A 144,179-nucleotide genomic window follows, 5' to 3' on the forward strand; every position below is an offset into this window, starting at 1 on the left:
GTCATTCTACATCATAGGGGTAGAATAAGGTGCATATGCCATTCTTCACTTCCAACTGGAGTTGTTCCAGGGTCCTGGATAGAGGATATATATATATAAGTATATATATTTTTTGAAACAACAGTCATCTCTTCATCATCATCAGAAACAGACACACAACGCTTGAACTAAAACTCAAACCTTATTTAAAGAAAACAAGGTCCTCCGGTTCACAGTCCAATGAGAAACATGGTCAAACACCCAGAATCCAGAATTCTGTCAACTCCTTAAAGTTGTGAGGGTCAAGCTGTCAGTCCAGGGGGACCAGCCATTGGTCAGGTGGGTCACCTTTAACCATGTTTGGGTGTCACTTTGGCAAGATGAGCTCTTCGTAAGGCACTGTGAGACTCCCCAGGTACCAGAATATCCAGAAGACCAGGCTGAGGAAGATGAGCAGGGGCCCCGACAGCACAAAGAAGTCCCAGAAACTCAAAGGAGCAAAGATCCCCAGGAAAAATAGGATCAGACCGACAACGTCAAAGACCAAAGCCAGGATGAGAAAGAAAACACAGCGACCCATAGAAGAGGTATCCATAACAGGGACATGGACGCAGTCTGGGTTCCTGCCGGCTGAGGACTTTACAAGAATGAGGAGAGGCCTTTATAGCCACAACCTTTTTAAAACGCAAGTGGCATTCTTCTGATTTTCAGCACGCCTTCAAATTCTTCCATTGTAGGAAACAGCAGCAGAACTGGTATCCAACCACAACAGGTTGTACTACTCTGAATGATCCATTAAAACTTAAAGGCCAAATGGTCCAACCTCATTCCTTAGCAACCCCTGACTTGTAATGTAATTACAGTGCTTGAAATGGATCATCTCATTAGATAACTATTTTTATTTTGGTGCTTATCAAGATCATTGGATGTATATTTAAAATAAATCAAATCTAATGCACCATACCTCTGTGTATAAAATAATAATGAATTTGATATGAAAAATATGGCATCAGCAAATATGTTTAATATCTAACATTATGAACAGTGTTGGAAAAGATAACGTATGTTGGGAAGATATATTTCAGTGATTCTATCAAGCAGTTTATATTTAGCCTTCAGTAGGCCTACTGGACGCATTTCACAATTGTTTACTATTTCATGCTTCCTACATCATGACAGAAAGGGGAACTGCAGTGAAAAACCTCACCCTTTAAGTACCTTGTTCGACCAGTCAGACAGTCGCGGGAGTTTGGTTTACCTCTGTGCAATACCTATTCAACCAAGGACCGCAAAGCAGAGTCAACAGGCCAGGATTAGGTAATAATTAGCATACAGACAGGCAACGCCCTGAGTACAATGACTTGATATGCACACGCTCATTATCAGTCATGTTAGACAAAAAAAACTATGTGTTGGTAAGGCAACTGAAATCTAAAGAATATTAAGAAATAAAATATCAAATAAATCACAACATAAATCACAAAAATGCAGTCTGGTGGAATATACATTTTAGGAGTTTGCACACATGATTAAAAACTAAATCAGCCTACTCAGTGAACAGTTAAAATAGTATAGCCCAAATGCCCATTTAATGCCAACATGCAGGTGAAACCAAGCTCAGTGCCCCAGGCCACACAACGTTTTGTTTACGGCCTGCTTTGGCAATGCAATTGTTGTGGCACAGGCAAACCTGCCTGACTACTGTTTTTATGTAGTGTCAACAATTGTAAATGCAGGTGATTGCATTTCTGGGTCTGGGTTGAAGAGAGTCTGTGTTCAAATACCTGCCGTTCAGACAGGGGCTTCTAGGATTTCCGTCTGAGACTAGAGACGGAAACTATTCTAGAAAATGGCTATGATGGATCTTAACATGTCGATATGTTTATATGACAAAATATAGCCTTTCCACATAATATTGATCCTTGAACATAAAAAGTTCACATATCACATGGAGATTATATTAATAATTGATATATAAATAAAAAAACGAAAACAATATGATATGCATTCAGAGCAATATCTACAGTAGGTCTATTTCCCTAGGACTATAGGTCATTTCACCCCATAAGGATCAAATGGTCTTTGTTGTCAAGAACTGATGTCTCGACCAGTGCTGATTAATGTCCTGAATTGTCTGTAGTCCCATTCCGTGAAGCGTACAGTGTTGAAGGTAGTCTTGGGATCAGAAAGTGTTACGGAGAACCTTGAAATTCAAATGAGAAAATACCAAATCAATAGACTGAAAACGTTTCTTCCTGAATACAGATTTATACATTTTCCAGATGATCATTTTACTTTACATTTTACAATTAGGCAATTACAGTCCCCTAATTCAGGGTTTCCCAAACCCCCCCGGGTACACATTTTGGTTTTGGCCCTAGCACTATGCAGCTGATTCAAATAATCAAAGCTTGAGGAATAGTTGGTTATTTGAATCAGCTCTGTAGTGCTTGGGCAAAAACCAAAACATGCCCGCGGACCGAGATTGGGAACCCTTGCCCTGTGAGTTACCTGTGGTGAAGCTAATATTGGTTACCTAGGCCTACTGGTTTTATAATGTTCTTAGAGCAAAATAACTGAATGAGGTTAGTGTGTTTATCAGAGAGGACTTCTTTTTCATTAGTGAAAATTAAATATTGTTTTTTTCCCCTGAAATTATGCACAATTTATTAGAAGCCTACATCTTATCCCAAAACTTACAATCAGAACAGCCTTTCAACATTACCCCTAGCGTGGGTCTGCACATCCAAGTTCTGTATATCTGGTGGCTGTTTTTCCTTCTCCATCGAAAAGGAGTCCAAGCTAGAGTCATAGCCGCCATTCTGATAACCGAAAGATTTCCCCCATGTTATTTGAGAGGCGACGTGAACAGGTGAAGGCGTCACAGCTTTAACCTTGTTTTCCTCGGCATACTTTGTGGTTACATGTTCAGGTTTGCATTTTTTGGAAAGCCTCTCTGACAACTTTCTGGCCAACTGTACAAAACTCAGTTTCTTTTTCATTAAGCTTGTTCCAAAGCTGTCTTCTGAGACCTGTATATTTCCCACGTACCACATAATCCACCAAGCCAAACTTATGAAAATTATAATTGAACCACTGTAAATCAAGAAATCGCCATAAAACCTGCCATCGATACGCAAATTGGCAAAAATTCCAATGAACAGGATAATGAAACCAATAACATCAAAACCAATAGCCAGAAGAAATAACGGCACACACCCGCCTATGCATCTAAGGTCCATCGTTGTGTCGATACAACCCTGAAAATAACGGAAGGTGCATCTATTCTGTTCCTTCTATTCTTCTCGCACCCAGAGAGCACACCTGCTGTGAGTGCCGCCCCAACGTGACGTGTGCAGAGCGAAAGGTAGACAGTACACCAATTATTTTCTTCTTCTTAAAAAAAAGTCCTTTGTCACGACAACAGACTATAATTTAATTGATCAGCAAACACATAAAATAGACAAACAAAAATATCTATACTTTCTTATGGCGCACGTATTTTACAGTAGCCTATTCACCAGAAGTGGTTGTCTTGCATATGGTGTTGTTGCTTGATGCAAATGATGCAGCTTGTGTGCAGGCCAACACAGTTCTTTCGACGTGATGTAATTTGCCAGTCAAATGAGTATTCACCTACAAGTGAAAATACATAAGGGAATGTCGTGGAAATAATAGTCTGCCTACCCTATACATCAACAAAATCGACCACGTCGATATAATTTGCCACATTTAGACAAACCTAGTCAGTCACATACGGCATTCTGAACAGAAACAGAAACATAATTATTCTAAGAGTATTTTATAGTCACTCTAAAATTGAGGTTGTGTGAAATCAAAGTTTCATTCCAGTCAAGAGAATGACATTCAAATGCTATGAAAAGTGTGATGTATCTTCACTTCCCCTTGGCACTAAAAACTTTCCATTTGTTGGGCCAGTCAAGTGTCACACTGCCATCACAGAGATGACATATAACACACACACACACATCACCGGAAGTCTGTATTGGCTGTGAATGTGATGAGTATAGCCTGCAGCTGAAAAGAAAATGCATCCATCACCAAATGTTATTTATTTTACCTTTATTTAACTAGGCAAGTCAGTTAAGAACAAATTCTTATATTCAATGATGGCCTACCACAAAGGCATGCTGTCAATACTCAATCCTGCTCTCATCAATGTACATGCATACATCTTTCTTCTCAATATGGGTTAACTGCCTTGTTCAGGGGCAGAACAACAGATTTCTACCTTGTCAGCTCAGGGATTTGATCTAGCAACCTTTCAGTTAGTAGTCCAACACTCTAACCACTAGACCACCCCAAATAAGCACTTATGTTATTTAGTGAATTATTCATGAATCAGTAGCCTACCACAAAGGCATGCTGTCAATACTCAATCCTGCTCTCATCAATGTACATGCACACAATTTTCTTCTCAATATGCGTGTCACTCATTCTAATAATTATGCATAAAAGCAGTGGACTACATTTATAATTGTGTTTTTTGGCAGCATGGTAATTTTCTAGTACTTTCAAATGCTTAAGAACAAATGCCAAAGAACCACCTGTAACTTGGTTATAAAGTATACTTTGTCATGCAGATATTAAAATACTGTATACATACGTAGTGGTGGAAGAAAATAGAACGGTTCATGTCCCCCTACAAATGAATTGTCTTTAGAGCATAATTCATCATGTGAACGTGTAGCCATGCTCAGCAGGGAAGTATTGAATCCTCCATTGTGCTTTTGGGAAACTAAATGGTCTGATAACCTGAGCCTGAGGACTCTCCAGGATCACAGCATACAAGACAGGGATACCCCGCCCGGCCCACCTCATAATTTAAAGACTGGTTGCCTGTAGTAACTGAAGGGCTTCTTCATGGTGGGCTGCTTCCTGTTCTCCTTGGTGATGGGGATCAGCACCACGCCCACCACCAGCACCATCAGGCCAATGGATATCAGGGCCGGGCCCAGGATGTTGGTGGCCTTCCTGCAGTAGCCAGCAAAATACAGGCCACTCAGGATGAAGCCGCAGGCAAAGATGCTGCCCCCAGTGGACATGAGGTGGAATGGGAACCAGTAGATCTCACATGTGCTGCGGGCCGACTCGTTGGTCCAGAGGGACTCGCTGCGGGACAGGCTGAACACGGTGCTTTCTGTCTGGGGAGTGAGCTGCTCCTGGGACTGGGAGTGTAGGTTGCACTCCCCAAGGGGGATGTTCTCTGGTAGTCCAGGCATAGCTTTTAGCCTTACCCCTCCTCACCTGGGAGTCAGTGGAAGAAGGTGAAGGTTCAACAATGACCCATACATCCCTATCTCGTTCTGTCTATTTTCACCTGAAGCTGGAATTTAGAGTGGAAATAATTATTACCTAAAGGATAAGGGATCCAGGTTGGAATAGCGGGGGACCTCTTCTACTCTAAACAATAAAATGTATACTGGTGTCATATTTTCGAAGTCTGCATTTCAGGTTAAATTCCTTGTTGTTTCAAATAAAAGGAATGTAAAAAATATAAATAAATAAAAAATGTGAACGGCACCAGTGCATTAGAATACATCCATTAAGAGGAAATTGCCTCTTGTGCTTCATGGACGCACCCTATTTTATCTTGGATCTCTCCTCTGTGAGTTCAACATGAAGCCGATATCGTATCACCTCAGTGATACACATCAGTGTATCATATCACTTTCACTTAATACTTCAATGTCATGATAAAGGGGCGAGATAATACGATACAACAGATTGCAAATTCAAGTTTGCGTCTTACTTTCCAAGCTATAAATCGAGCACAGAGCATATTACCAACTTTTAGAATGTATTTGCTCTTGGCAAGTCTTGAGAAAATACAACTCAAGGCCAAAATCTAAAGAGATCAGATAAAGACCTACCTTTGAGATGCTGAGGAACTTGCTGCTTTGATGTTATCCCTGCGGTGGTAACAGTATCTCAGTGATCTTAGAGACCATTCCAAAAGACAGAGAAAAAAAATGAATAAAAAGCTTTGGGTGTGGATGTTTGTGGACCGCAAGCCCAGTGTGGCCAGCTGAATGCACTGCAGATAACCTTCCCCCCCCTATGGTTTCTCCACCTCCTCAACAGACACTTCTGACTCCTATTCATGCTAGCCCTCACAGCATCTGCCATGGCTGGTATTAAATTAGTACTGATTATGCTTCCTGCCTGGGCTAGGGGCTTGCCTTGCTGTCCCTAGAGAGATTTCCTCCAGTCTCCCAAGTATTGAGTTGAGCCTTCAGAATTCATGTGAAGATGCATGTCGTGGTTAGAGAAACCTCTTCCTCAGATCCACAGGGTAGTGTTTGTTGATCTGAATGTCTGAAAGCCTTTATAACTGACCAGAAGAGAGAGAGAGAGAAGAAATCAATGTACAGGAAGACTATAAGAGATGAGAGGGGAAAGCAGGGCAGGGCACTGGAAATGGCTGACATCACCCACCACTGTGACTTCTCAATGCTTCTGTATGGAAATTAGCCAGTATTTCTTATTTAATTCTATTTAACCAGGAAAATACCCTTGAGGTTAGAAACCTCTTTGGCAGCGGGGACCTGGCAAGAGGTCACTCGGAAGTAGTCACCGTGTACACTCAACACAAGAGCATAATGCCAGCGGTAAACTGTGGCTATTGGGCCTTCAGTGGGGGAAAAAAACTTCCAAAACATTTCACCAAACAAAAAAATAAAGAAAAACACAGAGACAACACCCACACTAATGTTACCAGCCACAACTACCACACTGCTTACACAACCTATGGTAGCCTAACGCCATCACTATGACACTATCACCGAAAACGACCACAGTGACACATAAAGGATACGAGTTTGACAGGCTTGTGATGCTGAAAGGACAGCGACTGTGATACCGGCACACTCCATGTAGAAGAGCTCACTTTTTGTAAAACACATAGGCCAATAGAAAGACAGCAGTCACACACAGCATTATGTTAAAGAATATGCCAGTAAGTCCCAAACATAATAATTCAAAAAAACAAACATTAGGCTAAGCAATTCCAAATCTAAGTGTACAACCATTACTTCCCATTGCAAACATCATTATCATGTTCAGCACACAAAGTTACCAGTGATCTAAAGTTGAAATGCAACAATGTTTCTTTATCAGACCTTTAAACTCAGCAAGAAATACCCTCTCCCCTAATTGTATGGTATTTTGCAGCTCTTTCCAAGGCCAGGGAGCATTGTAGGAAAATTAACATTTTCCGCTTTCAGTCCTGGCCTTAGATACTGTGAAAGATAGTATCAGCTGAGAACAGGTTGGAGACTATAAATTAGTTAGGAGCACAGATACTGTAAGTAGGCAATAGTCCAAGCACTGCTTTTTACACAAAGATGCACCAGTGCTTCAGACTTTTCATAGGAAGGGAGGGCCACTTCACCATGTCGTATAGATCACAGTGATGGGTGAGTGGTCATGCATTTGTTATAAATCTAAGCGCCCCGTGATACACAGTGTCCAGTATCTTAAGGGTGCTGGATGAGGCTTACATGTAAACAATATCCATATATTGGAGGATGTAAATACTGTTCAGGGAAAAAAGGATCAATAAAATATATTATCAGACTGGAGAAAGTGCTCTAAGACTCAGCAGATGCATCAAAAGGTGCGAAAATATCTTTTAACTGTATCTTTTAACTGTTCTGTGTTGTTTTAATTAAAGATACACTGTAAAGTGGTTTCCATGAATTTGACAGAAACTTACAGGAAGTTCGTGGCAAGTAAAATTCTGTATTTCATATTACCTGCTGTAATATAAATACGGTATCAAAGCAAGTACAGTGTAATGACACTGTACAATACTGTAAAGTGACTGTATTATAATGTAAACAAGTCAATGCTGGCGTAATCAGAATGAATGGATAACTGGAATTCCTTGAGGGGAAGGGTTTGTATTTCAGAGTATTTTGGTTAGTTACTAGGTGAAGTGTTTACACATTACAACATATCAATTAATATTAGGTGTTTTATATAACATGCACTTCTAGAGGCCTTAAGAAAGGCTTCCAAACTGGTTACGACTACAGTGCCTAACAGACCAAAATGATATGGCATTTAAGGTTTAAGACTCCAATCTGTCCCCTAAACATTTTTATGTTCATAGGGCATTATAACCACATACGAGTTATATTGGTTCAACATTCTCAGTTCGTGGGTGCAACAAATATTGCCTCTTACAAGACCCGCCTCATAATATGTTAATGAGACAGAAACAACAATACCGTGCACCCACTAGTGGTCAGAAGTTTTTTTGCCTCTCTTAATTACTGTATATTCTGTTGGGTGGAATTACAGTACCTTTCGAAATACAGCAACATTCCCACACTGCACCATAATTTACAGTATGAATCAGTAAAATGTTTCAGTTTTTTTTACTGTCGATAATAACAAAAACTACAGTATAAATTACAGTTTTCTGTTACAGTGTAGGTAATGTTATTTTCAATGCTTGATCATTGTCTAAACTTCAACTCTTTGTAATGCACCCATATATAGCTAATAATTGACTTTAGTCAGGTTGTTGAGTCAATATACATTCTTTCCTTATTGGTGTTCCAAGTGTCTGTTACAATCTCATGACTTACAGTTAGTTTAGCTTGACACATTGTATGTTGACTTGAGAAAAAACTTGGTGACAGTTGGTGACGATTGATCTTTGCAACATAATCCCTTTGTTTAATTCAATCAGGATTCAAGGAGAGCTCCTTGGCAGGGAAAATGGCTCATTCGAATTGGCTAGAATTTTCTATAGAAAAGCTAAATTTGTACAAGTGCTCTCTATTGAATTATTCTCATGTTTCTCTGTCATGAGTCGTGACTGCACCATGTGAATGACTCCCTGACTGGGTGTGTTCCTACAATGTTATGCAAAAATTCCATATTGTGTCGTCAGAAATGTATTTGTGGTGCAGTAGCCAATATTACCCACTAGAGGGCAATGCTGGTCTTTACTAGGTTTTGCTATATAGGCTCTGCATTAGAGATTGTGCACCAGGATTCATACTTGCGTCCTCTACCTACCAGAATTACTACTCAGAATGTAACAGTTTTGTACACCACTATATGTGAGACATGTATTAGCGGTTGTCTCTAATGTGCCAGCTTCTGCTTATGATGTGTTAAATCTATCTTAAATGGTCCATTTACTTTGGTCGTAGACACTTAGAGTAGTCACACACGGACATTCATTTATTATTGCCTCATATTCTCTCAATAAACTTAGTTAAAAGAATGAAGAGAAAAAAGACATGACTGTTGACTGGTCAATTGTAGTGTGTATACTATTTGCAGACATGCGCATCAAAGATACATGGTAAGACATGTTTTTTGCGGAGGGAGGATGAAAGAGAAAAATACCGTTGGACGAATAAAGTCACACTGACTCTTGATCCTAAACAGCTCATCATTAAATATCGATGAACCCTCCAGAGTCAGCTACATCTACTCAGCCTCAGACATAAATAGCATTCAGAAGAATCCAATGATCTGTCTCACTATCACTGCAGACACAGGTGACCTTGAGACTAATTATTCTCTATGGCAAGTTTGCATCATTTGCAAGAAAGGCCCACAGGAGGAGCCATGCTCCCTGGTTGATGGCAAACAACAGACGCATTTTTAATTCAACTTGTCCTCTCGACTGCTGAGAGAGGCTGCATGGGATGAGACCCTTCAGGTTTTGAAGATTCATTTGTCTCTTATTCACCAAGTACACCTATACTTGTTTGATCCAAACTTGGCGTTTCCCCTCTGTCTCACCTTCTCCTCAAAGGAAATAGATCATATTACATTTATTTGGTAGGCTGGATTTACTGATACTCTATTGCTCTCCCATATCCTTTGACAAGGCCTCCGTATGTATTTATCGCTACTGAAGAGAAACACGTAGCACACCACTCAACAGTCTCGTTTTATTGTGTATGTAAATCCGGGACACTCCATTTAGGATGATAAGTTACGTTTGGTATGGCTACACAAGACAGATGGTTACTTAAGGCAAAAACTTAAGGTGGGTGGTTTGTCGGGGTGGAAGGGTAAGTGTATAACACAAACATCTAGCAACCCAAAGGTTGCATGTTGAAATCTCATCATGGACAACTTTAGCATTTGAGCTAATTAGCAACTTTTCAACTACTTACTACTTTTTTGCTACTTTGCAACTACTTAGCATGTTAGTTAACCCTTCCCCTAACCTTAACCCTTTTAGCTGATCCTTCCCCTAACCCTAACCCTTCAACCTAATTTCTAAACCTAACCCTAACCTTAGCCCCAACCCCTAACCCTAGCTAACGTTATCGACCTAGCTAGAATTCATCCTAAATTTAGCAAATTCGTAACATATTGTACATTTAGCAAATTCGTAACATATAATAGAAATGGTAATTTCTAACATATCATTTGGGTGATGGTCATCCACAAATTAATAGATACCATACGAAATGTAACATATCATACATACTAAATGGATTATCACGGGTTTACTTCAGGAATAATGCTAAATGCACTGAGACCAGGTTGCACTCAAAGGAGAGGCATATGTAGTCTCCTGATGCTTCTTGTTCCTGGCTCCCATGCTATTGTGAAGTCAATGTCTTGCACTGTGCCACCCCAGCTAAGGTGTGTCAGTGAGATAGATAGACAAAGAGAGAGTAACAGAGAGAGAAACAGAGAGGGAGAGAGAGCACTAATGCATGCAGTTGGGAAGGTGTGAATTGTATAAACAGATCAATAGCTCAGGCAGGTCTTATTTCTGACAGATTTGTTTTCCCAGTCTGGTAATTGGCAGGGATGGAGCCCTCCACAGTCCCTGGTTGATCTCAAGGTGCTCTGTTTGCCTTCTGCGCTGATGTCTGCCTTGGATTGTTCATTGAAGGTTGTTGATGGCTTCCGATTGAACTGAGACTGGCCACATGGTTTGGCTCTATATTAAAGTATGGGGGCTCACTGAGGATTAAATTTAAGAAAGCTGTCTTTCATTATATCCTCTTTGAATCTTTAAATCTCTTACGAGCCTGGCCTTATCTATTAGTAATGGTGAAGGATCAGACCCATCTCTACATCTTTGTCAGTGCATTTTTCTCTCTCTCTAGCTGAGTGGTTACTATCATGGGAATCATTATGCAAACAAAGTTATGAAAAAGGTTTGATTCCAGGTCATAGTCAGTTTTGAGTTCCAGGGATTCTAAATAGCCTTTTTGAAAGTGAGTTTCTTAGGTAACTTTTTGGGACGTGCCCTGTAGGTGTCATCTCAGTTTAAACTCCGTCACTGCTGTTCTGCATGAGTGCAGTTCTTTCAATGAGAAATACAACCATTCAGGCAGAACAGAAGACTTTCTTTATGGCAGAGGCTATGCCCGTATGGCACCATCAGAGTCCTAGATGAACTCACTCCGGAAGATTCTAAAGTTAGAAGATTCAAAATATTTTCATTTAATTAGTCGGTGGTGACTCGACATCTTCCATAGTGGTTGAGATGGGACATGGATATACTCCTACTGTCAGTTGGAACACTTGGCCCCAGTGTTGGTGGACATGTGGAGCATAATATATGCCATTTAGCTGACGCTTTTATCCAAAGCGACTTACAGTCATGTGTGCATACATTCTACGTATGGGTGGTCCCGGGAATCGAACCCACTATCCTGGCGTTACAAGCGCCATGCTCTACCAGCTGAGCCACAGAAGGACCACGGTGCAGGCAACCCAGAAGTACGTATCTCTGCATGTAAATATCTCTGTTCTTTGACCAACAACACTTTATCATGCCAGTGCTGTAGATTTATACTCTTGAAGGATTCCCATGAAGTGAGGAAAGGTCTGCCAGTGACACTAGAGGTCAAAGGGTATAGTATATTACCAACCGTGTGGGGAGGAGGGTTTGTTTGTCTCGACACTGCCATAGTTTGGCAGTGTCGAGACAAACAAACCCTCCTCCCTCCTACCATCCCTCCTCATTCTTACAGACCTCGATGACTTGTTTGTACCAAAAGGGGCACGGAGTGCTCAGAGTTTAGTCAGGGCTAACCTTCAGTGACAGCTTGGTGGCTAAGGCAGTGCAGATGTTGAAGCCTAATGAAGACAAAGGAGGCCTATTTTGCCTCATGCTTAAAATCCAATATGGCAGCTAGACTGTTACCTGTTAGTATTCTCTGTGGGATATGTAGCCTTGTAGACGTTAAATTAACAGGGAACTGGTAGAAGAATACCTATGTTAGTATGTAGAAAGTAAGTATAAAGTTTTCACTCTGCTTTTAAAGGGAATTTGCAACATTTTGGTACATATTAAACACTTGGCCTCTGTCACAATGGCTTCTCTAAATAGATTTGTGAGAGCATGTATTTTTATCTTCAAATGCTTTTGAATGTCAGTCTGAGGAGAAGGTTCATCCTTGTGTCCAAGTGCAACCTCCTCCATTTTGAAGTGAGAGGCAACATGGCAGTTGGATATTACACTGCCCAGACAGAAACCCTGGAGATTAGCTTTCAATAACAGTAAGAGGTGGCCAGGTGATGTGGCTCTCTGTCCCCTCAAACCAATGAGTGTCCTCATGAGGTGAATTCATTACATTGTTTCACATCTTGTTAGATTATGCTGGTCTTCCCATTCAGCAAAGTCTAACTATTGCTGTCAGCATCTATTCATCCATGAAATATGTAGGTGGCTGACATTCACAGTTTTTCGCAGATTGTTTTCACAACCATTTACAAAGTGTTTAGATCGCACCAATAGCCTCAATGATTAAAAACCCTACAAATAGCAACACATGGTTCTAAGAAGACAAGTGAATGTTGTTCATGTCAAAACGGGTAACTATCAACCTCTTCCAAGATATACTGTATAGCCTCATGGTGGATGTTGTCAGGCAAGTGGGTTATTGGACAACACCATGAAATGTATACACTGAGAATACAAAACATTAAGAACACCTGCTCTTTCCATGAGACTGACGAGGTGAATCCAGGTGAAAGCTATGATCCCTTATTGATGTCACTTGTTAAATCCACTTCAATCAGTGTAGATGAAGGGGAGGAGACCGGTTAAAGAAGGATTTAAGCCCTGAGACAGTTGAGACATGCGTTGTGTATACAGTATGTTCCATTAGAGGGTAAATGGGAAAGTGCCTTTGAATTGGATGTCAAGAACTGCAACGCTGTTGGTTTTTTTCACGCTCAACAGTGTGAAATGTTTGATCTACTCATTGAACCTTTTGGGTAATATTTCACATTGATCAATTCCTTTGGCTGTGGAAGACTCACATTTTAGTTTAAAGACTTTGTTGTTCTGTTCAGGCTCCGATTCTGATCTGTCCAGACAAAGGAACACTCATGCCCCAGGATTATGTCGATAATATAGATTTTGTCTCTTATCTTCATCCTTTTTTTGAGAGAAAATAGATTTCTTTATTTACTCACCAAAAAGGGAATGAAAATGTCATCACAGTGACCCCTCAAGTCAAATCTCCTCATGTTATTTCATAATATATCTGTTTCTTAATCTGAATATAACTGATGTCTATCATGCAATCAATCTATGTATCATACTGTAACACATTTCATACTGGGTTAAAATATGATAGTCAAAGCTTTTTGATTTATAGCCTTGTCAAAGTACTCTAGGGATTTGTTTTATGAGAAACAGTGTTTGGTGGTACATAATAACATGCTGAACATTGTCAGTATTAACATATTCTAGGAAGCCTTAATTTTTCTGCTCTCACAGTTCATTATAAAGTGGTGTTTACTGAGGGACTAAGATACTGAATAATTCATGAGAGCCCTTTTCTTCTTTGTATCAGTTTTTGCCTTCTACAAACTGTCTTCCTGTATTTTAATCATTGTTAAGCCTCTTCAGACTTCAGGGACAGCTCAGCCATAATAATAAAAAATCATTTGACCTTAACGCTGTTATCTTTTCACAATGGGAAACGCACATTCATTACTTCTGTGTGGTGTTGTGGTGTTTATCAAATAACATATTAGTCATAGCTTCAAACCTAGTTTAAAGGTCAGTGTACAATTTATTCTCAAAAGATCTTAAGTTTTACCCTCTCCTTTTCCCTCCAGAGTTGACGGAGCAGCTTCAGTGTACTTTGACTCAATACTAAAGGGATTCTTCACATTCAATAATTAAGATAAGATGAAAGGTGTGTTCTCCAGTGTGGACTCATAATGGTGAAAGAGTGAGTCTTTTAGCGGTGGTGTTTAGACTTTTTAATAATCCGCACTCCATGGATTTCACTCCTGCAGAAATCAAGGTCACGGAGTGTCTTCAGAATCTAGGACGCCTCGCCCTGTGAGACCTGCCGTTCATCTCACACCTATTATCATGGTGTGGTGGCAGAACGGTGGGTCCAACACGTGTAGACTGTGTGTACCACAATACTGCTATGTCAGTTACAACTGGGGAGATAACAGGATGTTCATTGTGTAGGCGAAATGGTTCGACCGCCTCAAAGTTTACTATGCAATCTGCTCAAATGTTAGCTGGATATTTGTTGCACGGGGAATAGTGAAATGGGACATGGGGACTTTGATAGGAGTTTTGGTAGATTGAAGTGGAATTTTGTGCATATATGCCAACCATTCTAGCTGAATTTCATAAACCTGTGTGTGCATTTGTGTGTGCGTGCGTGTGTGTTAAATATACCCAGTGCTTGGGCGAATGGGTCTTAGGCCTCATGTTGCACTCTCCACTCCAGCATTGTTGATTAATGGATTGGATTTGTGAACTTTTAAACTCCCGATCTGCTGGAGGCCTTTCAGCGTTGTTTGCTTTAGAGAAACTTAAAAGGGAACAATAGTATTTTTCCGTTTGTGTGCTCCCGCAGTGAATTCCTCTGAGGGATCTCAGCCTAGTTCCCTAGATTAAATTGTTCTGCCGTAGAGGGGAGCTGTTAAACAAGCAGAGAGCTCTTGCAAAAGTAAATTGCCCCCTTTGCAAATATTAAAAAATATAGAGTGAACACACTTCTTAAGACCTTCATGGCCCTTGATGAGAATGTGTTTGTTGCATGCTGTGCACACAAGTGGAACCACAAGACGTTATGTAATACAGTGAGTCATGAGAGGATTTCTCTCTCTTTCTCTCTTCACGCACACACACCTCTGTTGGTGGTTAGTCCCGCAACTTGTTGAAAGAGGAAGGTGCTGTGAACGCTCCATTTACAGCATATTAAACTACATGGAGGCCAACACCTGGACTTTAGTTGTCTCTTTAGACAGAGGAAACAGCTCCCAGCTCCCCTCTGCTCCTCTGTTACCACCATAAACAGTGTAGTTGTTTTAAACAATCCTGCTCAGTTAAGGAGAGATGGAAATTTACACAGCAGTTACCCGGAGGAAGATGGGGGAGGGTCATGCTTTTTCAATTTCAGTCAGGGGGAAGGTTTAGTATTTTTTTTTAAATTTAGTCCGGGGGAGGATCATATAATTTGTAACTGATTAAACATTTTAAATTTAACTAGGTCAGCCAATTAAGATCAAATTCTTATTTACAATGACGGCCTACCCCAGACGACACTGTGCCAATTGTGCGCTGCCCTAAGGGACTCCCAATCATGGCCAGATGTGATGCAGCCTAGATTTGAACCAGGGACTGCAGTGACATCTCTTGACACTGAGATGCAGGGCCTTTGACCACTCCACCAATCATGAGACTACAAAATTGCTCAGGGTTTGAGAATTCATTGGTGTGTGTGCCCGATGATGCCCCTCATCCCTGATTCTCGACTGGGTGTGCAATATCAACTGCGCCTAGTGTGGTCTCAATCAAATGATCCATAGCTTATTCTATAGGCTATAGGCCTAGGTTATACGAAGAGCATGCTCGGAGAAGCACAGGGCAAAGTTATATTTCCTTACAAATTGTACTTCCTTCCCAAGTTTTTGAGCTGCTAGGATCGTGTTTATAAAATAGGCTACACTACGTTACACACTGCAATTCCCAATCATGAGCCTCGGCCTGCCCTTCTCTTGCTTTGTGCTGCCAATCCAATGATTGTGCTGTGTATGGTGGCACTTCAGGAGGCAAGGCAATTTGCAAAAAAAAAAAGAGACAATATCTGTGCACGCTGACTAGGCCGACTGATGTCCTGTTCAGTTTGAGAAGGAGAGTGTGAAGATGAGAAGGAGAGTGTGAAGATGAGAAGGAGAGTGTGAAGATGAGAGGGAGAGTGTGAAGATGAGAAGGAGAGTGTGAAGATGAGAAGGAGAGTGTGAAGATGAGAAGGAGAGTGTGAAGATGAGAAGGAGAGTGTGAAGATGAGAGGGAGAGTGTGAAGATGAGAAGGAGAGTGTGAAGATGAGAAGGAGAGTGTGAAGATGAGAAGGAGAGTGTGAAGATGAGAAGGAGAGTGTGAAGATGAGAAGGAGAGTGTGAAGATGAGAAGGAGAGTGTGAAGATGAGAAGGAGAGTGTGAAGATGAGAAGGAGAGTGTGAAGATGAGAAGGAGAGTGTGAAGATGAGAAGGAGAGTGTGAAGATGAGAGGGAGAGTGTGAAGATGAGAGGGAGAGTGTGAAGATGAGAAGGAGAGTGTGAAGATGAGAAGAGGGAGAGTGTGAAGATGAGAAGGAGAGTGTGAAGATGAGAGGGAGAGTGTGAAGATGAGAGGGAGAGTGTGAAGATGAGAAGGAGAGTGAAGATGAGAAAGAGTGTGAAGATGAGAAGGAGAGTGTGAAGATGAGAAGGAGAGTGTGAAGATGAGAAGGAGAGTGTGAAGATGAGAAGGAGAGTGTGAAGATGAGAGGGAGAGTGTGAAGATGAGAAGGAGAGTGTGAAGATGAGAAGGAGAGTGTGAAGTGGGGGGAGAGTGTGAAGATGAGAGGGAGAGTGTGAAGATGAGAGGGAGAGTGTGAAGATGAGAGGGAGAGTGTGAAGATGAGAAGGAGAGTGTGAAGATGAGAAGGAGAGTGTGAAGATGAGAGGGAGAGTGTGAAGATGAGAAGAGTGTGAAGATGAGAAGGAGAGTGTGAAGATGAGAAGGAGAGTGTGAAGATGAGAGGGAGAGTGTGAAGATGAGAGGGAGAGTGAAGATGAAGATGAGAGGGAGAGTGAAGTGAAGATGAGAAGGAGAGTGTGAAGATGAGAAGGAGAGTGTGAAGATGAGAGGGAGAGTGTGAAGATGAGAAGGAGAGTGTGAAGATGAGAGGGAGAGTGTGAAGATGAGAGGGAGAGTGTGAAGATGAGAAGGAGAGTGTGAAGATGAGAAGGAGAGTGTGAAGATGAGAGGGAGAGTGTGAAGATGAGAGGGAGAGTGTGAAGATGAGAGGGAGAGTGTGAAGATGAGAGGGAGAGTGTGAAGATGAGAGGGAGAGTGTGAAGATGAGAAGGAGAGTGTGAAGATGAGAGGGAGAGTGTGAAGATGAGAGGGAGAGTGTGAAGATGAGAGGGAGAGTGTGAAGATGAGAGGGAGAGTGTGAAGATGAGAAGGAGAGTGTGAAGATGAGAAGGAGAGTGTGAAGATGAGAGGGAGAGTGTGAAGATGAGAGGGAGAGTGTGAAGATGAGAGGGAGAGTGTGAAGATGAGAGGGAGAGTGTGAAGATGAGAGGGAGAGTGTGAAGATGAGAGGGAGAGTGTGAAGATGAGAGGGAGAGTGTGAAGATGAGAAGGAGGACCGAAGGTAAGCATGCTACAGCTATAATTAATTTAAATAAAAACAATATGTTTCTTTGCCCACAATGAAGCTATTTATTAGAGTTATTGACCTCACAAGAAGCCATATTCTAGTATTTTACATAACTTACATTACTATGAAGCGGCAGTCGCTGAGATGACAGCACATGGGTGCTGAAAGTAGGCTAATTCGAGGAGGACTAATTCATTTAAACAGTCTTATTTTAATTTGACTTTAGGCTACCAACAACATGGGGGCTTTGTGATGGAGCCTATTTCTTCCTATTCAAGAAAATATTTCACAGACAAAGTTATAGTCTATTATCCATAGATTTTGTCAGCCAACTCCTTCAGTCACCATTAGAGTTTAATATTTTCCTGGTATTTTACAAATGTTCCATCCTGAAAATAAATCACTTTTCTCCCGGTATTTCCCGACAAAACCATATTTGGATTTGATTAGAGCTTCGATTGGCATGAAAATTCCAGCCTGATGCTACCTGAGTCTGATGAAGGGAGCCCTGTTGTGCTTGAAAGTGAGATTCCTGTACAAGAAGGGCGAGCTTTGCACTGGTACCTAAACTAAAAAAGGGAGAACAGCCATCTTTCCTTTGTTTACACTGAAATCCCTCACTGTGTGGAAATCCCTTTGATTTCAGCTTTCAGCAGCTGACCACTGGCGGTGAAGGTTCACCAGTCATTTTGAAAGAAAACATTTCATGTGAGGGCACACGCCTTCTCACCTCTGTTACAACGAGTTACACTGTATAATATCCAACCAATCTCAACTGACTGGATATGTTGTCTCATTCAATTTAACAAGGAAGATAAATTGCCAAACTAACCTTCTTTCAGGTTGATCATTTGGATAAGGACCAAATGAGTTTGTTCCAAACAATGAGACCATTTAAACATTCCCACATTAACCTAGATACAGCGACACTTTCAGGTTAATTCAAGTTGAATTCCCAAATGGCCTATACAGGTATGATTAATCAATAACATTGATTAAACAATTCAAATTGCTTTTGCAAGTTCATTAATAACCCAACTGCCACATTACTGATCCAGCATTAATGATTCATTGACGTCTATAAACTGATAAAAATGGTTTGTGCTGCTTCCAACAACCCAAACTTTACATACATTTAAATAGCTAATACTCATAATAATGAGCAAGCTGTCAGATGTGTTGCCACCCATTCCCTCACTAATAAGTGAACCCTCACCCACGGAAAGATTGATCGCTGACCTCAGCAGCGATGCAAATCCTAACTATGCCCAAAGGCTGAGAATCAATCAAATGTATTTATAAAGCTCTTCTTACATCAGCTGATGTCACAAAGTTCTGTCCAGAAATCCAGCCCAAAACCCCAAACAGCAAGCAACGTATTTGTAGAAGCACGGAGACTTGTAAAAACTCCCTAGAAAGGCCCGGAACCTTGGAAGAAACATAGAGGGGAACCAGGCTGTGAGGGGTGGCCAGTCCTCTTCTGGCTGTGCCGGGTGGAGATTATAACAGAACATGGCCAAGATGTTCAATTGTTCATAGATGACCAGCAGGGTCAGAACACTTGAAACTGGAGCAGCAGCACGGCCAGGTGGACTGGGGACAGCAAGGAGTCATCAGACCAGGTAGTCCTGAGGCATGGTCCTGGGGCTCAGGTCCTCCGAGAGAAAGAGAGAGGGAGACGTTCGAAACTTAATATGCATAACCTATCATTTATTAGATAAGTATAATGATGATACTGCATTGAATGTATTACCTGAAATAGGTCATCTAGGACATCTATATATATATATAAATCTTGAAGTGGATTATCTATTTTGGATGCAATTTGAATGGAACTGATGGAGAGAGAAAGACTAAAATCAAATAAAATGTTATTGGTCACATACACATATTTAGTGGATGTTATTACGGGTGTAGCTAAATGCTTGTGTTCCTAGCTCCAACAGTGCAGTAGTATCTAACAGTTCACAACTACACACACACATCTAAAAGTAAAAGAATGGAATTAAGAAATATATAAATATTAGATTGATCAATGTTGGAGTGGATTTGACTAAAATACAGTAGAATAGAATACAGTATATACATGTGAGATGAGTAAAACAGTATGTCAACATTATTTAAACATTATTAAAGTGACTAGTGTTCAATTATTAAAGTGGCCAGTGATTCCATGTCTATGTATATAGCGCAGTAGCCTCTAAGGTGCAGGGTTACGTAACCGGGTGGAAGCCGGCATGTGATGTGGCTGTTTTAAAACTCTGCAGCTGCAATCAAAAAATGTATGCTTACAATAACAAAATAAGGTGACCCTCGAAAGTCAGATGGAGATGTGTAAATTAGACGCACACTCAGTCCTTATATTACTGTAGCATAGGCTATGCTGCAGCAAATGCAGGCCTACCAGTCACAAGAAAAAAAGTTACCATGATGAGATGATAGGTCGAAATCATTGTGAACTGCGTTCCAGACTGAGATGTGCTTTCTGTCCCCACCCTGGGCGTTGATGACTGATCATGCAGATTGCAGAGAGAAGGCCATAGAGAAGCCAGATTTAGACATTGCATATGATTTAACAGTTCCATTTTACATCATGCTGTTCATATAAATGATGTATTATAATTTACCAGTTTCTCACAGTTATTTATTCCTGGAAAAGGGGGTGGGTTTGGGTGGTAAATCTCAGTAACCCAGTTCCTGCTATTCAACCCTAGTCTCCATGCATTCCTTTAATATCCCAGTGTCAGTGAAGAGCTTGGTGTGTTAAGTTAAAACCAGGGCTGAATTGGGGGGGTATGTGAGAAAATGGCTGATTTTATAACGAACAACACTTTAGTCCGCAGTGTTTTAAGTAAGAAACAAGCTGTAGAATGCGGCGAAAGACGTGACAGATGCATATAAGATATCTAGGATTTGTCTCTATGATATTCAGAGGCTGCGGGGGGGACCTTTGATAGGAGATAAAAAATGTACTTTTCTTGGGAAGTGAAGTGTGACTCTGTCACTATCAATTGATGTTTGACATCAACAGGCTATATAACAACATACGGACTCTAAATCAGTCAGGAGCAAGCCAGGTAGCCTAAGAAGGAACGGAAATAACTTATTATGTTTCTAATATTATTATTTCAAGGCTATAGCCTGCCATTTAAGAAATCAATTGTGAAGCGTTTGTGACGCGCTACAGGCTGGCAGGAGAACTCAGCATTTCAACAACACATCAACAACAGCACTTCAACAACACATCAACAACAGCACTTCAACAACACATCAATAACAGCACTTCAACAACACATCAACAACAGCACTTCAACAACACATCAACAACAGCACTTCAACAACACATCAACAACAGCACTTCAACAACACATCAATAACAGCACTTCAACAACACATCAACAACAGCACTTCAACAACACATCAATAACAGCACTTCAACAACACATCAACAACAGCACTTCAACAACACATCAACAACAGCACTTCAACAACACATCAACAACAGCACTTCAACAACACATCAACAACACTTCAACAACACATCAACAACAGCACTTCAACAACACATCAACAACAGCACTTCAACAACACATCAACAACACATCAATCAAAAACAGCACTTCAACAACACATCAACAACAATACATCAACAACAGCACTTCAACAACACATCAACAACAGCACTTCAACAACACATCAATAACAGCACTTCAACAACACATCAACAACAGCACTTCAACAACACATCAACAACAGCACTTCAACAACACATCAACAACAGCACTTCAACAACACATCAACAACAGCACTTCAACAACACATCAATAACAGCACTTCAACAACACATCAACAACAGCACTTCAACAACACATCAACAACAGCACTTCAACAACACATCAACAACAGCACTTCAACAACACATCAACAACAGCACTTCAACAACACATCAACAACAGCACTTCAACAACACATCAACAACAGCACTTCAACAACACATCAACAACAGCACTTCAACAACACATCAACAACAGCACTTCAACAACACATCAACAACAGCACTTCAACAACACATCAACAACAGCACTCAACAACACATCAACAACAGCACTTCAACAACACATCAACAACAGCACACTTCAACAACACATCAACAACAGCACTTCAACAACACATCAACAACAGCACTTCAACAGCACTTCAACAACACATCAACAACAGCACTTCAACAACACATCAATAACAGCACTTCAACAACACATCAACAACAGCACTTCAACAACACATCAATAACAGCACTTCAACAACACATCAACAACAGCACTTCAACAACACATCAATAACAGCACTTCAACAACACATCAACAACAGCACTTCAACAACACATCAACAACATGCCTATAAATAATTACTCAGAGTTAAGTAATAATGAAACGAGAAATGCCTTACTAGGCTATACCCTCAAATTAAAGCTGACAGTCTGCCCTTTAACCTCATAGTGATTATATAATTTCAAATCCGAAGTGCTGGAGTACAGAGACAAAACAACAAAAATGTGTCACCTGCCCAATACTTTTGGAGCTCACTTTATAGTTTACAAAATGGGTTTTATGTATTTACCTGCTTGGGATTACATAAGAAACTGTAAAAAAATACCCACCAAGGAATGACACCTATCAGTTTGTTGTTAACAAAATAGTATGCTAGTGGTTGAACACATTCCTGGTGATGTTCCTGCATCATAAGGTGAGTGGGGCCTTCTCGTTGAATGATTTTTGCTGGCATTTGATCAAATGGAAATATCTGCCAATCACACACCAATGACTTGAGGGATTGCCTCATCTCCAGTCTGAGGTGCATTGATCTGTTGCTTGACCCTGGCCATGTGAAGTCTGGATGGGAGGTGAAGCTCCTGACTTGAAGTTTAGCACAGAAATTCAAAGTGACTTTGCTGTGGTAAAAAAAAAGATGAAAGGAAAGAAGTGAGAAGAGAGAAAAATAGAGAGAGCGAGAGAGAGAGGGAGAGGAGGAGGACCAGAAGGAGAGTGAATTGTGGACTGTGTATGTATGTGTGGTGATTAATGGAAGCGGTTGTCAATAAGACAAAGCAGACAGCGTATTCATTAAGGTGGCAGAAACCACTGACAATAATTGAAAACACTTCCTGAGTATTTTGGAAGTCGAGAGTGGAGAAATGTAAGCAGTTGCGAGACTTTTGACTTCAGCAGTACATGCATAATTAATCCATATGACTGCAGTTGTTTTGACAGGTCACAACATTACAGAATTACAGAATACAACATTACAGAATTCATGACAGACTTTGTTAAACACGAGTTAACCCTTAAGGGGGGGAATTCCGACCTGAGTTAAGTGCATGTAAATGGTGGTAAATCTTGGTGGGGCAAACCATTTTTGTGTGTGTGTGGGGCATGCATGTTGTGTTGTGTAGTAGCTTTGCATGCCAGCAAAGCTACTACACAACACAACACAACACTAAACAATACATTAATTGTACTATAACGGTGACAAACTGTGCCCACAAACTGTTAGGGCCTACATAAAACTGTCCCAACAGCAGTCCCAAAACCTTACCACTGCTACACCTGGCTATCAGCTGAGCCTTGTCTGGCAGCGAAACAGTTCATTCAGCCTCATTTACTGCCTTTAAAAAACATTGCTGATATGGCTGACTTGTTTAAACAAATGTGGTTTCTACTGGCAATTGAGATATACAAACTATGGCATACGGGGACGACAAGCAGATAAGAGGCCATCTGTAATTTTGATTAAGACATTAAATGAGTGAGCTAGGACAGACATAGTCAATATAACTATTTGTTCAGCACTTTTGAAATGTACAGCAACAGAGTTCAGAACATGGGCCATTCTTACAGAGTTCTCCCTGTACACCAAGTCAGAACCGTAGGATAAATAAAGGGGACAATGAATGCTCTTACAATATTCAATGATTATTTTTAAAATCTAACACAGGTTATAGGCTACCTGTGCACTAACAAGTCAGAACAGCAGGTGAAATTAAGAGGGGAAAAATACCAAATGATTAGGGTGAGGCATATTAGCTACTAACAGGTTACTACACAACATACACTTAGTATTACTTTCTTAGCTACAGTATACATATCTCCCTGGCATATTACATCATTTATGCAGCAGCATACAAGACATTTTTCGACTTGCTGTGCTCACTTGAACAGGAAGGTGGTGCGACGGTCCTTTGTGGGTAAATTTGCCATCAAAGTCTGCCATTCTCTGGATTTATGGGGCTTTCAAAACTACTGGGAATTTAGAAAAAAAACAAGGTAGAATCATGATGACGCCAGTGATCTTCAGGTCGTAGCTCTAGAAAGAGGCCCAAGTTCCCGACGTACAATTCCTCCGAGTTGGATGACTGTTCAAAACGTGTTGTCCCAGTCAGAGCTCCCAGAGTTCCCAGTTGTCTTGAACTCACTGAAGTCAGATTTCCCAGTTCTGAGTTAACAGTTGTTTTGAGCGCGGCTGGTCATGCTGGATTGAAAGCATGGTCAATGTTGGATGTTTATCATTTTGGAAAAGAGACCCCTAAACCCAGACTTAGGACCACCACTCCACTGAATAGCAGGTTAGTGATTTTTGTGCAATGCTTGCAGTTAGCCACTGATCCCATCCAAACCACTCATTGTTGAATTTGTGATTTCAAACTTGTTTTGTAATGTTTATGTACAATGGCCAATGACCACCGATATGTTTTATCTTGAATTTCTCTTCATTATTTCTCTTCATATGACAAGAATTAAAAATGATTTGCCAGCAGATTGTCGACTTGATTCATGATGATGACTGCTAGGTAAGATTTTGAAAGTATGATGTTGACATGATCAGTCCAATAAAAGCAACTGTTGATATAACATGATTTGACATATCTTTTTTTCTGTGGCCAATGACCTTTAGCCTTCTTGGATGGGCACTTCTAATGTAACTGTATGGCAGCACCCAAAGGGCTTTGATTTTTGAGCCTTACACTTTTGGCGGTGATGTAGTGTCCCCATGAGTGACACTGAACACTGAGCCAATCACGACGCAACTAGAGAACATTACCAACCCCTATGCTCCATATTTTCCGCTGGCTGGCTGGCTGGCGCACCACCACATAAAGCACTGAGCTAGGCTGAAACACCTTCATTTTGGAGCTGCCTTACTAAAGAAAGCATAAAATAGACCATCTTTGTATGCGGTCTTATTAACTCAATGATTTAAAAATATATATATATATTTTTTACATTGTTTGCAAACTGATATGTGACAAAACAGGTAACCCACAAATGTGGTGCTCAAAACATGTGGGGCTCTGCCCCACCTGCCCCGAATGACGGCCCTGCCCCGAATGACGGCTCTGCCCCACCTGCCCCGAATGACGGCTCTGCCCCACCTGCCCCGAATGACGACTCTGCCCCACGTGCCCCGAATGACGGCTCTGCCCCACCTGCCCCGAATGACGGCTCTGCCCCACGTGCCCCGAATGACGGCTATGCCCCACCTGCCCTGAATGACGGCTCTGCCCCACTTGGCCCGAATGACGGCTCTGCCCCACCTGCCCCGAATGACGGCTCTGCCCCACCTGCCCCGAATGACGGCTCTGCCCCACCTGCCCCGAATGACGGCTCTGCCCCACCTGCCCCGAATGACGGCTCTGCCCCACCCGCCCCGAATGACGGCTCTGCCCCACCTGCCCTGAATGACTGCTCTGCCCCACCTGCCCCGAATGACGGCTGTCCCCCACCTGCCGAATGACGGCTCTGCCCCACCTGCCCCGAATGATGGCTCTGCCCCACCTGCCCCGAATGACGGCTCTGCCCCACCTGCCCCGAATGACGGCTCTGCCCCACCTGCCCCGAATGACGGCTCTGCCCCACCTGCCCCGAATGACGGCTCTGCCCCACCTGCCCCGAATGACGGCTCTGCCCCACCTGCCCCGAATGACGGCTCTGCCCCACCTGCCCCGAATGACGGCTCTGCACCACCTGCCCCGAATGACGGCTCTGCACCACCTGCCCCGAATGACGGCTCTGCCCCACCTGCCCTGAATGACTGCTCTGCCCCACCTGCCCCGAATGACAGCTCTGCCCCACCTGCCCCGAATGACGGCTCTGCCCCACCTGCCCCGAATGACGGCTCTGCCCCACCTGCCCCAAATGACGGCTCTGCCCCACCTGCCCCGAATGACGGCTCTGCCCCACCTGCCCCGAATGACGGCTCTGCCCCACCTGCCCCGAATGACGGCTCTGCCCCACCTGCCCCGAATGACGGCTCTGCACCACCTGCCCCGAATGACGGCTCTGCACCACCTGCCCTGAATGACGGCTCTGCCCCACCTGCCCTGAATGACTGCTCTGCCCCACCTGCCCCGAATGACGGCTCTGCCCCACCTGCCCCGAATGACGGCTCTGCCCCACCTGCCCCGAATGACGGCTCTGCCCCACCTGCCCCGAATGACGGCTCTGCCCCACCTGCCCCGAATGACGGCTCTGCCCCACCTGCCCCGAATGACAGCTCTGCACCACCTGCCCTGAATGACGGCTCTGCCCCACCTGCCCCGAATGACGGCTCTGCCCCACCTGCCCCGAATGACGGCTCTGCACCACCTGCCCTGAATGACGGCTCTGCCCCACCTGCCCTGAATGACTGCTCTGCCCCACCTGCCCCGAATGACGGCTCTGCCCCACCTGCCCCGAATGACGGCTCTGCCCCACCTGCCCCGAATGACGGCTCTGCCCCACCTGCCCCGAATGACGGCTCTGCCCCACCCGTCCCGAATGACGGCTCTGCCCCACCTGCCCTGAATGACTGCTCTGCCCCACCTGCCCCGAATGACGGCTCTGCCCCACCTGCCGAATGACGGCTCTGCCCCACCTGCCCCGAATGACGGCTCTGCCCCACCTGCCCCGAATGACGGCTCTGCCCCACCTGCCCCGAATGACGGCTCTGCCCCACCTGCCCCGAATGACGGCTCTGCCCCACCTGCCCCAAATGACGGCTCTGCCCCACCTGCCCCGAATGACGGCTCTGCCCCACCTGCCCCGAATGACGGCTCTGCACCACCTGCCCCGAATGACGGCTCGGCAACCACCTGCCCTGAATGACGGCTCTGCCCCACCTGCCCCGAATGACGGCTCTGCCCCACCTGCCCCGAATGACGGCTCTGCCCCACCTGCCCCGAATGACGGCTCTGCACCACCTGCCCTGAATGACGGCTCTGCCCCACCTGCCCTGAATGACTGCTCTGCCCCACCTGCCCCGAATGACGGCTCTGCCCCACCTGCCCCGAATGACGGCTCTGCCCCACCTGCCCTGAATGACGGCTCTGCCCCACCTGCCCTGAATGACGGCTCTGCCCCACCTGCCCTGAATGACGGCTCTGCCCCACCTGCCCCGAATGACGGCTCTGCCCCACCTGCCGAATGACGGCTCTGCCCCACCTGCCCCGAATGACGGCTCTGCCCCACCTGCCCCGAATAACGGCTCTGCCCCACCTGCCCCGAATGACGGCTCTGCACCACCTGCCCCGAATGACGGCTCTGCCCCACCTGCCCCGAATGACGGCTCTGCCCCACCTCCCCCGAATGACGGCTCTGCCCCACCTCCCCCGAGTGACGGGTCACCACTGCACTTTTCTCTCTATGCCTATTCTGACATTGAATTGAAGCATAAGAATAGCATGCTATTCACACACTATTCGGTCGGGGTGGAGATCTAAGAAATGAAGGTGTGGTGGAGGTGATTCTACAGATACGTCGTATTCTGACCTTGACTTAATTCCCTCATAATTCCACCAACTTTGTGGAAAAAGCAGTGGAAAAAGCATCTACTTTATTTTTTCTTATAGAAATAAAGGACTGTAATTTATAAAATGATAAGAGCTGTGGATAAGAGCTAGTTAAATAAGTAATCTGTTTGGAGAAGGGGATTGTAAATACACATAGCAATTGTTTAGATGATTTTTCCCTATGATCCCTGGAGACGAATGTGAAACCAGTCATATGGAAGCTAACTGAAAATCATATTAACATGACATGTGTGGCGGCCCCATTTCCAAAGTGAAGTAGGCTATAAATAGCTGTGCCATTATTCAGAACTTGTATTGTATGCCCTCATAATTTGCGTGGATGAAATTTGTAGACCCAAGCTATAGGGCTGAACCTGCCGAGTTGATGAATGCACTTTAGAATGTTTAAATTATATGCCCAGACTTTAATTCATTTTACAATTTATATCATTTTAAATATTAGGCACTATCAGGAGCCACCGTCAGTAATACCCACAGACATTTATAACTGTGACTTTAGTGTTAGTTCTCTTCAATTTGTAGCTTACATTTTGCATCATTCCATTCCATTTACCTTTCTTTCCTCTGTCAACTTGTGCATGTTCCTGAGGATTGCTAGCAATACTGGATCATATTAAGCTAACGTTGTGCGATAAATGGGGACACATAGCCTATTTAAATCATTATGGAACTCAGACCACATGTAGCAGTTTAAACCTGGAGCCTGGTGCACGGTTCACAACTAATGGACCTTCGACGTCACAATTATTACATGTCACATGATTAGTGTGGATTAAGGTAGATTCATAAGACTATTGTTCATCCTTTATTGTACACTTTTTTCCAACTTCCAATATGTAATGGTTTGAACTTGAAGCCACTCAACATTTACATTACATTCAATCATCTAGCAGACACTCTAGCAGCAACCAGGGTCAAGCGCCCCACCCAAGGGCACATTGACAAAAACCTCCCCCTCCACTGTAGGTGCTAATATAATGTATATTATGATGTAATATGAGAATATTTAAAAAGGTAAAGCAGACATCCACCTCAAACCGGGCGTGAGTGTTCTGACCTAAATGCACGAGGTCCATAGGCTTACTTGCGAACATAAGCAAACATTTACAGTACATTTAAACAGGTTCTCCTGCACAAAATGCACAGCAGACTTGATTTACTTGCATGTGACAGAACGCTAAATTGTAGCTGGTCCCATCAGATAACATGACATATGTTAACCCTATACAAATTCTTCATCAACCTATCAAAGATCTGAGGTTTTATATTGACCAACCAATGGAATTTCTTAAAATAGGCCAACCCTGGCCACTAGAGGAACATTTTAAATCTACAAATTCAAGGTTTACTTTTGTACAATTTGTCTGTAACAAAATGTTGTGGGCCAACATTGCAATGATGCATCTTTGACTAGGATACTTGCTACTAATAGGAAGTGTTTTCCTACATTAAGACTGTCGATTCAGGTCCTATGGATTTGCGATAAACTTCTTTAAAATAACTGCAATAATGCCATCTGTAGGACGATAACTAGAGTGCAAACTACCATCCTACTTTTCGTACACTTTGTAATGCTCATCCTCCTCGAGCCAAATAAAGCATATGTGACAAAGCAGATGATTTTAAAAATGCAGACAAAACGTTGTAGGCCTACATTTAGGTGTACACGTCTATGTAATATAGCCTATTTAATATGATAACTAGGCAATAGCAGTCTGTTGTGTGCAACGCCAAAGAAATAGGTAAGGGAGAGTGGGGTAAGACTAACCATTTTTTACATTCAGCATCACTCCGTCAAGGGAAATATTGTATTCTTTCTAAAAATCGATATCTATATATATATTGCAGGATGTTGTGTATCGCTGGAAATAATCAGATTTCATGGAAACATTACAGTTTTGAAAACATAACTTTTGGGGGATATGCTATCTGTTGGCACAACTTACTCTGAGTACAGGGTAAATTGACCCTAGGACAGGGTGAGTTGAGTCGCCTACAAATTTCTGTACTGAATTCAATTTTAAATCAACCTTTTTAAAACCATGTCTATCTTTATTTCACAAACACAATTCAACATGACCACAATCACTTTTTGGTCTTTTAATAATTTTAAGCATCTTTTAACACAGGATTAGCACGTAACAAAGACATTGTACTTTTAAAAAACACTTTTCACATAGGCCAGGCCCAGTTGTTACCTCATATCCCAGCGATAATGCCCTACATTACGCCTGGGAAGAAAACACTTCAATTTGCTCAACTTCCATTGGCTCAAACATTGGCTCACCTTACACCCTATGGCCATTGGCTCACCTTACACCCTATGGCCATTGGCTCACCTTACACCCTATGGCCATTGGCTCAACTTACCCCAAGGCAAACATTTAATATATTAACCAACATAGCTACAAGGATGAAACCAAAGCTGTAATATTTATGTGATGACGCTTTATTTATTATTATGGTCTATGTAATGTGGTTTCTCCTAAACCCCTCTCTCTTACTGCAGTGCTCCATTGAACAGCTATTCTCATGAGCTGTACAGTAGAAAGGTTTTCCATAATTACTCCCCTGATTGTTGTAATTAGGGTTATTACAGTAATCATCATCATCATTTGCTGGGCAGATGCCCTTTCCCCCTTAGTCCTCTCTCACAGTAGGCTCTTAACCTCACACTGTGGCTGAAAGCAGCTCAACGATATGAGAGAACATGGTTGGCCGCCCGTGGTCTGGTGGCGCTTCGTCAAGCCTCATTATGAAATGACCCTAATAGTATATCCATTATGTATCATTACCTGCATACAGCCACTTCTCATGATCGTCCATTAATTTACCACTCGATGAGGGGAATTTCTGGCTGGCTAAGCAGCTGAGTGGCCGATGACTTGAGTTGACTGAAGGTTCGTTATTGGTTTAACTGAAAGTCGAACATCATCATAGACGCCTACAGGCTTTTACAACACCAGACCTCACCAACTGTAGTTACACTCGTTCTAACCTCTCCTTCCTCCACCCAACCACACCATTCCCAAGAGAGAATACCTTGGCCGCCTACGCGCCTGCACGGTATCCAATTGACTGCTCTCATTTAAGTGGTGGCGAGGCAGTGTTGGGGGATCAATACTTTCAGCCTGTGTGGGGCTAGTGTGGAGCTGTTTGGGGCTGTGTGTGAGCTTTGGGGATTTAGTGCTGGGAGCAGTGCCGGGCCCCGTTAGGTGCATTCATCATCTGACACACATGGTCGGCTGGTCAGCGCTGAATGTCATGCTGTTAACACTCCTCACACACAGGCCTCCCTTAGCACCGACACTTACTCTCTGCATTTACATGTTGCCCACATTCATAGCCTATTTTGCACCCATGAGACATGGAGCTGCAGTGGTGACCCATACATTACACACATTCAATCAATGTTGTCCAATCTTTGCTATGTTTCTGAATAGGTTATTAAAGTGTAATTGCTGTGGAGGAAATGGATACTATAACACCTGTCATTTGAGTTTTTACTGTAAGTGACAGGGCAGTGTGGTACCCCCGTCTCCATTCCTCATAGTATTCCTTCCCTGTACTGTGCTATCAATCCTAGACAGCCTATTCTCCATGGTGTTGTGGATTCTGATCTGATCAGGTACGTAGGTGCTGAGACAGAAGGTCAACCCCAGTTCTCTGAATTCCTTCACCTCACAAGTCAGCTTAACCAACAGGTCCAACTGTAATACAGAGGAATGAAATACAGCGAGAAGTTGTCATGTTGCTCAAATTCTTCCCAGAAGGATAGAAAGGTCACTCCATAAAAAAACCTGGCCTCAAAGCAGTAGTCTGGCGAAATGTGCAGTGAATGACAAGTGCCATGGCAGAAACACCATGGCCGTTTTCCTGTTGGCAGTGGCATTTCCTTTGAACTGTTTACCCTGAGGTAAAGCCACAACATCTCTGATATCAGAGAACTCCCTTGAGTTGTATGGCTTAGAATATATAGATGTTTTACCTATATTGTCAGAGCAAAATAATCTGGCAGCAACAGGAGTTGAACGTTTATTCTATAATGTTGTTTGATTGGTGGTTAGGCTATTAGCTGGCCAAAGGTAGACTACATGAAAATGCAATACGGTTAGTGTGGGTTTTCAGTGAATATATGTCAATCATAAAGCGGCGCAGGAAAATTCTCAGCCACAAAAGATTGATCAAATTGATCCTACATCTATCTGTAAGTTCGTTTTTGTCAGGACTATTCTTTTAATTTTAAAAACTATTAGCGGAAAAACAAGTTCTGTTGGTTAATGTACTCTGCCATGGACCAATTTGCACAGATTCATTTTCCTTTCTGTCTGTTAATGTGTTTGACCACTGCTATTTCCTTCTTACCTCACAGGTTCCAATAGCCATGACCTTTTCCCATCTAAATGCAAATGGGAGGGTCCGACACAAAGTGAAAAACATAGCTGTTTCCCATTTATCTGTACACAATTGTAACCACAAGGCTTTTGTTTTCATGTTGCGAGGAAATGTTTTCTTCTGACTCTATGAATTTAAAGAGGCTTTGAAATTGCACTGGCTGTTCTGGAAACAGTGGGTATTAATATGTATGTCATCAGAGTAATGGCAGTCATAATGTATTCTGTTGTTACTGTGAGTGCCATTAGGTCAGTAGATACAGTAGATTCAAACTCTCAGGGGAGGAGGAGTGGAAAAAAGAGTTGATAATGCTCCCTTATTGATTTGAATCATTAATGTGTAGTTAACTTTACCTACCAATAGAATTATACAAACTGCAGCAGTGGAAGAGCACTGGAAGCTTTATTTAATGACAAAGGACAAAGGGATATACTATATAGCATGTCTTGTCATCAGTCCCCTTAGTGGATAAAGATGTTTCTTCATCTTGTTTCATGTGTATTCCAAATGTGTGGTGTGTAAGACCTTACAATTTGGGCAACTTCTTGCAAAAATCGTAGAGTAGCATTTATTCTAGTTAATATAGGTGACAGGATAACAACGATTTGTAACTTAACCTGGGGGTCCATAGTATTATATCTATGGGGTATATGCTAATTTGATGTTGAAATGTTTAGGTTTATACATTTATTAGACTGTCAAACAAGTTGTATAATTCCATATATACAGTAGATGTGGGTTATAGTCATTCTTTACAAACAGTTAATATATGTTTATACCTCAGCCATGAAAAAACATAATACCAAATTTACCAATTCACTCTCTAATTCGTGAATATTGTTTAAATGAACATGTGAAAAAATTCCCTCAGACTCCATATTTACTAAACGGATTATTGTTTTGTACAATACACATGGGATGTGCTTTAATAATTCATTTGTAAACAAAAACATTTGCACAGGAACAGTCATATACTGCTTGCTTTGAAGCTTTTTAAACTTGTCCTCCATTGTTTGTGCAACAAAGACACAAAGGAATTTTCATTCATACCACATTGACACATAAAAATACAAGCTTAATAAATGGCAAGGAATATTTGCAACAAAAGTAAACAGAGCTTTTACAGCAGATAGATCATGGGACGCAACAACTTAGCAGCACCTTAGTCTCAGACCCTACGGCAAAAACTGAGCTCTAGCCTCATGTGTGTGGGAAAAGCTTCTTGTGGACAAGATCATTGACCGACTGGAAAGTGAAACCGGAGCTCTGCGGTGGGGTGGATGTATTTGAGCCAGATAGATGGTTGCTAAGAGACATGTCTATAAGATTCCGGTGGTGCAACGTCAGTACAACACAGTGTTGCACCTCCACAATGTCAGAGTCAGGGCCATCAAATGTCATTTTTTCGTTGCTCAATTTTTTTGTTGCTCTGACATAGCTACAACAATAAAACATGGCTATAAAACTATCATTGGAGCTTGACAAGGACTATGAAACTCCATATGGAACTATCATGTTTTTCTTTTGGTACTCTGGCCTTAACTTCAACCTCCAAATAAATGACATTTTAGTTGCCATCCTCTCAATATCTTAGCTGATACAGGGGCTTGAAACTAGTGTAATAATTGCTCTTAATATTTCAAGTGCATCAATTTCTACTGTGTCTACATTGCATGTGAACATACAGTATAGTAATTACCAAGAAAAATGTTAGCCTCTGTTAGCCTCTGTTGTAATGTTAGCCTCTGTTGCAATGTTAGCCTCTGTTGTAATGACAAATGGCAAAATTAAGTCTTAAATATGGACACACTGCACAAGTTGTAACAATATTATGCAAGCTCCTAACATTTAAGGTAGTACACCAGTGAGAATGTTTGAAATTGTCAATGACCAGCAAATGTATATAACAACATCACTACTGTAAATGTCTATATACCCATTTCCATGACCCAGGATTTTACGATAATATTTGGACTTTCTTGTTAACTGAAGAGATAGTTGAAAAGTAAAAATAACGACAAATCATGTACTTGATGTGTCTGTTACTCTATAAGTATAAGAGGACACAGTGGGAGTCCACAAGGAAGTCTGGATGAATTTGAAAATGTGGAAGACATGTTTCTTTCTCATGTGAAATATTTGTTCAATTCTAGTTTCTTGTGTTTTTTTGCTTAAAATAATCACTTACTTTGCTTCTTTTCAAAGAACATTTAGTTAATTTAAGAATTTCATCCTTGTAAAATTTGTGTCCTTGTAACGGCGTTCGTCTGTAGAAAGAGAATCGGACCAAAATGCGGCGTGGTGGTTACTCATGTTCTTTAATGAAAAAATGAACGATACATGAAATAACTAAATATGCAAAACAACAAACGAAACGCGAAAACCTATACAGCCTATCTTGTGACAACAAACACAGAGACAGGAACAATCACCCACAAAACACACAGTGAAACCCAGGCTACGTAAATATGGTTCCCAATCAGAGACAACGAGAATCACCTGACTCTGATTGAGAACCATATTTAGGTAGCCTGGGTTTCACTGTGTGTGTGTGTCAGTCTGCATGGAGCAGCAAGAGCTGTCAGTCTGCATGGAGCAGCCAGAGCTGTCAGTCTGCATGAAGCAGCCAGAGCTGCCAGTCTGCAAGGAGCTGTCAGTCTGCAAGGAGCTGCCAGTCTGCAAGGAGCTGCCAGTCTGCAAGGAGCTGCCAGTCTGCACGGAGCTGTCCGTCTGCAAGGAGCTGTCAGTCTGCAAGGAGCTGCCAGTCTGTAAGGAGCTGCCAGTCTGCAAGGAGCTGCCAGTCTGCACGGAGCCGCCAGAGCTGCCAGTCTGTAAGAAGCCGCCAGAGCTGTCAGCCTACATGGAGCAGCCAGAGCCGCCAGTCAGCATGGCCAGCCAGATCTTTCAGTCTGCCAGGATCCGCCAGTCAGCCAGACTCTTCCAGATCTGCCAGGCAGTCAGACTCATCCAGATCCGCCAGTCAGCCAGACTCTTCCAGATCTGCCAGTCAACCAGACTCTTCCAGATCTGCCAGTCAACCAGACTCTTCCAGATCTGCCAGTCAACCAGACTCTTCCAGATCTGCCAGTCAACCAGACTCTTCCAGATCTGCCAGAACTGCCAGTCGGCCAGGATCTGCCAGTTGGCCAGGATCCGCCAGATCCGCCAGTCAGCCAGGATCTGCCAGTCAGCCAGGATCTGCCAGTCAGCCAGGATCTGCTGAGACCACCAGCCAGCCAGGATCTGGTAGATCTATCTACCTGCCTGAGCTTCCTCTCACTCCTGAGCTTCCTCTCACTCCTGAGCTTCCTCTCACTCCTGAGCTTTCTCTCACTCCCGAGCTTTCTCTCACTCCCGAGCTTTCTCTCACTCCCGAGCTGCCTCAGTCCCGAGCTGTCCTTCAGTCCCGATCTGCTCCTCAGTCCAGTGGGGTTCTGGGTGAGGACTACTAGGCCATGGTCGGCGGCGAGGGTGGACTATCCAGGAACGTGAGGAGAGGGGACTAAGACATTGACTGAGTGGGGTCCACGTCCCGCGCCGGGACCGCCACCATGGACAGACGCCCACCCGGACCCTCCCTATTGTTTTGAGGTGCGTTCGGGAGTCCGCACCTTAGGGGAGGGGGGGTTCTGTCACACCCTGGTCGAAGTATTTTGTGTTTATCTTCATGTATTGGGTCAGGCCAGGGTGTGGCATGGGGTTTTTGTATTGTGGTGTGTTTTGTCTTGGGGTTTTGGTGTTGGTATTGGGATTGTAGCTTAGTGGGGTATCTAGCAAAGTCTATGACTGTCTGGAGTGGTTCTCAATCAGAGGCAGGTGTTTATCGTTGTCTCTGATTGGGAACCATATTTAGGCAGCCATATTCTTTGAGTTTGTCATGGGTGATTGTCCTTAGTGTCTTTGTTCCTGTCGCTGTGTTAGTTGACACAAGTATAGGCTGTTTCGGTTTTCGTTTCGTTATTTACGTTCTTTGTTTTGTAGTGTTTGTGTTAATTCGTGTTTACGTTGTTCATTAAACATGGATCGCAATCTACACGCTGCATTTTGGTCCGACTCTCCTTCACACCTAGAAAACCGTTACAGTCCTATAGATTGAGGTATAACACATAAACGGATTGTGTGCTTCTATAGTGCTGGTAAATCATCCATGATTTAAAAAATGACGTACAAAGTTGGTTACGCATCCACATGTTAGACACAAGACATAAAAACACAAGCGTGATTGTATAATTAAGAACATGAGTATGGGGCTTCCACACAATAAGGCATTGCTTTAATGAAAACATCTGGACATAAAAATCACAGTTTTAATCCTTGCTTAGCTAGTGATTATATTGATGTCCTCTTTGTCGATTGTGTCAGGTACGTCAACACACCTGCAACAATGTAACAATTGTAAACACATAACAACAACTATTATTCTTCAACTCTGATGAATGGAGTCAAATATACAACAATACTGTATATCAGAATGAAAGCAGCTTTTCCGAACTGAAAACAAAATGGATGTCATCCACTTGGATTATATAGCGAGGGAATGAGTGCAGAAAATGAAGCTATTGAAAGAAGCATTAGTTTACATGGTCACCTGTGGAGTAGTGTGCCTACAGTCTAAAGCTGCTAATTAACAGTGGCATGAGGTTGATTCAACCCTAGCCATACACAATCATCCTACAAGCACAGTTACAAAAATATACACACATACGCACACACATTATTGAACATGTTTGTTAGTATCATGTATTTGTTGAGGGTTTGGACTAATCTGAAATTGTGATCTTTAATTGTGAAAAGACTGTAGACTCTTGGGTAGAAACTCAACAATTCCACTTGTTCAGCTCTTCTCATTTAGTGTATAATTCTGCTAATATAGCCTATTTACAATCATTTATGCAACGGAAATTGCCACTATATCCACTAATAAGCTGATATGTGCTGGCCGTTACCAAAAAACAAGAATAAACCAACAGAGAAAGAAACCCATTAATTGTGCTTTTTAACCCACAAATCCACTTCATCATTGAAATGGGAACAATTTCGAGAGGCACCTCTTTGAAGTTCTAACACCAGATAAGTTCAATAAGAATCTCTAAAGCTATAACAAGGACTGAAAATACAAATAGTAAATATATGTATATATTTATAAAGTTGATCCAGTTCCTTTCCAATTCCCCTTTTTAAAAAATATTGTCTTCTTACGGATAACCTCACATAAAGCATTCCTTATGTGTCAACGTGCAAAGCCCTTATGTTGCCTTATAGAGAAAGTACTGATGTCTTTGTAGTTGATTCTAGTTGTGATGATCCAAATCTGAATGAAACAGAGAGCTTGAGCTGAAAGCAAGAAGGGTTAGTTGTTGGCTACTTTGAAAAGAAGACCTAAGGTGAGGTTGCACACCTCTGGAAGTATCTGCTGTTTTCATCTGTTGACAGTCTGTTGACACAGGAATCCTTGGCCAGCCACCCTCTCGTTAAACAGTTACCTCGTTCTTACTGGCCGTGCGGTACTGGTTGTTGTGCTGGTGGCCTGGGATGTACTGTAGATGGTCCACCGTGTGTGTCCGTCGTGAGGCAAACTGCTGCCTCTTGTTGGTGGTCGGGTGGTTGACGGTGAGCGTGTTGTATGAGTCGTTGATGGTAGTGGGATGGGAGTGCATCTTTTGCATCTTAGCGTAGCGCTCACTGCGGTCTATGACGGGTGTGGTGGGCACAAAGTTAATGTCTACATGGGACATGGCCCGCGACATGGCCTTCTCCCGGAAGTTGGAGCGCCGCAGCGACAGCATCTTGTCCGGCGAGAGCAGGGGGTCCTGGGACTGGAGGCGGTCTGCGGAGAGCAGCTGCTCCTCTGAGAGAATGCGGCTGCCGTAGGAAGAGACACCCATGTTGTAGGCTGAGAGGCCGTAGCCATGGCGTGGGGTCCTCTCTGGGGACAGCACATGGTCCTGGGACATGGCCCTCTGGACACGGTGAGGCCGCTGACGGTGCTGCTGGTGGGGCTCTGTGTTCAGCTTCACCATGTGGGGCGGCTGCAGAATCTGCCGACCTGCCAAGTCTTGGTGTCGCTTCCGCATGTAGTACTCATCTATGTCCTTATCACCTGAGTGGGAAAGGAGGGGGGTGGGAGGAAAGAGGGAGAAGGACAGGAGAAACATTACACTCTATATAAAGAATGATTCTATACCTCCTCCTGAGTGGATCAGCTCAGCAGTTCTACTGTGACAACTCCTACCATTCCCCTTTGATTATGATTGCATTTTCTGTCCTTTGCTTTCATGGGAGAAGTCAGGGGCTCTCTCGCATCACAATAATTCCACTCCTGTTCTGGCGTGGAAAGGACGACACGCCTGCCGCGAGGCAAAACAATCAAACTGTCAGTGATGCGAGTGTTGCACTGCAGGGTAGCCAGTGGTTTGACTCTGCCAAAAGCAGAGGGGCTCTACAGCGAGTGCCAACACTCTCCTGATGTTAAAGTCATTACATCTGCATGAGGAAAGCGGCGGGCTCCTCTCAAATGACTTTTAAACAGGCTTTTAGACCGGCTGGGCCTGGAAACATCAGATTGATGGCACCCTGAAACTACTGTGACTAACTGTCATCTCTGGGGGTTAGATACCTCAGCGGAAGCTAATTTCCTAAGGCCTCAGGAACACACAGAGGTGGTCTAAAAATGTCTGGACAAGACTGTGCTTGACTAAGATTTGAATGATAAGGATTTTGTTTTGGTATGGATATTTAAACCCTCCTCCTTAGATAGATGCCATGCCTGGATAGAGAAGATAACCTTTTTTTCTCTACATAAGGGATTTATTTTCCCCAGCCATGCATCACTAATGAAGAAGACCTGGGTTAGGCTTCTGGCAATTGCGTTTTGTCTTTTTCTCCAGGGGTCCTTTTAGGTGTGACATTATGGTAAGAAATGTTCTTCAACACTGACCCAGAGGCTATAGCTTGCCCACAATAGACAGGACATGTCCCTTAGCTTCATTTAAGTTCCTCTTCGTTCGAGTTATAAGGATTAGGGTTCAGTTTATCCTAAGCCTATAGATCACAGATTTAGAATTGACATCATTGCATTAAAAATACTATGCCATGTTGAAATAGGGGTTGATTTCATGTTGTACTCAGAGACATTTCCACCAACTCTCCTCGGATGCTTTAGTTTTGACATTTCAAGTTGGGAATCAATTTAAATTTGACATTTTAACTGTTGTTAAAAAATGTTAGACCTTTCGTAAATAATTCACATAGGGCATTAAGCCACATTATTAGTATGAAAGATGCAACTTTGCAACCTTGTGTGTTTTGTGTCCATGTTCATGATGTTACAAAGAACAAATGTATGTCCTTCCTTTTTACTTTTATGTTCAAGAGATAGATTCTGGATTCATTTCCTTGCTGCTTTGAATAAGACGTTGCACTTTAACATGCATTCGATTTTGAGAGGGCACGGGGTCTCGAAGGTGAGGTGAAACCACAAACCTGCTAGCTGTGGCTAACTGTCTAGGTATCCCCTTTCCCTTTCCTTACCCTTAATTCAACTGAAGTCTCCAGTCACCCAAATTCAATTCAATGTGGTGAGTATCTGTGGTAGCTATTGATCCCAATACGCCATCATCCGGCCCAGACGGAGCAGTAATCACATAATGCACATACACTTGTAGAAAAACTTGTGAAACATCAATTATAAAGGGATCTTTAGAGGGGATTAAGATAAGACGTGGTAAGAGAAAGGGGCCCACAATAATATCATTTAGCTTTTTGCTTGGCATGGGGATTAAAGGGGCTCTGTTGTTCTGACGAGTGTTCTAATGCCTTTTAAGTTGATTACAGAAAGAAGGAGAAGACCGAGCCAAATAAGATTGCTGCTGCCTCCTCCCTTCCGCTCCACCCACTAGCTCCTTGGAGGGTCTGAGCAGGTTATTTTAGAGTAGTGTCCTCCATCTCCATCCCCGGCTCCCTCCAGTCCTGTCTGACGGACAGGGGAGAACGAAGGAGGGGGAGGAGGAAGCGGAGGAATCACACACAGACTACAGCATAGAATCACAAATGAACCATATTAATTAGATTTTCAGCATCATCTCTCGAAATGGTTTCATTAAAAAAGCATTATATATGTTTTTGGCATTTTTCCAAAGCCTCTCTCCTTGCACAAAGCCACAGCATCTATCAGAGGTATGAGGGACCTCTCCTCTCAGAAGAGCTGTCACTGTACTGTAGGTAGGTAGAGAACTGAAATATTCACTTCTCTGACAAATACTTTAGGGTTTATGGGTCCCAGCTCAAACTGTTTTTCATTTAATTAGATTCCTCTCTGTGATTTCAGTGTGTTTACAACGCCCTATGACATTAAGAGAAGACCCCTTGGTTTGATAAGGGAAATTTAAATTGGTGCATAACATTGTCATGACTGTCCTGACCAGGTCAGGTTACAGGAGACCACAACCCTACAGATTATCTCTCAACCCCAACAGAGGAGGAGAGATCTAGGGGTCTGAAGATGTGGGGGGTTTTATGACCCCTCACGCCTCTGGTAAATCTCAGGCCACAGACAAATTCCTTTGTCCTGTTTCTATGGAGAACCATCCTCAGAACATTAAACATGAAATAAAGGGACTTTGGAACAATGGTTTCCGTCAGCCACAATGGTGATCATGACGATAGATGGAATATGAAAATGTATGTCATTTTTGTTTTGTTATTAAAGGTTAATACGAAAACATTGTAATGTGAAGAGTTTTCCTAGTATATGTTTGATGTTTATACATTGTACGTTGTATGGAAAATATCCAAATCAAAGTGAATGTTTTGGGGAAGATGAAATGTTAAGTTAGTTGTCTAAAATTGGATTTGAATAAAATCTAGACCTTGCCTCATTAACTTGGTACGCCCAGAGAATTGCCCTAAACGCGGTTACGCCCACTTCTGACTAAAGGTTATAAAACCTGTGAGTATAGAATTTACAGGAAGACTACGTGACCCAAGCTGCAGAAAGGTCTAAAAAGTCAACGAAACCCAGAATGCAACGCAAGTTTGAAGACAAAGAAATCCTTTTCTACCCAAGCTACGGATGAGTAGCTGTGTCTAAGCGGGTGAATTCAAGTAGAACCACCTCCATCTCCTATCGAATCGTGGTACCTAAAGGGTTTCATTCCTATGCTGTGAACTCTAAGCTACAGAGCTGTCTGTCCTCAGAAGACCCCTTCCAGAGCAAAGGGTGCGGGAACAGACTCCTAAGCCAAAAGGACACTGACATCGGGAGGACGATCAGGGAGGTGCGCCGGAGTAGTGCGTCATCGAACGTGTGTTTTGTCTATGTGTATCTTTTATCATAATTTTAGCTTTTTAGTAAGTAAATATTAAACTAAGATTTTTGTGGTACGAACTAATTGGTGAGACCCGAGTCCGCGCAGATTCACAGGCTAATCGACATTCAGAACGAGATTGGTAGAGGCAACTGGTTAATTAGCGGCTGTTGTAAAATCGATATTCTGATATTCTTTATAATATGAGAAATAGAAACTCAATAAAACTAGTTTCCCCATGGTGCCCCAGGTTAATGAGTTAATAATTGCTTGATTAAGTTAATCACGCAATTAGAAACTTTAATCATTCGATGAACAACAGTAACTAATTAACTAATACAACATGAATGAGTTTTTTCATCAAGGTTATGAAATCCTTGGATTATTTTATGGTCTTATATCTATCCACTGGGCACAGACATCAATTCAACATCTATTCCACGTTGGTTCAACGTAATTACATTGAATTGAGGAGGAATCAATGTTGATTCAGCCAGTGTGTGCCCAGTGGGTAATGTTTCTATTGAGCAGTACTAGATGAAGAAGCATCTACTCTACTCAGCATCGCTGAGTATAGACAATTCAGATGTTATCAATGTTGTCCACATCAAAGGTTTCGTCACATTGATTCTCTGTGTCCACACTGAGCATAACATACAAGCCTGCACTAGAATACCACACCCTACTTATTTTAATACAGCACTATTGAACATTCGAGCAGGAAGGAACTAATGCTTTTGCATGACACATGACACATGCAACGCAACCAACCACAGGATACTAAAGGAGGAGCATACTGTAGAGCATGCAGCTGTCATAGGGGATAAGGAGAATGGTGAAAGTCAAGCCATCATGCAGAGGAAATATAATGATAATAATCGGGCTGACCCAGATCTCATCTCAGAGACATTAGTCCCATCTTGTTGGCGTCTATACTCGTGTGGGTATGGAGAAATGGCTGTTAATATGTCATTACCAGACATTAGCTACATGACACGGGCCACAGATGGAGCCAAATTACATGACAATTAGATGTCAGTCAATGGGTCGGTAGATGGGGACACTGGGGCTGAATCCAGTGACTTTAACATGTGCTTGTGCATTTCAAGAAACCCATCTCACACACAGAGATGTCTTCCTCTGGATTCAGCTCATAACCCCAATGACTTTGTGCTCATGACTTATGTTTGCATCCCTGTAATAGGCATCCATACAGGGTTACTATTGCATCACAGTACTTGAATGCAATGTGGTCTTCAACACAATGTGTTAAGATCAACCTTTTCTCCCCCCTGTGGACTGGCGGGGTCCAGGCAGGAGATCAAACAAACATGATGGTGTATGTAATGAAAGACCACCTACTTAATTTGTGGAGAGAGGAGTATTTACTTAAGTCAGCTTTGCTCATTGCCGCCAGTTCGTAGTTGGGAGGCAGGTGGGTGAGATTCTGGAAGGAGCGTGAGAAGGACATGTCCAGGTCGTATGGCTCTGTTTGCGAGGTTAGGATGTTGTTCATACGCTGGGGCTTCTCTGCAGGGGAGACAGGAGAGATTGACGCAGTGCAATCAGGCTACAATCAGACAGCCGACAGTCTGGAGGATGCCACAGAGAGGGGCGCGTACACAGGGGGTCTTCACTGGAGGAGACAGGGGGATACAGAGTGTGGGTGTGAGGAGGGTGTGTGGGTGCGGTGGGGGTATGTGGGTGAGGATAGCTGAAGTGGGGACTGTTATGTTCGACTCTTCTAACCGGGATTTAACATGAGTTGTTGTGGGGGTTTTTAAATGTTATTTAAGAGTGCAATTCTGGTGTGCTAGGATTAGTTGCGACTGCAAGTTCACTCGCCACGCTAGCTGTCACTAGTATGCGTGGCACCATTTCGGGTGGCTATGCTGCCTGCCTGCTGTGGCCATGGTTATGTGGGACAAGTGGTTGTGGCGCAGGCAGCTAGAGCGTTAGCAGCGTTAGGGTGGGGTGGAGCATTACCAGTCCTCTGAGGTGCTGGTCAGCGGTGGCAGGTTTAAAAATAGGGCTGGGTGACTATTGTGATAGAGAGGACAGGGACACACAACACCAAGGACCATGTGGAACAGAAGTGAGGCATTCCGTGAGAGACAGAGACAGAGTGAAAGATAGTGTGAGTGTGAGCAAGAAAAGATGGAAGGGAGTAGAATGTGTATTTTGTGTAACAAAGGTCCGGTTCTGAAGCGTTACCACATATCTTAATGAAACTCTACCATTGCAAACACTATGTGGCAGGTAACCCAACAAAGAGAGATACTGGAGAGAGAGAGAGAAAGAGAGCAGAGCAGAGTGAGAAGGTAAGTGAGAGTTTGGTGTCAACTTTGGTTCATTCAGTCTGAACAAAAAGGAAGAGTGAACCCCCGCCTTGACCCCAGCGATATACAAGACATAACTGTCACCAACTGTCACAACAAGAGGTCGACTTATACAGTACGTAAAAGAGAAAGGGAATACACATGTACAGCAGGTGTATATGCGTATTACTTACCATGTCTCATTTGTCTGTGTGCTACATAACAAATCCAAGTAAGAGAAAATGGATCAGTACAATAACAAACATTATTCATAGTATGTATTAATAACCAAACCAATGTGTCTGACATTTTCTGTTTCAAATGACTTTCAAAAGTCCCTTTGCCTTTGAAAATGTTGGCCTCAAAACATACAATTGGAAAACTATCCTGCCATGAGGTTGGAGTCCACAGCTCCACTGATGTTGAAACAGACAGTGTAGCATGGTGTAGCGTTTCAGTGCATTGTGCAACAATGCACAAATAGCTTTTCTTTCTGAACTCATGGTATTTCTCTGCAGTGTTAGAGCTGTGACCACTCAATAATTTCATGCTAAAAAGCATCTCTCTTTTCATAGAAAATCTAATTTAGGAAAATAGATAAGGCACAATATAAGTAATTGAAGTTTTTCAATAACTTGAGTAAGCCGTACAGATGCCATTATAATTCATTTTCCACAAGACCCCGTTTCATTTGCTATCCAAGCTATTCATTTCCCGTCAAGAAAAATGGTTTTGTCCTCGCTTGAATTCTAAAAAAGCATATTTTGACTTATTTCGAATTTAATCAGAGTTCATGTGTCGTACTGGAGCTGATAAAACCATGCATTCAGGAAATCAATATGACTTAATCCTCCCTCAACTTTATTGGGGTAAATGAAGACATCTTTGTAGCATACCCAAGAGCCACTGTGTGTTGTGTGGCAGTATAATCTCAGACTTAAAAGGGCATGGCTAGTATCCATAATGTACTTTCCATCTACCATATATGTCGACAGACGGTTAGTTACTATCTAAACATTTTTTATTACTCATTGGAAAGAGTGAAATATTACCAACCAACCACAGTCATGTTATATATACTGTACTTATGTGAACATGCAAACCTTAAATATCCTTACCAATTTTAGGTGTGTGGGCCTGGGTAAGATCCAGGTGACTATGTTGATAATCATGTTGGTGGCTGCCTATTGGGAAAACAATGAAAAGGTTAGGTTTGGAAATCAAATGAAACATTACCATAGATTCACATTATGTGCATTTAATTTCATGTCAAATAAATGGCTGTTAATACATGACAATATGATCCCTCATTTTTGTGAACATTGACTCTTGTAATGCAGGCTGACTGGACACCACTGTGAATGATCACATAAACATATGTCCCATTGACAGACATTTTAGTAAATTGTCTTTGCGTTACTAAATTCAAAGTAGGAGATCTGTCCAGAGATAGCAGTGGTGTGCTTTGATATCTGACTGATGATTTATGGGATTTTGTGCATCTTTACTCTACTACCCAGTCACATTTTAAGGCAGGCATTTTGTGCATCTTTAGTCTACTACACAGTCACATTTTAAGGCAGGCATTTTGTGCTATTCCCTTTTGAGCAACGAAGAATGAGGGAAGACAGATTTAATCCGAATCGTCAACCTCCTGACATCTGTGGGACTAAATGTCATGTGACAGAGTGAATATGTTCCCTTTATTCAATGATGTCTATTTGGTCAATGTAGAGCACAGTTTCTCCTCTACTACAGCAGCAGATGCAGGACACTGTACCTTATTTGCATTTCAACAAACTCATTGATCATCCCATTAGAACCCTAAACACAAAAGAAACTCAAATAAAATGTGAACTCTTCAGAATGTTTAACGTGAAGTGACAGGAGAGCATCTCCGTGGCGTTAGAAAAACAGTTGCTTTCTTTCCATTACTGTGACTTGCTAATGGAGAGTTGTGACAGTTACAAAAAAGATGCGTGGCAACACAAGCCTTCATTTCATCTTCTGGTTTCGGATAAGTAGCTGGAACTGCGCATAACATACATTTTGCAGGGAAAATTGCTTCCTGTTGGAGAGATTTATGTCACAGCAATCAGCACAGTAGGGTAAAGTACCTTGTTAAACTGGATTTTACCACAGTTCTAAAGGAAAAGCTTTTTAGAAACAATACAACGGAGTAGAACAACAACCAATGGACAACATCATCCAATTAAATGGCAATGTACCGGTATTCCAAATCCCAATATCCTTTACGAACATAAAACAAGATTTGTGCCCAATCTCCCTTCACACTATAGCTGTATTGCCCTGTTCAATCACCCTGTTTGATCAAGGGACCAATTACACGATCTTCAGATGGCTGAGCTAAACTAAACTGCTTTGAGCTTGCCAGGGAAAACGTTTTACACTGAAAAGAAGAGATTCCCTGCTATCTACAAACTGTCTAACAATCAGGCCGTCCCCCAAAAAACGTGTTGGAATACTTCAGGTTTCTAAAGGTTGTTCAAAAACTGATTGGAGTGACTGCTCCTATATCTGCCTTCCTGTTGTATTGGCTTTCTTTTCATAAACGTTGGTAACATTCCGTTTTTCTTATACAGTATGTGCATCCATTTTGTATTGCATCACCATTGATTATCTTCTCAGAGTGGACCTCCTACAGTTGCACGCCTTAAAAAGTTAAGCAAATGTGAACAACCGCAGATGATGTTGTTTGCTGAAGAACACCCACATCCTGTCTGTTGTGTGTAAGGAGGTGGGAAGATGTCATGCCCCAGGACTCCCATATCCACCCACCACTATGTAAATGCATCAACTCATGAATCAGATGTACAGTAGAAAAGTCACACGACTCTCAGAAATTCAGAGGTGTCCAGTCATTTCAATCCAGTCTGTAACGTGTCCAGAAACAGGTACAGGAATGTTTGGATGAACAGCTGTACTGCCTGCAGGGCTCTGGATCATAAAAATAACAATGAATAGAACTGGCTTGGAACCTCTAAATCTGGTATTTTTACTGGTAAACTCCTGGGTACACTCACAAAGACCTCCATGCCCAACCCATATTGCCGTCGTTGGCTTGAATGGGAAACCCATTCTATTCATTCTTATTTCTATGCTCTGGAGCCTGTCAGTGGAGGGGCTTTGTGAGAATTTGAAATAATGAATGCCATATAACAGTATTGTTGGAGTTATACACATCTGCACTTCAGGTGTAGTTTATCTACTGTAATAGAGCTCATTTGGAATGGCTCTGGTGTGTGAAAGTCTTCATTCAGATGTGACAGATCAATGCTTTACTTGATACCAACAATTATTCGCATTTTACCCATTATGAGTCCACATTGTACTTTGTCAATACCCTCAAACCGATATCTCTGGTTATTATAATGAATACACTTTGTTATTACATAGGAACTACATACATACTACATATCTAATGGTTTAACATCCCCTCAACATGTCAGACATGCTTGGTTGAACATAATGCAGGCATTTTGGGCACCACTGAGTGAAACCCTTCCAGGTTCCAGTGGCTGGACAAGACAGAGGGGATCCCACTGTTACCCAGATCCATTTTGAAAGCTTCACTCTGCCTCTGTCAGTGAAACCTGATGGACTGCCTGTAACGATGAGAGCCCACGCTGTGTCATTACCCTGGCCGTGTGTAAAGTGCCATGTGGGCCCTGCAGGGTGGCTGGCTGGGGCTGAGGCTCACCTCAACTCATCTCTCCTCCTTACACCCTGGGGTGGTAGAGGGAGGGACAGGAGCCTGCTGGGGCAGATGCACTGCAAGAACCTACCATCAACGCAGACAGGTTCTGCATGAATATGGGCTTTGTATCGATATGCGCTGAGACCAGAGGTTCTATTGTGCACAATGCAGGGTGTTTTTGGGGTGTGATTATGGTTTGCAGGTGCTGCTTTGTTTCAGTGTACAGCAGCGTAGTTGTTGCTAAAGTTTATAATAAGTGAATATCCCAGCTCTTTACACATTCAGAAGAAATCCGGGACTTCTAATTGTTAAGTTCAAGATGACTAACTGAATCCCTGTGCTTCAAATAAAGAATATTAGTCACTCTACAGACAAAACAACAATACAGATTGGAAGAGAAGACAAAACAATATTGTGAGAGTAAACCTCACGCCATGTGGCACACGTCATGAGGCACAATGAAAGATGACACTTTGAACCAGTTGCAAGGCATGCCTGGATACATCACTGTTGCTTTAAGAAACACTGAGCCACATGAGCTTGAACTAATGCTGGTCTATAACTGTATCTGCCCTACATTGACAAATCTTTAGGGGGTCGGGACATTTTTCATCAAGCTCATCTGCCAATGCCATTACAACGTCTGTTAGTTTTCTGCGTCACGTACTGCAAAGAGTTCCCAGTGATACAACAATTGCATAGTATAAAAAAGTAACAACCATATTGGGAGAGACATAAAAAACAACAGTTGCATGACATAAACCAAAAACATGTTGCAACTTTACCAAACCTCCTCCGGTGGCCTGAAGTTTGTTGATCTCGTGACTTGCTAACAAGGATAAGCACAGATTTATCTGATGTCTCCTTCAATTGGAAAGAAGTAACATCATTCAAAGCTGCCTTTATCCCTGCCTTAGCATCTTATCATCTTCTTGAAGGATCCAAGTTGAATGGAACAGCAACACCTGGAATCATGTAGGAGTCATGGGAGAGAAGCATACAGTATCCACTTGCAAAAACAGCTCTCTATAGATTGGATATGTAACTAAAAAATATATATATATTTTAAATTTAAAAACTACAATTATAATGGCTATACAGAGTCATATGATATGAATTGATGGGATTGGATCAGTTCTAATGGAAAGGTTCTTTTCAAAATGCATGAAGCTCAAAGACAGAATTTGCCATTGAGCTCTACGTATTAAGTGGTAATCCAGAACCAACCAAATGTTTTGCATGCAGGAACATTTCTCCCATAACCTTCCCCAGATAAGATTTGAGGATCAGACTAATATCAGCCTTTTGCACACTCTCTCTATGGCTGTTTCTATTACTAACAGATGTCTATCCTAAAGAGCTGTAAGGGGTGCGAACTGGCGGCAGAGAAGTCAGACGCAGGAGAGAAATAACTGTTTCCAACGGCGCAGTTTATTAACAAAACCCACCGGAAAACAGAATAATAAAATAAAGGGTACATAACCCAACGCACACCAGGACAGACGTGCACAATAAACAATCACGACAAGGACATGAGGGGGAACAGAGGTGTTACGCTCATCGTTTGAATGAGGAGACCAAGGTGCAGCGCGGTAGGCGAACATCTTACTTTTATTAAAATGAACACCGAAAAAACAACAAAATACAAAACATATGTAAAGTGCTGCAGGCTACACAGCAACTATACAAAATCAAGATCCCACAAACTAAGGTGGGAAAAGGCTGCCTAAGTATGATCCCCAATCAGAGACAACGATAGACAGCTGCCTCTGATTGGGAACCATACCAGGCCAAACAAAGAAATAGGAAAACTAGATTGCCCACCCTAGTCACACCCTGACCTAACCAAAACAGATAATTAAAAGGATCTCTAAGGTCAGGGCGTGACAAGAGGGTGAAATACACAACATGTAATTGATGGGATTGGAACCAGGTGTGATGGAAGACAGGACAAAACCAAAGGAAAATGAAAAGAGGATCAGCGAAGGCTCGAAGGTCGGTGACTTCGAACACCGCCCAAACAAGGAGAAGGACCAACTTCGGCGGAAGTCGTGACAAGAGCTCTCATATTCATTGAATAAGCCATATTCAAGAATGCTCAACAACCGAATTCATTTAATTTTCAGTGAAAAATAAAAGGAGTCAGTTTTTCATGGAAGAGATGCAAAAATCCTACCGAATGCAAATGATCAATTCATTTCCATTTTAATTTCCCTTTCTTTATTTTTTTGTTTGAATAATTACTTTCTATGTTTTCCCACAATTATATTTGTATTTTCAGCATAAGGCAATTGTTAATGGGGGAGGCGATGAAACATTTTAATGAAGGAGAAATGCCAGGCATTGTGAAGACACAACAAGCTGGAAAAATAACAACTGAAATGACTTTGCAATTATGAGCTTGGGTTGACCGCACACTGGCATTTAATCACAAAGGTATGGAATGCAAAGTGTAAATGTGTCACGTTCTGACCTTTTATTTCCTTTGTTTTGTATTCATTATTTAGTATGGTCAGGGCGTGAGTTGGGGTGGGCAGTCTATGTTTGATTTTCTATGATTTGGGGATTTCTATGTTTCGGCCTAGTATGGTTCTCAATCAGAGGCAGGTGTCATTAGTTGTCTCTGATTGAGAATCATTCTTAGTCATTCTTAGGTAGCTTGGGTTGCACTGTTTGTTTGTGGGTGATTGTCTATGCAAGTGGCTTGTGTCAGCACAGGTCTCATTTGTAGCTTCACGGTTGTTATTGGTTTATTGTTTTTGTATGCAGTGTTCAGTACTTTCTTTAATTAAATATTCACTATGAACACATACCACGCCGCATTTTGGTCCTCTGATCCTTCTCTTCAGATGAAGAGGAAGAAGACCATGACAAAATGTTTACATTTCAATTACATTTTCTTTCATTTAGCTTGGCTAATTTGTTTTCACCCACATTTTGAAGAGACAAAGTCAATTGTGAAGCTAAGGTAGACCGGTCAACAAACTTGAGCGTGAGTATTGAGATCTCTGAGCACCTCTACTGCAGCTTTGTGCTATGAGGTCCATCTATTACAATGACAGATCAGTGTGTGGCTCTGAATCTCTCTGTCAATCCTCCCTTCCCTCAGAGAGGCCAATGACAGCGGGTTGAGAGTGCTGGTCTAGCGTTCCACATGACGTCATCCCATTATGGGCCCCCGGGAATGAGGCTCTTTGATCCATTTCCATCGATTCTGTATCGCCTTCCCTATCACCTTCTGACTGTCTTAGGCTGAGGTGAATCATGCTCTGGTAGCATACTGCTTCCAGTCAACTGGAGGCTAAAGCCTTCCTCTCCCCTTCAGCCTGACCTTGTGATTCATGTACAGGAAATCCCATCTAACACTGAGCGCTGGACTGGAGGGAATCACATCTAACACCGAGTCCTGGACAGGAGGGAATCACATCTAACACCGAATCCTGGACTGGAGGGAATCACATCTGACACTCAGCCCTGGACTGGAGGGAATCACATCTAACACCGAACCCTGGACTGGGGGGTATCACATCTAACACAGAGCCCTGGACTGGATGGAATCACATCTAACACCGAACCCTGGACAGGAGGGAATCACATCTAACACCGAATCCTGGACTGGAGGGAATCACATCTGACACGGAACCCTGGACTGGAGGGAATCCCATCTAACACTCAGCCCTGGACAGGAGGGAATCACATCTAACACCGAACCCTGGACTGGAGGGAATCACATCTAACACCGAGCCCTGGACTGGAGGGAATCACATCTAACACTCAGCCCTGGACTGGAGGGAATCACATCTAACACCGAACCCTGGACTGGAGGGTATCACATCTAACACCGAGCCCTGGACTGGAGGGAATCACATCTGACACTCAGCCCTGGACTGGAGGGAATCACATCTAACACCGAACCCTGGACTGGAGGGTATCACATCTAACACCGAGCCCTGGACTGGATGGAATCACATCTAACACCGAACCCTGGACTGGAGGGAATCACATCTAACACCGAATCCTGGACTGGAAGGAATCACATCTGACACTCAGCCCTGGACTGGAGGGAATCACATCTAACACGGAACCCTGGACTGGAGGGAATCCCATCTAACACTCAGCCCTGGACAGGAGGGAATCACATCTAACACCGAACCCTGGACTGGAGGCTATCACATCTAACACCGAGCCCTGGACTGGAGGGAATCACATCTAACACCGAACCCTGGACTGGAGGGAATCATATCATAACACCGAGCCCTGGACTGGAGGGAATCACATCTGACACTCAGCCCTGGACTGGAGGGAATCACATCTAACACCGAACCCTGGACTGGAGGGTATCACATCTAACACCGAGCCCTGGACTGGAGGGAATCACATCTAACACCGAACCCTGGACTGGAGGGAATCACATCTAACACCGAGCCCTGGACTGGAGGGAATCACATCTAACACCGAACCCTGGACTGGAGGCTATCACATCTAACACCGAGCCCTGGACTGGAGGGAATCACATCTAACACCGAACCCTGGACTGGAGGCTATCACATCTAACACCGAGCCCTGGACTGGAGGGAATCACATCTAACACCGAGCCCTGGACTGGAGGGAATCACATCTAACACCGAACCCTGGACTGGAGGGAATCACATCTAACACCGAGCCCTGGACTGGAGGGAATCACATCTGACACTCAGCCCTGGACTGGAGGGAATTACATCTAACACCGAACCCTGGACTGGAGGCTATCACATCTAACACCGAGCCCTGGACTGGAGGGAATCACATCTAACACCGAACCCTGGACGGGAGGCTATCACATCTAACACCGAGCCCTGGACTGGAGGGAATCACATCTAACACCGAACCCTGGACTGGAGGGAATCACATCTAACACTCAGCCCTGGACTGGAGGGAATCACATCTAACACCGAACCCTGGACTGGAGGGTATCACATCTAACACCGAGCCCTGGACTGGAGGGAATCACATCTAACACCGAACCCTGGACTGGAGGGAATCACATCTAACACGAGACCTGGACTGGAGGGAATCACATCTAACACCGAACCCTGGACTGGAGGGAATCACATCTAACACCGAGCCCTGGACTGGAGGGAATCACATCTAACACTCAGCCCTGGACTGGAGGGAATCACATCTAACACCGAACCCTGGACTGGAGGGTATCACATCTAACACCGAGCCCTGGACTGGAGGGAATCACATCTAACACCGAACCCTGTACTGGAGGGAATCACATCTAACACGAGCCCTGGACTGGAGGGAATCACATCTAACACCGAACCCTGGACTGGAGGGAATCACATCTGACACTCAGCCCTGAACTGGAGGGAATCACATCTAACACCGAACCCTGGACTGGAGGGAATCACATCTGACACTCAGCCCTGGACTGGAGGGAATCACATCTGACACTCAGCCCTGGACTGGAGGGAATCACATATAACACTGAGCCCTGGACAGGATAGCTTTTAAACTGCACTTTAAGAGCAATGTGGTTTTAGCCCCCTTAGTAAAAATAGTCTTCACTCACCTTGACACTCCACGATAAAGGATGGTGATATGCCATCAATGCCCAACCGTTTGACAATTAGTTATAGAAACTCTTAGCAGGAAGCTTTGTGTTATTTTACTACTTTTTCAGGCAGTGAAAGATGACTTTGCTCAGTATCCCTTTGTTTATCAGTCGCTTCATCTCGCTTTTTTTATCCCAGCCTTCTTTTCCTACCCAACCCAATTTCTTACCCAGCCCTCCTGCAAGTAACCAATCCTGCAACAATCAATCCACAAGATGAGTACACGAGGTGATTGTATCTATTTACATAATGACTGTGATAGATACTAGTCCTACAGAGTTCAGCTTGTTTATCGTGGCCAAGTATCTGCATGAATTGTTTGCTGTTCATCTTGTTATCCCATCTTCAAAATATTTACCTCGTATCTCCCATCTAAAGTTTGCTAATGAAATGATCGCTCACAGCCCGCAAACATTTGGGGACGCTGATGACGCTAATTAATAGTCGTTGGACACAGTGAGGTGTGACGTGTTGCACTGGATGACATTCGTCTCCTAGCATTTATTAAGACACTTGTGATTAATGGTGTGCTGTCCTCTGATAGGGTGAGAGCCAGAGCTGCAGCCCCAGACTTCGAGTGATGGAGAGAAGGCCACACTTGAGCGCCGCTCGAGAATATATGGACCACATTGATTAGTCGCCTTTCCACGTGCCTTCGCCCATAATGATGAGTGCACTTCTACATATCTCAGAATAACAGTGTCTGCAATCTGCACTCCAGCGCAGTTCTGCCCATATTAATTACATATCCTGCACACTGGCAGGATTGGAGAGGCTTCTTTGGGAAGTGTTGGGTCTCCCATTAATTAGCATACTAGGGAAATAATTGACGCCATATGCCTGTCCCCCATGTTTCCGTAGCGGGTGGTGGCACGATGCGCCGCAGCTCGTCTGGCATTTCACATCCCATGGTGAGGGTTGTGTCACCCTTCTATTCCCATGCTTTCTAAATGTACAACCACAGAAATGTGGCATCAATAGGCACTTGCATACATCAAGGTGATAACTATCGGCTACTGTCGGCTCGTAGAGGCAGCTCATTAATTGACTTGTTTGGTGGGGGAGTGTTTGTTTGGGTGTTCAGTGTTCCCTCCAGTAACCCCTTCTCTGATGCTGTGTTGAGGAGTGACAACTAATTAAATAACAGCGGAGTAGCTCTGAGAAACACAGGCCTGGTACCTGTTCAAATATCTAACCACTCCTCTCCTCATAACAGTTCTTATAATCACATGATCTCCTTACCACTGGGGAGGCAGAGAGACAGAAAAGGAGAATCTGTTTCTCAAAATATGGTATTGATGAGATGGAGATGGAAGTGATTGAACCAGTGGCTGATTATATTCGAGGGAGAAACATTGATAGATGGCACTGGGAGATATTGATAGAACATAGATAAATGCAGTGATGTTTTTAGGGGCTTTCACACCAGACTGGTAGGATACGGGCTGATTCCATACACATAGTTCCTTATCATGGAACATTGTCCTTTTTGTTTTCATAGTAGGACTGCATTAGTCTAAAATATAACTAGCATAACATCAGAGAAGATGGTACGTCAAGAAGCAAGTGAAGTATTAGAAGACATTGAACATGTGATGGAGGTCAGGGAAGAGAGATGAGGTGCTTATGTTGAGGCTTATCTAAATGTATGCATGTTGAAGCCGAGATGTTGATGGACAGACAATATTTCCAAGGGAAACAGGAAAAGACAGGTCTTGCCAGATTGAGGGTGAGTCGAGGGAGGGGGAGGTAAAAAATATTAGCTTTCATGATATGGGAGAGCGTATCATGAGAACACTTTTATTCTGAAATGTGAAAGGTTCAATCAGAGAAGCTGAGATGAGAAAAGGGACAAGAGGAAATGAGGGAGATGAGGGATAGGAGAGAGAGAGAGAGAGAGGCTAGAGAAATGATGAGAAGGAGGGTGGAGTGCATGAAAGAGACTGATGTGGGTGGACGGCTGTCTATTGCATCAGAGGAGAGTTTGACAGGGTCAGAGAGGAGAGAGGTTTATTTTTTTATTTTTATTTCCCCTTTATTTAACCAGGTAGGCTAGTTGAGAACAAGCTCTCATTTACAACTAAGACCTGGCCAAGATAAAGCATTGCAGTGTGAACAGACAACACAGAGTTACACATGGAGTAAACAATTAACAATAAACAAGTCAATAACATAGTAGGAAAAAAATCTATATACATTGTGTGCAAAAGGCATGAGGAGGTAGGCAATAAATAGGCCATAGGTGTCACGCCCTGGTCAAAGTATTTTGTTTATCTTTATGTATTGGGTCAGGCCAGGGTGTGGCATGGGGTTTTTGTATTGTGGTGTGTTTTGTCTTGGGGTTTTGGTGTTGGTATTGGGATTGTAGCTTAGTGGGGTATCTAGCAAAGTCTATGGCTGTCTGGAGTGGTTCTCAATCAGAGGCAGGTGTTTATCGTTGTCTCTGATTGGGAACCATATTTAGGCAGCCATATTCTTTGAGTTTGTCGTGGGTGATTGTCCTTAGTGTCTTTGTTCCTGTCGCTGTGTTAGTTGACAAGTATAGGCTGTTTCGGTTTTCGTTATGTTTATTGTTTTGTAGTGTTTGTGTTAATTCGTGTTTACGTTTGTTGATTAAACATGGATCGCAATCTACACGCTGCGTTTTGGTCCGACTCTCCTTCACACCTAGAAAACCGTTACAATAGGAGTGAATAATTACAATTTAGCAGATTAACACTGGAGTGATAAATGATCAGATGAACATGTGCAGGTAGAGATACTGGTGTGCAAAAGAGCAGAAAAGTAAATAAAATAAAAGCAGTATGGGGATGAGGTAGGTAAATTGGGTGGGCTGTATACCGATGGACTATGTACAGTTGCAGCGATCAGTTAGCTGCTCAGATAGCAGATGTTAAAAGTTGGTGAGGGAGATAAAAGTCTCCAACTTCAGAGATTTTTGCAATTCGTTCCAGTTGCAGGCAGCAGAGAACTGGAAGGAAAGGCAGCCAAATGAGGTTTTGGCTTTAGGGATGATCAATGAGATACATCTGCTGGAGCGCGTGCTACGGGTGGGAGTTGCCATCGTGACCAGTGAACTGAGATAAGGCGGAGCTTTACCTAGCATAGACTTGTAGATGACCTGGAGCCAGTGGGTCTGGCGACGAACATGTAGCGAGGGCCAGCCGACTAGAGCATACAGGTCGCAGTGGTGGGTGGTATAAGGTGCTTTAGTAACAAAACGGATGGCACTGTGATAAACTGCATCCAGTTTTCTGAGTAGAGTATTGGAAGCTATTTTGTAGATGACATCGCCGAAGTCGAGGATCTGTAGGATAGTCAGTTTTACTAGGGTAGGTTTTGCGGCGTGAGTGAAGGAGGCTTTGTTGCGAAATAGAAAGCCGTCTCTAGATTTGATTTTGGATTGGAGATGTTTGATATGAGTCTGGAAGGAGAGTTTGCAGTCTAGCCAGACACCTAGGTACTTATAGATGTCCACATATTCTAGGTCGGAACCATCCAGGGTGGTGATGCTAGTCGGGCGTGCGGGGGCAGACAGCGAACGGTTGAAAAGCATGCATTTAGTTTTACTAGCGTTTAAGAGCAGTTGGAGGCCACGGAAGGAGTGTTGTATGGCATTGAAGCTCGTTTGGAGGTTAGATAGCACAGTGTCCAAGGAAGGGCCAGAAGTATACAGAAAGGTGTCGTCTGCGTAGAGGTGGATCAGGGAATCGCCCGCAGCAAGAGCAACATCATTGATATATACAGAGAAAAGAGTCGGCCTGAGAATTGAATCCTGTGGTACCCCCATAGAGACTGCCAGAGGACCGGACAACATGCCCTCCGATTTGACCCACTGAACTCTGTCTGCAAAGTAGTTGGTGAACCAGGCAAGGCAGTCATTAGAAAAACCAAGGCTACTGAGTCTGCTGATAAGAATATGGTGATTGACAGATTCGAAAGCCTTGACCAGGTCGATGAAGACGGCTGCACAGTACTGTCTTTTATCGATGGCGGTTATGATATCGTTTAGTACCTTGAGCATGGCTGAGGTGCACCTGTGACCGGCTTGGAATCCGGATTGCACAGCGGAGAAGGTACGGTGGGATTCGAGATGGTCAGTGATCTGTTTGTTGACTTGGCTTTCGAAGACCTTAGATAGGCAGGGCAGGATGGATATAGGTCTGCAACAGTTTGGGTCCAAGGTATCTCCCCCTTTGAAGAGGGGGATGACTGCGGCAGCTTTCCAATCCTTGGGGATCTCAGATGATACGAAGGAGAGGTTGAACAGGCTGGTAATAGGGGTTGTGACAATGGCGGTGGACAGTTTGAGAAATAGAGGGTCCAGATTGTCAAGCCCAGCTGATTTGTATGGGTCCAGGTTTTGTAGCTCTTTCAGAACATCTGCTACCTGGATTTGGGTAAGTAGCTGCGGGGGGTGGAGCTGTTGACCGAGGTTGGAGTATCCAGGAGGAAGGCATGGCCAGCCATTGAGAAATGCTTGTTGAAGTTTTCGATTATCACGGATTTATCGGTGGTGACCGTGTTACCTAGCCTCAGTGCAGTGGGCAGCTGGGAGGAGGTGCTCTTGCTCTCCATGGACTTTACAGTGTTCCAGAACCTTTTGGAGTTAGAGCTACAGGATGCAAATTTCTGCTTGAAAAAGCTGGCCTTTGCTTTCCTGACTGACTGCGTGTATTGGTTCCTGACTTCCCTGAGCAGTTGCATATCGCGGGGACTATTCGATGCTATTGCAGTCTGCCACAGGATGTTTTTGTGCTGGTCGAGGGCAGTCAGGTCTGGAGTGAACCAAGGGCTAAATCTGTTCTTAGTTCTGCATTTTTTGAACGGAGCATGCTTGTCTAAGATGGTGAGGAAGTTACTTTTAAAGAATGTCCAGATATCCTCAACTGACAGGATGAGGTCAATATCCTTCCAGGATACCCGGGCCAGGTTGATTAGAAAGGCCTGCTTTCAGAAGTGTTTTAGGGAGCGTTTGACAGTGATGAGGGGTGGTCGTTTGACCGCGGACCCGTAGCTGATACAGACAATGAGGCAGTGATCGCTGAGATCCTGATTGAAGACAGCAGAGGTGTATTTGGACGGCAAGTTGGTCAGGATAATGTCAATTAGGGTGCCCATGTTTACGGATTTAGGGTTGTACCTGGTGGGTTCCTTGGTGATTTGTGTGAGATTGAGGGCATCTAGCTTAGATTGTAGGACTGCCGGGGTGTTAAGCATGTCCCAGTTTAGTTCACCTAACAGAACAAATTCTGAAGCTAGATGGGGGGCGATTAATTCACAGATGGTGTCCAGGGCGCAGCTGGGAGCTGAGAAGGGTTGGTAGCAGGCGGCAACAGTGAGAGACTTATTTCTGGAGAGATTAATTTTTTTAATTAGAAGTTCAAACTGTTTGTCATGGACCTGGAAAGTACGACAGAACTTTGCATGCTCTCTCTGCAGTAGATTGCAACTCCTCCCCCTTTGGCAGTTCTATCTTGACGGAAAGTGTTATAGTTGGGTATGGAAATCTCAGAATTTTTGGTGGCCTTTCTAAGCCAGGATTCAGACACGGCAAAGACATCAGGGTTGGCAGAGTGTGCTAAAGCAGTGAGTAAAACAAACTTAGGGAGGAGGCTTCTGATGTTGACATGCATTAAACCAAGTCTTTTTCGATCACAGAAGACAACAAATGAGGGTGCCTGGGGACATGCAGGGCCTGGGTTTACCTCCACATCACCCGAGGAACAGAGGAGGAGTAGGATGAGGGTGCGGCTAAAGGCTATCAAAACTTATCGCCTAGCGCGTTGGGGACAAGGAATAAAAGGAACAGATTTATGGGCATGGTAGAATATATTCAGGGCATAATGTGCAGACAGGGGTATGGTGGGGTGCGGGTACAGCGGAGGTAAGCCCAGGCACTGGGTGATGATAAGAGAGGTTGTATCTCTGGACATGCTGGTTATAATGGGTGAGTTCACCGCATGTGTGGGAGGTGGGACAAAGGAGGTTTCAGAGGTGTGAGGAGTGGAACTAGAGGCTCCATTGTAAACTAAAACAATGATAACTAACCTGAACAACAGTATACAAGACATATTGATATTTGAGAGAGACATACAGCAAGGCATAAAGTAATCGCAGGTCTTTTTTTGGGAGAGCTTGCTAAAACAACAGGTGAGACAACAACAGCTAACACAACAACAGCAGGTAAAATGGCGATGACTCGGCAGAGAGGGTCGGATTAACTATACACAGATTCTGAGTTCGCGGCTGGGGCCGACAGATAAAACATAAATAAACAGAATGGAGTACTGTGATTAATGGACAGTCCAGCAGGCATCAGCTATGTAGCCAAGTTTTCATAGTGTCCAGGGGACAGCAGTAGATGGTACAGGGAAGCCGCCACTTCGCTAGCACGCAGGCGACACAGCGGTTAAAGTTGGTAGCCCGGGGGTAGTTGTGGGGGTCTGCTCAGATGGAGGCCGGTTGAAGGCACAGCGGATAGAGTATTCGTCAGCAGACCAGTCATGGTGGTGTGGCGGGGGAGCGTGTTGACAGAGAATCCAATCCAGATGGTGAAAGAGGTATTGTAGAATTTAATTTTCTAGCAGGGAGATGTGCCTGGCTCATGGCTAACTGGTGCTAGCTTCGTGGCAGTGGCGTTAGCCAAGGTCCAGAGTTTACAGCAAGGATCCGGTGGAGTATTGGGCTCTAGCCGTGTATGAGTGGGATTTGGGTGAACAGCTGAGTAGGCCGAGAGGTGGGGAGGTGGGCCTCGGGGATAGCTTTGGTACTGGGTGCAAGCTAGCTGTGAAGATCAGAAGTAGTGGTCCAGGGATTACGGCAGGAATCCGGCTTTGTTGTGGAGAGACAGTTCGATACTGGTACACTGGCGAGTATTATCCAGGCTAAAAACAGGGCTGGCTGTGCAGAAGGTAAAAGCCGCTAGCAGTGGCTAACAATGACTAAACAGCTTGTAGCTAATTAGCTGGTTAGCTTCTGGAGGTTCTTGAATGTATTCTAAAATTAACAATAATATCGATTCCGTATCACATTGGGTGAGGCAGGTTACCGGAAGGTATAATCAAATTAAAAATCTAAAAGAGATTGAAAATAAATATGGGTCCAGTGAGTGGTTGGGCTGGCTGGGGACATGGCGATTCAGACAGTTAGCAGGCTTGTGCTAACAAGCTAACAGTTAGTAGGCCAGGGATAAACAAGCTAGCAGTTAGTAGACCGGGGCAGGCTAGCAGTTAGCAGGCCGGGTTAGCAAGCAAGCAGATAGCAGGGGCTAGAAAGTTAGCCTTTGGGGGACGTCGCAATGCGGTTAAGTCTGTTTTTGCCCCTTCATGTAGTGACGTCGATAGACCGGTCGTGGAATTAGTAGGGTTCCAAGTAGCTCTAGGTAGCTAGCAGGCCTAGCTGGATAGCATAATGGGCCTTCAGCAGGCGTCGCGCCTGAGGGGCCTGTTGGAGTCCTCGGGCAGATTATGTAGGTATTCCAGTTGTAGGGGATCTGCGGGGTTCCATGCCCGTACCGGCTGTAGAAGGGGTACGGATATTGTAGCCCAGGAGTATGCTTCGGTGGTAGCCCAGGAGCTCTGGCCGGGCTAGCTTCAAGCTAAGTGGATGGAAACGCTAGCCAGGAGTAGTCATCCGGGGTTGCGGTTAGCTAGTTGGGAAGATCCAGATTAAAATGTTCAGTTTGCGGTGGGAATCCGGGGATAAAAATAATAGGTCTGTTATGCTCTGGTTAGAGTCACGTTGTTCGAACTGGCGAGAGCTATTCGAGCTGAAGGTTAGCTGATGACCGCTGGCAATGGTTTGCTGACTGATAGCTGGTTAGCTTCAGTTGAGGGATTCCAGATCCGAAGTAAATATAGATACTTTAGAAGAAAAAAAAGCAGATCCACGCTACATTGGGTGAGGCGGGTTGCATGAGAGTATTTAGATGTTGAGGTTTAGCAAAATATTTTAAAAGATATGCGAAGAAAAATATGTAAAAAAACGATATATACAAGGGACACGACAGGACAAAGACGTCTGACTGCTACGCCATCTTGTATTCGGTGAAGGGGATGAGGGCAGTCAGAAGGGTGAAATTTACCAAAGACATATGGTGTAGGGAGCAGGAAATGACTAAAGAAAGAGAATCAGAAATATTTGTGGGCAGAAAATGGCAGCCAAGTCAATCAGCAGTATAAGGGGACATTCATAGAGAAGCTAAAGACAATTTAGGTTGATGGTGAGATGCCAGAAGGGGAATACATTGAGCATATGCTTGCTGTCTGCTAAGGGGGATGAAGAGAGAAGACGATGAAATGTGATCTGATTGTGAAGGAAGCAGAAATACTCATGTCTACATGTCTCTGAATGGAGTAATCACACAAAGAAAATATGTGAAACCTTGTAATTTACTGATAAGACCACAACCCTCTACCCATAGTCATGATCTATATTATGTGTATGTCAGTCACAAACAGAAGTTCATGAGATTGACATCAATGACTAGCAGTCAGTCTCCATTATTGCTTAGCTCTGATCTTGATCATATTACTTAAACATTGTCTGAAAAGGATCAATATTTCTAACAAGAAAACCCCAGAGAAGCCACATCTCTTTGTGAGTATCGGTGAATCGAGCATTCTCTGTTATGTTCTCCTCTAGTAATGGCATTTCTCTGATCACCATATGCCCCCTGCAACCTTTTCTTCTTCAGGAGAGCCTGAGTCAGATACCTGATGTGGCGACTCAATGGGAAAATCAAAGAGCAAAATGGCCCTAAAAGCATTTCTGAGAGGCTTTTTTCACCTCCAGATTGAGCCAGACATCCATCACCCAAAAAATCTGTGTGATGTTCTGTGTGATTGCAGCTTTTTAAATAATTGACCTCTACGATGAGCATACGTTTAGGCGTTAAATTAAATGTATAAATGTGGCGGTACACCATTTCCAGCAATGCCTATGAGCTACGACAAACCATGCTTACTCATCACACATAATTATCTGCATCCCAGTCTATACCTGAAAGGTACACGTTGCTTACACTGGGAGACCCCAAAGTGCTCAGTAGCCCTTTCCACTCACAGCCCTTGTCATCCTTTATACGGGTTGAAAATGGCAGATTTGGTCATTAATAGGCGCTTTAATTGGAACCCAGTGGCTGTACAGTAAAATTATATACATGACATCAGAGCTAAGGTTCTCTGCTCATCTGGTTTTGACTGACAGCCATTAGGGAAAGGGAAGAGGGATACCTAGTCAGCATCATAAAGTTGCCCTTGGTCAAGGGCAGAATGGCAGATTTTGCATAATGTCGGCTCAGGGATTTGAACAAGCAACCGGTTACTGTCCCGCCACTCTAATCGCTAGGCTTCTTGCCGTCCCAAGTTATAAACTTGAGCACTGCGCATGACAAGATGAAGCCCCCATCCCTCCCGCCATTGTCGATTTTAGAGTGTAAATCTTGGTGGGGCAAACCCCCCCAAACATTATTATTTTGCATGCCAGCAAAGCCACTACACATCACAACACAACACTGATCAATACATGAATTGCACTATAATGGTGACAAACGGTGTCCACAAACTTTTAGGGCCTACATAAAGCTGTCCCAACAGCAGAGTCCCAACAGCAGTCCCAACACCGTACCATTGCTACATCTGCCTATCAGCAGAGCCTTGTCTGGCAGCGAAACAGATCATTCCGCCTCATTTATTCTTTAAAAAAACATAGCTGATATGCTGACTTGCTTCAACAAATGTGGTTTCTACTGACAATTGAGATGTACAAACTATGGCATGAAGGAAGGGATGACGAGCAGATAAGAGGCAATCTGTAATTTCGATTAAGACATTAATGAGCAAGCTAGGACGGACGTAGTCAAATAACTATTTGTTCAGCCATTTTGAAATGTACAGCAACAGAATTCAGAACATGGGCCGTTCTTACAGTATTCTCCCTGTACATCAAGTCAGATCTGTAGGATAAATAAAGGGGGCATATAAGGAGACAATGAAAGCTCTTACAATATTCAATGATTACGTTTCTCTAAAACAGGTTATAGGCTACATGTGCACCACCAAGTCAGAACAATAGGCAACATTATTAGGGAGAGGCACATGAACTACTAACAGCTTACTACACAACATACACTTATTATTACTTTGTTACAGTATACATATCTCCAGGGCATATTACATAATTTATGCAGCAGCATACAATACATTTTTGGACTCACCTTGTTGTGCTGTGCTCACTTGAACAGGAAGGTGGAGCGGCGGTCCTTCGTGGTCAAATTTTGTAATCAAATTTTGTCATCAAAGTTTGTCATTCTCTGGATTTATGGTGCTTACAAGACAACTAGGAAGTCAGAAAAAAACAAGCTTGAATCATGATTATGCCAGTGATCTTCAGGTCGTAGCTCTAGAAAGAGGCCTGAGTTCCTGACTTACAATTCCGAGTTGGATGCCGTTCAAAGCGTATTTTCTCTGCCGGAGCTCGTTTTTTTTCTTCAGATTTCCCAGTTGTCTTAACCTCACTGAAGTCAGATTTCCCAGTTCCTAGTTTCCAGTTGTTTTGAGCACGTCAGAAGTCACGCTGGATTGACAGCATGACCAATGTTGAATGTTTATCATTTTAAGCTTGGAAAACCCTTAAAACCAGACTTGGGTCCCACACAAACACTCCACTAAATAGCAGGCTAGTGATTGTTTTGCAATTCTTCTGCTCTCGTTGTCTTCCGTCTGAAGACTTCTGCTGTCAATATGCCTGCACAGGTCAAATGTTGCTCTTCTCTTTTATGTCTCTCTTTCTTTCCCTCTCTCTTTCCCTCTCTCTCTTCCTCCAGCCAGACACCTCAGCTCTTTAATTAGACAACAGGAAGAGATCATTTCACTGTGCCTTTTCAAGGCTGCCTGTTTCAAGATGTCCCTGAAAAACCAATTTCCACTGAAAAGAGACCATGCTCAGCAAGGTTACAGAAAGTATATGTCTGTAGCTAATATGTTTTGATCAGAGAGAGATAGAGGGTGCTGTAAATCGGTGTTAATAGAAAATGACACCTCATCGAGCTGTGAGATGACTTAGAACACAGATTGTATGGGCTAAAATGGCTTGAGGGCATGGGGTTTTGGAGGCGAAAGTACCCGTATGACTATGAGTGGGATGATTTTACAGGTATTCCTCAAAGTCTCATATTTCCACCACACTCCTTTTTGCATATTTTGCGGTATAAGGCACATCTATTTTTGTGGGTTTTGACTTCTCGGAGATGAATAGTCAACAGGCATAAAAGGACTATGATCTATCTGGTCATTCAATCTTATAGCTGTGCTATCTGCTCCTGCCTTAGAACTCAAAACACAACGTACTAAGGGGAACTTGGGGGAAAACAAAGAACTGCCTGTTGAGTCAGTCTTACACACAGCATGTCTCATAGGGTACAGAATACACCACTCCAAACACCAGAGTTGGAAATGACATAGCTGACACTCCACACCTGTCAGGACTTCCAAATAGTCAAAGAAGGCGATGTGAATCCAATTACAAAAGGTCTTCAGAAACGTTCTGGAAACGCTGATCATAAGTGTGTTAGAGATAATGGGTCTTTAAGAACTGAACTGGCTGACACCGCCCTCTCTGCTGACGCCATTAAACATCTATTATCAGTCTGTCAGATTAAACAATCAACGGTGGATATGGAAATTCATCATTCACATCCCCGTTTGGGATATGATATGTAAAAGAAACGGGGAGCGGCTCATCATTCACATCCCCGTTTGGGACATTGAATGAAAAAATGGAGGAAAGAAAACGGGGAGCGGCTCATCATTCACATCCCCGTTTGGGATATGATATGTAAAAGAAACGGGAGCGGCTCATCATTCTTTTACACCCATTGTTTGCTGTTTGGGATATGATATGTGAAAAGCTATATAAATAAATTTGATTTGATTTGATTTGATTTCATTTCATTCACATCCCCGTTTGGGACATTGAATGAAAAAATGGAGGAAAGAAAACGGGGAGCGGCTCATCATTCACAGAGGCAGTCAGAGGAGAGAGCGTTGAGCATGGAAACACAAATAACAGGGCACAATGGGAGAGACCATTTCAAACAACGCCCTGCTAATCTAATCAAATAAAACAAAAAATGTATTTGTCACATACACATGGTTAGCAGATGATAATGCGAGTGTAGCGAAATGCTTGTGCTTCTAGTTCCGACAATGCAGTAATAACCAACGAGTAATCTAACCTAACAATTCCAAAACTACTACCTTATACACACAAGTGTAAAGGGATAAAGAATATGTACATAAAGATATGAATGAGTGATGGTACAGAACGACATAGGCAATATGTTCAATATGTTCTCATATGTAAGTCTGGTAAAGGCTATTCAATATGACAGCAATATGGACCCGTGCAATATGGACCCGTGGCGTTATGGAACCAGTGCCCCCGCACATTGACTCTGACCTGGTACCCCCTGTATATAGTCTCCACATTGACTCTGTACTGGTACCCCCTGTATATAGTCTCCACATTGACTCTGACCTGGTACCCCCTGTATATAGTCTCCACATTGACTCTGTACTGGTACCCCCTGTATATAGTCTCCACATTGACTCTGTACTGGTACCCCCTGTATATAGTCTCCACATTGACTCTGTACTGGTACCCCCTGTATATAGTCTCCACATTGACTCTGTACTGGTACCCCCTGTATATAGTCTCCACATTGACTCTGTACTGGTACCCCCTGTATATAGTCTCCACATTGACTCTGTACTGGTACCCCCTGTATATAGTCTCCACATTGACTCTGTACTGGTACCCCCTGTATATAGTCTCCACATTGACTCTGTACTGGTACCCCTGTATATAGTCTCCACATTGACTCTGTACCGGTACCCCTGTATATAGTCTCCACATTGACTCTGTACTGGTACCCCCTGTATATAGTCTCCACATTGACTCTGTACTGGTACCCCCTGTATATAGTCTCCACATTGACTCTGTACTGGTACCCCCTGTATATAGTCTCCACATTGACTCTGTACTGGTACCCCTGTATATAGTCTCCACATTGACTCTGTACTGGTACCCCTGTATATAGTCTCCACATTGACTCTGTACTGGTACCCCCTGTATATAGCCTCCACATTGACTCTGTACTGGTACCCCTGTATATAGTCTCCACATTGACTCTGTACTGGTACCCCTGTATATAGTCTCCACATTGACTCTGTACTGGTACCCCCTGTATATAGTCTCCACATTGACTCTGTACTGGTACCCCCTGTATATAGTCTCCACATTGACTCTGTACTGGTACCCCCTGTATATAGTCTCCACATTGACTCTGTACTGGTACCCCCTGTATATAGTCTCCACATTGACTCTGTACTGGTACCCCCTGTATATAGTCTCCACATTGACTCTGTACTGGTACCCCCTGTATATAGCCTCCACATTGACTCTGTACTGGTACCCCCTGTATATAGTCTCCACATTGACTCTGTACTGGTACCCCCTGTATATAGTCTCCACGTTGACTCTGTACTGGTACCCCCTGTATATAGTCTCCACATTGACTCTGTACTGGTACCCCCTGTATATAGTCTCCACATTGACTCTGTACTGGTACCCCCTGTATATAGTCTCCACATTGACTCTGTACTGGTACCCCTGTATATAGTCTCCACGTTGACTCTGACCTGGTACCCCCTGTATATAGTCTCCACATTGACTCTGTACTGGTACCCCCTGTATATAGTCTCCACATTGACTCTGTACTGGTACCCCTGTATATAGTCTCCACATTGACTCTGTACTGGTACCCCCTGTATCCACATTGACTCTGTACTGGTAAATAGTCTCCACATTGACTCTGTACTGGTACCCCCTGTATATAGTCTCCACATTGACTCTGTACTGGTACCCCCTGTATATAGTCTCCACATTGACTCTGTACTGGTACCCCCTGTATATAGTCTCCACATTGACTCTGTACCCCTGGTACCCCTGTATATAGTCTCCACGTTGACTCTGTACTGGTACCCCCTGTATATAGTCTCCACGTTGACTCTGTACTGGTACCCCCTGTATATAGTCTCCACATTGACTCTGTACTGGTACCCCCTGTATATAGTCTCCACATTGACTCTGTACTGGTACCCCCTGTATATAGTCTCCACATTGACTCTGTACTGGTACCCCCTGTATATAGTCTCCACATTGACTCTGTACTGGTACCCCCTGTATATAGTCTCCACATTGACTCTGTACTGGTACCCCCTGTATATAGTCTCGCTATTGTTATTTTACTGCTGCTCTATAATGACTTGTTCCTTTTATTTCTTATTCTTATTCGTATTTTTTAAACTGAATTGTTGGTTAGGGGCTTGTAAGTAGGCATTTCACTGTAAGATTTCACTACTATACCTGTTGTATTCGGCACATGTGACTAATACAATTAGATTTGATTTGATTTTGAAATCACATTTGTCTGAAACTCATCAGAAGACAAAATGGTGCTATGTGAAATACTTGAACTGAAAGCCACTGCTGTGTTGGGTCATGACGATCATCAATTCACTTTTTCCTCTTTTTCATCAGGATACTTAATGCAAGGGCTTTCACCCAGATGACTCAGTATTCAACAACAAATGTGCACATTTATCTACTTATTAAAGAAACTACCATCTAAATGGGTTTCACAGCATCGAACATGTTTCTTCTGATTCGGGTTCAGTATTTGATGTATCATGCAGTTTTTGCAAGTCATTCAATTACTTTTCATACCATTAATCATACAAGCACTTCAACATTGCAAGACAATGTCGCCTTCCCAATCTCATTCTTGTAATACGCACTTTATTTGAATTCTTTGTTTAGCAGAGAGCAATATTATTGAGTAGAACAGATAATCACTGACAGTGACAGCTTACTGGGCACAGACAGTGTCTAGTCATGTTGGTTCAACGTTATTTCATTCAAAAGATGTGGAAACAACATTGATTCAACCAGTGTGTGCCCAGTGGGAGACCTTCTGTTTTGGTAGCAGTATTTGTAGCGTACAATTCACTGAGAGAAGACAGGTACATGGTGCCACAATATGTACAACGAGGCTGACTTTCTTACGCTGATTCCTTCAATCTGTAGGAGATGGATGATTCAGATGGAAGAAGAGGCTGAACTTAAGAAAGAGACAGACCGCCGTTAGAGGGCAAATAAACCCATCTGGGAAGTCTTAAAATACCCCTTTAACTAGGGCAGCCTGTGCAGCGCGAGGAGGCTTGGGGTCGATTTGCACTACCACTACCCGCATCGACCCGCAGTGCCAACAACCTGTCCACAGACCCAGCAACTTGATCTCACAAGCTCATTTCGAGATTTGTCTGCACCCAGGACAGCACTTACATAACACACAACACGTCTCAGGACCTTGTGGTCCATAGAAATGTGCAAGGGGAGGGGTGAGTGCCACGAGTCACTCACAGATGTCATGAATTTGGAACCCAAATACAAGTGAGCTGCCCCCAAAGCGACCAGGTAGAGGCAAAGATAAAGTCTGGCACTTCCATTTTAAAGTTTAGGTTGCCAACTAAGCAAGTTCTGTAATCAGGCCACTAAACCCAGCTGATATAGTAGGGTGTTTAAAGATGCATGGGCTCCGCATTCACAGCCATCCATTTCATTGATGAGGTCTAGCAAGGGATTATGGATGCCCTGCATATTGTTAAAGTAAATTGGTACCTTTCAATTCGCCAGGCCTGTCCGCCTGGCCTGTCCACAGTGCATAATGAATTCTAGTAATGAACGGGCGCTGTACAGGAGAATACAGTATAAATTGTAAAGTGTTGTGCTGTGCAGGACGCATTTGTCACAATTAGCCAATATTTTGTGACTGCCATACGACAAATGTGTTCCTTTGGGAACAATGAAAGAGGACTGTTCTAATCTAATGTGAGTCATGCTCTCCCCTGCTCCAGGTAATGGCCTGGCATTACACTCCACAAAACTATGTTGACTTGTCTTCCACACAGTGCCAGCCATGGGCTGGTCCTGGCCTCTGCTACATTACCTAAGATTCACAAAAACACCCACCCAATTCTTACCAGTCCTTTTCAAAGATCAACTAGGTCAAAATGATTCAGCTGGTAGGAGCATGGTGCTGGTAACACTAAGAAGATAAAGTTGTATATAAATAATAATTTAACGTGTTTACTTGTAATAATAAGTTTGTAAATATATACTAAAAACATTTGTGTACGTCAGATCGAATTTACAGAGGGACTTATTTTAGGATAATTATTTGACCACATAATAATAAGAACCTTCAAATGTAGAAAATCCAGAGATCTCTCATATTCAACGTTATTGAAACCAACAAGATGGTTGGCTGAATTATCTCTTGTAGCAAGCTATAAAAAGAACTGTTCTCAACCAATTGAAGAGATTAATGGATTTGTGGTCCCCCAGTAACCAAACCTTGCCATAAATGTACCTCTGTTCAGCCGATGCAACACAGCCAATGTGAATGTCAATTATCATCAGATCACTCTATCTTCCATTAAGCCCTGGTAATAAGAATATGTTTCATGCAATAACCACTCCAGACAACGTAGTGTGCATTAAAATGTGTTCTGCATTCCCGACATGAAAAGCTAAACCTCTGCCTACTGAGCATCTGTCTTCCCTGGCAGCATGGTGGGAAAACTCGATAATTTCTCCACCTCATTAAGCCTGTGGATCCCCTGGTTTCATTAGAATCCAGCCATTCCATACAGTATGTCAACAGGCTGGCTGCAGCTGTGAGAACATGTCTTGGAGCCTCTCGGCACACAACCCAGGCAGGACCAGAGGGATATTACCATGCATATTGAGTGTAAACTTCAGGTCCACACCCAACCCCAAGTACGATATATCAAACATCAATCTATTGCAAAACAGTATGAAAACACAATTTCCTGGGCCGTGTTTCTATGGTAACCTCATAAATGGTGACAGCCTCTGATAGAGTTGTTGATATAAGAATGGCAGCTGCTGTGATAGTCTGCACCCTGAAAAACACACACCCACAGAAATAAATCAAAACATGTAATAAATTGTATGATCTCTATGCACACACCTAAATAAACAAGTTACGTCATTGTTGGTAATTGTTAGGTTTAAAACGTTCCTCAAAAACACATGAATCAGACAGTTCTGTAGTTCTACTACATATTGGTAGATTCGAGTGGTAAAACAGAACAACTTTGAACACTCTAAAATAATCAAACCGGAGGTCATTTCAAATAAAAATCTCCAATGATGTGTCCAATCATAAGTTCCTTCGTTTCAGTGTTGAAACTAGGCCATTAGCAGCAACAAAGATCATACTGTGCAAAGGGCAATAAAGCCGAGACACACCTCTCCGCTCATTCTGAATAATGGGGTCAAGTGCCAGCACTCACTGTAGATTTCATTTCCTCTCCCTGATCTCGTTATCTGGCTTGGGCTTCATTGCGTCTTATTGTCAGTCTGCGTTTTTAAGCCTTTTCTTTGGCTCGGACATTTTAATTGTCTGTCTAGTCACTTCCACTGACTGGCATTGCCAAGGCAAAATGTTAGACACCTATGCATCCCGATGAAGTCTTTTAAATCGTAATGTGTGTAATCGTATTCTAAATGGCTTTAATTTGCTAAAGACCAACATCGCATTGATGTAACATGCAGTAATCAGTACGTCTATACAATTTGAGGGAGATTTCTTTCTTGTTGTTGGTCTACTACTCATTTCATATAGAAAATGTTATGCATTTAAAATGCTAGGCAATATTAAAACGTTTTTGTCTGTGAAAAAAACATTTACAATTTGGAATTTGTTTCTGCTTTCTTACATCCCAACATGGATGTGTAGAGCTGAACTGCATTATTTTGGTTATCATAAATAACGTTGACAAACCCCTGTGGGCAGATTTATCAAACCAGGGTGTGTACACATTTAATTAACTGTGCATGCAATGCCGGGCTCAGAGAAGAGATGCCCACACGGCTATACGACTACAGCACAGTGCCTCGATGCATATAACGTCAGAAGACTTTAACAGACAGCAGCTAATGAAATTCTGTTCGCTCTGCCTGACTTTTTGGGCTAACAGCAAACTTTGGCCACAGTCTGAGGCCTTTTAATGTTATGATATCAAGTCCAATAGAGAATGGTGATGTCTTCAAAGAGAAGACAATCATGTTTAAACCAGCAGAGCATAAATGGTTTCGTCAGATGGGGTTGAATGTGATGTGTTATGATACACTATGATACACTATAGTAGGCCAGCCGGAGGTCATTCTGTAATAAACTACACTCTCTCATGAGCAACCCTGGCTCTTTGTCAGTGGTTATGATATTACAACAACGTTGCTGATCAAACTTTACGTTGTCACCGAGAACATCACTGCAATGGGATGCAGAACAAATGATGAGATGCTCTACTCCATTCAGACAGGATTCATCTTGGATCCCTGCCAACCATTTACGGGCTAATTGCGAGAACTACTATGAAAAGTTCAACACTCCGGAACAAGTTCTGTAAATTATTTTGAATGCTGTGTGTGTGTGTGTGTGTGTGTGTGTGTGTGTGTGTGTGTGTGTGTGTGTGTGTGTGTGTGTGTGTGTGTGTGTGTGTGTGTGTGTGTGTGTGTGTGTGTGTGTGTGTGTGTGTGTGTGTGTGTGTGTGTGTGTGTGTGTACGTGCATACACACGAAAACCCGGTGCAATCAAAAACAAAGAAAATTATGATAATGCCATTTTAGTGTAAGAGCTGTTTGAAAAGACCACTTGAAATGTCAGCCTGTTTTGGTGGGATGGAGTTTTGGCCTTCCTGGTGACATCACCAGGTGGTAAATGAGTTAGTTTCCCCTCCCCACTCAGAACACTCCCAGACCACTCTTGGTAAGAAGTTGTTTTTGTTTCTGTTTTTGTTTTTTTGTGACTTTTTGATTGAAAACAATCACAGTAATGGACTTAATTGCTACCCAGAAATTAGTTGATATTGAGATAAAAACTGCATTGGGCATTTAAGCTATAATACTGTAAAAGTTTTTCTTTTTATGAATGTGAAAGTGATTCATGTTTGAGATCCCATTAGGAGACATGTTAAAGCATGGTCAACTGGATCAGGCCTCAGGTTGACTTCATCTGCTGACTGGAGCGAATGGATCAGATGAAATGACGATTAAGCTTTAGAAGTGGAGTAGGAGTGGGGTGATTGTCTTATGTACTGAGATGTTGAGATGACTTTGCGGACGACACAACAGTGGTAGGCTTGATTACCAACAACGACGAGACGGCCTACAGGGAGGAGGTGAGGGCCCTCGGAGTGTGGTGTCAGGAAAATAACCTCACACTCAACGTCAACAAAACTAAGGAGATGATTGTGGACTTCAGGAAACAGCAGAGGGAACACCCCCCTATCCACATCGATGGAACAGTAGTGGAGAGGGAAGTAAGTTTTAAGTTCCTTGGCGTACACATCACAGACAAACTGAATTGGTCCACCCACACAGACAGCATCGTGAAGAAGGCACAGCAGCGCCTCTTCAACCTCAGGAGGCTGAAGAAATTTGGCTTGTCACCAAAAGCACTCACAAACTTCTACAGATGCACAATCGAGAGCATCCTGGCGGGCTGTATCACCGCCTGGTACGGCAACTGCTCCGCCCACAACCGTAAGGCTCTCCAGAGGGTAGTGAGTTCTGCACAACGCATCACCGGGGGCAAACTACCTGCCCTCTAGGACACCTACACCACCCAATGTCACAGGAAGGCCATAAAGATCATCAAGAACAACAACCACCCGAGCCACTGCCTGTACACCCCACTATCATCCAGAATAATGGGAATTGATGGGAAATGATGTAAAATATATCACTAGCCACTTTAAAGAATGCTACCTAATATAATGTTTACATACCCTACATTATTAATCTCATATGTATACGTATATACTGTACTCTATATCATCTACTGCATCCTTATGTAATACATGTATCACTAGCCACTTTAACTATGCCACTTTGTTTACATACTCATCTCATATGTATATACTGCACTCAATACCATCTACTGTATCTTGCCTATGCCGCTCTGTACCATTACTCATTCATATATCTTTATGTACATATTCTTTATCCCCTTACACTTGTTGTCACGCCTTGGTCATTGTATTTTGTGTTTTCGTTATATATTTGTTCAGGCCAGGGTGTGACATGGGTTTATTGTGTTGTCGTATTGGGGTTTTTGTAGGCATTGGGATTGTGGTTGATTAGGGGTGTGTCTAGTTTAGGCTTGGCTGCCTGAGGCGGTTCTCAATCAGATTCAGGTGATTCTTGTTGTCTCTGATAGGGAACCGTATTTAGGTATCCTGGGTTTCACTGTGTATTTCGTGGGTGATTGTTCCTGTCTCTGTGTAGTGTTCACCAGATAGGCTGTAATTAGGTTTTACGTTCAGTTTGTTGTTTTTGTATTTGTATAAGTTATTTCATGTATCGCGATTATTTCATTAAAGAACATGAGTAACAACCACGCTGCATTTCGGTCCGACTCTCTTTCAGAGGGAGAGTGGCAAAGTCAGGAGTCAGACCTGAGCCAACTCTCCCTGTTAATCGTGAGGAGCAGCGATCAAAGGACTTCTGGACTTAGGAGGAGATATTAGACGGAAAAGGACCCTGGGCTCAGCCTGGTGAATATCGCCGTCCCAAGGAAGAACTGGAGGCAGAAAAAGCGGAGAGGCGCTGGTATGAGGAGGCAGCACGGCGACGCGGATGGAAGCCTGAGAGTCAGCCCAAAACATTTATTAGGGGGTGGCTTACAGGGAGTATGGCTATGCCAGGTAGGAGAACTGCGCAAACTCCCTGTGCTTACCGGGGGGCTAGAGAGACCGGGCAGGCACCGTGTTATGCTATGGAGCGCATGGTGTTTCCAGTGCGGGTGGATAGCCCGGTGCGGTTCATACCAGCCCTTCGTATTGGCCGGGCTAGAGTGGGCATCGAGCCAGGTAAGGTTGGGCAGGCTCGGTGCTCAAGAGCTCCAGTGCGCCTGCACGGTCCGGTCTATTCAGAGCCACCTCCACACACCAGTCCTCCGGAAGCAGCTCCCCACACCAGGCTTCCTGTGCATGTCCTCGGCCCAGTACCACCAGTGCCAGCACCACGCATCAGGCCTACAGTGCGCCTCGCCTCTCTTGTGCTGCCGGAGCCTCCCGCCTGTTCAGCGCTATCAGAGCCTTCCTCCTCTACAGCGCTGCTGAAGTCTCCTGTCTGTTCAGCACTATCAGAGCCTTCCTCCTCTACAGCGCTGCTGGAGTCTCTTGTCTGTTCAGAGCTATCAGAGCCTTTCTCCTCTCCTGCGCTACCGGAGTCTCCCGCCTGTTCAGCGCTTCTAGAACCTTCCTCCACTACAGCGCTGCCGGAGCCTCCTGGCTGTTTGGAGCAGCCTGAGCTGTCAGTCTGCATGAAGCAGCCAGAGATGTCAGTCTGTATGAAGCAGCCAGAGCTGTCAGTCTGCATGAAGCAGCCAGAGCTGCCAGTCTGAAAAGAGCTGTCAGTCTGCAAGGAGCTGCCAGTCTGCAAGGAGCTGCCAGTCTGCAAGGAGCTGCAGTCTGCAAGGAGCTGCCAGTCTGCAAGGTGCTGCCAGCCTGCATGGAGCAGCCAGAGCTGTCAGTCTGCATAGAGCAGCTAGATCCGCCAGTCAGCCATGATCTTATAGATCTGCCAGTCAACCAGATTCTTCCAGATCTGCCAGTCAACCAGTCTCTTCCAGATCTGCCAGTCAACCAGAATCTTCCAGATCCGCCAGCCAGCCAGGATCTACCGGAGCCTACTACCTGCCTGAGCTTCATCTCAGTACTGGGCTTCCTCTCAGTACTGGGCTTCCTCTCAGTACTGGGCTTTCTCTCAGTCCCGTGCTTCCCCTCAGTCCCGGGCTGCCCCTAAGTCCCAAGCTGCCCCTAAGTCCCAAGCTGCCCCTCAGTCCCGAGCTTCCCCTCAGTCCCGAGCTGCCTCAGTCCCGAGCTGCCCCTCAGTCCCGAGCTGCCCCTCAGTCCCGAGCTGCCCTTCAGTCCTGAGCTGCCCCTCAGTTCAGTGGGGTTCTGGGTGAGGACTATTAGGCCATGGTCGGCGGCGAGGGTGGATTATCCCAGGACGCGAAGGGGAGGAACTATGACATTAATGGAGTGGGGTCCATGTCCCGAGCCGGAACCGCCACCATGGACAGACGCCCACCCGGACCCTCCCTATGGTTGTGAGGTGCGTCTGGGAGTCCGCACCTTAGGGGGGGGGGGGTTCTGTCACGCCTTCGTCATTGTATTTTGTGTTTTCGTTATATATTTGTTCAGGCCAGGGTGTGAAATGGGTTTATTGTGTTGTCGTATTGGGGATTTTGTAGGCATTGGGATTGTGGTTGATTAGGGGTGTGTCTAGTTTAGGCTTGGATCCCTGAGGCGGTTCTCAATCAGTAACAACCACGTTGCATTTCGGTCCGACTCTCTCTCGACAAACGAAGAACGCCGTTACACTTGTGTCTATAAGGTAGTAGTTTTGGAATTGTTAGCTCGATTACTTGTTGGTTATTACTGCATTGTCGGAACTAGAAGCACAAGCATTTCGCTACACTCGCATTAACATCTGCTAACCATGTGTATGTGACAAATACAATTTGATTTGATTTGATTTGAAGAAAGATACTCTTATTCACTTCCCTCCACCACAATGAATAGCCCTTCCCATCATCTGATCATTTTCTGGTGCAAAATAGGGCGTATGATGATCACTTTTCGTCTAGCACGTCTGGCAATTATCAATCTCCTGCTGTGTATGAAAGACTTTAAAGTGGTCATTGAGCACCATACGCTACACACCACAAGTAACATGATTTTGAAATGGAACAAGTGGACCATACCTGGTATTCTGTGGAACACTGGGTGAAATAATGTTATGGAGATAGATGTGGTGAATGTGGTGAAGAGATGATTGGAGTCAGAGGGCATTGGAGAAGAGGAGAGAGAATGTGTTAGTTTGGCTCATGGAGATCCTTCAGCCTCGAAGTAAAGCAGAAACTTTGATATCTTTTTTTATATATTACATTAACACACTGCACATATGACGCAGACTAGTAAGTGGAAATTGGGCATCATGCACTGTAAGACCAGAGAGCTGTTGAGAGGATTATCTCCTCCCGAATATAACACAGCATTACGCTGTATGCAATTTATTTGAAATATTATCTCAGATGATGGAGTGGAGTAATCTGAGTGTTAATGGGAAAACCTCCCACTGAGGGTGACACATGATGGGGAATACATGAGAACTAAGTCTCCTTTACAGTACTCTTCTATGTATCAATGTTGAAATGTCACCTGGCTGATCTCAGGTCAGAGAGCATATCTATCCACAAGCTATAGTTACTGTGGTACATAGATTTTTTTCGTTGTTAGGCCTTCCGAGTGGCGCAACGGTCTAAGGCACTGCATAGCAGTGCTTGAGGCATCACTACAAACCCAGGTTTGATCCCAGGCTGTGTTGCAGCTGGCTGCGACCAGCAGACCCATGAGGCGGCGCCCAATTGGCCCAGCGTCGTCCGGGTTAGGGGATGGTTTAGCCGGCCGGGATGTCCTTGACCCATCATGCTCTAGTGACTCCTTGTGACTTCGGTTGTACGGTGTTTCCTCTGACACATTGGTGAGGCTGGCTTCCAGGTTAACTGAGCAGTGTGTCAAGAAGCAGTGCAGTTGGCAGGGTCACATTTCGGAGGACGCATGGCTCTCAACCTTTGTATCTCCCGAGTCCGTACAGGAGTTGCAGCGATGGGACAAGACTGTAACTACCATTTGGATATCACAAAAAATAGGTCAAATAATATTTGTTGTTGTTTGAGTAATACAAGTGTGATGTCAAATCAAATATGCACATGTCAATGAATGTTTAAGACCAAAACCCAGCTGCAAAACATTTAAAGTTAGAGAAATGAAAGAACTGTGAGAAGTCTAGGGTGAAAGGGGAAATATCTAAGATATTCTCAGTGAACACCACTATTTTCTTCTGATCTATTTTCCTAGCTGCTTTTTCGAAATTGGTAACAGTTGATACATTTTATTTGTAGATGTTGGAGCCCATGTCCTTGACAAAGTGTCTTTTCATGAACCTAGCATGAGACCGCATCACAAATACCGTAGATGGCTGGAACTGCATTCGTGCCCAGAATGGATAAGTCTGGTTTCAATTTTGAACTGACTGTCTGGTTTCTCAAAGAAAGGCCTGACGCTATCTTGTTCCCCTACAATCTGCCTTCCTCCATTTTCTTCTTAATTTTCTTCGGGTCCTCTGAAGGATAGATTACAAATGATAAAAGTGGGTTTTGCATCCAATCTCCCCAACACAATGCCCAAGCACTCTGCCGTGCCTTCTGTAATGAGGTCATTATTATGCATATCTCAGATATTTGGAGGAATGCGGCTTAAAAGCTTAGAAGTTTTAATTGATTAAGTAAAGCAGCCTCCATTTGCAACACAGATGGTTGTGTTCATGAAGGTCATAATATTTGAACGCCATATTCAAAGCATTCTAATTAAATATCGCTATATTCTGAATGCTATACAGAGCATTCGGAAAGTATCCAGATCAATCCATTTAAGAATAAGGCTGTAATGTAACAAAATGTGGAAAAAGTGAAGGGGTCGGAATACTTTCCGAATGCACTGTATATAAGTGAATGTCATGCTGCCTTTCCTTAGTCCGGGAAATCAACACCAAGATGATATTCGACCAGCATCGCCATGAACATCATATGCCTAGTAAAGCAACTCATTCACTACCTTCCTGAACATTTTCCATAACAATGTATTCTGGAGAGGTATTAATATTTGATGTATGCACAAGCCATTTTTGGAGGTAAAAATCTCTCCTTGACAAATGTTCTGTGGTCAGTTTTGAACTGAAATACTGTTCAGATCAGGGAGAAGCACTAAGGTTGTTAATCATGACTTGTAGGCTAGCCTGGAGTACAGACTCTTGCAGTAGAGGGGTATTTTACCACTCATTCTCCAGTCTAATGTCACAGCTGTCACAAATATTACCGACGGTGGCTCCCCTTCTGGTTCAGGTGGCGCTCGGCGGTCGTCGTCGCCGGTCTACTAGCTGCCACTGATCATTTGTTCTGTGTTCGTTTGGTTTTGTCTAATTGGTTTCACCTGTTCCTTGTTTGGTTGTTAGGGTGGGGTTATTTAAGTTTGTTTAGCCCGCTTCTGTTTGTGCGGGCTTGTTCATTTTGTATGTGTTAGAGTGGTTAGTGTTTTCATCGGGTTTCTCGCTGTCCTTATATTTCACGTTAGGGCACATTTTTGTTTTGTAGTTATACCGGGTTTGGGTATACTATTTTGTTCCTGTGATTATTTTGGACATTAAAGCGTGTTTTTCCCGCATCATTTGCTCTCTGCGCCTGACTCCACACCTATTCACTCATTGAGCGTTACAACAGCTTTTTTTTATCACTCTTGTTAGTTTGTCTTAATTACAGTATGTTGCAATTCCACTGTACTTAGAGTTGTTAAAGGCTTGTCTCATTATCTTTGCATTATTCTTTTTATCAGGATGTTCTTACTTGCAAGGTTTGACTGTTTTCACAAAATGTTACCCTTCATTATGCACTCTTTAAAAAATAAGATAACCATTTTTGGTTCCAGGTGGAACACTTTTGGGAAAGGCTTTTGTCATTTCTAAACGCGAGGATCACAATGGGTCAGATCAGCTGACTGACAATCACCAGACTCTCTCCCATCCGCAAAGGGGGGAGTAGGGAACGGTGGGGGTTTTGACACCTTCACACCCGGGCGTAAAATTTAAGCAGGAGAGAACTCTCTTTCTGTCTCTCTAGTACTGGGATTGAAACGTCCTTCGTCTCCAGAAGACTTTTACCCGCCAAAACCTTTGACGTCCAAAAAGTGGATAATTGAACAATAATTCTATCATAAAGAATGTGGGAAATGGTCAGTCGGGAGATGTAGAAAACTAATGTGATATTGCTTTTCATTTTGTGAAGTTATTAAAAATTGTATGGACCAAATACTGTAACTTTGAATGGATACCCCCTTTATATGTCAAGTTTCCATCCAATACGTTGTGCATAGGATATAACAAATGATAGTTGTGTTAAGATAGGAATGGGATTTTAGGAGTCATAAGGGATAACCTCTAAGCATATCCTTTGCAGAGTAACTATCCACACCCCGAGTGAGGTCAGAAAAGCGAGTCAGTGTGATGGAACTGCCCTTTTCGACCAGAGTGCTTAAAAGTACTGGCCAGGAATTATCACATCAGACCAGAAATACGTGAGACCGTGGTCCACACGTTTTAAATGGTTAGAATTTAACCTCAACACGAGGTGAAGAAGAAACTCACTAGACTAGACCAGGACACCGCCAGTCTGCAGCTGCGCATGTAAAGTGGTTTGGAACCTTGACTATCTACTCGAGTAAGAGGAGAAGAAAACTCTCCTCTCAGACAATCCCTGGTACGGCTAAGTAGCTGCTCTTAGGAAACAGCTCATTGGAGACCAGACAACTAAGAAGAAAGACATTTTGACTTCTGGTGGACAATCAGAGCATGCACAAGTGGTCCACAGGAAAGGCTCACCAAACCAACATTTTTCTGAAGGAGGGCTTGTTCCGACAGAGAAACTGTGAACGGTATTCAACACGTAAATACATTCATTACTTCTTATTCCAAATGGCTGGTGGTTTGTGTGCAAGATGTATGATTAATGTGTGGACAGTCCTAGAATGTATCCACAATAAATGTCCCTTTTTCTCACTCTTTTACCCACCCCCTCTCCATATATGTAACAAGCCGTCATATCTTGTCAATACACTAGGGACCTTTGTCTCATGGAAGTGTCTATGTGTATTCTGTGTTATTATTTAGTTAGCTATTAAATAAATATTGAAACAAATTTGTGTAGTACTCAAGGCTGGGGTTTTTGCGTATCCAAGAAGGTTGCGACCATTCAGAATTATGAGACTGATATGAGGTAATGATTAATAAATGACTGTTATCCATATATAACTTATATATCTTCTGGAGTTTAATTCGGGAGATGGTAACTCGTTTAAAAATGTATACCTTGGTGCCCCAAATCCTAATGAGTTAATTGTTACATGATTCATTTAATTGTGCAACAATTAAACATGTTTTGTGGATTAAATGAATAACATTCATCAGATTAATGAAGGTAAAGTCACAACAGGTTCTACATGGAACCCAATAGGTTTTTACCTGGAACCAAAACGGGTTCTTCAAAGGATTCTCCTATGGGAAGAACCCTTCCAGGTTCTAGATAGCTGTTATATTATTGCTCCTCTCACCATGTATCCTTGCATTAAAGTCCTTTACACTGAGCTGAATCAGTGGATGTAAATATATACTTAGTGAAATCATGCTCTATTGGTTGCAAGTTTAGACACTTTTTTGCCCGATGTCACTTCTAAACTCTAAACCACAACCATCCACCTTAAGGCAGAGTATTTCAGTGCTGCTGCTATGTGACTTCTGCAATTTGACCTCAATGTAGGTTTCAGGGTAGTTATCTAATGTGGGGCAGCAGAGATTGCATTGTATCCATGGGGCCTGCCAGAGACTGCATTTCTGGGAACCTTTGGAGGCACACAAACTTCTTAAAGCAATGCACTTGTGATGGCCTACTCGCCACACTGCATGCATCAGCAGTCTGTTTCAAGCCTCCATCCATCCCCTCTGTGTTGGGTGGGCAGACAATGAAAATATATTTTCCACTAAAATGTAACAGCCCCCTACAAATATTTATCAGTGTGCCCAGAAGCAGGCTGTACTGTAATTGCATTCTTGAGTCCACTGGTAAAATTCTATTATATCCCCAAAATGGTGAGCATGTGTTCAGCCGGTGTTCTTAACCTTCTGGTCCCCTGTGTAATCATTGATTTACTGGTTGAAAGTCTATTCCTAGAACAATAATGTGGCTCTTTGAAAAATTATAATTGAAAGAATATTAATGATTGAAAAATATCTGACATGTTTAACACAAATTTTAACATTTACTTTTTCCCAAAAAATGTTATCCCACACAAGAGCCAAATGAAAAAGCTGCAATGTCACCCAAGTCAACTGGAGCAATAATCCAGCGATGTCCGTAGACATCTTGGTGTGGAAAGAAACTGACCTGGGATGCATTGCCTCTGGGCTCTGTTGTTCCTTTGTCATGGGCTAATGTTTGCGTGGACACACACATGCCTCCTCAGGGTGAAAACTCGTCTCTACCCGTCGGATCACAAGTTCAATTCATTTCACAGTTGGCGGCACCCACAGTCCTTTTGCCCAGCCTGTTGTCTGGGGCTGTAGAGAGATGGAAGAATATGATGTGCCTCGAGCTGTAGTCTCTCCCCCCATGAAGACTCAACTCGCCCAGGGACAGATCTGGTCTGATAGAACCGTTGTGCTGCCTGCCTGCTTCACTGCCTGCCTGCCTGGCTGACTGTCTGAATGCACTCGCCTGGCTGCCTGCCTGGCGGCCTGCCTGCTTGGCTGCCTGCGCTCGCCTGCCTGCATGCCTGCCTGGCTGCCTGCCTGGCGGCCTGCCTGCTTGGCTGCCTGCGCTCGCCTGCCTGCCTGCGCTCGCCTGCCTGCCTGCTTGCCTGTCTGCCACAGATTACAAGTGTCCAGACACAGAGAATAAAAATGTCCAGACACCTGAAATGATAAGGATACAAGAGGAGATGAGAGTGTCCAGAAACAGGGGGAAAAAATGTTCAGACACCTGAAATGATAAGGATACAAGAGGAGATGAGAGTGTCCAGACACCTGAAATGATAAGGATACAAGAGGAGATGAGAGTGTCCAGACACCTGAAATGATAAGGATACCAGAGGAGATGAGAGTGTCCAGACACCTGAAATGATAAGGATACAAGAGGAGATGAGAGTGTCCAGACACCTGAAATGATAAGGATACCAGAGGAGCTGAGAGTGTCCAGACACCTGAAATGATAAGGATACAAGAGGAGATGAGTGTCCAGACACCTGGAATGATAAGGATACAAGAGGAGATGAGAGTGTCCAGACACCTGAAACGATAAGGATACAAGAGGAGATGAGTGTCCAGACACCTGAAATGATAAGGATACAAGAGGAGATGAGAGTGTCCAGACACCTGAAATGATAAGGATACCAGAGGAGATGAGAGTGTCCAGACAACTGAAATGATAAGGATTGTTACGGATACAGTTATCCTGTGTGTGTGTATCCTGTGTGTTTCTTTTCTCTCCTTCTCCCCTCACAGGTGAAAATCATCACTCCCCAATCAGTCAACAATCAATACTACCGTAGCTTCTGTAAAAATTTCTCTGCGGTAGTTGCTCCATTGACCGATTTGCTTAGTCCGGCTAGATCATTTGTGTGGTCCCCTGATTGTAAGAGAGCTTTTGAATCAGCGAAAGCACTCTTATGTAGTACACCTGTACTTGCTGCTCCAGATTTTGAACAACCGTTCAAACTTGAGGTAGATGCTAGTGCCAGAGGTGCTGGTGCTGTTCTACTGCAGCAGGACAAGAGTGGAGTGGATCATCCCGTTTGTTATTTTTCACGTAAATTTAATAAATGTCAAACAAACTATGCGACAATAGAACAAGAAGCTCTTGCTTTGTTGTTGGCTCTGCAATACTTTGAAGTATATATTGGTTCCAGTACCCTACCCGTGATTGTATATACTGACCATAACCCCTTAGTTTTTCTCCACCGAATGTACAACCAGAACCAGCGCCTTATGCGTTGGGCGCTGATTGTACAAAATTATAATTTGGAGATCCGCCACAAAAAGGGTTCTGATAATGTGTTGGCAGATGCTTTGTCTCCTGTGTGAAAATGATTTCTGTATGTTTTGCAAGGTTGTTGCTTTGTTGTGAGTATTCATTGAAATACTGTAGTCGCAACCCCTAGGGTTGCTCTTTTAAGGGTGGGAGTGTTACGGATACAGTTATCCTGTGTGTGTGTATCCTGTGTGTTTCTTTTCTCTCCTTCTCTCCTCACAGGTGAAAATCATCACTCCCCAATCAGTCAACAATCAATCATCAATCAGAAGACACACCTCCTCCTATTTCCTAACCTATCACAGTTCCTTCCCCATGGTTTAAAAACCCCATCATTTGTTTGTTCTAGAGCTCAATCTCTCTGTAAATGCCATGTCTGTAGGTCTCTGTGTTTCACTCTCGCTTTGTGTCTTAACCTCTCTTTTGTTTAAGCACTTCATAGCACTTTGTCATCACCTGTGAGTATTGTTTTTGGTTATGGTGTTTGTTTGTTGCTGGTGGGAAAAGGGGGAAACCAAGACAAATCGCCCATGGGCATACACTACCCGTAGGTGAACTTTGTTAAATACACTAGTTAGAACTGGGCGGACCACCCACTGTATTTTTGGTTAGTTAGTTAGCTGTTGTTAAAGTAGGCTAGTCTAGCTTAGGGGTGTTTTTGAATACTTATTGTTTCTTTCCTTGGGTCCAGCTCAGCCCCTTTTCCTGCTCCCCCCATTACCGTGTGTTTATAAATAAACCTGGAGTTTGACGGTAGATTTCTGTTGTCGTGGTTATTTCGTTCACACTTTTACTTTGTCACAATAATAATTTGCATGAGTTATGTTACGGGTCTCATTACCATCCCCCCTAGACTGTCGGGCCAAAAGGGATTCGTAACAAGGATACAAGAGGAGATGAGATTGTCCAGACACCTGAAATGATAAGGATACCAGAGGAGATGAGAGTGTCCAGACACCTGAAATGATAAGGATACAAGAGGAGATGAGAGTGTCCAGACACCTGAAATGATAAGGATACAAGAGGAGATGAGAGTGTCCAGACACCTGAAATGATAAGGATACAAGAGGAGATGAGAGTGTCCAGACACCTGAAATGATAAGGATACAAGAGGAGATGAGTGTCCAGACACCTGAAATGATAAGGATACAAGAGGAGATGAGAGTGTCCAGACACCTGAAATGATAAGGATACCAGAGGAGATGAGAGTGTCCAGACACCTGAAATGATAAGGATACAAGAGGAGATGAGAGTGTCCAGATACCTGAAATGATAAGGATACCAGAGGAGATGAGTGTCCAGACACCTGAAATGATAAGGATACAAGAGGAGATGAGAGTGTCCAGACACCTGAAATGATAAGGATACAAGAGGAGATGAGTGTCCAGACACCTGAAATGATAAGGATACAAGAGGAGATGAGAGTGTCCAGATACCTGAAATGATAAGGATACCAGAGGAGATGAGTGTCCAGACACCTGAAATGATAAGGATACAAGAGGAGATGAGAGTGTCCAGACACCTGAAATGATAAGGATACAAGAGGAGATGAGTGTCCAGACACCTGAAATGATAAGGATACAAGAGGAGATGAGAGTGTCCAGACACCTGAAATGATAAGGATACCAGAGGAGATGAGTGTCCAGACACCTGGAATGATAAGGATACAAGAGGAGATGAGTGTCCAGACACCTGAAATGATAAGGATACAAGAGGAGATGAGAGTGTCCAGACACCTGAAATGATAAGGATACAAGAGGAGATGAGAGTGTCCAGACACCTGAAATGATAAGGATACAAGAGGAGATGAGAGTGTCCAGACACCTGAAATGATAAGGATACCAGAGGAGATGAGTGTCCAGACACCTGGAATGATAAGGATACAAGAGGAGATGAGTGTCCAGACACCTGAAATGATAAGGATACATGAGGAGATGAGAGTGTCCAGACACCTGAAATGATAAGGATACAAGAGGAGATGAGTGTCCAGACACCTGAAATGATAAGGATACACCTAAAATTATAAGGATACCAGAGGAGATGTGAGTGTCCAGACACCTGAAATGATAAGGATACCAGAGGAGATGAGTGTCCAGACACCTGAAATGATAAGGATACACCTGAAATGATAAGGATACCAGAGGAGATGTGAGTGTCCAGACACCTGAAATGATAAGGATACATGAGGAGATGAGAGTGTCCAGACACCTGAAATGATGAGGATACAAGAGGAGATGAGTGTCCAGACACCTGAAATGATAAGGATACAAGAGGCGATGAGAGTGTCCAGACACCTGAAATGATAAGGATACCAGAGGAGATGAGAGTGTCCAGACACCTGAAATGATAAGGATACAAGAGGAGATGAGAGTGTCCAGACACCTGAAATGATAAGGATACAAGAGGAGATGAGTGTCCAGACACCTGAAATGATAAGGATACCAGAGGAGATGTGAGTGTCCAGACACCTGAAATGATAAGGATACCAGAGGAGATGAGAGTGTCCAGACACCTGAAATGATAAGGATACCAGAGGAGATGAGAGTGTCCAGACACCTGAAACGATAAGGATACCAGAGGAGATGAGTGTCCAGACACCTGAAATGATAAGGATACAAGAGGAGATGAGAGTCTCCAGACACCTGAAATGATAAGGATACCAGAGGAGATGAGTGTCCAGACACCTGAAATGATAAGGATACCAGAGGAGATGAGAGTCTCCAGACACCTGAAATGATAAGGATACCAGAGGAGATGAGAGTGTCCAAACACCTGAAATGATAAGGATACCAGAGGAGATGAGAGTGTCCAGACACCTGAAATGATAAGGATACCAGAGGAGATGAGAGTGTCCAAACACCTGAAATGATAAGGATACCAGAGGAGATGAGAGTGTCCAGACACCTGAAATGATAAGGATACCAGAGGAGATGAGAGTGTCCAGACACCTGAAATGATAAGGATACCAGAGGAGATGAGAGTGCTAAATGCATCATTACTGCTCCATAAAGGCAAATGATTTATTTTCCTTTCCTATAAAAACATCTTAGATATTATTTAGTAATGTTTCTGTATTTTACTCTATATTATTATCATATCACACCAAAAATAATCTGATATGTGGTCATCTAAACCCAAAATGATGCTTAAAACTGTAATTTGACTTATAATTATAGTTGAAAGGTAACTTTTTTTGCCAGTAAATCATAGTTTGCCATTGTCAACAACTTGGCAATAATTTTTTAAAATGTTGTAACCAACGTGGCTATATAAAAAAGAAAGATTCTTAAGATTTTGGTGTTAGAAAATGCCATTACTGATGGGCGGTGTCGACAGTTCATGAGAACGTGCACCACAATGATTTGTTTGAAGACAAATAGCTGCTATTATAAGATATGGCCTTCAAAGCCACTGTTCTCCATGGCCAGATTAATGGGACCAGCCTCTTGACGATATCACACTGCAACATGATGAACGGGAAATTAGCATAAAAGACTCCTTGCATTCTCTTAATGAGCTTTAATAAAAAGTGGCCACACGTCACGAGGAAATGGTCCTGATTGATGTCTCACATTATTGGGGATTGCACCCCTCAGAAATCCACAACCCTTGTCTTCTGTCTGGTTCTCCTGCCCTCTCTCCCAATCTCTATCCCTCTCCTTCTCTCTCAATCTCTCTCTACTTCTCTCTCATTCTCTCTGTCAGTTCTGCCTGCTGCTGAAGCCTGGTTTCTGCTTTTCCAGGACAACACCCAAGGGACGATCTACTGATAACAGGCCTGTCATACTGGCCCACTCTCGGCTCTCACACCTCTATTTTATTCAATAGCACAGTTCTGAAGTCAACCCACGTTTTTCTTCATGCCACAAATATTAGATTTTTCATTTCCCTAAGCAACAACTCCCTTCATCAGGGTGTCTTCAATGTGAACAACACAGAGCTGTGTTTCTGAATGGGTTATGGATTTGTTTAGGATGTCAATACTATGTTCGTGTTACAGGTCTGGGAGAGAGTAAACACACTGTGCTTCCCTGAATGAGTGAACACTACAGGATACAGAGGATATACACTGAGTGAACAAAACATCAGGAACTCCTGCTCTTTCCATGACATAGACTGACCAGATGAATCCAGGTGAAAGATATGATCCCTTATTGATGTCACTTTTTAAATCTCGTTCAATCATTGTAGATGAAGGGGAGGAGACAGGTTTTTAAGCCTCAAGACAATTGAGACATGGATTGTGTATGTGTGCCATTCAGAGGGTGAATGGGCAAGACAACATATTCAAGTGCCTTTGAATGGGGTATTGTATTTGGTGCCAGGCGCACAGGTTTGCGTGTGCCACGAACTGCAACGCTGCTGGGTTTTTCACGCTCCAGTTTCTCATGTGTATCAAGAATGGTCCACCACCAAAAGGACATCCAGCCAACTTGACACAACTGTATGAAGTATTAGTCAACATGGGCCTGCATCCATGTGGAACGCTTTCCACACATTCCATGCCCGACGGATTGAGGCTGTTCTGAGAGTAAAAGGGGCTGCAAATCAAGGTGTTCCTAATGTTTTGTACACTCAGTGTATATACATATATAAATATACAGGATATATGTGAGGGAAAATGTACTGCTCTAATGTATGGACCTGTCCTTCTTCTTCTCGTCACACTAAATCTACTCTGAGGTGTTGCCTAATGAAGCAGCCAGCGGAGAGTGTGTGATGACTATGCATCAGCCGCAATTGTGATTTTGGGACGCCATTCCCACCGAGCTGCAATTACCAGCCATTTGTGGCTGGAATGAGAGCTTGTCGCTTGCAGCTCAATGTTCCACCACCACCATTATGCCAAAAAGCTAGAGGATTCGATGTGCATAACAAAACACACATCTCATTGCTCGTTCTCCACCCTACTGGGCACTGATTTGCACTCACTGCAGTTTCCTCTCTCTCTCTGATGAGCTGATTGTGTATATTCCTGTGTGTTTGTGTGTGTGTGTTTGCGTGCACCTGTGTCTCTATTTATGAGTAAATACATTCTGAAAAATGTAGACACTCCATTGGCTTTCCACATTAGCTAAGACATTGTACACATCACAGCCAACAAACCCCCAAATACACAGCCTGTCCTGGGCTTGCATTTTGGCATTTGGGTGTCAGATGGTTTGTATCTCTCAGCCATTTGCTCCATTTGTGTCAGCTTTGGTCCAGCTTTGAATGAGCTATCCCTTCAACGTAATGGCAGAACCTCCCTTTACAGAACAACAGCCTTTCTTCAAAATCAGCACTGAGTGTCTGGGCCACATACAGCACAGTACTGTTGCTGTCCTGCTATGCATGCTAGATCTGCTCTCCCTGGTATTAGTATTCAGACAGGTGTGGTATGGTCACTGCTGCTCTTCTGGTGTTGGCTCGCTCGTTGGCGTCATGCTGACAGAAGCAATTCCATGTCCACCACTGCCCTGTGCTGCTCTCTCCTCATAATAGATATTGACAGGTGGAGTGCAGATAACACTCATCTCCATCCTAACATGATTGGATATGTTATAGAGGGATTTTTCATCATTATAGCATTCAATTCACAACTTTGTCGGCCCGCTAATAGCATTTCATGCTAGCATACGCCGTGCCCTGTAGCTGAATGGCTGTGTAATTGTCACCCTTCCTCTCATCTCTGGTTCCTCGTGCTCCAGCCCGGCAGGTAATAAGCCCTGCCAGTGGTCTTATACTTCATCTTTATTTCAACCCCCAAGCTGAAGGCTGCATGGTCCCCTCATCTCTTGCTAGTGTCCGACTGTTTCCCTGTTTACATTTTAAAAAATGCTGTTTTATACCTTGCCATCAAAATGCACAGTTGATGAATAATGCATGTCTCTTATTAATGACCTTTAGAGCATGCAGCCCTAATGCAGATAGAGACAGCAATATATCCCTGCCCTAATAAAAGGCTGTGTATCTATATACAATATATAGATGTAAATTAATCCTTCCAATAACCCACCTGACATTGTCTTTAATATGGTGTGATGTTTCCAACTGTGTGAGCAAACTAATGAAATAAAAAGCTATGCTGGGAAGACAGGAGGAATGCTTTACATTTGAGCAGATGCTCGTATCCAGAGTGACTTACAGGAGCAATTAGGGTTAAGTGCCTTGCTCAATGGCACATCGGCAGATTTTTCACCTACTCTGCTCAGAGATTTGACCCAGCGACCTTTCAGTTACTGGCCCAACGCACAGTGTCTCCCGACCCCTCCTGTCTCAGCCTCCAGTATTTATGCTGCAGTAGTTTATGTGTCAGGGGGCTAGGGTCAGTCTGTTATATCTGGAGTATTTCTCCTGTCTTATCTGGTGACCTGTGTGAATTTAAGTATGCTCTCTCTGATTCTCTCTCTTTTTCTTTCTTTTTCTTTCTTTCTTTCTTTCTTTCTTTCTTTCTTTCTTTCTTTCTTTCTTTCTTTCTTTCTTTCTTTCTTTCTTTCTTTCTTTCTTTCTTTTGGAGGACCTGAGTCCTAGGACCATGCCTCAGAACTACCTGGCCTGATGACTCCTTGCTGTCCCAAGTCCACCTGGCCGTGCTGCTGCTCCAATTTCAACTGTTCTGCCTGCGGCTATGGAACCCTCACTTCTTCACCGGACGTGCTACCTGTCCCAGACCTGCTGTTTTCAACTCTCTAGAGACAGCAGGAGCGTTTGAGATTCTCTGAATGATCGCCTATGAAAAGCCAACTGACATGTTACACCCTCGACAACCACTGTGATTATTATTATTTGACCCTACTGGTCATCTATGAACATTTGTACATCTTGGCCATGTTCTGTTATAACCTCCACCCGGCATAGCCAGAAGAGAACTGGCCACCCCTCATAGCCTGGTTCCTCTCTAGGTTTCTTCCTAGGTTCTGGCCTTTTTAGGGAGTTTTTCCTAGCCACCGTGCTTCTACACCTGCATTGTTTGCTGTTTGAGGTTTTAGGTTGGGTTTCTGTACAGCACTTTGTGACATCAGCTGATGTAAGAAGGGCTTTATAAATACATTTGATATGATTTTGATTTGATTTGACTTAACCACTAGGCTACCTTCCGCCCCTTCAGGACCTCATAACATTAAGTTACACAGAGACAATCACAACGTTATAGCGTACAGTGTCCTTGCTTTTCAATATACTAAGAGATACAGACAGTTATGAATGGAATGCTATGTAAAGGATAGAATGAATAGGAGTCTCTTAAACCTGAGGAGGAAAATAATAAGGCATACTAGCCTCCCAAGGACTTTTACCTGCATCACACTGAACATGTGCTTTAATGTGGGAGATCACAAATACAAATTCCCTACAAAAGGCTGTACAGTTATGTTTGTATTGCTGTGCAAGTTGGTGTATCATTTTCACAAAGCACATTCACACAACATGATACAAATGTGAAAATCATTTAACTGAATAGTAAACACTGTCGTACCCACTGAATCCTAACTCAAGCTCAACAGGCACATTGGAATTCAAGGAGGCTCTGCGATTCTGAAGTGGTACGATCTCAAGAATAAATGCACCAACTCCTGATATGGAGATGGGAGAAAGATAATTATATTTCCAATTTGACATAAAGACACTTTGGAATAAGTAAGCAATGAATTAATGCATATATATCGGTTTCCATGCCAATTCATAATGCAGAGTACCATCACAACTCAGATGGCATCAATATGCATATTGCTCTTGCACGCGCACACACACACACACACACACACACACACACACACACACACACACACACACACACACACACACACACACACACACACACACACACACACACACACACACACACACACACACACACACACACACACACACACACACCGTACATGCTGATCCATCTCCAGCCCTTCAAATGTGATTTCACTGGACAAACACACACAGTGCATAATGCATGAAATGACCATGGATCACTAGAGGTGATGTGAGGGTATCAGTGTGTTTATCAGTAAGATAAAGAAATAAGAATTTGTCCTTAACTGACTTGCCTAATTAAATAAACGTAAAATAAAACTACTAAAATAAATAATACAAATCAGAAGGCTAGCGGATAGAGAGCTGAGCCCCAGCCCACAGCCACCCAGCCCACTGTTAAAGGCATGTGGGACTAAGGGAGCATGAGACTCATGAAGCCAACCTAATCACTTCCTTTAGCCTGCTTCTTTAATAGACAGGATATAAGGATTATAATCAATTCATATTGTGCATTTGGCTGTCCCAGATTCCTACAGCACAGAGCAGAGACTGCTCAGAGACATGCTCATCAGGAGAGAGAAGGAAAACAGCTTCTACCAATGTGGCTCTTGCTGAGAACAGAAGGAACAAGGTCAGTGAGAGCAGTGTCGCTCGATAGCCTTTATGGGTTTGTGAACTATTTACAAGGATCTTTTATACATCTGAATGAATCCATGATTTACCTTCACCATGCTGCATTGATTGAAATAATGTCAAGATTATCTAAACTACCAGTTGCAAACAATTGTTCACATTTCCATATCTAACGCAGCATTTGACATGCTATGGCACAAACTGTTATGTCACAACAGACATGACCTTAACAAGAAGCACTTTAGATGTCTTGCAAGACAAGCCCCAAATCTGAATAGTGCCCTGGTTCTTAAAATAAAAATGGAATGCGCCTCTTTCCAAAGACAAGGCAACAAAGAGAATATTCTCCCATCAACTACGGTATATCACCATGAATAAATCCTTTAGAATTTCTTCCTGTATTTTTTTAGACAGAAAACTCACAATAGTGGGGAGAGAGTCGTATGTGTGTGAAGGTAGAGAGTTCTGTGCCTCCGTCACAATGGCCCACTATTATTGAATTTACAGTCCGTCTTGGTGCTCAGGCCTGTCCATTAGGATCTAGCTGGCAGGGCCATGCGTGGCATGCCTCTCCTCCTCCCCTGGCTATCACACAGCCGAAGGGCACAGTGAAGTGGTCAGAGTAGACTGGTCAGGAGGGGTGATGGACGGCTGGACGGCTCACGCTACTGGGAGGTCCCTCAGGGGTCAAGCTTTTAACACCCTCCCAGTCTGGCGTGAAGTGTAGAGGTCACAGCTAAGACACTCTGCCCAGCCATTTCCTTTTCCACTTGTCTTGGAACCGCAAAATTTCACTACAGGGCGTGGTACCCCTTTACTCCTCTGCACTGGGTCTTTGACTGTCCCTCGTAGTGATGTAGTGGGGCGGCAGGTAGCCTAGTAGTTAGAGAGTTGGGCCAGTAACATAAAGGTTGCTAGATTGAATCCCTGAGCTGCCAAGGTAAAAATCTGTCGTTCTGCCCCACTGTTCCTAGGCCGTCATTGTAAATAAGAATTGGTTCTTAACTCACTTGCCTAGTTAAATAGAAATATACTGTTTACAGTCTCCTCTTCAGTACCTACCTCCTCTTACACCCCTCCTTTCTGGGATATCACTTAGCTGAAATGTCTGCCTTTAGACCTGAGACTTGGAGCGATCTACATAATGGAGGTTGTCATGCAGGTGACACCTGCTTGGTGTACTTGACCTCCCCATACCAATGTGGAGCCTCAGGGATTAGAGAAAAAGGGAGGGATGTGGGAGGGCTGCAGCACTGTGCACTGTCCCTATGAGACAAGGTCACCTTAAATGGATTGGGATGAGAAGAAACCAATTCCCCCTGGGACAAAATCAGGGAGCAACTTGTGAAAAAATAATTAAGCAGGATGCACATCAGTGGATGTCACAGCCAGAGGGGTGAGGGTGAAGGGGTGGACACACAAAATCCTAAAGACAAGGGTAATGTTTTTTCACTTGATATCTGAAAGCGTCACAATGGACAAAGGATAATTTTTTCGACCTCAAAAACAGTTAGGTTTTGTGAAAGGAGGTACTTTTGAAGGAAAAAGGCCTGGGGTTCAGAATGACGAAATTACATTTGTAACAATATTATGAAGTAGTCGACCCACATTAGTCTACGCCCACTGGCAATTACCTCACATTATTGTCTTAAATCAGTTAGGACAAACAGATTAGCATTTATTACATTCGTGACATAACTTAGCTTTGGTAAGATTTTTATTTTCACAACCAATTAGTAATTTGCAAGGTTAATGTCTCATTTGAGGACAAATCATTTCTAACTCTGATTTATGCCTGTTCCATTCCAACATACCTCTAATCTGTCAAACATCTTGGATAGTTTTATTGTAACAATAAGATTCTCTCTCTCAAATTCTCCAACAAGCACGCAATGACCACCAAACAATGCAGGAAGAACACCACCCCTCTTCAGAAACTCCCCCAAATGGAGATACTTACAGTGCCTTGCCCAAAGTATTCGGCCCCCTTGAATTTTGCGACCTTTTGCCACATTTCAGGCTTCAAACATAAAGATATAAAACTGTATTTTTTTGTGAAGAATCAACAACAAGTGGGACACAATCATGAAGTGGAACGACATTTATTGGATATTTCAAACTTTTTTAACAAATCAAAAACTGAAAAACCATTTTGAACCATTCCATTGTAGATTTTGCTTTATGTTTTGGATCATTGTCTTGTTGGAAGACAAATCTTCGTCCCAGTCTCAGGTCTTTTGCAGACTCCATCAGGTTTTCTTCCAGAATGGTCCTGTATTTGGCTCCATCCATCTTCCCATCAATTTTAACCATCATCCCTGTCCATGCTGAAGAAAAGCAGGCCCAAACCATGATGCTGCCACCACCATGTTTGACAGTGGGGATGGTGTGTTCAGGGTGATGGGCTGTGTTGCTTTTATGCCAAACATAACGTTTTGCATTGTTGCCAAAAAGTTCCATTTTGGTTTCATCTGACCAGAGCACCATCTTCCACATGTTTGGTGTGTCTCCCAGGTGGCATGTGGCAAACTTTAAACAACACTTTTTATGGATATCTTTAAGAAATGGCTTTCTTCTTGCCACTCTTCCAGTCCGCCACAGCACAAAAACATCCTGTGGCGGACTGCAATAGCATCGAACAGTCCCCGCGATATGCAACTGTTCAGGGAAGTCAGGAACCAATACACGCAGTCAGTCAGGAAAGCTAAGGCCAACTTCTTCAGGCAGAAGTTTGCATCCTGTAGCTCCAACTCCAAAAAGTTCTGGGACACTGTGAAGTCCATGGAGAACAAGAGCACCTCCTCCCAGCTGCCCACTGCACTGAGGCTAGGGAACACGGTCACCACCGACAAATCCATGATTATCGAAAACTTCAACAAGCATTTCTCAACGGCTGGCCATGCCTTCCGCCTGGCTACTCCTACTTCGGCCAACAGCTCCGGCCCCCCCGCAGCTCCTCGCCCAAGCCTCTCCAGGTTCTCCTTTACCCAAATCCAGATAACAGATGTTCTGAAAGAGCTGCAAAACCTGGACCCATATAAATCAGCTGGGCTTGACAATCTGAACCCTCTATTTCTGAAACTATCCGCCGCCATTGTCGCAACCCCTATTACCAGCCTGTTCAACCTCTCTTTCATATCGTCTGAGATGCCCAAGGATTGGAAACGACATCATAACCGCCATCGATAAAAGACAGTACTGTGCAGCCGTCTTCATCGACCTTGCCAAGGCTTTCGACTCTGTCAATCACCAGATTCTTATCGGTAGCCTCGGTTTTTAGGATGACTGCCTTGCCTGGTTCACCAATTACTTTGCAGACAGAGTTCAGTGTGTCAAATCGGAGGGCATGCTGTCCGGTCCTCTGGCAGTCTCTATGGGGGTGCCACAGGGTTCAATTCTCGGGCCGACTCTTTTCTCTGTATATATCAATGATGTTGGTCTTGCTGCGGGCGATTCCCTGATCCACCTCTACGCAGACGACACCATTCTATATACTTTCGACCCGTCATTGGACACTGTGCTATCTAACCTCCAAACGAGCTTCAATGCCATACAACACTCCTTCCGTGGCCTCCAACTGCTCTTAAACGCTAGTAAAACCAAATGCATGCTTTTCAACCGATCGCTGCCTGCACCCGCATGCCCGACTAGCATCACCACACTGGATGGTTCCGACCTTGAATATGTGGACACCTATAAGTACCTAGGTGTCTGGCTAGACTGCAAACTCTCCTTCCAGACCCATATCAAACATCTCCAATCGAAAATCAAATCAAGAGTCGGCTTTCTATTCCGCAACAAAGCCTCCTTCACTCACGCTGCCAAGCTTACCCTAGTAAAACTGACTATCCTACCGATCCTCGACTTCGGCGATGTCATCTACAAAATCGCTTCCAACACTCTACTCAGCAAACTGGATGCAGTTTATCACAGTGCCATCCGTTTTGTCACTAAAGCACCTTATACTACCCACCTGTGCGACTTGTATGCTCTAGTCGGCTGGCCCTCGCTACATATTCGTCGCCAGACCCACTGGCTCCAGGTCATCTACAAGGCCATGCTAGGTAAAGCTCCGCCTTATCTCAGTTCACTGGTCACGATTGCAACACCCATCCGTAGCACGCGCTCCAGCAGGTGTATCTCACTGATCATCCCTAAAGCCAACACCTCATTCGGCCACCTTTCGTTCCAGTACTCTGCTGCCTGTGACTGGAACGAATTGCAAAAATCGCTGAAGTTGGAGACTTTTATCTCCCTCACCAACTTCAAACATCAGCTATCTGAGCAGCTAACCGATCGCTGCAGCTGTACATAATCTATTGGTAAATAGCCCACCCATTTTCACCTACCTCATACCCACAGTTTTTATTTATTTACTTTTCTGCTCTTTTGTTCACCAATATCTCTACCTGTACATGATCATCTGATCATTTATCACTCCAGTGCTAATCTGCAATATTGTAATTATTCGCCTACCTCCTCATGCCTTTTGCACACATTGTATATAGACTCCCCTTTTTTTCTACTGTGTTATTGACTTGTTAATTGTTTACTCCATGTGTAACTCTGTGTTGTCTGTTCACACTGCTATGCTTTATCTTGGCCAGGTCGCAGTTGCAAATGAGAACTTGTTCTCAACTAGCCTACCTGGTTAAATAAAGGTGAAATAAAAAATAAATTAAAAATAAATGTAAAAAAGGGCAGATTTGTGCAATATACGACTGATTGTTGTCCTATGGACAGAGTCTCCCACCTCAGCTGTAGATCTCTGCAGTTCATCCAGAGTGATCATGGGCCTCTTGGCTGCATCTCTGATCAGTCTTCTCCTTGTATGAGCTGAAAGTTTAGAGGGACGGCCAGGTCTTGGTAGATTTGCAGTGGTCTGATACTCCTTCCATTTCAATATTATCGCTTGCACAGTGCTCCTTGGTATGTTTAAAGCTTGGGAAATCTTTTTGTATCTAAATCCGGCTTTAAACTTCTTCACAACAGTATCTCGGACCTGCCTGGTGTGTTCCTTGCTCTTCATGATGCTCTCTGCGCTTTTAACGGACCTCTGAGACTATCACAGTGCAGGTGCATTTATACGGAGACTTGATTACACACAGGTGGATTGTATTTATCATCATTAGTCATTTAGGTCAACATTGGATCATTCAGAGATCCTCACTGAACTTCTGGAGAGAGTTTGCTGCACTGAAAGTAAAGGGGCTGAATAATTTTGCACGCCCTATTTTTCAGTTTTTGATTTGTTAAAAAAGTTTGAAATAATCAATAAATGTCGTTCCACTTCATGATTGTGTCCCACTTGTTGTTGATTCTTCACCAAAAAAAAACAGTTTTATATCTTTATGTTTGAAGCCTGAAATGTGGCAAAAGGTTGCAAAGTTCAAGGGGGCCGATTACTTTCGCAAGGCACTGTATATCAGCTGGCAGAGATATCTTCACCAGCTTCAAAAACATCTTATATCAATTCAATGGTTGTCATTTTAGATTAATGAAGTGGAATCTCCTGAAGCATTTCCTGTGTGGCAGCGGCTTGGCCTTTAACTGTGTCTAATAAATCTGTTGTGGTCCACAGTGGCTTAAGGGACACGTCTGCCTGGCCAACCCATCATGGAAGAGTGGAGATGGATAGACATTGCCAATTCAAACCACTCACTGATATCGTTTATAAATCACACTCACTGCACAAGCCTTCCAACAGACACTTCACCAGCCAACCACATAAACGATCTACCGTGAGCTATATGAGCTTGCTACTGTGCGTTAGCCTGCAGCCCTATAGTGTCTGTATGAGTAGAGTGTACGCCCCCACAGAGAACTAAAGGATTTTGCTCAATACAATTTGAGGTCATTCCTATTGTGCTAAGCAGTTGTTTTTCTTGTAACTATCTTGATTGTAGATTCCGTTATGTCTCCCTATTAGCATATGGATATTAATACATATTTACAGTGCCATGTGAATGCATGGGGAAAAGATCCAGAATATCATAATACACACTTGAAATGAACTTGAAATGAATTTAGGGACTGAAGAGAGATGCTAGAGATACAGTTTGGTGTATTGTCGCAGGGTTACAGTATGATGTATTGTAGCAGGGTTACAGTATGATGTATTGTATCAGGGTCACAGTATGATGTATTGTAGCAGGGTTACAGTATGATGTATTGTAGCAGGGTTACAGTATGATGTATTGTAGCAGGGTTACAGTATGATGTATTGTATCAGGGTCACAGTATGATGTATTGTAGCAGGGTTACAGTATGATGTATTGAAGCAGGGTTACAGTATGATGTATTGTAGCAGGGTTACAGTATGATGTATTGTAGCAGGGTTACAGTATGATGTATTATAACAGGGTTACAGTATGATGTATTGTAACAGGGTTACAGTATGGTGTATTGTAGCAGGGTTACAGTATGATGTATTGTAGCAGGGTTACAGTATGATGTAGGGTTACAGTATGGTGTATTGTAGCAGGGTTACAGTATGATGTATTGTAGCAGGGTTACAGTATGGTGTATTGTAGCAGGGTTACAGTATGGTGTATTGTAGCAGGGTTACAGTATGATGTATTGTAGCAGGGTTACAGTATGATGTATTGTAGCAGGGTTACAGTATGATGTATTGTAGAAGGGTTACAGTATGATGTATTGTATCAGGGTCACAGTATGATGTATTGTAGCAGGGTTACAGTATGATGATATTGTAGCGGGGTTACAGTATGATGTATTGTATCAGGGTTACAGTATGATGTATTGTAGCAGGGTTACAGTATGATGATATTGTAGCAGGGTTACAGTATGATGTATTGTAACAGGGTTACAGTATGGTGTATTGTAGCAGGGTTACAGTATGATGTATTGTAGCAGGGTTACAGTATGATATATTGTAGCAGGGTTACAGTATGATGTATTGTAGCAGGGTTACAGTATGTTGTATTGTAGCAGGGTTACAGTATGGTGTATTGTAGCAGGGTTACAGTATGGTGTATTATAACAGTTTTACAGTATGGTGTATTGTAGCAGGGTTACAGTATGATGTATTGTAGCAGTTTTACAGTATGGTGTATTGTAGCAGGGTTACAGTACGGTGTATTGTAGCAGGGTTACAGTATGGTGTATTGTAGCAGGGTTACAGTATGATGCATTGTAGAAGGGTTACAGTATGATGTATTGTAACAGGGTTACAGTATGATGTATTATAACAGTTTTACAGTATGGTGTATTGTAGCAGGGTTACAGTATGATGTATTGTAGCAGTTTTACAGTATGGTGTATTGTAGCAGGGTTACAGTACGGTGTATTGTAGCAGGGTTACAGTATGGTGTATTGTAGCAGGGTTACAGTATGATGCATTGTAGAAGGGTTACAGTATGATGTATTGTAGCAGGGTTACAGTATGGTGTATTGTAGCAGGGTTACAGTATGATGTATTGTAGCAGGGTTACAGTATGATGTATTGTAGCAGGGTTACAGTATGATGTATTGTATCAGGGTCACAGTATGATGTATTGTAGCAGGGTTACAGTATGGTGTATTGTAGCAGGGTTACAGTATGATGTATTGTAGCAGTTTTACAGTATGGTGTATTGTAGCAGTGTTACAGTATGATGTATTGTATCAGTTTTACAGTATGGTGTATTGTAGCAGGGTTACAGTACGGTGTATTGTAGCATGGTTACAGTATGGTGTATTGTAGCAGGGTTACAGTATGATGTATTGTAGAAGGGTTACAGTATGATGTATTGTAGCAGGGTTACAGTATGATGTATTGTAGCAGTTTTACAGTATGGTGTATTGTAGCAGGGTTACAGTATGATGTATTGTAGCAGTTTTACAGTATGGTGTATTGTAGCAGTTTTACAGTATGGTGTATTGTAACAGGGTTATAGTGTGATGTATTGTAGCAGGGTTACAGTATGGTGTATTGTAGCAGGGTTACAGTATGATATATTGTAGCAGTTTTACAGTATGGTGTATTGTAGCAGGGTTACAGTATGATGTATTGTAGCAGTTTTACAGGATGGTGTATTGTAGCAGGGTTACAGTACGGTGTATTGTAGCAGGGTTACAGTATGGTGTATTGTAGCAGGGTTACAGTATGATGTATTGTAGAAGGGTTACAGTATGATGTATTGTAGCAGGGTTACAGTATGGTGTATTGTAACAGGGTTACAGTATGATGTATTGTAGCAGGGTTACAGTATGGTGTATTGTAGAAGGGTTACAGTATGATGTATTGTAGCAGTTTTACAGTATGGTGTATTGTAGCAGGGTTACAGTATGATGTATTGTAGCAGTTTTACAGTATGATGTATTGTAGCAGGGTTACAGTATGATGTATTGTATCAGGGTCACAGTATGATGTATTGTAGCAGGGTTACAGTATGATGTATTGTAGCAGGGTTACAGTATGATGTATTATAACAGGGTTACAGTATGATGTATTGTAGCAGGGTTACAGTATGATGTATTGTAGCAGTTTTACAGTATGGTGTATTGTAGCAGGGTTACAGTATGGTGTATTGTAACAGGGTTATAGTGTGATGTATTGTAGCAGGGTTACAGTATGGTGTATTGTAGCAGGGTTACAGTATGGTGTATTGTAGCAGTGTTACAGTATGATGTATTGTAACAGGGTTACAGTATGATGTATTGTAGCAGTTTTACAGTATGGTGTATTTTAACAGGGTTATAGTGTGATGTATTGTAGCAGGGTTACAGTATGGTGTATTGTAGCAGGGTTACAGTATGATGTATTGTAGCAGTTTTACAGTATGGTGTATTGTAGCAGGGTTACAGTATGATGTATTGTAGCAGTTTTACAGTATGGTGTATTGTAGCAGGGTTACAGTATGGTGTATTGTAGCAGGGTTACAGTATGATGTATTGTAACAGGGTTACAGTATGATGTATTGTAGCAGGGTTACAGTACGGTGTATTGTAGCAGGGTTACAGTATGGTGTATTGTAGCAGGGTTACAGTATGGTGTATTGTAACAGGGTTATAGTGTGATGTATTGTAGCAGGGTTATAATGATGTGGTGGGGACACGTAACATGTCTGTCAAGTTCAAATGTAAGCTTTATTGTCAAATGTACAAGTGCAGTGAAATGCTTTTAAATGTAAATTTTATTTTAAAAACAAATATATACAGTGACCACCCCCTTCGTCTTATTCCTATTTTGTTGCCTTACAACCTGGAATTAAAGTTGATTTTTTTGGAGGGGGGTTGTATCAATTACACAACATGCCTACCACTTTGAAGATGCAAAATATGTTTTATTGTAAAACAAACAAGAAATAACACAAAAACAACAGAAAACTTGAGCATGTATAACTATTTACCCAAAGTCAATACTTTGTAGAACCAACTTTTGCAGTAATTACAACTGCAAGTCTCTTGAGGTATGTCTCTATCAGCTTGGCACATCTAGCCACTTGGATTTTTGCCCATTCTTCAAGGCAAAACTGCTCCAGCTCCTTCAAGTTGGATGGGTTCCGTTTGTATACAGCAATCTTTAAGTCATACCACAGATTCTCAATTGGACTGAGATCTGGGCTTTGACTAGGCTTCTCCAAAACTTTTAATGTTTTCCCTTAAACCACTCAAGTGTTGCTTTAGGGTCATTGTCCTGCTGGAAGGTGAACCTGTGTCCCAGTCTCAAATCCCTGGAAGACTGAAACAGGTTTCCCTCAATGATTCCCCTGTATTTAGCGCCATCCATCGTTCCTTCAATTCTGACCAGTTTCCCAGTCCCTGCCAATGAAAAACATCCCCACCATATGATGCTGCCACCACCATGCTTCACTGTGGGGATGTTGCTCTCGGGGTGATGAGAGGTGTCGGGTTTGCACCAGACATAGCGTTTTTCTTGATGGCCAAAAAGCTCAATTTTAGTCTCATCTGACCAGAGTACCTTCATCCATATGTTTGGGGAGTCTCCCACATGCCTTTTGGCGAACATCAAATGTTCTTTCTTATTTTTTTCTTCAAGCAATGGCTTTTTTCTGGCCACTCTTCCGTAAATCCCAGCTCTGTGCAGTGTACAGCTTAAAGTGGTCCTATGGACAGATACTCCAATCTCCACTGTGGAGCTTTGCAGCTCCTTCGGGGTTATCTGTGGTCTCTTTGATGCCTCTCTGATTAATGCCCTCCTTGCCTGTTCCGTGAGTTTTGTTGGGCGGCCCTCTCTTGGCAGGTTTGTTGTGGCGCCATGTTCTTTCATTTTTTTAATAATGGTGCTCCGTGGGATGTTCAAAGTTTAAGATATTTTTTTATAACCCAACCCTGATCTGTACTTCTCCACAACTTTGTCCCTGACCTGTTTGGAGAGCTCCTTGGTCTTCATGGTACCTCTTGCTTGGTAGTGCCCATTGCTTAGTGGTGTTGCAGACTCTGTGGCCTTTCAGAATCATTTGACACTTAGATTGCACACAGCTGGACATTATTTAACTAATTATGTGACTTCTGAAGATAATTGGTTGCACCAGATCTTATTTAGGGGCTTCAAAGCAAAGGGGGTGAATACATATGCACAGCACTTTTACGTTCTTTATTTTTTTTTACATTTCACTTCACCAATTTGGACTATTTTGTTTATGTCCATTAAATGAAATCCAAATATAAATCTATTTAAATTACAGGTTGTAATGCAACAAAATAGGAAAAACGCCAAGGGGGTGAATACTTTTGCAAGGCACTGTATATATTGTAATGACCTGGCTAGATCATAAATTAACCATTGTTCAGACAGAGAATTGAGTTTACAAATTCCCAATTAATTAAACAAACTCAACACAGGCTAATGTTTGGCCATAGCCCACGCCAAATAAGGATACCCATATAAATCAACCGTGACCGTCACTTGTTAAGACCAGATGTAAGAGAGAGAACAATGGCTAAGCATGGTCTTAAACTGGTGATGCTCCACCCCCCAGCCAACCCCATACCCCCCACCCGCCGCTCCACCAACCATCAGGATGCCGGGCACCAAAACATTCCAGGTAATCCCGTGGTTGGCAGATAGCAGTTTGACTGGCATGTCGGACCCTGTGAACACTGGGTACTGGTAAGTACAGCACAACCAACGAACAGCACAACACATAACACACAGCTGTCTGTCCAGGTCACTACAATATATATAAATATAATAAAGAAAACAGGAGAAATAAGAATAAAGAGTAAGCTATATACTGGGTCAGTGCCAATACTGGATGTCAAACTGGTGATAGTAACAGGAGGTACAGGGAGCAGACAGAGAGCCTGTTGACAGCCAGCTGTTTGAGGTGGAAAAGCCCCCGGCTTTGTAATGACAGTTACTGTAACACCAGGAAGCAGTGATGTGGCCTAACAGGAAGGCAGAGGATTGCTGTTCAAACCCCAGTTAGGCTACCTAATTTTCACATACATTCTTTGTATAAACAACTATATAGATATGCAAGGAAATATTTTAATTTGAATTAGAAGCCAATGTAAAACAGTACTTGTTTTTGTCACTTGGTAAAATACCACTTACCTTGCAGACTCCTAAAATTTACAAGAAGTGGTTATAAAATTGCAGACACATTAACAACATCAGAATGTGTCTCGTCACACACACACACACACACACACACACACACACACACACACACACACACACACACACACACACACACACACACACACACACACACACACACACACACACACACACACACACACACACACACACACACACACACACACACACACACACACACACACACACACTGTTAATCATGACGTCGCAACCATTTTAATGCTTGTCACCCTCCTTGTCTATCCTAATCATCTACAGAACCCATGACTGCTTCATACTTTGGAGAACAGACCAGCACAGACATTCAAGCCTGTTTTCCACTCCTCCTTGTGGAGTTGTTTCTCTATGTTCAGCATTAGGGACACCAGACAGCCATGCTTTCTGAAAGCTGTACTGGGCTGGTTAATGATAGTGGCAGGGCGTCTGTTCTGATGCCCTGCGTTATGAGGAGCGCAGGGCATCAGCCGCCAAACACACTCTATTGGCCCAGGGTCTAGGTGTGTGAAGTGTGTGAGAGTGGTCTTATCTGGCGGGAGCAGAAAGCAGGTGTGTGGCTATTCTCCGGCAGGAAGCAGGGGTCTCCATAGTGAGAATATGTTACATACTGTAGGAGATATTAGGAACGTCCAGATCTCCCTGCCAGGACAGTTGCCCTAAATCGTCTACAGAGTGCTGCGCTGCAAAGACAGAGAACAGCCACTTGTTTACTACTTAGCTTTATGCACCAACTCTAGCTATTATCATCCTATACTTTCAGATTAAGAACATTTAGTTTTCTATGTTGCAATTCAGTCTATTTATATTTCGACTGATAAATTCAATAGGTGTATATCATAATGTAGTTTTCTTGGCATTTGACAGGAAGTCACTTATGTACAACTATCATCAATGATTTTAAGCCTCCTTAGTGGGCGGAGACAAGACTGTCAGCTCAACTGACTGCATTGTTCTCGTACAGTAGACAGTTCTGTACACAGTGATCTGGCACGAAGAAGGGTTGGAGGATGTGACAAGTACAGCATGCAGTGCTGGTAATGTTGAGTGTTATTTCATCCACACATGGCCATTGTGTAAATGCCTTTATGTGTCAGTCAAGGGGAAAAACATAACAAAAAGGAGAGAGTACTTTTCACATCTGAACAAAGCAGGAACTCGTTGAGGCTTTTCTCTTTTCAATTAGCTTTGAGAAATGCAGTTATTGTTCTGCCAAAAGCTTCAGTCCCATTTCCCAAGGTGACTGCCAGCTGAGAAGTGAGCAAGTAAAATAATTGGATGGGCTATTGCACTGTTTCCCCCTGATCTACTGAAACAGTGGATCGAAAAATGAAAGAAGACTTTTTGGACAAAGAGTGGAGGAAGTGTGTGGAGGTGAGAGGCAAGGTGAAAATGAGGGTGAGATTTGTGTTAGAAGTTTGTACCACAACGCTGTCATTACTCTTGAAGACATAGTAATTGTCATCAGACCAACAGACAATGGAGATGGACAATACCTTTTAGGTGCGGTCGTCCCAGTGTCACGAATCCAGAGGAGATGAAGTTATGATCAAGTTGGCCTTGGCGGAAGTTCTCTTTCCCGTAGTGCCCTGTGAGAGAAATGCAGAGTTAAGATAGCATGAGATGACCAATACCATTTATCTGACTGAGACAATTCACTAAGCATATTCGTTGCTGATTTTCGTTCCAACCCTCACATACGAAATCCCAAACAACTGTGTACACATATCAGAGTCTGGGACACTCTTAATCAGAGGTGTAGACTCGAGTCACATGACTTGGACTCGCGTCAGACTATATTAAATGGTATCACATTTGGTGAAGTGTACATTATTGTTTAGGACTCGAAACTCAAAGTTTAGGACTTGAGACTTGACTCGGACTTGCCTGCCTTGACTTGGGACTTGACTTGAGTCTTGGGTGCTAAGACTTGAGACTTACTTGTGACTTGTAAAACAATGACTTGGTCCCACCTCTGCTCTTAATAGATCCAACCACCCTAGTTAATGAACGTATTATATGATGCATTAGCCTCATTCTTTAGTTAGCCGAATAGCTGTGTTCAAGGGAGTTTGTTTTTTATGGTGTCTTATTTCAGTTCAGCCAGTACTCTGACAGATAGTGAGGAGGCCTCTGTATTTCACTCCCTCTTTGGCTCAGACAACTGGTAAAGGAACAGGGACACAGAGGGAAAGGAAAGTCTCACATTAACAATTTATGCTGTCTGATGTACACTCAGGATCATCACCACCGCAAAAGGTCACACTCCTCAAAGCTGGGGGAGCTAGTGAAGACCTTCCCTTCTCATATCGTTCACAAATTAAACAAAGATGCCCATTCAGGGTCAAAAGCCCTGCCCTTTTGCCAAAGCAGGTAAAACATTCCAACTTTAATTGGATGGAAAAATGTCTTTCATGCTTGGGAACTTGACCCTGAAGATCAGTGATGAGATTCTAAAGAACCCTTCTAACCGAGACACTCTCCTGTGTTTTAAAACGGATTCATTCCATCCTCAACTTATACAGTACAACACTTTTACCCCACATAGACCTACACTATGGAGGGACCTAATATAATTGATTCATAAACTGTGTAATTGGATCTATCTTCACAATCATGACAGCTGCATTGTAGTACTGTATCTATGAAATGTCAGTATACAAAATGTGCCTTGCAACAAAACATTTCATCCTGAATTTCCTTGGTCGTAAAGATCACTATGTAACATAATTTGTTCCAAGATGATATAGTGTGTCTGGCTGGAACAAGTCCTGTAATTGAGAGTGCAGAGGTCCACAATGGACCGTCAAAGTGCCGGCCAGCAGTCTGACAACCTCCATTTGTCCTGCCAATCGAACACCAAAATATTGTGCACAAAAAGATGCAGGTAGGCTGAGAAAGTGAGTGTGTATCAGGCAGTGAAAGCTTAAGCTGAAAATAGAGGAGAAACAACATGACGGTCTGTCTTTCAAAGGCCTATTGAGTTCCCCTCCCCTAGCTCTCTTCCTTCCTGTTAGTGCCAGTCTGTATTAGCTGGCAAATAGTTCAACAGCCTCATCTCAATGGAGCAATTTCAAAGTCAATAGCGTCACTCAGACCTTTGGGCCATAGAGGCAGAGATCGAACAGCATTTCAAATGATCATAATGAGAAGGAACACCTGGGACCATTGGCCCTGGTCTTCATTACACTGACGTTTGACACAGGCCTGAGCTCTCTAAAGCCTGTTTGGTTCTGTTTTCAAGCCCAATGGATACTGTAAACTGATTGCTGAAACATTTTGCCCATCACTGTTACTTTGGGATTTTCATACTAAGAAACAAGTAAATACTTAATGACTCTCAGGATTTAAGAAGTTGACTGAGTCCAATTTATGCTGAATAAAAAGAGGCGTTTATGTGCAAGTTTTTTAAAAATCTGTTCAAAGTATGCCTTCATGAAGTGTTCTTGGCTTAGAATAATACCAAAGGGAAAACAACTACAACACATACAGTGCATTCGGAAAGTATTCAGACCTCTTCCCTTTTTCCACATTACAGCCTTATTCTAAAATTGATTAAATAATTTACACAGTCTACACATAAAAAAAAACAGACCTTATAAGTATTCAGACCCTTTGCTATTAGACTTCGAAATTGAGCTCAGGTGCATCCTGTTTCCCATCCTTGAGATGTTTCTACAACTTGATTGGAGTCCAAATGTGGAAAATCCAATTGATTGGACATGATTTGGAAAGGCGTGACACACCTGTCTATGTAAGGTCCCACAGTTGACAGTGCATGTCAGAGAAAAAACCAAGCCATGAGGTCGAAGGAATTGTTCGTAGAGCTGCAAGACAGAATTGTGTCGAGGTATAGATCTGGGGAAGGGTAACAAAACATTTCTGCATCATCGAAGGTCATCAAAAACACAGTGGCCTCCATCATTCTTAAATGGAAGTTTAAGTTTGTAATCACCAAGTCACCGATCACCAAATCACCAATCACCAAGTTTGGAATCACCAAGGCTCTTCCTAAATCTGTCCGCTCGGCCAAACTGAGCAATCGGGGGAGAAGGGCCTTGGTCAGGGAGGTGACCAAGAACCTGATGGTCACTCTGAAAGAGCTCCAGAGTTCCTCTGTGGAGATGGGACAACCTTCCAGATGGACAACTATCTCTGAAACCCTCCACCAATCAGGCTTTTATGGTAGAGTGGCCAGACAGAAGCCACTCCTCAGTAAAAGGCACATGACAGCCTGTTTAGAGGTTGCCAAAAGGCACCTAAAGGAGTCTCAGACCATGAGAAGAAATGTGGAACTCTTTGGCCTGAATGCCAAGTGTCACGTCTGGAGGAAACCTAGCACCATCCCTATGGTGAAGCAGGGACTGGGAGACTAGTCAGGATCGAGGGAGAGATGAACAGAGCAAAACAAATCCTTGATGAAAACTTGCTCCACAGTACTCAGGACCTCAGAATGGTGCAAAGGTTCACCTTCCAACAGGACAATGACCCTAAGCACACAGCCAAGACAATGCAGCAGTGGCTACAGAACAAGTCTCTGAATACCCTTTAGTGGCCCAGCCAGAGGCGGACTAATCAATTTTAGAATAAGGCTGTAATGTAACACAATGTGGAAAATGTGAAGGGGTCTGAATACTTTCCGAATGCACTGTATCTCCGCCAGTGTTTGACAAGCTGTGATGGGGATAATCAGCTTTCTAACCTTGGTCTACTCTAAGGACAGCGCCTAAGGGCTGTATTCAGGTTCTACTGTAGGAGACGTTGACTATGATACATTGTGTTCTTATGCTGAAATACACTGATACATTACCTCGAAAGGGTCATTTAACTGATTTTCCATTAGCAGAAGACATTAGGGTCCAAGCAGAGACCAACCAACATCAATGAGAAAATTATGTTAGAACGTAATACACTGCTCAAAAAAAATAAAGGGAACACTTAAACAACACAATGTAACTCCAAGTCAATCATACTTCTGTAAAATCAAACTGTCCACTTAGGAAGCAACACTGATTGACAATAAATGTCACATGCTGTTGTGCAAATGGAATAGACAACAGGTGGAAATTATAAGCAATTAGCAAGACACCCCCAATAAAGGAGTGGTTCTGCAGGTGGTGACCACAGACCACTTCTCAGTTGCTATGCTTCCTGGCTGATGTTTTGGTCACTTTTGAATGCTGGCGGTGCTTTCACTCTAGTGGTATCATGAGACGGAGTCTACAACCCACACAAGTGGCTCAGGTAGTGCAGCTCATCCAGGATGGAACATCAATGCGAGCTGTGGCAAGAAGGTTTGCTGTGTCTGTCAGCGTAGTGTCCAGAGCATGGAGGCGCTACCAGGAGACAGGCCAGTACATCAGGAGACGTGGAGGAGGCCATAGGAGGGCAACAACCCAGCAGCAAGACCGCTACCTCCACCTTTGTGCAAGGGGGAGCAGGAGGAGCACTGCCAGAGCCCTGCAAAATGACCTCCAGCAGGCCACAAATGTGCATGTGTCTGCTCAAACGGTCAGAAACAGACTCCATGAGGGTGGTATGAGGGCCCGACGTCCACAGGTGGGGGTTGTGCTTACAGCCCAACACCGTGCAGGACGTTTGGCATTTGCTAGAGAACATCAAGATTGGCAAATTCGCCACTGGTGCCCTGTGCTCTTCACAGATGAAAGCAGGTTCACACTGAGCACATGTGACAGACGTGACAGAGTCTGGAGACGCTGTGGAGAACGTTCTGCTGCCTGCAACATCCTCCAGCATGACCGGTTTGGCGGTGGGTCAGTCATGGTGTGGGGTGGCATTTCTTTGGGGGGCCGCACTGCCCTCCATGTACTCGCCAGAGGTAGCCTGACTGCCATTAGGTACCGATATGAGATCCTCAGACCCCTTGTGAGACCATATGCTGGTGCGGTTGGCCCTGGGTTCCTCCTAATGCAAGACAATGCTCAACCTCATGTGGCTGGAGTGTGTCGGCAGTTCCTGCAAGAGGACTGGCCCGCCCGTTCCCCAGACCTGAATCCAATTGAGCACATCTGGACTATCATGTCTCGTTCCATCCACCAACGCCACGTTGCACCACAGACTGTCCAGGAGTTGGCGGATGCTTTCGTCCAGGTCTGGGAGGAGATCCCTCAGGAGACCATCCGCCACCTCATCAGGAGCATGCCCAGGCGTTGTAGGGAGGTCATACAGGCACGTGGAGGCCACACACACTACTGAGCCTCATTTTGACTTGTTTTAAGGACATTACATCAAAGTTGGATCAGCCTGTAGTGTGGTTTTCTACTTTAATTTTGAGTGTGACTCCAAATCCAGACCTCCATGGGTTGATAAATTTGATTTCCATTGATAATTTTTGTGTGATTTTGTTGTCAGCACATTCAACATTGCAAAGAAAAAAGTATATAATAAGAATATTTCATTCATTCAGATCTAGGATGTGTTATTTTAGTGTTCCCTTTATTTTTTTGAGCAGTGTATATTTCCAAGTGTGAAAATAAAACAACATAGAATACAATCTGAATTGTGAAAAACAGATATATTCATATGCGGATCTCATGTATTACTGCAGATTCCCAGGTATATCCACATATAATCTACATGAGCCACCAAAGACAGCAACTAGCATTGTAATACAGTATGTAATGGAATAGTGTATGTGCTGAGGCTAGTTCAGTCAAGGCCAGTTTCACCCAGTATAGTACAGTTGATGCCAGACTTGAGGGAGATGCATACAGTATTTCACAACAGAAAGATGAGTCGTGTCAGAAAGGAGGCCACAAGGGATGAAGACCAATTACAGGACTGACATGAACCCAAACAAAATAGTCAGCCTCTAGGGAGGTATCCTGCGTAGTCCACAATCTCTTAATGTAAAACACTGGGGAAGTATCCAGCACAGTCCATAACCCCTAATGTAAAACACTGGGGAAGTATCCAGCATAGTCCACAATCTCTTAATGTAAAACACTGGGGAAGTATCCAGCATAGTCCACAATCTCTTAATGTAAAACACTGGGGAAGTATCCAGCATAGTCCACAATCTCTTAATGTAAAACACTGGGGAAGTATCCAGCATAGTCCACAATCTCTAAATGTAAAACACTGGGGAAGTATCCAGCATAGTCCACAATCTCTTAATGTAAAACACTGGGGAAGTATCCAGCATAGTCCACAATCTCTTAATGTAAAACACTGGGGAAGTATCCAGCATAGTCCACAATCTCTAAATGTAAAACACTGGGGAAGTATCCAGCATAGTCCACAATCTCTAAATGTAAAACACTGGGGAAGTATCCAGCATAGTCCACAATCTCTTAATGTAAAACACTGGGGAAGTATCCAGCATAGTCCACAATCTCTTAATGTAAAACACTGGGGAAGTATCCAGCATAGTCCACAATCTCTTAATGTAAAACACTGGGGAAGTATCCAGCATAGTCCACAATCTCTTAATGTAAAACACTGGGGAAGTATCCAGCATAGTCCACAATCTCTTAATGTAAAACACTGGGGAAGTATCCAGCATAGTCCACAATCTCTAAATGTAAAACACTGGGGAAGTGTCCAGCATAGTCCACAATCTCTAAATGTAAAACACTGGGGAAGTATCCAGCATAGTCCACAATCTCTTAATGTAAAACACTGGGGAAGTATCCAGCATAGTCCACAATCTCTTAATGTAAAACACTGGGGAAGTATCCAGCATAGTCCACAATCTCTTAATGTAAAACACTGGGGAAGTATCCAGCATAGTCCACAATCTCTTAATGTAAAACAATGGGGAAGTATCCAGCATAGTCCACAATCTCTCAATGTAAAACACTGGGGAAGTATTGTCAGGTTCTATTTTTCAGAGTAAATGACTCACGGACACTAGAGAAGCTTTCACCAAGTTTAATTATTCCCAAAGGTTCTGTACAGCTGTAATCAGACAGCAAAACATTTCAGACATCACAATTATATACATCCTATTTAAGACACTCCCTCTCTCCATCCTTAGTTTCTGCCCAAGAGAAAGTAGGTAACCAGATACTAACCCTGATTAATCCCTGAAGGGAAACTGACCTCACCCCTCAACTCCTGACCTCAACCCCTCCTTCACCTAATCCACAGATATCCATCTGTCTTCCCTAAATCAACACATCGCTCTCCTCTCCTCCATCAAACATGTTGCAAAGCCTTCTGGGTTGCTACAGAGTCTTTCTATTCAAGGCTTCGTCTCTATCATTTATTTAATATCTCAATGTTCAAAGTTGAGCCGATTCCAACAGTATGCAGCACAGTCCATAATCTCTTAATGTAAAACACTGGGAAAGTATGCAACACAGTCCATAATCTCTTAATGTAAAACACTGGGGAAGTATGCAGCACAGTCCATAATCTCTTAATGTAAAAGTGTTTCATTAATCCATAATGCTAACCCTGATGTTAACCCTGAAGTGACCTCCAGACTACCATGACACCCCAGTGTTTTACATTAAGAGATTATGGACTGTGCTGCATACTTCCCCAGTGTTTTACATTAAGAGATTATGGACAGTGCTGCATACTTCCCCAGTGTTTTACATTAAGAGATTATGGACTGTGCTGCATACTTCCCCAGTGTTTTACATTAAGAGATTATGGACTGTGTTGCATACTTCCCCAGTGTTTTACATTAAGAGATTATGGACTGTGCTGCATACTTCCCCAGTGTTTTACATTAAGAGATTATGGACTGTGTTGCATACTTCCCCAGTGTATGCAGCACAGTCCATAATCTCTTAATGTAAAACACTGAGGTGTCATGGTAGTCTTGAGGTCACTTCAGGGTTAACATTATGGATTAATGAAACACAGTGAGAGCTGTTAGAGGGGATGAAAGCCAATAAGGGGTTAGACAATCCTAGTTTTGGGCAACTGTAAAATGGCAGTCAAAGTGGTTATTGATTCCAATGAGAATTATTACATTTACATTTACATTTAAGTCATTTAGCAATTGTATTGAAGTGTCAAGTGTTGGAATTCAGGCAAACATAACTGTAACCACCTCTGTTGGCTAGCCCTTACAGTAGTTTCATTTAATAATAAACTGCACATACCAGCAGCTGTGGCTTTTGTGGCTCGAGTCAAGTCTGAGAAAAGCGGCTCACATCCCATGGTGTAGCACGTAACAGTTCTCCTCTGACACAATCCCTGGATGAGGAGGAGTGTCTACTTTGACACGAGAGTGAAACATAACACTGAATCTGGGACACCATACTAGGGCACTTAGCAAGTGATCCCCGGAGCAGGGATCTGGAGACCGGATAAAAGAAGGAGGAACAACGATGCAAGACCGAATTATCTCAGGACAAAAGCCATGTGTCTCCCGAAGAACATATTAATTTGCATCTCCATTTTGAGCCAATGCTGAGTAGGCTTATGGAACCCCAGCATGAAAATAGACTCAGCCGAGGCCCTTTGTCTACACTGCTATATCATTTTCAGTCTTAAAAATATATACTTAAGTAGCAGGGCCCCCATCATCAGTTTGGGGGAGTAGTGAACTACATGTGGTTTAACTTGCAATTTAAATACATTTTTGCAGTAGCTTTGTGGTAGTTGGCCTACATTCAAATCTTGGTAGTGTTTTCAGTAGTTCATTACTTTGTTGCCATGTAGTGGTGTAGCTTACTACTGGAACTGGAAATAAAATATTGGTGAAGTAGGCAAGAATTTCCTTAATGTTTTCAGCATCAAACCTGCCTAATTCTCACTTGAAACACTTTTTGTGTGACGAATTCCACATGTTTGAGTTTAATAGGGCAGAATACACATTCTGTTAACATCTGACTCCAGAGTGATATGTTCTTGCAATTTGTAGTCTGTGACATTTCAGATTCAGGTATGATAATTTTTCGCTAAGTAGTTTGGATGTAGTGAACTACTTTTTAAAAGTAACATTAAGGTTAGCTTTAGTGTAGTTTAACTTACAATAGTGTGAAGTAACTGGTAGCTCATTAATTATATTTTCAGAGTAGCTTCCCCAACACTGCCCATCATCTATTTCAGTGTGTGTGTCAAAGACCATTTTGACCAATAATGAAAGCAATAAGGTCCCACTTTACTATGCAAAGGTTGCATACCATAGAAATAACATTGTTGTACAAATGTCAGCCAAGTATAATGACAGTAGTTATATATACTGTTACATAGAAGCGTGTACAATGAAGATTACTGTGTAGTCATAAAAAGCTATTGAAAGTCCATAATAGAATGTCTCCTTATTCAGTCATCCCTGCTTGTCTCGTTTCTATGGGATTTCTATAATCTACCTCCACAATACCTACCAATCACTACTGTCTATATGAAATTCAGACTGGATCTCCACCACTCAGAGAACGTAACTGAGGGCAAAGAATATGGCTTTAATAACACCTTCTCTATTATGTTCTCATGACATTTACATTGAACCTCGTTTCATTTGATCTAACTACTTAACATAACTTCTGTTTCCATAGTAACTCTGTCATCTTGGGTATCGATTTTATACAGAGAAAGGACTTTGATTCAACTCATAGTGCACCATTGTAGCGTACTAGAGGAAAAGACCATTTCAGAAACTATGCTTAGGACAAGTACAGTTTGAATCATTTTTGCAAGATATTCTTGGATATGTGAAGTAAAAACAGTGCAGGTACCCACCGTGGTTTGCTAGCATGGTGTGAACTGGGGTGTAATGGTTCTTGGATGTTCGGAGAGGTGTGTCCATGTCTTTGGGTGAACCCTCCAATGCTGCAATATTTTCATTCTCCTTATTTAGTCCTTGTTGCCTCAAAATGTCTGCAAGGGCTCTGCAAAAGAAATGTAAAAACACAGATGTAATTTAATAGTTTTCAGACTATACAAACAGAACCAGAAATAATTTCCTGTTTTCAATCACCGACAACCATTATTCTCAACATCCCCAGAAGGTCTACTTAATTTATTTAGTTACATACAGCTCCAATTGTGTTGGTGGAGCTCCAGAACCAGGCACAGTGTGAAGTGTAATTACACCCAAGGTGGCCGACAGGCCAGGTTTCAATACTGAGCCACACTGAGTACAGATGGGCCTTTCCCTTCAGGCCAAGGGAAGACAGCTAAAGCCATTCATCAATGTTCCTTGAAGAATGTTCTGCTAGAGCTATACGCCCCCACTACTAAGGTTCAAATGGGAATCTAACTCCTACCAAGTTACCAATTTTTCACACAAAGCATCTTGCTATCACCATTTTCAACATTGGTCCCCATTGAAGTATAGTGGTGAGGATGGTGGACATATTGGTTTCTTCAAAGAGCTGAAAGGGTAATGTAACTGTGTCAAAGTCGACCTGAGTCAACTTCTTTCCATAACTCTCTGTGACTTTGGGAGCTATTTATTAATAGCCTTTCCCTTCTAGGATGGGCACACTTTAACCATATCCTTTCCACAGACTGAGGCGACCTGGTTTTCATCGCCCCAGTTGACTACTTTGTGTCTTGTATGGCAGGAACACGTTCAACCAGTCCCACACAGTGGAGGAATAGAGGTGCTTTTTCAAAATATTGCGCTACAAAATCTCTTCGGTAAATCATGTTTCAATAGCACCAGTACATTCCTATGTATGGGAAGGGGAAAAACATCTACAAGAAATGGGAACGTATAAAATAATCTTCAAACGATACACCCATCATCCATCGAGGGAGTGAAGTAAATACTGTAAAGAAGAGAAGTGAAAATAAATTGTAATTCCCTTTACACTGCACTTGCAGCACATGACAGAGGATGTAATTCAGTCTTGTTGGGTTTCAGAGGGACTTGCCTCCGCAGTGAAATGGGATTTTTTTCTCTTTTTTTCTATGTTAACACATTTCTACATTGTGAAAAGAGATAAGGAAGACTAGAATGTGTTTACAGATATGGTGACATGTTATTTGAGTCTGTTATTTCAGACTGAGACAGAGAATGAATTATTATGAGCATGTGGTGTAGATGTTCAACAAGTCTATCATCTGCATTCTAAACGCATTAGTTTAGTTTATTAGGATCCCATTAGCTACTGCACATGCAGCAGCTACTCTTCCTGGGGTACACATACAATGTACAAATACATGACAAAGTACAGAACAGTTATAGACAAGAAAAACACAAGATATTACATCAAATTAAAAATTAAAAATGCACATAAAATAAGAGTTATATATTTGAAAGAGACCAAGAGACAACAAAAATAGTATTTACATATTCATATTATTCATAGTATTCATATATATTCATAGTGTTCACATATACACATTCATAGTCATATAGTGGTCCTTCTGTAGCTCAGTTGGTAGAGCATGGCGCTTGTAACACCAGGGTAGTGGGTTCGATCCCCGGGACCACCCATACGTAGAATGTATGCACACATGACTGTAAGTCGCTTTGGATAAAAGCGTCTGCTAAATGGCATATATTATTATTATTATTATATATACAATACATTACATCTTTATAAATAGGAGAGATGATGTGATACAACATTTAAAAAAAAATTTTTAAAGCTAAATTTACTTTTTTCCTAAGTAATGTCTTGTGGCAGAGCATTCCACAATGACATGGCTCTAAACATACAGTAACTGAGCGATGCATTAAATCTGTCTTTGGTTTGGGTACTGTGAAGAAACCCATAGTGGCGTATCTGGTGGAGTATGTACAGTATGTCTGTTTGAAGTGTATGCATATAGATTATACAAGTGGTTAGGCATTTTCAACACAAACACATTTCTTAAAAAGACTCGAAGAGAAGTAACACATTTCTCCTCAACCCTCAACCATGACAGACTCATGCATGCTGTTGATGTTAGTTCTGTGTGTACAGTCAAGGGCAAGGCGTGCTGCTTTGTTTTGAGCCAACTGCAGCTTTGCTAGGTCTTTCTTTGCTGCACCGGGCCATTTACCAATTAAAATAGGTTCAAAAGCATTGGGGAGAAAAAAATGGAAATCAATGTGAATTTCTACTCCCCTTGGATCCTGAACTCCACAAAATCTTTGTCAAGCCATGATTCGTGGCTGAATGAATATGTTAGAAAAGTATTGCAGCATTGACCCTGCCTATCAGGTTGTCAGTAATCTCGGTTGACGCAGAACTAAAATCTCTTGTAATTTGGTCAGATGCTCGAGGACCAGTACCAGTACCAATTAGGTTTACATAGTCTGTCCATGAGAGATTAGGTTGTCAGGAACACCAAAGAAATGAATATTCCCAATGTGAGCAGAGAGAAGGATATCACTGACATGCCAACCACTAATGGAGTAAAAGCAGAGACTGGAGAAGAAATAAATCCATATAAGTGTGCTTTACATGCTTTACAGTTATACAAGAGACATTGCAAAGTCATACTATCTCACCTACCTCACCCAATCTGCTTTCTCTGCCCAATATTATGGTAACATCACTCTAAAAAGACATATTCAATCTCACTGCATGCAGGTCAATTTATAAATCCCTTTTGAATGTATTAGAACTGACTCTCACTGACAAAACAAAACCTAATATGTACTCAATCTGAGAGTAGATACTTTTTTGCAACAGATCCATCTTAAATTGCATCCAGGTTTGCTTTCGAGAAAGTGATCAATATAGACCACTCAAATCCCTGGCTTTGGCTTTCACTCGACATTTATTGTGCCTCTGTGAAGGTCACAGAAGAAACAACAAAGGTCTGCCAATGCCTTAGCATTCCCCTCACAATCCATCCCCAGTCACTGAGATAAAACTCTGAGTCACTTTACAGGGCTAAATACATTTAAACCATTGCCTAGTATATAGTTAATCCCATGTTCCAATACAGCTCTCGACAGGGTTATCAGCATGGATGTCTCAAGCCACAGAAGTCGTTTTTTCTCCCCGGCAGAGATCATTGTTACCAAATGTGCCAAATGATTGTTGGAAATAAATCATTAAAAAAGCTATTGAATGTCCACTAGGCAATGTCTCCTCGTTTAGTCATCCCTACTCTGGCTGCATTTACACAGGCAGCCCAATTCTGATTTTACACTAATTGGTCTTTTGTTCAGTCACATGAGATATTTTCACACTAGATATTTTTTGAGCTGATCTGATTGGTCAAAAGACCAATTAGTAAAGAAAAAATCTGAATTGGGCAGCATCTGTCTCATCTCTCTCACCACCACTCATACTGATGTGGTGGTGGCAGTAAGCATCTCCATTTGAAAGTACGCCCCATGGCTAGGATAGGAGAGCATTAAGGGGCCAGAAATCCTCACAGTCTCCTCAGTTCTGAGTACTGAGATAGAGGTACTGCCACAGCCTCAGAAGTCTAATAGTCTTTAGTGGGATCAAAGTGAGTTGTTTGGTAGGTTGCATGAAATAGCTTTGACTAGAACTGTAGGAATACACTAGAGGCAGACAGATATTGGTATCATATTTCTACTTGTACTGTCATCGTTGAAACTATCAAGGCTTGGCTTGAATTTAAGGATTGTATATTTGAATGTCACTCTATGAGCAGAAAAATGTGTCTGAGAGCATTATCTCTTAAATCAAAGACCTGTACTTGACACCATTTTTGGTGTGACTATTAAATCAATAGTTATTGAGGTTGTAGACATAACCATGAATTTTCTAAAGGAAAAATGAATGGGGGGCACTTATCCAAGCCTTGTTCTCGTATCTATATTTTGTCAACAGAACCGTCCACCTGAAAGATTTCTCTTCAGAACCAGATGTTTAATAAACTGAGGGGAACAAAAATGTTTCCTTTCTAATGCTTTGATATGCATTGTTCAGCTAGGAGTCAATGACATTTGACAGGCTGAAGTATGGACTTCTAACAACAGTGTGAGTGTGACTCATCTAACAGCAGAAGTATTAATGCAGAAAACAGGTGCTGAGGTTAAAGGATGTTGTGGAAGAGAGACAGATCTATGGTTGTAGATCCCTGTCATGAGAAGATGACAGTGTCATCCTTGGAGCTTACCACATACTGAACATCTGGCCACCGCTACAGTTCAAGCTGCATTTAACTCCAGACAAAGGTCTTCCAGTCTGCTAGACCAGCCACTATATCCACTAGGCTTGTGGTACAAATTATCTCTAGTGGAGAAACATAAATGTTCTATCTAGGGTTGATACCATGGGAGGTGCTTGCTTAATTAAGAATGGATACAAATTAATGCTGCATGGAGTCTGAGAACAATCAATCTGAATTCCACTCACTGCCTTGATTTTATGGTGCCAACAGGTAACGAGGGTACAGAAGCCAGTCCTAGCAAGGCACAATTAGCCTCACATGGGCTTTTATCAAGATCTTAGCTTTGTCTGAACAGGTAGACAACCCCCTCTGCTATGGGCTAATAGACACCAGACCACCATTAGACAATCACAATGATTGGCTAACCACATGTGGTTTCTCCACCCAAACCATCTCTTTGGGTACTGTCTTGTTATAGCTTTTCTTGCAAGGCATAGGTATACTACTCACATACAACACTGTGAGTGAATGAGAAAGCTGCTGGCTTAATCTGCAAAATTCATCATGGCGGGTTGATGTCAGAGCACAAAATCCCTAACATACTCCTCCACTTCAGAAGGTTAACTGTCTTTCAATTCAGACTGCAGTACATTAGTTACTCTCCTAGCTCTAGGAAGTGCTTAACAATATAGTCAAGGCTTCTAATGTGTCATGGAAAAAGTCACCAGCTTCAATAATTGCGGAGGCAATTTGTTATTTTCAGCACCTATCCAAATACTTGGACATTGTAGGACTGCAGAGTGCACGATTATAAGGATTGTTGGTACAGTATGCATTCATAGGGACATAATATAATGAATACATTGAGACATTGATTATACTTTCCCAACAGCAGTCCATCCATGGGTCATTATCCCGTAAGATACAAAGCCAATCAAAAGAAGGGAGAGTGATATCTGTTCAGTATGTCCTCTGGGTTGTTAGCAGTGAAGCAAACCAACCTTGTTCCTAGCCTGAATGTTATACTGTGACCATGAATGTGATGCCTTTTCTTTGACAGAGCCATTCAATTCCACACCTGCCTCATGGAGGTTTGTTTGTGCTGCTGATGAAAACGGAACAATAATTTAGTTGACAAGAGGCATTTAATGTTCCAATTTATGGTGGTGGTTGTGGTAGTGGTAGTGGTGGTGGTGGTGGTGGTGGTAGTGGTGAATTGGGTTGACTGTCACTTGGGGGTTGTGTATATCTGCACAAGAGAGGTACTTGAAAAGGAGTTGATCGTAATCATCAGTTGGCCTTTGCATAATGGCTTGCAGGTGATGTAACACTATTTTCCAGAGTGGAATGAAATTGATCATCATTGTAAATTATGGCTTCATCCCTATTCAAAAGTTGAGCATATAGCTGCACACCTGTGATGGTCAGATTTATTTGCATCATTGGGATGAAGTGCTCGTGATTTAGTCTATTCACAAATCTAATTTAGCTTTCTATACCCAGTGTACACAATTTTACTGTCATCAGCAGACTTTTCATGTCTGTGAAAAATGAAGCTGGTGTTTCTTAACAGTGATTGCACACACACACACACACACACACACACACACACACACACACACACACACACACACACACACACACACACACACACACACACACACACACACACACACACACACACACACACACACACACACACACACACACACACACACACACACACACACACACACACACACACACACACAGTTAATCATGCCATCGCAACCATTTTAATGCTTGTCACCCTCCGTGTCTATCCTAATCATCTACAGAACCCATGACTGCTTCATACTTTGGAGAACAGACCAGCACACACACACACACACACACACACACACAAAGGAAAAAATTATAAATGACTATTTCTTAACCTGAATGTCAGGGTGACTTACCTATGGACATTCATTTCCTGAGGGGGCTTGGTTGCTTTGTCGTAGGCAACTTTTGCAGAAACTCCGATGAGGATGATAAAAGCTATGACACCACAGGTGATGTATACCGTTGTGTTAGTCTGATCCAAGTCAGGGTCGTAAGTGTCACCTGTTGGTGCCGGGGAGGGAGGCTGCGTTTTGATCCAATCTGGGGTGTTATAATTTGTGCAAGTTTTCTGTTCTATGCGTTTCCCTTTTTCTGCACAGCAATAGCGCAGGAAACAACTTCCACAACAGTAGCGGTGCTCGGTGTTGTTGCACTCGAACACTTTATCGTACGCTCCGCTCACGTCGTAGTAGCCCAGGCACGTGTCATGGGTAGCGATCGAAGGTGCCTGGACCTGAGTGTTTCGCCGCGGAACCGCAGTAGGCGCCTCCGTGCCGTTCACCTCCTTCATCTTCTGATTCCGCTTTGGAGCGTTTTTCTTCTTGTTGGCTGTAGCCGCACACAGTACATTCAGCGGGTCCAAGTAAATCAAAAGAAGCAGAAGATGCTGTATCCCCATGATTTGAGGTTGTATGTCTTTGCTGATGCGATCGTTTGCCCCCCACTTTTTTTAGTTGTATGCTTTCTCTCCTCACACGAAGACCTCTGGTTCTTTACCTAGCCGTGCTCCTGCCACTGACCCAGTCTTGTGGCTGTCCACAGGGGTTCATTTCCGAAACCCTTTTCCAACTGTCCACTGCCGAGAGTGTCATGCTCTGGTTGAGGGAAGGACGTTTCTTGCACCAATCAATTGCAGTCGGACGACCGTGTCACACATTGTGCAGCATCCTCCGAATATAAGTGGAGTTCTGTGGTCATCGGGGGACTTTTGGGTGGAGGAAGTGTCATTTGGATTCAGCTTGAGAAATGGGCTGAAGAATCCCTTCCGGCTGTCTCAGACAATGCCATCTACCATAATAATGTATTTATTCGCAAAGCCCTCACTCTTGCACAGTTGAACGCTGATTGTTTTCTGTAGAGAAAGAAGGAGAGAAAGACAGAGGATTCAGTAAATTCCAACTGTAAAAAAATACTTTGTTAAAAGAAAAAAAAGGACCAAACATGTTGCACAAGAAAAATAACATAACCATCTGCACCAAATTAAATCTAATTTTATGAATTGCGTATCAATGCCAACTTAACAGACGCAAAAGAACGCGCGTAAAACAATTCTGCTCAATCAAACAAACGTTCCCTCGCAGACGCACGAACTATTTCAGCACCATGGACAGCGCAACCCAGCGCGGACACTATGCGGATATATTTTTGAGTAGTTCTTCGTGCTATACTTTCTATTTTTGAATGTCCACTTCAAAGTTATAACGCAGACAATTAAAAAGTCTTAACTCATTTGACAGAGAAATAGCCTAACATATTCAGTGTTGGTAGTTCCCCCCCTCTTTTCTTGTTGGGGTTTACTTTCCTCCAGCTCTATTCATGGAGAGAAGAAGACGAATCTGACGAAACTTTTGTACAAACAAGACAACCAAAATCACACAGCAACGAAACAGAAAAACACTTACCCGTTGATGGTGTCCGGCAACTGAGTGTCTCGACTCTGCCACAGACTGAACCAAAGTACCTCAGCTCTGCGTGAGACCCCGTTCTGCTCCGACCCGACTCCATCCCTCACTCCCCCCTCCACATGAGCGCGTCTACGTCACCAATACAGGTACCTCATTTAATTAGAAATCGCCCCCTGATAGCAGTGCTCTCGGTCATGCCTACAGGCTGCACACCGTAATCTGGACCATTCTAGAACTGCATTAGAGCTTTCTCTTTCAGAGTGCGACGTTGGTGGTGTAAATCTTCCCTTTACTGCACAATGCTGCGTTCACTCATACCATGTAACAGCAGCATGTTGCAATTGTTGGTGCTTCTATATAGTTGGCTTTTATTATGCCCTATTATGCGAGAGATTGGGAATGATCTTCTTTAGGTAATACAATAACATGCCACAATATGATGCTAATACACAGTTTAACATGCCATGATAGCAGAGTTTGTCTCCAGGCTATTGGAATGTTCCATTCTGGTGTTCAGAAAAGTGGCTATATTTCCTAAGACATTGATATCTAATCTGGAATGTGGCTCGCTGGAAAGAGAGACCACATACATTACAACGGAAAGCAGTTGGTTAATATTCAGTGAAAAAGCTGCATTAAAGCTAACACACTTACTTATAGGAGGCTCCAGAAACCGCAGTAGCCTAATTTTCAATGAAAGACACTGCATCATGTTCAACCTCCATGTAATTTTGGACGAGGCAGTGGAGACTGAAAAAGAACAATGGCCTACATAATTGACTTCAGCCCCTAGTTCAGTGGAGGTTCCTGGGAGACCTTGTGCAATCTAAATCTAACAATCCTTATCGTTTCAGAGAACTCTACATATTTGATGTACTTTCCCACCTCATTTTTCATTTGACAGGTTTGTGTACTTTCAGTTGTGTTTGACCCATATTACAGTATGAGTATAACGCTATGATATTATGAGATACTATTACTCTCCAAGCACATTAAGTTACTTTGTGGCCCATGGTAGAATGATGTTAGTTAGAATTGTTAGTTAGATTACTTGTTGGTTATCACTGCATTGTCGGAACTAGAAGCACAAGCATTTCGCTACACTCGCATTTAACATCTGCTAACCATGTGTATGTGACAAATAAAATTTGATTTGATTTGATTTGATTTGATGTAGCCTTTTTTAACCTTGTCCACACGTTGAGTTGCATGTTGAAAACAGCGAGGCCTTTGAAATGAAATCCATAATCTCCACGCTGCCCTGACAGTGTTCAGAAGCTAATATGACAAGGAGACAAGAAAAGGGCACAGGGCTTTTGATAAATGTGTTTCTTCACTGGATGCTATGGATGGCAGCATTTGCAAATTAGCCCCCCGACTCTCTGTCAGTCAAAATGACACATCAGATGTCACATCGAGCACAAAGGGAAGAAGGATTGTCCATTAATGTTTAACAGCTTAGTGCGGAGAAAGCTAGCCTCAGCAAAAAGCATTGACAGGTAACGACTGGGTCGACATTGGCTCAGGAATAATTAAACTATTCCTCCGAAGAATGAAATCATTAGGGTTCCAACCTGGGAATTCTGCTCTTTTGTTTTCTCTCAATTAAGTGGAATGAGCAACATCTTGAAACAACAACTAATTGGAAACAATACTGTCTAATGTTATATTTTCTCCAAACAGAAGACCAAGTGACAATAATGAGGTGTCATTGTTACGACATCATGAATATGCCCCACCTACTGTACAACATCTGTTTGATGTGTGTCTAAAAACCTGCTCTTTCAATCAGGGACTGTATGTGGATCTTGTTTGGGATTCAGCTCAGAGCATAACCAAAATGTCTGCTCCAGTTCTTATGCAACACAGAGTAGTGTGTAATGTTGAAATGTTTGGGTACGTTTGAGTTAATGGAACTGTCAAAAAATGTTTAATCAAAAAAGCAAATACTATTTCAAAAATGAATTGTTTAAGGTATTTGTATAAGATTTTATAAGATTTGAATTCCTAGAAGTACCATCAGCCCACACCCATGTATTCCAAAGTCACAAAATCATTGAGTCTGGAAGTGTTAGGCTAAATCTACATGAATGTCCTCTGAGATGTAGAAGTAAACCCACTTCAAACTACCAATACACCTTTCAATTGAATGAGAACATATGTAATGGCACCCTATCTCCCTCATTTTGACAGGCCCAAGCGATCTCCTCTCAAGAGCAGATAGGCATGGGGAAATTAGCCGATGTTATCAGCGCTGATATTATCAAAGTTAGTCATTTGGGGCATAGTAGGCAGCTTCTGTGTGGCCTACTACTTATCTCCAATTTCAGAGTGAAGCCAGAAGGGCATAGTTGTTACTGACTTCAAACACTTTTGCCGTATTTATATGGTTGCTTTCATGCCGTTTTTCGGGAAATGCACCGACACATGGTAAAGAACCACAACATGGTCCAGTGGGATGTGTCAAAGAAAGTTAAGACCCATGTGGCATGTGGAGAGAAAGTGAGCATATAGGGATGGAGGGAGAGTGTTATGGTTAGAGAGAGGAGGAGGAGGAGGCGGTTCTGGCCTGTGTCTGTTCCACCACACCATGCTATCAGAGAGAGACAGAGTAAAGAGGAACAGCAGCCAGTCTGGGGGAAATTAGAGCAAAGCTGTAGCAGCAGTGCCTCTCTCTCTCTCTTTCGCTTTATCAGCCCCAGCAAAGCTGCACAGCCAGCACTGACTGAGGCAACTGCTGCTGCTGCTGGCACGCTCAGACCATGAAAGGAGTGGCTGTCTGTGTGGTGTGCTGTTAGCGGTTAACGCCAGCAAAACCTTATCTCCCTCCAACACGTCAGTGCTCTGTGATTCAGAGGAAGGGCATAGTAGAAGGGTCGGTTAAACTTCCATGTGGACCGCTTTGTTACTTACTTGACGTGACACTGTGTGATGTAGTTCACTATTTGGGTATTGAACATCATGATAAGTCCAGGACACAGTTAATGGAGACATAACAACATCATTGCACAATCGAGGTGGACATATTGGATGTGGACATGCCGACCTTTGAGGTAAACAATAATCATCTGTAATGGTAAAACACATTATAAGAGTTTATCTGCACACATGGTGGAACCTCAGTGCAGCAAAACACACTGAAAGGAAACAAAATATGTGAGTGTAAAAAGCACTAGTAAAACAGAAACAACCCCCCAGACAGTAATAGGGGAGGGTGGGGGGACAGAGGACAGGCAGCATGGTGTGTCATAGTTGCTTTTTCTTCACTAACTGAGACTGGCAGTCCATTACCCCCAGCACAAGTAGGCTACAGACACACGAACACAGTGAAAATGTCTACAGGACCATTATGAGTGTTCTCTTTTTATCACTCTGAACAACATTAAGAGAACAGATATACAATTTTCTTCTGCCGTGATAACATTATGTTTCCTTAATTGTCGCATAATGTGGTTCATGATAAATGAGTAGCTATAAGCACATTGGTATACACAGCTGTTATAGAGAAGTGTAATGAGGACAATAGCACAAAATGACCACTGCTGATGATCGCCAAGGGTCATGTTTAATGCCCGTCATTACTGTATTCGTCTTTACGATGTCAGCTTCATAAATGAACATGGTTAATACTGTTGAGAAGTAATTGTGAGGGACTCTTTCAGCATTTATTTGGAATCCTGGGTGGTTTGTACTGAGATTGATGCCACACTTTCCTTGGGAAAAGCTTGACAGCGTCTGTGGAAGTTGGGGGAATACTATTGCTTGTCTGTCCCTGTTGTGGCGGCTTGGCTTTGCAGTGGTGGAGTCTATGCCGCACCAGTAAACACAGCACAGAGCTTGGATAGCATGTACTAGGTTCCTTTTTCCTTCAGGCCCCAATCAATAGTAGCCTCACTACCAGGGTTGTCTCACTACCAGGGTTGTGCTGGGCCTGGATGTTTGTAGAGTAAGGAAAGCTGCTAAGCAGAACGTGGAGAACAAGAAATCTGTTCCAATCTCCTCTTACACAGTTGCCCGGGCTTGGCTGCCCTCTCTGTGGTGTGGAACGTGGGCAGTCTCAAATTGGCATTCAGTAAACATCCAGTACAACTCATTTCCTGTTTCTCCTTCCCACAGCTTGACACCCCCTGAGATGGGTTGTTAAATTGTAGCTGCATACCAACAGCTTCCTCTGAATCAATTACCATTTGGACGTAAATGTCACAGCTTTGGAATTACATCACAAACTGTCTCTGGACCAGGATTGAGAGGAAACCAATGCCTGGTGGAAAGAGAATCTCTGGGGGAATTTGCACACAGTTTAACATGCATGAAACTGTATACATCTCAAATTACCTTAGCACTTGGAGCGACGGTAACCGTGACTAGCCCTGGCAGTTCCTTAGATTTGATGTACATATCAAAACCTTACAAAAGATCTTACAAAAGACACTGATAAGTGACGAGTGAGGCTATAGGCAACCAAGAAGGTAAAGCTTTTTTTTCTCCAAATGAATGTTTTTATAAAAAATAGGGCCAAAGGGAATTTCATAAGACACGCGATTGTCAGTGAACTGAAGAAAAGGAAGTTAACTGATTGAAATGCCAATGGTTATTGTAAGGAGGTGTTGAAGTAGGATAGTTTGGAGGGTTGTACAGCTTTAACCAAGCAGCTCCAGTAGTATGACTAGGAATAGGCCTGTTTCCATAGTGGCCATACCCTCTCACATCTTCTCAATAAATTGTTCTTGGGCTCTGGATTTTTAACTGACAGGTTTTTTTCAATGTCTGCGGCAGTAGCAAAACAGATCTTTGTAACTTCAATGATTCACGTAATGGGCGTCTTGTCATGACGTGGTTCATATGAAAGAGTAGTTATCTGTTAATCCTGAACTACCAGCTATTCTTATACCCCAGTCTCTCTCTCTCTCTCTCTCTCTCTTCCTCTAACTCTTTCTCTCCCTCTCCCTCAGATCACAAGGCATTATTAAGTAGCTTTTGCAAAATGCATCTGGCAGAGTTTTCAAAGTGCTACTTAAGACAGACAGTGGATGAGATGAATAGTAGGGAAGGAGAGAGAGAGCGCACATCCTCTCTGGTCTAATGTGGCTTTCACACATACCATTTGCTGAGTTTGATTTGATTTGAATTGAAGTCCTGATCAGATCAGAGGTCATTCGCAAGTTATTTTTACCCAACTTGCCTGCATTAGTTCCACACTACAAAATGTGTAAAAACTAGCAGGCACATTTTTCAGGGTAAATCTGATCTGAAATGACCAATTCAACCAGGTGTGAGAGATACCTTAGACCCACAGCCTCAATGTGACTCTCTCCACACATGTCAAGTCTTCATCCCACCCCAACCTGTCAATGCCAAGTTTCCAACTACCCAATTTCTTTCAGAGACTGCTGTTCCTAAATTATACTGAGAGGCTCCTTTTCATCCCTTCAAGAGAAACCTGCCCCTTGTGTTTAGTGTGTGTGTGTCTGTGTTTGCCCTGCTGTGTGTTGGCAACGTAGAATGTCCTATCAAGATGGCCAGAAGATCATGCAGGCTCTGGCCTACAGGGACCAGGCGGACCCAGCAGGGGGGCAGGGGCACACTGACAAAGTCAGAGTACACAGCACACATACACATACAGTAAGTCATTGGAATAGAGCCAAGTAACAAACTGTTTTTGTGGCATCAAAATTTAATTATGGCACATGCCCTCGGGATCTCATAGAAGCCTCTCCTCTCCTTTTCTTGTTATTATTTTTAAATTGAATCATACTTTTGTTTCAATATCTTTCAAAGAAAATGGTATGCTATCTGCCAATTACAAGTGCTGTATTGTGCCGTGAAAAACGTTGGTTTAAACAAGATTACTCTCAAATCACAAGACTTGAGAAAAATACGGCGAATAGTGAAGAGTTGACCAAAACAAGATGTACTAGAGAGCTGTTAGATTATGCATATTATATGAATGATACCTTCTAGCGTCAGATCAGGAATGAAATGTGGTTTGTCAGTTCCTAAAAGCTCCTAGAGAAACAGATACAGCAGGCTACATACTGTACTGTAGACACAACTTTATATTTGGAGATGTGACTTTATATTTGTAGATGTGACTTTATATCTGCAGACGTGACTTTATATTTGGAGATGTGCATACTGTAGATGTGACTTTATATTTGGAGATGTGACTTTATATTTGGAGATGTAGATACTGTAGATGTGACTTTATATTTGGAGATGTGCATACTGTAGATGTGACTTTATATTTGGAGATGTAGATACTGTAGATGTGACTTTATATTTGGAGATGTAGATACTGTAGATGTGACTTTATATTTGGAGATGTAGATACTGTAGATGTGACTTTATATTTGGAGATGTGCATACTGTAGATGTGACTTTATATTTGGAGATGTAGATACTGTAGATGTGACTTTATATTTGGAGATGTGCATACTGTAGATGTGACTTTATATTTGGAGATGTGACTTTATATTTGGAGATGTGACTTTATATTTGGAGATGTAGATACTGTAGATGCGACTTTATATTTGGAGATGTAGATACTGTAGATGTGACTTTATATTTGGAGATGTAGATACTGTAGATGTGACTTTATATTTGCAGATGTAGATACTGTAGATGTGACTTTATATTTGGAGATGTGACTTTGTATTTGGAGATGTGACTTTATATTTGGAGATGTAGATACTGTAGATGTGACTTTATATTTGGAGATGTGACTTTGTATTTGGAGATGTGACTTTATATTTGGAGATGTAGATACTGTATATGTGACTTTATATTTGCAGATGTAGATACTGTAGATGTGACTTTATATTTGTAGATGAAGATACTGTAGATGTGACTTTATATTTGTATATTGTCACGTCTTGACCATTTTCATTTCATTTCATTACAGTACAACGGTTTGATTTGTTTGATCGTAGCTAGCTACATAGCCGTCTTTGTTTCAAAGATAATTGTGTAGTCCAGAGCGATTTCCTAGGTTAGCTAGCCAGCTATTGTCGTTCTTTTAACGCAACGTAACGTAAACAACACTGCTAGCTAGCCAGCTAGCCCCCGTATAGTAGCACTGTAGAAACTATTACACTCAACGGAACGACTTGATTAGTGTAGTGTCAACAACGCAGCCACTGCCAGCTAGCCTACTTTAGCAGTACTGTATCATTTTAATCATTTTAGTCAATAAGATTCTTGCTACGTAAGCTTAACTTTCTGAACATTCGTGACGTGTAGTCCACTTGTCATTCCAATCTCCTTGCATTAGCGTAGCCTTTTCTGTAGCCTGTCAACTATGTGTCTGTCTATCCCTGTTCTCTCCTCTCTGCACAGACCATACAAACGCTCCACACCGCGTGGCCGCGACCACCCTAATCTGGTGGTCCCAGCGCGTACGACCCACGTGGAGTTCCAGGTCTCCGGTAGCCTCTGGAACTGCCGATCTGCGGCCAACAAGGCAGAGTTCATCTCAGCCTATGCCTCCCTCCAGTCCCTTGACTTCTTGGCACTGACGGAAACATGGATCACCACAGATAACACTGCTACTCCTACTGCTCTCTCCTCGTCCGCCCACGTGTTCTCGCACACCCCGAGAGCTTCTGGTCAGCGGGGTGGTGGCACCGGGATCCTCATCTCTCCCAAGTGGTCTTTCTCTCTTTCTCCCCTTACCCATCTGTCTATCGCCTCCTTTGAATTCCATGCTGTCACAGTTACCAGCCCTTTCAAGCTTAACATCCTTATCATTTATCGCCCTCCAGGTTCCCTCGGAGAGTTCATCAATGAGCTTGATGCCTTGATAAGCTCCTTTCCTGAGGACGGCTCACCTCTCACAGTTCTGGGCGACTTTAACCTCCCCACGTCTACCTTTGACTCATTCCTCTCTGCCTCCTTCTTTCCACTCCTCTCCTCTTTTGACCTCACCCTCTCACCTTCCCCCTACTCACAAGGCAGGCAATACGCTTGACCTCATCTTTACTAGATGCTGTTCTTCCACTAACCTCATTGCAACTCCCCTCCAAGTCTCCGACCACTACCTTGTATCCTTTTCCCTCTCGCTCTCATCCAACACTTCCCACACTGCCCCTACTCGGATGGTATCGCGCCGTCCCAACCTTCGCTCTCTCTCCCCCGCTACTCTCTCCTCTTCCATCCTATCATCTCTTCCCTCTGCTCAAACTTTCTCCAACCTATCTCCTGATTCTGCCTCCTCAACCCTCCTCTCCTCCCTTACTGCATCCTTTGACTCCCTATGTCCCCTATCCTCCAGGCCGGCTCGGTCCTCCCCTCCCGCTCCGTGGCTCGACGACTCCTTGCGAGCTCACAGAACAGGGCTCCGGGCAGCCGAGCGGAAATGGAGGAAAACTCGCCTCCCTGCGGACCTGGCATCCTTTCACTCCCTCCTCTCTACATTTTCCTCCTCTGTCTCTGCTGCTAAAGCCACTTTCTACCATTCTAAATTCCAAGCATCTGCCTCTAACCCTAGGAAGCTCTTTGCCACCTTCTCCTCCCTCCTGAATCCCCCCCCCCCTCCTCCCTCTCTGCAGATGACTTCGTCAACCATTTTGAAAAGAAGGTTGACGACATCCGATCCTCGTTTGCTAAGTCAAACGACACCGCTGGTTCTGCTCACACTGCCCTACCCTATGCTCTGACCTCTTTCTCCCCTCTCTCTCCAGATGAAATCTCGCGTCTTGTGACGGCCGGCCGCCCAACAACCTGCCCGCTTGACCCTATCCCCTCCTCTCTTCTCCAGACCATTTCCGGAGACCTTCTCCCTTACCTCACCTCGCTCATCAACTCATCCCTGACCGCTGGCTACGTCCCTCCCGTCTTCAAGAGAGCGAGAGTTGCACCCCTTCTGAAAAAACCTACACTCGATCCCTCCGATGTCAACAACTACAGACCAGTATCCCTTCTCTCTTTTCTCTCCAAAACTCTTGAGCGTGCCGTCCTTGGCCAGCTCTACCACATGGTCTCTCCTATCATTGCTATGCAGACGACACACAATTAATCTTCTCCTTTCCCCCTTCTGATGACCAGGTGGCGAATCGCATCTCTGCATGTCTGGCAGACATATCAGTGTGGATGACGGATCACCACCTCAAGCTGAACCTCAGCAAGACGGAGCTCCTCTTCCTCCCGGGAAGGACTGCCCGTTCCATGATCTCGCCATCACGGTTGACAACTCCATTGTGTCCTCCTCCCAGAGCGCTAAGAACCTTGGCGTGATCCTGGACAACACCCTGACGTTCTCAACTAACATCAAGGCGGTGTCCCGTTCCTGTAGGTTCATGCTCTACAACATCCGCAGAGTACGACCCTGCCTCACACAGGAAGCGGCGCAGGTCCTAATCCAGGCACTTGTCATCTCCCGTCTTGATTACTGCAACTCGCTGTTGGCTGGGCTCCCTGCCTGTGCCATTAAACCCCTACAACTCATCCAGAACGCCGCAGCCCGTCTGGTGTTCAACCTTCCCAAGTTCTCTCACGTCACCCCGCTCCTCCGCTCTCTCCACTGGCTTCCAGTTGAAGCTCGCATCCGCTACAAGACCATGGTGCTTGCCTACGGAGCTGTGAGGGGAACGGCACCTCAGTACCTCCAGGCTCTGATCAGGCCCTACACCCAAACAAGGGCACTGCGTTCATCCACCTCTGGCCTGCTCGCCTCCCTACCACTGAGGAAGTACAGTTCCCGCTCAGCCCAGTCAAAACTGTTCGCTGCTCTGGCCCCCAATGGTGGAACAAACTCCCTCACGACGCCAGGACAGCGGAGTCAATCACCACCTTCCGGAGACACCTGAAATCCCACCTCTTCAAGGAATACCTAGGATAGGGTAAGTAAGGGTAAGTAATCCTTCTCACCCCCAAAAAAAAAAGATTTAGATACAAGTGGCTGTTCCACTGGATGTCATAAGGTGTATGCACCAACTTGTAAGTCGCTCTGGATAAGAGTGTCTGCTAAATGACTTAAATGTAAATGTAAATGTATAGAAAGCCTTTATTTTCTATGGTGAAGTAGGTCAGGGTGTGACTGGGGGGTGTTCTAGTTTATTATTTCTGTGTAGTCTAGTTTTTGTATTTCTATGTTGGCCTGGTATGGTTCCTAATCAGAGGCAACTGTCTATCGTTGTCTCTGATTGGGGATCATATTTAGGTAGCCTTTCCCACCTGTTGTTTGTGGGATCTTGTTTTTGTATTGTTGCTTTTGAGCCCTACAAGGCTATTCGTTTGTTTGTTTCTTTTTATTGTTTTGTTGCTGGTTTACATTTCAATAAATTATGATGAACCCAATTCACACTGCGCCTTGGTCTACCCATTTGACGAGCATTACATATATGTAGATACTGTAGATGTAACTTTATATTTGTAGCTGTAGATACTGTGATGTGACTTTATATTTGAAGATGTAGATACTGTAGATGTGACTTTATATTTGGAGATGTAGATACTGTTGATGTGACTTTATATTTGGAGATGTAGATACTGTAGATGTGATGTTATATTTGTACATGTAGATACTGTTGATGTGATGTTATATTTGGAGATGTAGATACTGTTGATGTGACTTTATATTTGTACATGTAGATACTGTAGATGTGACTTTATATTTGGAGATGTAGATACTGTTGATGTGACTTTATATTTGGAGATGTAGATACTGTAGATGTGACTTTATATTTGGAGATGTAGATACTGTAGATGTGACTTTATATTTGGAGATGTAGATACTGTAGATGTGACTTTATATTTGGAGATGTAGATACTGTAGATGTGACTTTATATTTGGAGATGTAGATACTGTAGATGTGACTTTATATTTGGAGATGTAGATACTGTAGATGTGACTTTATATTTGGAGATGTAGATACTGTAGATGTGACTTTATATTTGGAGATGTAGATACTGTAGATGTGACTTTATATTTGGAGATGTAGATACTGTAGATGTGACTTTATATTTGGAGATGTAGATACTGTAGATGTGATGTTATATTTGTACATGTAAATACTGTTGATGTGACTTTCTATTTGTAGATGTAGATGTGACTTTCTATTTGTAGATGTGACTTTCTATTTGTAGATGTAGATACTGTAGATGTGACTTTATATTTGGAGATGTAGATACTGTAGAAGTGTCTATATGTGGAGATGAAGATACTGTAGATGTAACTTTACATTTGTAGATGTAGATGTGACTTCATATTTTTAGATGTATATACTGTAAATGTAACTGTACATTTGATGGCTACATGTCACGGCAGATTTGCTCCTCTTCCTCTGAAGGATCGGACCAATACGCAGCTTGGTAGGTGTCCATGTTTTAATAGGGAAAACTGAACATGAACACAAATACAAAATAACAAAGTGAACAAAACAGTCCCATGTGGCACAAAGACAGACACAGGAAACAATCACCCACAAAATACCCAAAGAACATGGCTGCCTAAATATGGTTCCCAATCAGAGACAATGATTAACACCTGCCTCTAATTGAGAACAAATCTAGGCAACAATAGACTTACATAAACACCTAGATTAGTCCACACCCCATAAACATACAAAACCCTTAGACCAGACAAAACACATAAATCCCCCATGTCACAGCCGGGACGTGGACCCCACTCCACCATGGTCTTAGTCCGTTTTTGTGGCCTCCTAGGAACGGCGACCCTCGCCGCCAACCTAGGACTGGCAACCCTACTAAAGGGCCCCACTGGACTAAACAAACTCCTTCAGACTGAGGGGCAGCTCCGGACTGAGGGGTAGCTCAGGACTGAGGGGTAGCTCAGGACTGAGAGGTAGCTCAGGCTGGTTGACGGCTCTGGCAGCTTCTGGCTGACTGACGGCTCTGGCGGATCCTGGCTGAATGGCGGCTCTGGCGGCTCCTGGCTGACTGGCGGCTCTGGCGGATCCTGGCTGAATGGCGGCTCTGGCGGATCCTGGCAGACTGGCGGCTCTGGCGGATCCTGGCAGACTGGCGGCTCTGGCGGATCCGGACAGGCGGGAGACTCTGGCGGACAGGCGGGAGACTCTGGCGGCTCCGGACAGGCGGGAGACTCTGGCGGCTCCCTCTCACTCTCCGGTAAGCACAGGAAGTTTGCACAGGTCTCCTATCTGGCTTAGCCACACTCCCTGTGTGCCACCCCCCTCAATACATTTTTGGGGCTGCCTCTCGGGCTTCCTTGCCAGTCGCGTTCCCTCGTATCGTTGGCTCCTCTCTCCGGCTGCCTCTGCTCTCCTCGCTGCCTCCACCTGTTCCCATGGTAGGTGATCACTACCAGCCAGGATCTCCTCCCATGTGTAACAACCCTTGCCATCTAAAACGTCATCCCATGTCCAGGAATCCTGACATTGCTGCTGCTGCTGCCTCTCCTGCTGCCGCTACTTCTCCTGCTGCACTTTGGGTCGGCGATATTTGGTCCTTGGTTGATGGGTGATTCTGTCACGGCAGATTTCCTCCTCTTCCTCTGAAGAGGTGAAACAAGGATCGGAACAATACGCAGCTTGGTAGGTGTCCACGTTTTAATAGGGAAAACTGAACATGAACACAAATACAAAATAACAAAGTGAACTGGCAACAAAACAGTCCTGTGTGGCACAAACACAGACACAGGAAACAATCACCCACAAAATACCCAAAGAACATGGCTGCCTAAATTTGGTTCCCAATCAGAGACAACGATAAACACCTGCCTCTAATTGAGAACCAATCTAGGCAACCATAGACTTACATAAACACCTAGACTAGTAAACACCCCATAAACATACAAAACCCCTAGACCAGACAAAACACATAAATCCCCCATGTCACACCCTGACCTAACCAAAATAATAAAGAAAACAAAGATAACTAAGGCCAGGGCGTGACACTACAGCCCATAATGATTTCATAACGATTGATGTGTTCATTTATTTTTCTCCCTGTGATGTGGTGATGGAGGAAAATGTGAACTCCCCTTCATTCTGCCCATCTAATAGGCCTGGCCCACCTGACAGGCAGGCTTTATCACCCCCATCACTCCACTTAATCAAAAGTGCTGGCTTAGGAGTTCCTTTAATCAGCCCAATTAGGCACTAAGACCATGCCATTCTATGGGGAAGGTTTCTCAGCCCGCGAAACTTTCAAGCTTTCTCTTGAAGTATGTGGTTCATTGACAGGCTCACTGAAGCCCAGCGGTCTTGGCTTGTCCACTTCAGTCTTTTCTTTGCTCCCATGTCACTGTTTCTACATTTATCTGCACTAGTAATTGAAGCTCTGACAGACTTCAATCACACAGCCTGTTTGAAACCTGTGAGACCTTTCGAGAGCTAGATATTTTCTGATTGCAAAACTTGAACTGCTTGACAAACTGTGTTTTCACATGACAGTGATTTTCATGTAGTTGCAATGTGTTTACAAATGATATGTTGTTGGATAGGTTTTGCTGTCTATGCTATATGGAAGTTGTTGGAAGGCTGTCAACTGCAGGCAAGACAAAATAGAAGAAAATGGTGTCTGGGTAAAGAGGAAATATCCTGAGAGTAAACCTCACATTCTTCAAATGTTTACTTTCAAATAAATTAATGCTCAAGGAACCATAGCAACAGATCTTTCTTTCACTTCTTTTACTTTTTAATCGTTTTTGACTTTTGAAATATCTGAAACATGTTCAATATCAATATAATTATCATAAATACAGGAGCATTATCCATCATTGTCAGTTGTAATAACCTCCTTATAAATCAATGTCATATGAAAAAGATCATCAAGGGGGAGTCCTGTGTTGTATGGAATGGAGAAATGACATCAAAACACTAAGGTCCATCAGCCAGATGCAGTGATTGTACATGAGTCTTAATAAGGGCATTTATCTCCATTCAGACAGCTCCAGGCACAGGACACAGAACTGACAGGTGCATCAACAACTCTGTCCCCATGGATGACTGAGCTCTACACACAAGCTGTTCCTATATCCAATGCACTGTTGAATCTGTTGAATGGTGTGGTCATAGTTCATATAGAGATGAGGGAGATCACTGTATTGCTACTGTAGGAAAGGATTTTTTATAGAAGCTAAAAATAGATCTTGGAATTAATTTGGCATGTCGAGAGCACTGTATTACACCATTGGTTAAACCATAAAATGCTGAGAGGTTTTGGCTCCAACACGGTTGTGACTGAGTACATCCACACAAGTGTAATAGTGTATTGACACAGAATCAACCTGTGCCAGAGTCAGTAAAGTTATCCATTTATCCCCCAGTTTAAATGCAGAAGGCCCATAGTAAACCAACCCAGTGGCCAGCTGTTTCTAAGGCTCTAATAATGGAGACTCTCTAAACTACTGATGAAAGATATGATGTTCCCACAATGAATGAAAGATAATTTGCCAGAAAAGTAAAAAAGGAAGAGAGGGGGGTTCATTTGAAACTAATTGAATTTGGATCTAATCACACTAAAGGATTAGAATGGATGGTTGGTTATCAGATGCTGGTAAGGAAATAATTTTCAATATTTCACTAGCAACTATTATTCAGAATAGTTTAAGTTGAGGACAGGATGAGACAAGATAGAACAGAGTGAATGGTCAAGACTGCATTCAACTTCAAGATCTCAAACTTTCAAAGGGAAAATATGGACTTAATTGTTAACATTTTAACAAGGTAGATATGAGTTCACAGACATAGCAGCAAGGTGCTATATTGCCCTGTTCATCTCTCTTACTGTTATAATCTATTTAAAACTTTATTTTTAAAGTATTTTTTCTATTTAATAAGCTCATTTTATTTGATGTTCCTTTCAAAATGTGAAATTGGGTTGCCCTAGTCCCTTAGACTTGGTATGAAATCAATATGCAGTATTTTAAGTGCTAAATCTAGTCAGCTAGTGAGAATCCCAATAGGGTGTTCGGTTTCATAAGGTGCAGTCGCTTCCTTTCTCCGACTTGGAGTACCTGGGCACAGATACCATGAATAAAGTCTTTCTCTAAAGTGCAGTGTTCTTCTGACAGGTTGTAGGTTCTCTGCCAAAATGGATGCCATGACTAGTCTTATACAGAATTAACTGCTGTTAAATACAGCAAGTCTCTTGACAAGCTAAGAAATTAAAAATAACTAAGTTCACCATTTTTTTAATAAGATATGATGGCCACATCTGAAGTCAACAAATGCCGTTTTTGCCTTCGTCTGTCATTAGAAGGTTGTCACTATAGAAAGCTGTGGCAGTGCCAGTGTAGGAGGATGGTGTGTATGCCCCAGCAAATCAAATGTGTGTGCCCACTCTGGTGTCCTCCCCACTGGCACTGTGCTGGTGAGAGTCTATGAACTGGGTCACAGCTGCACAGAGTGGCACCATGGCACATTTCTCATTGCTCTAAATGGGAACTATCTGAGGGCTGGGTGAAAACAAGTGTGCTTGTTAAACCCCCCCCTTACAAGTGTGAGATGAGAAGAGCAAGAAGGCTGTGCAATAAATCATTAATCCACCGCAGGGGAGGCATCTCACTCTCTTTTCATGTAAGGTACACAATGAAGCTGATGGCACTGAAGCTGCTCTCCCAGGCACCTCGACATGGCACACTGGAAGAAGAGGGAGGGACAAAAAAAGAATGTAGACAAAAAAGTATATATAAATAAATCACACAATATCTGGGTTTCTTCACTAGGCTCCTCCGCTGTTCTGGGAATTGGCCAAGGATAAGGTCTGCATCGTGGGTAAGTTCCCCAGGAACATCTCCAGGAATCATCAACAGAGACAGTAATCTTGTGGATCCTATTGAAGAAAGTCACTCACACCCCTGCCTCTGTCACTGAGAAGCCCCAGATGGATGGCTCTCACTGATGATTCACATTTAGAGTAAAGACACTGTGGGTTTCTTCAACTTACTACAACTACAATATTTACTGACAATACAATACAGATAAAGAAACAGGTCTATACAGCTGCGTTTAGACAGGCAGCCCAATTCTGATCTTGTTTCCACCAACTGGTGTAACGGATCTCTTCGTCGTCTGGCGACGAGTATGAAATATCGGACCAATACCACGCAGCGTGGTAAGTGTCCATGTTAATTTATTAACTGAACACACAAAAACAAAATAACGAAGTGAATAGAAGAAACGAAACAGTTCTGCAAGATGACATACATTAAACAGAAATCAACCACCCACAAACAAGAGTGGGAAAACAGGCTACCTAAGTATGGTTCTCAATCAGAGACAACGATTGACAGCTGCCTCTGATTGGGAACCATACCGGGCCAAACACATAGAAATACCAAACATAGAACAAAAACATTGAATGCTCACCCCAACTCACCCCCTGACCAACCTAAAATATAAACATACAAAAGGAACTAAGGTCAGGATGTGAAAACTGGTTTTCTCATAAATCACATCAAATATTTTAACATCAGATCTTTTGGTCAAAAGATTGGATTGGAAAAAAATAGCAAAATTGCCTGTCTAAACGCAGCCTACATGACTCAATCAATCAGACCATGTAACATCAAAGGGCTTGTACATTCTCAGAAAAAAACATGCTATCTAGAGCCTAAAATGATTCTGCGGCTGTCCCAGTAGGAGAACCCTTTGAAGAACCATTTTGGGTTCCATGTAGGACCCTTTCCACAGAGGGTTCTAAATGGAACCCAAAAGGGTTTATGTGTAACCAGAAAGGGTTCTCCATGGAACCAAAAAGGGTTCTCCTAAGGGGACAGCCAAAGAACCCTTTTGGAACCCTTTTCTGTAAGAGTGTACCTTTCAGGTTACATTAAGAACAGAATGGCGTGGGGCAGCCTTGAGGGGAAAGATGTAACAAGGCAGTTAAATGAATAATGAGTTACTGTACACAGTACACACACTTATATTTGTGTGCTTGTGTTAGTGAATGTTTGGTACCCATAAAAGATTAAGCCTATATAGCATGATTTATAATACAATATTGAGGTATCACCAGTCACTGTGAAATTGGAAAATAGATTAAGAGAAAGTTCAGGAAGAGGTAGTCATTTTCTAGTCACTGGAAAGAGTTCAACTTTTTTAACAAGAAAAATGCGTTTACACAGAGACCACAGATTATCATCAAGACAAAATCTCATGTACTTCTAATATCTAAATGACTTAATCAAACCATGACTTAATGCTTTGAGGGCTTTATACGATAGCTTCAAGAAGAGTATTAATTTGGACTCTTTGCATTCTTTGCAGTTAGTTGTTGGAGATAAAACCAAATCAAATCAAATTCTATTTATCACATGTGCTGAACAGTTGAAGACCTTACAGTGAAATGCTTACTTACAAGCCCTTAACCAACAATGCAGTTTTAAGAAACAGATAAGAATAACATACAATTAAAGAGCAGCAGTAAATAACAATAGTGGGGATATATACAGGGGTACCGGTACAGAGTCAATGTGTCAATGTGCGGGGCACCGGTGTCGAGGTAATCGAGGTAATCATGTACATTTAGGTAGAGTTATTAAAGTGTCTATGCATAGATAATAACAGAGAGTAGCAGCAGTGTGTGTGTGTGGGGGGGGGGCAATGGAAATAGTCTGGGTATCCATTGGATTAGCTCTTCCGGAATCTGGGGGTAGAAGCTCTTGGACATAGTCTTGGCACTCTGGTAATGCTTGCCGTGTGGTAGCAGAGAGAAAAGTCTATGACTAGGGTGGCTGGAGTCTTTGAGAATTTTTAGGGCCTTACTCTGACACCGCCTGGTATAGAGGTCCTGGATGGCAGGAAGCTTTGCCCCGGTATATGTACTGGGCCGTACGCACTACCCTCTGTAGTGCCTTGCGGTCAGAGGCCGAGCAGTTGTCATACCAGGCAGTGATACAAAACTTCAGGATGCTCTCGATGGCGCAGCTGTAAAACCTTTTGAGGATCTGAGGACCCATGCAAAATCTTTTCAGTCTCCTGAGAGGGAATAAGTTTTGCTGTGTCCTTTTCACGACTGTCTTGGTGTGTTTGAACCATGTTAGTTTGTTGGTGATGTGGACGCCAAGGAACTTGAAGCTCTCAACCTGATCCACTACAGCCCCGTCGATGAGAATGGGGGCGTGCTCGGTCTTCCTTTTCCTGTAGTCCACAATCTTTTCCTTTGTCTTGATCACGTTGATGGAGAGGTTGTTGTCCTGGCACCACACGGCCAGGTCTCTGACCTCCTCCCTATAGGCTGTCTCATTGTTGTCGGTGATCAGGCCTACCACCGTTGTGTCATCAGCAAACTTAATGATGATTTTGGAGTCGTGCCTGGCCGTGCAGTCATGAGTGAACAGGGAGTACAAGGGAAGGCTGAGCACGCAGACCTGAGGGGCCCCCGTGTTGAAGATCAGCATGGTGGATGTGTTGTTACCTACCCTTACCACCTGGGGGCGGCCCTTCAGGAAGTCCAGTATCCAGTTGCAGAGGGAGGTGTTTAGTCCCAAGGTCCTTAGCTTAGTGATGAGCTTTGAGGGCATTATGGGGGTGAACGCTGAGCTGTAGTCAATGAATAGCATTCTCACATAGGTGTTCCTTTTGTCCAGGTGGGAAAGGGCAGTGTGGAGTGCAATAGAGATTGCATCATCTGTGGATCTGTTGGTGCGGTTTTCAAAATGGAGTGGGTCTAGTGTTTCTGGGATAATGGTGCTGATGTGAGCCATTACCAGCCTTTCAAAGCACTTCATGGCTACAGACGTGAGTGCTATGGGGTTGGTAATTGTGTGCTTGTGTTAGTGAACGTTTGGTACCCATAAACGATTAAGCCTATATAACATTATTTATAATATAATATTGAGGTATCACCAGTCACTGTGAAATTGGAATATAGATTAAGAGAAAGTTCAGGTAGAGGTGGTCATTTTCTAGTCACTGGAAAGAGTTCAACTTTTTTAACAACAAAAATGCATTTACACAGAGACCACAGATTATCATCAAGACAAAATATCATGTACTAATGTACTAACTCATCTAATGAGATGGGATTAAATAATATTTTAGCTTCTAAAATGTGAGATTTGAGTTTTCATAAGGTAGGGCTCTGCTCAATCAGTGGCCCGCCCCTGTGAAGGGACATGGGCTATAAAATATTTCAAACACGCCCTCCTCTCCCTTCCTATTTAAAGCCTTGACGACAATATAACCTCTTGTTCCGAGGATGTGAGGACGACGGTCCGATGTCAGAATGGTTCAGATAATAACTACAGAACGAAGCCAACATCAGTGTGAGCTTTGGTTGCGAATGGTAAGAACTTTGAACTCTTATTCACTACGAAAGTGATACCTCCTAGCCGTTGAGTTTGCAACAGCAATGGCAAACGAGGGTTAGGAAGGAACAGACAGAGTATTGCATTTTCCTTTTCCAAATGGGCGGTAATTTAGAATGCATAAGATACTGTATTTACGAGAGCACGGCTTCTTCCCTTTGTTCCTCAGTCTTCCCGCTCTTTCACTCAAACCCAGACCCTTTTTTTTGTGTAACCCGCTGTCATATCTGTTTCGCCCGCCAGGGACGTTTTCCTTTATGACGTAATTTGTAATCAAGTTGATTAATTATGTGTATGTGTAATTCTGTGTGATTAGTTAGGTATTTAGTAAATAAATGATTAAACCCAATTTTGTATTACTGATTCAACTTGTTAGCCAGGGTTCGTGAAGATAACCAAGAATTTACAACTTTCAGATGAATTAAGATGACGATTAATATTGACTGCTATTGATGTAAAATATTACTAGGTCTTTAAGAGTTTATTCGGAAGATAACAGCTCTATAAATATTATTTTGTGGGGCCCCGACTTTCTAGTTACTTACATTTACATGATTAGCTCAATCAGGTAATATTAATTACGGAGAAATTATTTCATAGAAAAGCATGTCATATCACTTAATCCGGCATAGCCAAAGACACAACAATACATATATATACATATATATATTTTAAACAGCTTGCACATGTTTCTAAAAGGCAGAAATTGCAATGTTTCATGGTTACAGTTGAGTGGTGACAGCTCGATGGCAGAGAACATGTTATGTTCAGAGGCATAGAGGAGAGAGGGAGGAGAATGGAGAGTAGTGAACATGAATGACCCATATGGATGACAGAGTCATAATAATCAATTGGAGGTCAACAGCATACTATTATCAGGGAATGTTTTTGCAGGTCTAAATGATTACTGCCAATTCATAGCTGTTTTGTGAAAGAGATCTGCAAATGTCCCTTTGAGCTGTGAAGGAATATACATTTTGTCCATGTTATGATGTTACGCCTCTGAAAACAGGGGAGAAATAATCACGAGAGTGATACGGTGTTGTATTCTCAAGTCAACATTTAGTTCAATCATTTCACAAAAGTAACACATTACATAACAACAGAAAACCCATTATACAAATAACACAGCAAAATGTCTTATTAACAACACGCATGTTCATTCCCAATCGACATAAAATGGCAGCTACTCTCAGTACGATGCTATCCTTCACTTCAACCGAGCAGGGCTAATATTACTCTCTTCAAACTTAACTCTAACTTCCTCAAGACGTTACTAAAACACACCTTAAACACTCTTGACATGTTCGCTAGTTATAACATTTAAATGACTGTTTTTATCATCAATAAAGTACCTGAAAACAGGGGAGAAATAATCACGAGAGTGATACGGTGTTGTATTCTCAAGTCAACATTTAGTTCAATGAGAAAAGACCGCGAATTTCCCCAGGAATATGGGTGGAGACCAGAGCAATCGATCTCCGGCTCATAGATTAAGAGCATTTCGTAGATCACAGATTAACACTTTTAGGCACTACAAAATAAAGTAATCAATATAACGTTTACACATTACTCTCACAATTCGTACCCTTTGACAGATTTTAACTTTGACATAATTATATGAATGTTATCAATCTCTATCAACTAATACTGAATGCATCTTTTTAACCTTAGATGTTTTAAGATCCTCACATACTATGAATTTACTAATACTTTTTAATGTATAACAGGCTATGAATATTTCCTTTAACCTGTCACAATGACGTTTGGGAAAGTTTTACTAGTAAAAATAAAGGGAAACATTTGAAGTAGCATCCCATTAAGTGGAACGCTACAGTGGATCGTCCACAGAGAAAAACCAGCCATGTCTCAGCTGTCTCTTGCAATCACAAGCTAATTGCCGTGCAACACCACAGCTAATAGCCTTCAGCTTGCGGCCAGCCGAGCCATTAGCTGATTGCCGCACGCCCACTTTCTCTTTAATATAAATCCCTGGGAGGGAAAAAATTATGGGTGAAACACAATATTTATTTTCTGGGCTATTCAGAAGCACATAGACTCAGTAGGGTCCCAACTATAGAACTCTTTAATGAGTCTTAACCAACCGCCAAAGACACATATAATTCCATCCTGCTGACTGCCCCAATCACATGTTTTTGCAGAAGAGGCACTTGGAGAGGTAAATATACTGCATTTTAATGTACTGTTTGGGAACAGCCATAATCCATCAAACTTTGTATCTGCGGCAAATATAATTGATCCCCCATACTTATCATGTCTGTATGACTTATTATATGATCCTCTTTCCTTGGTCGACTCTATTGTTTTAAATTAATCAGTGGCCTTGTCACATCTCTCATGCTCTGCATGGTCAAGGCTGTGCTGTTCTTCAAGTAACCCCATTTAGCAAAACCTATGCCAATTAATAACAGGCCGACTGCAGTCATACTCAAAATACAAGTCTGGTATTTATCATCTGTAAACAGACACAGTCACAAATTTGGCAATATGAAAACATCCATTATACAATGAGGTTCCTGTTTTTGCATTTGTTTTTAGGGATGCACAGTTCTCTGAATTCCAAGTTCACATTTGTGTGGAATTTAAGTCTCTACATTTGGGTCATTGTCATGATGGACTGTCTGTTTCTCTTGTTCTGATTTAGCATTAGAAACCATGACAAAAATTCTGCTAGGGCCCCTTCATGCATGCCATTATTACAACAGTGACAACTCCATTCCTTCTGTCCCCAGTTCTTCCCTATCGTGGATAGTGTAGGTACTCCAGCTGTCACGCCCGGATTTGTTTCACCTGTCTTTGTACTCATCTCTGGCCCCCTCCAGGTGTCGCCCATCTTCCCCATTATCCCCTGTGTATTTATATCTGTGTTCTCTGTTTGTCTGTTGCCAATTCGTTTTGTTTTGTAGAACCTACCAGCGTTCTGTTTCCCTGCTCCCGCCTGTTCCTTGCTCCTGTTTTCTAGTTTCCCGGTTCTGACTGTTCTGCCTGCCCTTACCCTGCCTGTCGTCCTGTACCTTTGCCCCACTACTCTGGATTACTGACCTCTGCCTGACCTGATCCTGAGCCCGCCTGCTGTTCCGGTGCTTTACACCCTCTCTGGATTATTGACCCCTGCCTGCCTTGACTTGTCGTTTTCCTGCCCCTGTTTGAAGAATAAGCTTTTGTTTCTTCAACACTGTCTGCACCTGGGTCATACCTCAGAACGTGATACCAGCACCTTGCTCTCCATTGCCCCCGGAATTGACTGTGAATAGTGGAACAGACCATGTGCAGTAGGAGCCCACAGACAGACAGCCCATCTCCTATTAGATCCAGGGGAGATGCCTGCTGTCACTTCGGCTCTCTGGCTACAGCCGATTTACAGGCCTAATCTCCTCTCGTGCTGCTCTGTTACCTGTCCCAATATGTCCTCATTTAAGAAATCGCCCAAGCTGATAAATGGCCATACTCTCTCTCACCATAACTAACGGGCCACCAGCAGCCTGTAGGCTCAACAAACAGGTGCTCATTCTAGCGTGACAAAATTACATCTCATTGGCCATTGGGACGCTACCAGTAGCCTTTAGATGGGCGAGGAAATCATAGCTCCACAATAATATAATTCCTCTCTATTGCTTTCTAACTATGTTATCTGGCTGTCTCACCTCTCTCACAATATTATCTGCTCCCTTCAACACACTCCCAGCTAGACGAGAACTAACTGGAGAGATCTCCAAAGTCTGGGCCCTTGAATCGATTCTAAATCAATGCAGTCCACTTCTTTGTGTCTTTGTGTGAAAGGAAGCTGTCTACATCAAAGAGGCCTGAGTCTTATCTCCCCAGAACAATCAGGCCCATCACTCTGGAGCCAGGGTCTGGGTAGGTTTGGTGCTGCAGTATGTTTACACT

General features: G+C 43.0%; 2 protein-coding genes and 2 long non-coding RNA genes across 8 annotated transcripts in view; 1 reads left to right on the top strand and 3 right to left on the bottom strand.

Moving 5' to 3' along the window:
- The window catches only part of LOC118365619 (uncharacterized), a 7,896-nt gene extending 4,410 nt beyond the window's left edge, over positions 1-3,486 (bottom strand). The window contains exons 1-3 of the long non-coding RNA XR_004821794.2: positions 2,680-3,486; positions 181-2,182; positions 1-74 (exon numbers count right to left, since the gene is read on the bottom strand). The exon at positions 1-74 is cut by the window's left edge and continues 4,410 nt beyond it. This is a non-coding gene — a long non-coding RNA (uncharacterized LOC118365619). The remainder of the gene's footprint in view (positions 75-180; positions 2,183-2,679) is intronic.
- A 598-nt stretch (positions 3,487-4,084) lies between these two features.
- On the bottom strand, positions 4,085-6,301 carry LOC118364766 (phosphoinositide-interacting protein-like). Its single transcript, XM_035746469.2, has 2 exons — positions 5,874-6,301; positions 4,085-5,247 (listed from the first exon to the last, which is right to left on the bottom strand). The coding sequence occupies exon 2, from the start codon at positions 5,220-5,222 to the stop codon at positions 4,818-4,820; it is 405 nt and encodes a 134-aa protein (XP_035602362.1). The 5' UTR covers positions 5,223-5,247; positions 5,874-6,301; the 3' UTR covers positions 4,085-4,817.
- A 31,032-nt stretch (positions 6,302-37,333) lies between these two features.
- On the bottom strand, positions 37,334-121,134 carry LOC127930052 (protein shisa-6-like). Of its 5 annotated transcripts, XM_052519080.1 has the most exons (9): positions 121,037-121,134; positions 119,489-120,486; positions 113,259-113,407; positions 104,090-104,182; positions 103,205-103,276; positions 44,616-44,681; positions 43,692-43,712; positions 42,542-42,709; positions 37,334-37,974 (listed from the first exon to the last, which is right to left on the bottom strand). In XM_052519080.1, exons 2-9 carry the CDS (start codon positions 120,031-120,033, stop codon positions 37,346-37,348), a joined length of 1,743 nt encoding a protein of 580 aa, XP_052375040.1. In that variant the 5' UTR covers positions 120,034-120,486; positions 121,037-121,134; the 3' UTR covers positions 37,334-37,345. The 5 variants fall into 5 exon arrangements, with proteins under 5 accessions (XP_052375040.1, XP_052375042.1, XP_052375043.1 ...); XM_052519082.1 differs by lacking the exon at positions 121,037-121,134 and having other exon boundaries at positions 42,569-42,709; positions 119,489-120,597; XM_052519083.1 differs by lacking the exons at positions 103,205-103,276; positions 121,037-121,134 and having other exon boundaries at positions 119,489-120,597.
- Positions 82,002-83,425, top strand: LOC127930053 (uncharacterized). Its single transcript, XR_008136616.1, has 2 exons — positions 82,002-82,143; positions 82,892-83,425. It is a non-coding gene; the product is annotated as an uncharacterized LOC127930053 (long non-coding RNA).
- Positions 121,135-144,179: the final 23,045 nt, after the last annotated feature.

This window comes from Oncorhynchus keta, chromosome 5, assembly GCF_023373465.1.
Source record: "Oncorhynchus keta strain PuntledgeMale-10-30-2019 chromosome 5, Oket_V2, whole genome shotgun sequence".
NCBI classification, from domain to species: Eukaryota; Metazoa; Chordata; class Actinopteri; order Salmoniformes; family Salmonidae; genus Oncorhynchus; species Oncorhynchus keta.

Coding starts and splice junctions, on each gene's coding strand:
- LOC118364766 (XM_035746469.2), bottom strand. CDS start 5,222: ATGCCTGGACTACCAGAGAACATCCCCCTTGGGGAGTGCAACCTACAC.
- LOC127930052 (XM_052519080.1), bottom strand. CDS start 120,033: ATGGGGATACAGCATCTTCTGCTTCTTTTGATTTACTTGGACCCGCTG. Junction 113,408..119,488: donor CAGGAAATGAATGTCCATAG/GTAAGTCACCCT, acceptor TTTCTTTTGCAG/AGCCCTTGCAGACATTTTGA. Junction 104,183..113,258: donor CACCATGCTAGCAAACCACG/GTGGGTACCTGC, acceptor TTTCTCTCACAG/GGCACTACGGGAAAGAGAAC.